This window comes from Myotis yumanensis, unplaced genomic scaffold, assembly GCF_028538775.1.
Source record: "Myotis yumanensis isolate MYYU_CA2020_CCGP unplaced genomic scaffold, mMyoYum1.0.hap1 SCAF_11, whole genome shotgun sequence".
NCBI classification, from domain to species: domain Eukaryota; kingdom Metazoa; phylum Chordata; class Mammalia; order Chiroptera; family Vespertilionidae; genus Myotis; species Myotis yumanensis.
Window position 1 is genome coordinate 53,133,106 of NW_027223762.1, and position 109,982 is coordinate 53,243,087.

A 109,982-nucleotide genomic window follows, 5' to 3' on the forward strand; every position below is an offset into this window, starting at 1 on the left:
TTCCTCAACTGCATTTTTTTTAAAAAAATCAAGGGAGGGCTCCCATTTTAAAGGACCATTCGGCATTCATCATTCTTACCTTACTCACTTGAAACAGTTGGCTAAGGAAGGCTGTGTCCTGATTCTGGTCCCTTCCCCACACCCAGCCTTCCTAAATACCAAGTACTCCAGGGCCTCTGGAAGAAGCATTGAGAAGTCAGATTGCCATTTCCCGAGGGAAGGGTATTGAAGTAACTTGGGCGAGTCACCTATGGTGAGAGAGAGAACTTAAGTCCTGGGAAGGCACTCCATGGGGGGGAAGTAACAAGCCTTGGGCTATTCCCATTCTATCCCATTTCTAGTCAGGAGTCTAGCCAGTCTGCCAGGCAGGCCCTCAGCCAGACAATGAAAGAGCAACCATGTGTGGACGTGCAGGTATTACCCCAATCAAGGCATGAACCCACACCTTGTCTTCTCTCCAGGTTCCATCACCCAGAGTGTGGCTAGGAGAAATGAATAACACCAGCCTGTGACTTCACACTTTCTTTCCTCACTATAGCATGGGTAGAGGTCACAGTGCAAAGGTCTCAGAAACTTGAATTCCCTGTAATTTAGAAACTAACAGTGGCATAGATGTGGATGGTCTCTGAGCCATCTCTGAGGTGCAAAGTATTTTCACATGTACCTTCCCATTGAGGTTGATGGACCAATCTTATTATTCACAAATTAGAGACAAAGAGATTATATTACTTGCCTAAAGCTATGCGAGTCACACCCAAACCAGCCTTCTAGTGGACTGTTGCTCAGTCATGGTGTTTGCCTTCAAGTCAATCATCTACTACTTTTACATAACTAGTTCTCAACCTTTGGTGTATCACCACTTAGAGAATCTAAAGAACACATCTATTCACCAACATACACACACGTAGAAATAATGTATGTGAGACCAAAAGGGTATAATAATGAATGCAATGTATGAACCATATTTTCTAGTTTAGAATCCAGCTACTGGACACATTTTAGACACTGCCAAAGAAATCTGATTTGGGAATCCTATATAATAAAAGGCCAATATGCAAATTATCCTCTTGTGAGTTTGACCAACCCGGAGTTCGATCGCTTGCTATGATGTGCGCTGACCACCAGGGCCCTGATTTCTGGCCAGGCCTAGGGACCCTACCCATGCAAGAATTTCATGCACTGGGCCTCTAGTATATATATAAAATTTTATGAAATTTTTTAGATGATATTAATTTTCTTAGATGTAATAATGGTGTGTTTTTTAATAGAGAAGAATATCTTGATTTTTAGGAGATGCTTAAGTATTTAGAGGTGAATATAATGAAGTTTGCAATATATTTTCAAATGGTCCATAAAAATATAAAAAGATATAAAATTGAACCATATGATTTTTGCCAATATTATATTAATTTTAACCTCTGAAAATAGATACTATATGTTATTTAACCTAATTTAAAAGTAAATATAGCAAACTAGTAATAGTTTAATCAATGTCATGGTATATGGATATTCATTGATAAGTTCTTTCAATTTTTCTATACATGGGAAATTTTCATGATAAAATGGGGTAAAAAAACATTTCTGTTTGTGATATCTCTCAAATCTACTCTTTTATTAGTTATCTGTGGCTATGTAACAAATTACCCCCAAATTTAGTGGCTTAAAACAACAAACATTTCTGGGTGTGTACCCAAAAGAATTGCAAGCAGAGGCTCATTAAAGAGATACTTGTACACCTATGATCATAGCAGCATTATCCATAATAGCCAAAAAGTGGAAGCACCCTCGTGTCCATCAATGGATGAATGGGTAAACAAGATGTACATACAATGGAATATACATACAATGTATATACATACAATGGAATGTCATTCAGCCTTACAAAGGAAGGCAATTCTGGCCTGACTGGTGTGGCTCAGTTGGTTGGGCATTGTCCCATGCACCAAAAGTTTGCTGGTTCAATTCCCGGTCAGGGCGTAGGGATGTGCAGGAGGCAGCCAATTGATGTTCTGCTCTCACATCGATGTTTCTCTTTCTCTCTCCCTCTCTCTTCCTCTCTAAAAACCAATTCAAAAAATTTTTAATTTTTTAAAATATATTTTATTGATTTTTTACAGAGAGGAAGGGAGAGAGATAGAGAGTTAGAAACTTCGATGAGAGAGAAACATCGATCAGCTGCCCCCTGCACATCTCCCACTGGGGATGTGCCCGCAACCCAGGTACATGCCCTTGACCGGAATCAAACCTGGGACCTTTCAGTCCGCAGGCCGACGCTCTATCCACTGAGCCAAACCAGTTTCGGCCAAAAATATTTTTAAATAAGGAAATTCTGACACAACTTGGGTGAATCTTGAAGACATTTTGCAAAATGAAGTAAGCTAATCACAAAAGGGAAAATATCACGTGATTCCACATATATGAGATACTTAGAGTAGTTATTTTCATAGGAACAGAAAGTAGAATAGTGGTTGCCGGGGACTGGTAACCTCACAAGGTCCTCAAAAGCTGCATCCCATTCCAGCATTAGCTCAATATTGAGAAATTCGTTATTTAAATCAGGACCAGGTGTGGATCAGGCCCCTAGTATAGTTCCTTGAAAGTACTTCCTCTCACTAGTGGTTGCCTGGGGGGCGGGGGGGGGGGGTGGGGGAGAATAGAGCCGTAGAGTTTAATGTGTACAGTTTCAGTTTGAGCAAATGCAAAAAGTTCTGGAGAGGGATGGTACTAATGATTGCATAATGTGGACGTACTTAATGCCAATGAACTGTATGCCTAATAAACAGTTAAAATGGTAAATTTTATGCTATGTATATTGTACCACAATAAAAAAACAAACATTTATAGTCTCACAGTGACATTTCAATATACTATTCAGTACAATTGAGTCACTCGGTCCACTCTAAAAGAAGGGATTACACAAAGCCTGAGGACATGAAGGCGGGGATCTTTGGGAGCCACCTTGGACGCTGCCTACCACAGTTTCCCCCTGGATCCAACGACTCACATCCCTGCTCACATGCAAAGTACATTCGTTCCCTCCCTGGGTCCTCAGAAGCCGCATCCCATTATAGCACTAGTTCAATATCCAGAATTATTATTTAAATCAGAATCAGGTGTTGGTCAGGCCCCCGTATAATTCTTTGAAAGGTCTTCCTCTCAATCTGTGGACCTGTGAAACTAGACCTGTTCCACAAGAATATGAGTGAAACAGGCATCGGATAAAGGCTGTAGCCATTCCTCTTCAAAAATGGGGAAGTGGGGGCCTTAAGGAAGTCTCACAGAGGTTCAAAGCAATTCCAGAACCCAGCCGGGCAGATGTTGGAAGCCACCTAATTAGGTTTCAAGGACTAGGAGTCATTCTCCATGGTTCTAGGTTTTGCCATCTGGGCCTTTCTTCTTTTTGAAAGGTAGCACATGTGTTTGTAGTTGAGTAATTTTCTCAGCTTTTTTTCCTGCCAGTAGAATTTTGGAGGTCCCATGGCCTTTTCTTAGTGTGTACTGTCCCTTTCGATCCAAGTTGGCACTGTCTTTGCTGATGTCATTCTCACAGAAACTTAGAGGGTCCCATGTGATTCTCATTGGGGTTCACCCCATTAGCCAAAAGCTATACCCGAAAATCTCTGTGGGATAAGCCCTTCTCCTCGGCTTCCCACTGAGACAGGCAAAGGGATAGTGCCCGTAAGTTTCTTGAGAGAATCTGTGAAGCGAGCAGCCTTCCAAAGGGTCCTTTGTGTGTCTGAATGCTACTACGAGGTTCTACCATTGATATTTCTGAGGTCTTAACAAAAGACAGTCACACCATTTGCTCTATCTCTAGGTCACTGTTGGAACTGCACCTTGGGTTTAAACCAGGGGTGGGCAAACTTTTTGACTCGAGGGCCACAATGGGTTCTTAAACTGGACCGGAGGGCCGGAACAAAAGCATGGATGGAGTGTTTGTGTGAACTAATAGAAATTCAAAGTAAACACAATTACATAAAAGGGTACGGTCTTTTTTTTTTTTAGTTTTATTCATTTCAAACGGGCCGGATCCGGCCCGAGGGCCGTAGTTTGCCCACGGCTGGTTTAAACCCTTCTCAGAAGTCATTCCTTAATTTTAGCATCTTCTCCTCTGGAGAGGCTGAGCATTTATAAAACCATCACATCCTAGCTCCTTTTTGATTAATAGTCCTTCCCTCAATGTATCTCTCTCCTCCTGTGTTTTACTATAAGTAGCAAAAAGAAAACAGGTGGCGCCTTAATCACTTTGCTTGGAAATCTCCATAGCTGCCCACCACTGTGCCTTCCTCTTCATCCCCACTGTTACTACTCTCTCTAGATGGGCAGTTCCAAAGTTTGGGAGGTCAGGGCCCCTTTATACTCTAATTTTTATATTCTAAAAATTGTTGAGAACCCTAAAGAGTTTTGTTTACGTGAGTTATATCTGTCAATGTTTCCCACGTTAAAAATTAAGTGTGGGAAATTTTAGAAGTGTTTATTAATTCATTAGAAAAACCATTGCAGGCCCTCCTCTAGTCAGGCATCTTCATGAGAGTGACATTTTTAAACCCTGTGAGGCCATCCCTGATGCACCACCATGATGCCCAGGGAAGACGGGGCGACCTCGAAGTCCAACTACTTCCTTAAGATCATCCACCTTCAGGATGATTATCCAAAAGGCTTCCTTATGGGAGCAGCCAATGTGGGTTCCAAGCAGAGGCAGCAGATCCGCATGTCCCTCTGCCGGAGGCTGTGGTGCTGATGGGCAAGAACACCATGAGGCACGAGGACATCCGAGGACACCTGGAAAGCAACCCAGCTCCGGAGAACCTGTGGCCTGATATCCAGGGGAATGTGGGCTTTGTGTTCACCAAGGAGGACCTCACTGAGATCAGCGACATGCTGCTGGCCAATCAGGTGTCAGCTGCTGCCTGTGCTGAACAGCAATGGAAGCCAAGACTCCAAAAAGACAAGTGGCAGACCCAGAGGCCCACAGGGACTTGGGAGGAGGCCATTGCACTGTAGTCCAGGATTCTTCCTACTAATATCTCATGATGCCTCCCACAAGCATGTGTGAGTTCATGTACACACACACACACACCTTTCTCCACCACTATTACCACCACCATACACATACAAGAGATTCAATATCCCGGGAGGAAAGGTTCATGCCTTTTTAACAAGGCTCCCACTTGTTATTGATTGATTTGAGAGACAGAGGAGGGGGGAGAGATGGAACCTGCAACCTTGACGTATCAGGATGACACTCTAACCAACTGAGCTGCCTGGCCAGGGCCTGGGTTCATGCCTTTTCAATCTTAGTATTCCTGCAACAGATCAAGTGTCTGGCAGCTAGAAAATGACAAGTGATTGTGAAATTGAGTTGACTGTAACTCTGAACTGGACCGTCTTGCGGGAGGGAGAGGGGTACATAGAGGATCACCACCAGAGCCGAGTTCAAGTCCAACTTGACCGAACTCTGATAGTGGCCTGGCCCTGGATTCTAGCTCTACCCAGACCCTTCTCAGGCCACCCACAGAGAAGAGGAGCCTCGCCACCAGGAGAGGTTGAGATGCCCAGGGAAGTGGATCTGCCCACCCGGCTCTGCCCCAAGGTCTGTAGAGTGGGAGCCCTTGACGGCAGAAACTCACTCTAAAACCACAGTGCTAGTCAACCAGCTGCCTCACTGCCCACCCAGGGCCTGGCATTTGCACCAGCCAGAGAAGAGGCCTCATTCATATGAGCATGCAGCACCGGCGGAACAAGCCTGATTTAATAACATGGGTCGCCATTGGGGCATCGCTGTTTGCCAGGCTCTTCTACATAAATATATCTGGGTCTACTCTTCACTCAGCCAAGGCAGGAATGCTGCTGAACTCTGACCCTGCCCTTTGCACTGGCTTCAGCGATGAACTTGCTCCTCTGATATTTTGCAGGATCTACATACTCAACTGATTTGGCTTGGCTTTGCATCGGTGCTGTCTCCTTGTCCTGAGATGGGAGGCCACTATGTCCTGTCAGCCTGAAAGACCTCTGGAGCAGGGGGTCGCCTGGCACAGGTGGCACAGGCAGCTGCCCACACCACGGCTATGTGTTTTGGAGGGCCCTGTTGACTGCCACATTCTCTCTCCTGCCCACAGAAGTCCCAGTGCCCTTGAGAGTCACCAGGAAAAGGCAGGGTTATGGATTAGACTACAGGCAGGGAAGAACCAAAGCCAAAGGCTTCACAGCAGACTGAGACCCCTCAGCCAGCCTCTATGCCTCAGGCCCCGCTTCCTCTTATTCTTCTCTCACTCCGTTTCTGTTAATCCTGTGGGCCACAGTGAGGCTCAGGCCCTCTCCTGTCACAGGACCCCTGCACCACTCGGCTCCCAGAAGCCCCATGCTCCCTCCCACTTCCTAGTCAGCACTATGTTCTAATTCACGTTTTCACTGAGGCCTTCCTGATCACCTCTCTAGAACTGCACGCCCCCCTCACTCCCCCCTGCTTTTTCCTCGGCACCTCTCACCATCCACCTTATCTCGCTGACTGTTGGTCTCCCCGCCTCAGCAGTTTTTGTCTGTTTGTTCTCTGCTGTATCTCCAGCCCTGAAACAGGGCCTGACCATAGCACACACTCAGTAATATTTGTGAAATGCTTGCATGAATGAGGCTGGGCTCTGAGCTGATACCAGGAAACCGCGTGTTCTGAATCAGCTTCACTCCCTCAGGCCTGACTCAGTTCATCTGTCTAATGACAAGGGCACATGTGCTGTTGTGTAAGCTGCCTTCCAGCAGCAATAATTAATGATTCCAGGCGATATCCTCTTACCACCCCGGAGAGGCTCACGCACAGGCAACGAGGGAGGGGAGGCGAGAGGCAGCTGCCAGATGACTAACTGGGATCTGGGATCTGAAGTCATCCACCCCAAGTGTTAATCCTGATGGGCCACAGTGAGGCTCAGGATTATTAGCTCCTGAGACTCACATGGCCTCCTGGCTTGACCTGGCTCTAAAAGACCATCAGGTGCACTTGAAAAAATAACTCCATCATAGGGAGGTGACACGTGAGGCCTGGAGAAGAAATAAAGAATTGCTGAACCCTAACCGGTTTGGCTCAGTGGATAGGGCGTCGGCCTGCGAACTGAAGGGTACTAGGTTCGATTCCTGTCAAGGGCATGTACCTTGGTTGCGGGCACATCCCCAGTGGGGAGTGTTCAGGAGGCAGCTGATCAATGTTTCTCTCTCACTGATGTTTCTAACTCTCTATCCCTCTCCCTTCCTCTCTGTAAAAAAATCAATAAAATATATTTTTTTAAAAAAAGAATTGCTGAACTTTGCACAGAAATTGTGCAAAATTAGACTTGACCTAGCTCTCATTCAATAGGCACTGATAAGGATTCCTTCTGCACCTGGTGCTGTTCTAGGCAGGAAGAGAGCAGTGAACCAGAGGGACAAGGTCTGGATTTGACCTGTGTGTTTATTCCTTCCCAAGGCCTGGGGCCTACTTCCCTCTGACCTCCTGCTCTTCAGCATCTCCCCTGACCTACTGGTGACATTTAGATGGATAGATACTCTATTGTTTTAAAAATATATTTTTATTGATTCCAGAGAGGAAGAAAGAGATAGAAACATCAATGATGAGAGAGAAACACTAATTGGCTGCCTCCTGCACGCCCCACACCGGGGTTCGAGCCCACAACCCAGGCACGTGCCCTGACCGGGAATTGAACTGTGACCTCCTGGTTCATAGGTCAATGCTCAACCACTGAACCATGTCGACTGGGCTGGATAGATCCTGTTCGTCTCAAACACAAAATCACACCTGCCAGACCAATGCAAGTCTGCACCAAGGTCGCTACAGACTCTCCTGCATCCCAGTCACGTCAGCTTTCCTTCTGTCCAGCTTCCAGGAAACTCCAAATCTCTTCCTCATTCTCACCACCTTCCTACAGTTGGCCCCACCATTCCCCAACTAACTCACCTTTTGTATCTGTGGGGCCAGTTGCCTCAGGGGCCCGGAAGCTAACTGTACGTCTTCTGTATTTTACACCTTCATCCAGTTTTCCCTATCTGAACCATCTCTCCCCTCCCTTCCCTCTGCCTCTGTAAAGCTGCTTATCACAACTAAATCAATCCTCATCTGGGGGGGGGGGGGGGGGGGGGGCGGGCAGCCTTTCTCAGTTCCACAACTCTTGTAAGTTCTCCACTACCTAGAACACCTGCTTACCATGGGTGTGCTGTTATTGTACCACACATCTTTCCCTGTAACTACTGGCTGTCTGAGGCTGTTTCATGGAACTATGTCTTTCCATGAGACCGTAAACTCCTTGAGAGCAGGAGCAATGTTCATTTTTCTGCATCTTATGCAGCCTAGTACCCACTCACTGGGCAATCGATCAGTGACAGATTTTACCTGGATTTACCAAATTGTGATATTTAAGAATACACTTGGGGAGTGTGTATTTTTTTTTTTTTTTTTTTTTTTTTGTAGATGTAAAGAGAAAAATGTAGAATGCATTTTTATAGTCCTGGGGCCTGACTACCCACCATGACCTACCCAGCTGGGAATTTATTATCAAATCACTCTATGAGGTTACTTTCAGTCAGATTTATTACAGAGTGTCCTTTTTTTTGGTCCACAATTGTTTATGCATTTGAAAAGATTTTAGGAAATACATGGAGGGCTTTAAGTGTCATGGAAACATTCCTCTCTTATATAAACGCATTAAGGCTTCCCTGGGAAGTATGAAGGAAGGGGAGTGGGGTGACAGGATTGACAGTCCTTTAGAGATTTTATTCAAATAATACTTATACACAAATAGCTGAGCAAAGGGAGGTAAAAAAAAACAAAGTTCACATTTTGCTTGCAAATGTTATATCACAGGGGATGGGACAGAAAAAGAAACAGTTTAAAATAACCAAGTGAAATCACATGAGCATAGGGATTTTTCTCTCTCATCAAGAATGAGAAGTGGACGCGTTCTCCTTGAGTTTCTTGGTGCTTCGTACTGTGAAGCTGCAGCAGTGGGAGTGGGGCTAGGAGAGGGAGAGGTTGGGTACAGCCATCCACTGGGCAAAACCTGCTCTAGACACAAACTTTTTTTTTTTTTAGTCCTTAACCTTTTTTACATGTTTATTTTGTCCATATCAGATGTGGGTTCTCAAAGATGAGGACTGTACTCTTCCTGCAAAAGAGATGGCCCCGAAATATACCTAACATCTAAGAAGAACCTCCCATCAGACACAGGAGGACCACACTCAGAGGATGAGGCATGTGCCAAGGCCATGCAGCCAGAGATTCTTGGGGGGCGGGGGGGGGGCTGGTTTTAGAGAGCTCTGGGGTGTTCACGCTTAGCCCTTACTGTCACTACTTAGCCTGAACATTTAGAACATCCTTCTGGTGTGTGTTGAGCATATATCCCCTAGGCCAGAAAGATGGCAAAAGGCCAACAAGAAACAAACCATACTCCCTAACATTAAGAAGCTTAGATTCAGAGGGAGCGGTGGGGCAAGTTCTTGGATGAACGCAGAGCAGAAAGGAGGAAGGACTGCAAGAGGCATGTCAAGGTGGGTCAAGAAAGGCTCTGTCAGCATTAAGCTGGGTCTTGAAGAGGTTCAAGACAGTGCGAATGAGGTCAGAGGCACCAAACCAGCTGCACTGATTTAACAAATCCTTACTGTTCATCAACGACCATGTGCCAAGTGAGGTTCTAGGGAAGCAAATACGTATCTGCCCTCATGAAGCTTCCATTCGAGTACAAGTGGGAACAGACACTTCACAAAATATATAACGAAAAGCAGGTTAGGCAGCCTGGAGAGGATATGAAATTGTGCAGCCACCACAGAAAACAGAATGGCAGTTTCTCAAAATATTACACATGGAATTATCGCTTGATCCAGTAATTCCACTTCTGGGTAAACACTCGCCCCTAACGGAAATCTGCGGTAAGAATGGTCCAAACAAGCGAGGAGGAAACAGCGGGGAGGTCACTGTGCCAGAGCCATCGCCATGAGAATCCACTGGTTCAGCTCTGTGCCTCTTCGACCAATTCCAATAGTAAGTACTAGGGAAACGACTTAAGGGTGCAGCTGGGAAATCCTTCCTCAGCCTTGGGGGGAAGGCACAGTGCATATGGCTTTACTGGGTGAGGGACAAGGAGAGTGACTTGGTTTCATTAAACTTGTATCGAAGTCATTGTAGACACTAGCCACTAGGCCGCTTTTAGGGACTTAGACCTGCATAAGAGCTGCCTATGACCCGAACTTCATTTCTCTGGAAACAATTCTGCTAGGACAGAGAATTCTTCCTCCATGACCTCCGGGTGAGTTGGTGTTCTCTGAGAACATTGGGTTTTGCATTTCTCATTAACTGTTCTCATAGCTCCTGGGTTTAACTGTCGATTAAACTCTTTTATGGCTTTCGCCCCCATGGAACCAAGAATAAAGGTGAGTAAAGAACTCATCCAACGGAGAACACTCCAACAGCCTGAGATTATTCCTTTTCATAAAACCTGAAGTTTCATGCCAGGGGCATTACAGAAAAATAAAGCCAGAGTCAAGTGCAAATTATAGCGCTACAGACAATGATGCGAGACGAAGTCTTTCAAGATACTCTAAGTGCTAGATTCAAAAGATAGTAGATATTTTGCTTCTTGAAACTGTGCCAGCCTTGTGGCTTATGCCCAGTGTAGTTGCATTAAAGACTCCAGAACATCTCTGCCAGCCTGTGCTGGCCAAGAGCCAGTAGTGATTTCAGAGTGAGTTTTCTCACCCTGCCACCCCGCCATCTTGGCTGGGCCTAAAGCCCAGCTGCCTGGGTCAGTCTGATTTGCAGCTCCATGGATTGTTAGTCTGTCCTCATATAGGGGCTGAGACTCACAGTGAAGTTTTCAGGAAACTAGCGTAAAGTTTAATGCTGTGGGCCCAATGGTGGTCCCTGGAGAGATCGTCTGTCTAAGGCACAGTGTTCTGGAAAGAGCATGGGAAGGAGTAGAAGACAGGAAGTCGGAGGTTTAACCAGGGGTCACATCTGTGCTAGATATCTTTAGTTTGTGTAACTCACCCCCGGGCTACTCCTTACTCTTGTCTAACCTGGTCTGTGCCCCAGGAGAGTGACCTACATTGATCTCAACAGGCTCCCTGGCTTCACTGAGGCCAATGAGGATCTCCCAGCAGGACACACAGGTTAAGTGTTAGTTCCCCTGATTTCCTAGGTCTCTGCGAGCTGCCATGGCCTCAGACTGAAGGTCTCTCTTCTTAAGTTCTGGCAACTGTGCCTTCCTCTCTCCCTCACAGGCCCAGGTAGCTCTGTAGAGCACCACACTGTTCCTTGTGGTTTCCCCACACCCTGCCCCCACTTTATTGAAACCCGATGAAATTACCCCGTTAGAGGGTGCCCTCTATGTTCTGCCAGGACCCTGACTGATACAGCCACTAATGAGCTGGTTGACCCTGGTCTCACCAACATAGTCAACCATGGCCATGGTTTCCTCATCTTTAAAATGGAGATTACAATGCCAGTTCTTACACACTTGTTTCTCTAAGTTTTCACGAAGATTTACAGTGGACATAAAGCACTATACAAACATGTTTTTTTAAAACATATCCCAAATGAAAGAACAGGACATAACTCCAGAAAACACACAACAAAAAACAAACTGGAGGCAAGCAATCTACCAGATAAAGCAAGCATGTCACACTCAAAGGCTAACACGGGCCGAATAAACAGGGTTTAAGTTTATGTGGGCTGCAAAAAAAAACAAAGGCTTCAATTTTCATAGAAACGTAGGTTTATTTCTATAGCGACATGCTGAATACAAAGGGCTGCTATATAAATGAATAATCATTAACATAAAAGAATAGAACATTTTAATAAAAATTAATATTTTCTTGAACATTAACTTACCAGACACCGAATAACTGCACAAATTAATAAGCGTAATGCAAATAAACTTGTTTTTCCTGGTCTCCAAAAGCGAAATATTTCCTGTTGCGCACACCAAACAAGTCAGTCCAATCGGCTGCTAAAATATTCGCTGCTAGTATTAGTGGAGAGAAATGGTGCACCTGCGTGTAAGGCGAGTAAGGGAAATGAATGCAACACGATTATAGTAATCAGTCATTAGCGAATGTTGTAGTTGTTATTAATAATTACGTATAACAGGATATTGTAAAAATTAAGTTATGAAATTGTAATTAAAACATTTCTTACATACCGTTATATTGTCTGGGCTGCAAAAATATTCATTGTGGGCCGAGAGTTTGACATGCTTGATGTATGGTGTCAAAGAGGTACTAGATTTATGAGGGGATCACTTCCTAAGTTATATAAATGTCAAGACACTACTCTGTACACCTGAAACTAATATTGAATGTCAACTGTATTTGAAAAAATAAAATACACATGGGTTTTTATTAAATATCCAAAAAACTAACTGGGATTTCACTGCGATAAACATAAAGACATTAGGTGACCAATAACACTTAAATCCTAAAATCTATCCCAAAATCAGGAAGGTAGATAAGACAAAAACATTTTCAGTATTTCATACCCATCAGGATAGTAATGATGATCATTTTACTAGAAAAAATCTAAACATAGATATGAACATATTTTTTATTACAAATAAAAATAGCTTTGTTCTCAAGAAACTAGAAACACCAATCAGAAAGGATATATGCACCCTTATGTTCATAGCAGCATAATTCACCATAGCTAAGATTTGGAAACAGCCTAAGTGCCCATCAGCAGATGAGTGGATTAGAAAACTGTGGTACATCTACACAATGGAATACTATGCTGTGGTAAAAAAAGAAGGAACTCTTGCCTTTTGCAACAGCATGGATGGAACTGGAGAGCATTATGCTAAGTGAAATAAGCCAGTCAGAGAAAGATAAATACCACATGATCTCACTCATTTGTGGATTATAGAGAACAACATAGACTGATGAACAGGGACAGATCCAAAGACAGAGAAACAGCGATCAGACTATCAATCCCCAGAGGGAAAGTAGGGGAGGGAGGGGGTAAAGGGAAGAGATCAACCAAAGGACTTGTATGCATGCATATAAGCCAAACCAATGAACATGGACAACAGGGGGATGAGAGCATGAGTGTGTGTGTGTGTGGAGGGGGAGGATGGGGGTTAATGGGGGGGGATAAGGACACATTTGTAATACCTTAACTAATAAAGAATTTAAAAGAAATAAAAATAGCTTTGTTATCACCACTGGCTACTGCTAACTTAAAAAAAAAAAACATTGACCTGTAAAGAATTTTTGTGAGTTTATTTGAGCCAAACTGTCGACATGTGCAGGGAATAAGAACCTTAACGAATTGAGATAATGCTCCAGAGAATGACGGGTTACATTTGTATTTATACATTGCAATGTATAGGGACATAGGTGGGTTACATGAAATTCATTGGTGATAGATTAAGGAGGTGGGATAAAGCAAAGCACAGGATCAATTAACATAATAATGAGGGAATCTGTGGTATCTGTCCTGGTGCCCAGCACATTTGGTTGTGCCCCAAGGGCTCCAGAAAAAGGGAAGTTACAAGTTACCCAGACATTTCAAGGGTATGTTACCATAGATGCAAAAAGACAGATAGGCTCAGTTAAGGTAAAGGTTGACCTTGTCAGGGAAGATACTGGCCTAGGACATAACTGCACACCATGATGCTTTTCATGTATAATTTCAGACCATCCTTTGTGGTTACTTTAGGACCTAGTCTCTGAGTTTGCAAGACTGCCCTGCAGGCCTCTTCTGAGCTTGTCAGGTCAGCATGTGGCCCCTTTCGTCCACACTACCAAGAAGCAACTTGTGCAGGAAAAAGGATATTGTTGGGCTTAAAAGACTGGTATTCTGCCCTAGCTGGTTTGGCTCAGTGGACAGAGCGTCGGCGTGCAGACTGAAGGGTCTGAGGTGCTGTAACAGGACAATCAATGGGTCCAGGCTGCCTGTCACTACTTGAGCCAACTAAGCAGAGACAGGGTTGAATAATATATGAGCGTTTATTCCAATACTGTCGGCACTATGGGAGAGCAGCAGGTCACCCACAAAAATCTGCTCTCCAGTTTCCCATAAGCCAGCTGCTTACATAGGGTAGGACAAGGATTACATGGGGAAGTAGGGATTATAGGCATGGGGAATTAGGAGGCTGAGGTGGGACTCCATTGTTTGGGCAACAAGTTTGCTAATCTTTCCATGGTAATAGGCAGTTCTTTTTTTTTAAGATCTCACACATTTATTACTGAACCAACCTACTATTTCAGGGGGAAAAAATCAACAGAGCAAAATCACAAGTTCATTAATCTTCCAATTAAAATGCCCCAACTGTCCAGACAGTAGCATCTTTTCAATCATTTAAGGGTGTAGGCAACCTGGATATAGCATAAATATGTAAGTCATCTCTCATGTGTGATTTCTCATAGGCCCAGTTTGGTTCTTCTCCAATGTCTCCTCTTTGAGTTGTACCTGATTTTATTACCAGTTTTCATCTGAATCCATTGGGGAATGGGCCGATTCTGCTTTTGTTTCTTGGCCAGGAACCTCTTGATCCTGAAAGTCTTGTGGGAAGACATGGTGAAGGAGAAGCGAACGCGTGCTCCTCAATGGCGGAGAAAGAGCAATAGGCAGTTCTTGAGTGAGAATGGTTCCAAGGCTGACTCCCAGGACCAAGGTTGACTCCCAGGTCCTGGGGGCATACAACTCTTAGCCAGGTCAGAATGTCCTTTCTTTAACCAACACAAGGCAATCATGGTTAGCAGAGCATGATTAATATTTCCCATAACCATAGCTAGTCCCAATATTCTATCTTTGCCCCTAACAGTTCGATTCTAGTCAAGGACACATGCCCGGGTTGCCGGCTCAGTCCCCAGTAGGGGGCATGCAGAAGGCAGCCAATCAATGTTTCTCTCATCATTGATGTTTTTATCTCTCTCTCCCTCTCCCTTCCTCTCTGAAATCAATAAAAAAATTAAAAAATAAAAATTAAAAAATAAAAGACTGGTATTGCCCTGGCTGGCATAGTTCAGTGGTCATGGGTTTGATTCTGGTCAAGGGCATGTACCTGGGTCTCAGGTTTGTTTCCTGGGCCCAGGTCGGGCATGTACGGGAGGCAACCAATCAATGTGTCCCTCTCACATGAATGTTTCTCTCTCTCTCTCTCTCTCTCTCTCTCTCTCTCTCCCTCCCTCCCTCCCACTCTCTCTAAAAATCAATGGAGAAAATATTCTTGAGTAAGGATTAAAAAAAAAAAAAAAGATAGGTATTGACTTTAAGTGCCAGTCCTGACACATTCTATATGTGCAACCTTAAGCAAAGCACTCAATCCCTGTAATGTCTTTATCAGATCTGTAAAAAGGGATGATAGTTGCCTCCCTTATTTACATATGCCTCCTGGTAAATGAAATCAAGCTATTTTGTAATTGCTCCCTCAAGGCTGGTTTTAAGTCCTCAACTCTGATTATTCTCATCTGATTAATGTAAGTGAGGCACTGATGACTAGTCTGATTTGAGAGAGGGATGGCGTAGGTCTTGGGGGAAGACTCTGAGGGGACAAGGCAGAAGGAGGGCCCGATGTCCTGATTAGCCTACCATTGAAGAGGTTTTAGCCACTGAAGTGTGGTCAGCAGTGAATAAGTCCTTGCCCTTGAGGACTTTACTCTTTAGCTTTTAGCCAGGGTTTTGCAAAGGTGGGCAGGATGGAATCATGAAAAGACTACCAAAATAATAATAATAATAGTCCTATCTAATAATAGACAAACATGGTAATTGACCGTACCTTTGCTACGCCTCCCATGGGCTAATCCGTGCGATATGCAAATTAACTGCCAACAAAGATCTCTTCGTGCAACAGGCCTCTAGTAATAATAATAATAAACCAAAAATGTTTTTCTGCTTTTAAAGTGTGACAAAAGGGGCCACTAAGCCATGCTGGCCGGCTGTTTTCCCTTTAAATGAAGTTTATCTACCCTTCCACACAAGAAGTTCACACGACTGTGAGGTGACTGCCATGGCCCTGCAGGTCCCACATCAGATAAGGTCCCTGCTCCAGGCCTTTACAACCACTTGTCACACTCTACTCACCCTGACGTGTGTGTTGGGGGAGGGGCATTTTTAAAAAACATTTGAGCTCATGCAATGGATGTCAGAGGTGACCACTAAGATTCAACTTTGCACTTTTTTCTTTTGTAATCAGCTTTCCTTTATTATCAACTCATCCTGCCTACTTGGGTCGGCAGCTGACGCCTTTCTGGCTGTCCAGCCAGGGTTTGGCTTGGCTCAGACTCAAAAGCACCTGGATTGCTTCCCTTTTGTCTCAGGTCCAAGTTGTTTATTTATCTTCCCTAGGCTATTTGAGTCATTAAAAGAAATACGTTAGTTCACTTTTTCAACTTCTCCATTCCTGAGAATGTGGCTTCCTTATTTTACACAGGTTAAGATAGAGTCCTGCTGGGTGTTTTACAGCAGAATTTGGGAGTGCAGGCAGGGGAGGAGGGCCTGATCTGAAATAGAGAAAGAGGGCATTACCCTTTCTTTCTTTTTTTTTTTATCCCAACACCTATTGGTACAGAAGATAAGGAAGATACTGACCTACCTAAACATCATGATTCCTGCCCTCTGAGGGTTTACAATCCACTTGGATGGTCTATCTATAATAATAAAAGCGTAATATGCTAATTAGACCTGATGACCTCCTGGACGAAGCAGGGGCTGCAAGGGAAGCCCGGGTACGGGGTGCCACAGGGAAGCCAGTGCTGGCAGCCAGGGGAAGGAAGGCCTACTCTTGCACGAATTTCGTGCATCGGGCCTCTACTATAGAATAAACTATGTTTTCTGGGTCAGGACAGAAGTCTAGAGGAGGGGACGATGGTCACAGGCTAAGGGAGTCAGGGAAGATTTGGAGGAGGTGGGGCCCTGAAGGGTGGATGGGACCTGAGAGACAGAAACAGAGTAGAGGGTTCTGGGCAGGGAAAAGCCCGGAGCAAAGCTGTGTGTGGCGAATGTGGCCTGTAGAGTGTGCTGGACAAGCGGTGGCAGGGGTGGGGGGAGGGGCAGTGAATGATAACACTGAGAAGGCGGGGCCACGAGTGGGGGCTCGAAAACCCTGGTCTGTGGCTCCAGGGGCCCCGAGTCCTGAAACTGTGCTGGAAATGGGGTGTGCTCGCGCAGGCTTCCGCAGAGATGGCCAGAGAGGTCAAAGGAGTTTGGGGAGAGCTTTGCACGCCTTGGCTGAAGGCTCTGCATTTTGTTGTGTGGAAGCCAATGAGCTTGGGGGCCAGAAAGAGGATGTCACGAGGAAACCAGTTATTGTGTAAGGGGTTTGCTCTTGCTGCTGCTTGGTTTTTAGTTTTTGATGATCCGTCCAGCAATGGTGGGTTAGAAGGAGGGGAAACTCAGGCAGGGAGACGATTTCAGTCCCTTGTGGTTCAGGCGTGAAGGTGAAAAAGGCCCAGACACAATGATGGAATGGGCAGGAGAAACATACAAGAAGAATTGGTAAGAGTTTGCGGCTGCATGTGATGAGAGAAAAAGACCGTATTCGCCCAGAAGTGACTGTGGTCTCAGCCCGGGCTAGGTGTAATTCTGGCTTATTTCTGTAACTTGATGCTTTTTTGACTGATTTTTTTTTTTTAATATGGAATGCTTCACGAATTTGTGTGTCATCCTTGTGCAGGGGCCATGCTAATCTTCACTGTATCGTTCCAATTTTAGAATATGTGCTGCCGAAGCGAGCACTTGACTGATTTTAGAGAGGCTGGGAGAGGGGGGGAGGGGGAGAGTGAGAGAGAGATTTGTTGTTCCACTTATTTATTCATTAGTTGCTTTCTGTATGTGCCCTGACCAGGGATCAAACCTGCAACCTTGGCGCACTGGGGCGATGCTCTAACCAACTGAGCTACCCAGCCAAGCTATAACTTACTGCTTTTAACAACAGATTTTGCTTACAAACTGCCCCGATTTCAGTTTCCAGAGGCGCATTTTCTTGAAGGATCAGCATGCCTTCCCAAAAAGATATGAATGACCTACAGTCTCTGAGCTCCCTTCTAGACAGAGGAGCTGGGCCAGGACAGCCTGCTGAGCTGACAGTGACCAAACATGTAAGAGTTTCACGGAGAAAGTCACAGCAGGTCTTAGGGATTCGTCAGCGTTCACTGTTACAGCTTTCTGTTAAGTTATTACTGTAATGGCAACATAAAACCATTGAAGAGAGTGGAGAAAACAGGAAAGAGAATGCACATTCTTGGCTTTGGCAGACAGATTTGTAAATTATCCTACTGACCGGGGCGGCAAACGCCCCAAAATAAAGTCAATATTTCTAGAAAGCCTACCACAATCAAGACACTTTGGGATTTTAAAACAATGAGTTCAAAGGCAAGCTTCTATCACAAGAAAATTAATGCTTTTAATAGCACTTCACTTGGTTGAAGAAATATTAAAACTTGTATTATTTTGAGAAGACAAATGAGTTAGTCAGAATGCTGTTCCCAGACCTCTGTCTGGTTTTGACTGGGCTTTGGGTCAACAGAGTTTGCTCCTGTCTGTGGGGCCCTGAGTGATGAGCCGGAGGGAACCCACCCAAGTCACACGGGGATATTTTCTAAGTCGCCCAGGAGTGGGGGCCATCTCGGTGCAAGCTCAGAGCCCATTCTGACAGGTCTGAGAGAACCAGAAGATGAACATAGCAGGGACAGAGGATTCCATTTAGTGTTTGGTGGGGATTTGTTGTTGGGGTTAATCCTCACCGGAGGATGTATTTTTCCATTGATTTTTAGAGAGAGTGGAAGCGAGGGGTAGAGACAGAGAGAAACATTGATGTGAGAGAGACACATTGATTGGTTGCCTCCCCCACATGCCCCGACCCAGGCTGGGGACTGAGCCTGCAACTGGGGTACATGTCCTTGACCAGAATCAAACCCAAAACCCTTCAGTCCGTGGGCCAACACTCTGACCACTGAGCAACCTGGCTAGGGCTCAATTTAGTGTTATCTAGATAAGTTGAAAATGTATAAACTTTAGAATCCAGGAGAAAACTCAGAGGAAATCTTGACCCTGGGCCTCAGTAGTCACATGTAAGAATGTTCATAGCAGCACTGCCAGCAATAGCAAAAAGCTGCAAACAACCACACAGCCACTGAGAGCATGGAGAAGACAACAGCAGAGCATTCACATAGCAGCGTATGACACAGCTGCATCTCACAGCAGAGACTAATGCCACAAGCATCATGAGTGGTGGGAAAAGCAAATCAAATACTTACTGTGTGATTTAACTATTTACTTAAAAAGTATTTTTTAAAAGTAATTTCAGAGAGGAAGAGAGAGGGAGAGACAGAAACAGGAACGTCAATGATGAGAGGGAATCACTGATTGGCTGCCTCCTGCACACTCCCCACTGGGGAGCGAGCCCATAACCCCCGGGCATGTGCCCTGACTAGGAATCGAACCATGACTTCTTGGTTCATAGATCAATGCTCAATCACTGAGCCACGCCAGTCGGGCGTATAACTTATTTTACATAAAATTCAAAAGCATGCAAAGCCAGCATATGTTCAGGGATATGTGTTTTAAAGGGTGAAAATAGGAAGAACAGCAAAGGAATATCAACAAAAATTAAAAGGGGGCTGAGATGGGAACAGCTGACAAGGGGGAATTCCGTAGTGTGGCTTTTAACCTGCATCTCAAACTGGGTTGTAAGTAGTTGGGTGTTCGTTTTTAAATATTTTGCTCCTATGAGCTATTTTTTGTATGCATTTAGTATTTAATTAGATTTTGAAAAACTAGATAGGGCGGAAATCTCCTGCAAGAGATGTAATTACAAGGGCTTATCTCACAACCCCAGAACTTGAAACTCATTAACTCTCTCTTTGTTTAGCAGTTAGACAAACAAAATGAAAAGGCCAAGTATATGAAGGAAATACAGAGGAAGAAAAATGACCCAAGAGCTTCAGGCTTCTCTGTCTTCTGGATCGCATTTGCCTTTTAGGGTTTCTTTTTTTGTTGTTGTTTTTAGCTAAGGAACACATCATGAATGTGTGTGTCATCCTTGCGCAGGGGCCACGCTAGTCTCTGCATTGTCCCAGTTTTCAGTGTATGTGCTGCCGAAGCAAGCACCAGCCTTTCTTCTTTGTAATATTTCATTTATTACTGTAGTCAAAATCCTCTCTTGCCCTGGCCAGTGTTTCCAAGTGGTTAGAGCATCACCCAATGCACGGAGGTGTCACCAGTTTGATTCCCCGTCAAGGGCAAGTTAATGGAAAAAAATATCGTCCAATGAAGATTAACAAAACAAAACAACCCACAAAACATTTCTCAGGTGTCTCATAAGCTGAGCACAGTTTAGATCATAAGGATTGGACAGCGGAAAGCATGCCAGACGTGACTCCTGTCCTCATAAAGGCAGAAAATTAAGCAGTAAAGATAAAGGAGGTCAGATGCTACACAGAAATACGGAAGGCGAGGAGAGCACAGGGCAGCAGCAGGCAGGTGAGCCTTGGGAGTTGTACTGTAGAGAGTGATAAGAGCATATGCTCATTGCATGCCAGGCCATGTTTTAAGCACTGCACACATTCTATACACCATATGTTCATTCATTGAGTCCTCACAACCTGCATGAGTTAAGAGCTATCACTCTACCAACTTTACAGATGAGGAAACTAAGGCATGGACGGGTAAGTGACTAGCCCAACGTCACACCGCTAGGAAGTGCTGAGCCAGGATTCGAACCCCGGCACATTGGTGTTCTTCAGCACCGCACTCTGCTGCCCCTCATGCTTGCTGAGCAAATGACACTGGGGATGAAGAGCCGCCAGGCAGGAATAGAGGAGGGGAACGAGGATTCTGACCATGTATGTATGCATCTCTTGAAAGTGGTACAGGAGCTCAAGGAAATATTTTGCCACAAGAAGTGTGAAAGGCCCTTCCAGCCGAAAACAGTTCTCCTTCGTGCTTTTCTTTCCTTTTTCCGGACCTTGGCCTAGAAGAGGCAGTGCAGGGTTGAGGTGAGGTCTGGGCGGTGGGGGAGGTGGTCTGAGCTCTGTCAGTTTCTCTGGGCGACACCAGACCTTGGTGCCAGGTCCCCAGGGTTTCCAAGGGCCCATGGCAACAACTGCCAGGGCTCCTGGGAAAGTCCCCTGGCATCCAGGCTCCTGTGGCCTTGGCAGCCCCTCTGTCCCTCTTGGCCTCATTTCCCAAAAGGACCCAGCAACAGTAAGGGGCGAGAACCAGAGGCACGGCCTAGCAAACAGCTGGCAAACTAATTTAAAAATCTATTTTAAAGCTGTATACGTACAAGTGCCACTGTATTTCTCTGGAGGGTTCTATCTTTCAAGCAGAAATTTTTTAAGTCAAATAAGGTAATCTCTATTTTGATTCCCAGCAAGCCTGAGTGCAGGGCCCTGCAGCCTCGGGTACGTGCTAATCCTCTTTAAGCAATAAGCAAGTGGCAGCAGCGTGGGAGTCTGGGTGGCTCCGGGGCCCAGAGAGAAAGGTCAGGTCCGCTGGCATTTCTTCTGTTAACACTGTGAGTGTGTTTGGCTTTGTCTGGCAGAAGAGCAGAAATAGAAGACGTGACTTATGGCTGCTGGAGTGGGGAGAGCGAAGCTTCTGGGATCTGCCTCATGTTGTCCAGCTTCCTAAATCTTGGACTCCCTCTAGCCTCCTTCAAAATATAAAATAAATAAAGGACTCAGAAGAAACGAGAGTGAGGAGAGAGCAGGGCTCTGGGGCAGGGAATGGAGCGGTGAAAGCAAGGGGGTGTGGGCAGAAAGGGGACACAGCCACCACACCTGCTTGTCTGACTCAGAGGCAGGCTTTTTGGCGATGCTGCAGCTGCCAGATCTTGGCCTGAGGCGCCAATGGTGAGATAAAGCATCTTGTCGGCGGCGGGCGGGCGGGCGAGGCCAGCAGCACAGCCTATCCCATGAGGAGGGCAGAGTTTTCTTCCAACAAACACCTTTTGCCTTCAGCAACCGATTTATTTGTCAGGCTTTTCTTCTTTCTGGGGTTTTTGTTTGTTTGTTGTTGTTGTTTGTGTGTGTGTGTGTGTGTGTGTGTGTGTGTGTATTTTCCAGGCACTACTACATTTCTTTGCTCCTGCCTCACACTCTTCCTCTCAAATGAACAAACAAACTTGAGGACAAGGTCACCCCAGCCCTCCTAACCTGAGTCATCCCCCTGCAGGTGACAGTTTTGAGTCACTGGGAGAAGAGAGCCATGCTGCCCAGACATCCCGGGGGGAAGGGCAGAGGGTCCTGGCCAGGCAGGTGGGCCGAGTAGAAGGAAGCTCCTGACACTTGGTGATTTGCTGGCTGTGGTGGGACCAGGGAGGCACTTCAGGAGGTCACGCCCAGAAAGAAGGCAGTTTTGTTAGGAGGTGAGCAGGTAGGGAGCCAAGTCAGAGGCTTTTCCATGACCCTATAAGGGGACTTCCCAGGGCGTATGCAGCCATGACCTGATCACAGTTTAACTCAGAAGCTCCTGCTCAAGTCTCATCGTTAAAAAGTAATTTTCCTATTGGCCGATGGATACCCAGCCCTAAGCACATGCCAAGGCCTGGTGTCTGGTAAGTGATCTCTAACTATGAGCCAGTATTAGAATTATTATTGAGCAGAGAGCTGCCTCCCCCAGATATTTAGCCATTGGCCTAGTGCATCTTCAGAAGCAACCTGTCCAGGTCCAATCTCCTCAGCTTCTGTTTCCATAATAAACAATTGTGTCATCTTACATAGCCAATCCTGCATGGCTTCCAGACACACCACCATGCTCCCCTTCCACAGACAACTCAAGTTCTCAATGGTCCCTTTTAACGGTTTTAAACATGGTACCCAGGATTGAACCTAATATTTCAGGTGTTATCTGACCATCCAAGAATACAGTGGGAGAGAACTCCTTGTTTTCTCCCACCTGTTTGTACACAAACCATTATGCCAGTCGTGTGTGAAACACTGGAGATACGAGGATAAGTAAAACATAGTGCCTACTATTTGCAGTAGCCCCAAATGGGGCCACTATCACCGTACTTGGATGGATCAATAAATTGTGCTCTATTCACACGTGGAATATTATATGGCAATGGAAATGGACTGTCTATGACTACATGCAACAATGTGAGTGATTCTTACAAACATGATGGTGAATGAACGCCAGACACAAAGGAGTACATACTATTTTCAAAAAATGTTTTTAAAAAAATCCAGCTGAAATTAATCTATGCTGTTGAAAGACTAGATAGAGGTTCCCCTGGGGAGGGAGACAGAGAGAGTAAGTCCGGGGTGCTGTCAGGCTTGGTTTCTCTTGTTAATCCTCAACCCGAGGATAATTTTTTCCATTGATTGTTAGAGATAGTGGAAGGGAGGGGAAGAGACAGAGAGAGAAACATCAATGTGAGAGAGACACATCATTTGGCTGCCTCCCGCACACACCCCGACCGGGGCTAGGGATCAAGCCTGCAACCAAGAGGTACGTGACCTTTACCGAAATGGAACCTGAGGCCATTCAGTCCTCAGGCCAAGGTTCTAATCACGGAGCAAAACCAGCCAGGACAGTTTGTTTACCTGGGTGCTGATTGCATGTATACGTTCAGTTTGTGGAAATTCTGTGAGCTATCCATGCATAATATGTGCATTCCATTTTGCTTGGATGTTATGTATCAATAAGAAGTTAAGCCGAACCAGTTTGGCTCAGTGGATGGAGCGTCGGCCTGTGGACTCAAGGGTCCCAGGTTCGATTCCGGTCAAGGGCATGTACCTTGGTTGCAGGCACATCCCCAGTAGGGGGTGTGCAGGAGGCAGCTGATCCATGTTTCTCTCTCATCGATGTTTCTGACTCTCTATCCCTCTCCCTTCTTCTCTGTAAAAAATCAATAAAATATTTAAAAAAAAAAAAAAAGAAGTTAAGGTGGGGGGAGCGGGTAATACCATTCATAGGATCAAGCTAATTGGAGAAGACAGTGAGATAACTTTAGTTCATTGAGGTAACACCATGATAGAGAAATATGTAATGTGTGATACAGTGATATAGACAGAAGGAGGAGCCAGTAACCGAGGCTCAGGGATGGAACAGGGTCAGAAAGTCTCCTGGAGGGACTCTAGAGCTAAACAGGAGGCTGGACACTGGGGAACAAAGGTGGACACTGTTTTAGATGCGTTTAGAGAGAGAGGACTGAGATGTTAAAGACACGCACACCCCACCCCGAGGGCCTCAGTGGCTCCCTGAAGAAAGTGGAAGCGAGAGGTGAGAAGTGAACATGGTGATAATTGAGAATAACTGGGGAACGAGAGCCAGAGGCAACCAGAGAGAAATAAAAGTAAATTGTCGGGTGGTACAGAAAGAGCCCTGAGGAGGTAGAAACCATACACTTAAAGTGGGGCCATTCTCATTAGTTGGGTGGCCTTTTTCAGGAGCATAAGCAGAAAACCCAGGTTTGGGGTTTTACTGGGAAGCGGTGGCAAAAGCAGAGTGAGAGAGCACTAGTAAGAGAGCAGCTTCAAATGTCAGCCCCAGTGTGGCCCCAGGAGCAGAAACAATGCTCTGTCACCCCACCCCACCCACTGCTTTCCCCTCAGGGCTCCGGTCACTACTCAGCTCACACCAGAGCCTTCTTTCTCTACCCAACAGTCCAGGGTGAGGTGCTCTCTGGAGTCCCGTTCTGCACCAGGCCTGTTTTCTTGGTCTACACCAGTGGTCGGCAAACCGCGGCTCGCGAGCCACATGCGGCTCTTTGGCCCCTTGAGTGTGGCTCTTCCACAAAATACCACATGTGGGCGCGCATGTACAGTGCGATTGAAACTTCGTGGCCCATGCACAGAAGTCGGTTTTCAGAGAGGAGATGACGAAACAAGTATACAAGACCAGTGTGGATGGGAGAGTTGGAAGGGGTCGACCTCAGCGAACGTACCTCAATCAGATTGAGGACGTTTTTAGCAAAGACCAGCTTAGGAGTACCCTAGTTAAGTTAATAACAATGTACCTACCTATATTGTTTAAGTTTAAAAAATTTGGCTCTCAAAAGAAATTTCAATCATTGTACTGTTGATATTTGGCTCTGTTGACTAATGAGTTTGCCGACCACTGGTCTACACCATTTCCTTAGGATCAGTTTTGACTACTTAACCTGGGCTGATGTGTTCCGTTTCCAAGCCAGAATTCTCTGAGCTCCATACCTATATGTCTATTCAATATGATCAAATTGAATATTTTCCTCAACTCAACATATTCGGAAATTAAATTCATGATTTCTTCCCTACCCTCTTCTGCTCTTTGACCCTCTGCTTCCTTCTGAGTGTTTCCTTGGGCAGCATCGCCATTCACTCAGCTGCCTGAGGCGAATGCCTGGGCCTCCTCATCTTCCTCATCCAATCAGGCATCAAGACTCTCAGTTTCCCTTTTCAATATCTCTCCTCTCTGGGGCAGTCTCTCCAACTCACCTTTATGTCCTAAATGTGAGCCCCACCGGGTTGCAAATCCTTATGACCAGTTGCCCTGATTCTAGTCTCACATCTCCCTTCCGTCCTCCAGGCTGCTGCCCTGGTGGTCTTCCTAAAACTCAAGGGATCCGGTCACAATGCTTTCATTAATGCAGCTAAAGCAAGATTATCCGTGTCAGACAAACCATAATCTCCGGTCTAAGGGATCTCTCTTTTCTCTTTTCTTTATCCCTCCATGTTCCTTGTCTGCTTTTAAAATATTTATTTTAGGAAAAGCCCTACATGGCATTAAAAACATCAGATATTATAGAAAAGTGTCAAATAAAAAGCAAAAGTTATCCTTTCCTCCCTCCAAACAGTGTTACTCCCCAAAAGTCATTACCACTATGTATGTATCCTTCCTGAAAAAAAGGTCAGTGTATACCTTTATATCTATTTTTTAATTTAACACAAATGAGATCATATTGTGGTGCACATTTTTTGGGGGGGGTTGTTGTTGTTTTTTAATAAAACGCATTTAGAAAAGAAAACACAAAAAATAAATAAAACACATTTAGAAGATCTTTCCATGTCCACATGAATAGTCCTACCTCGTGTTTTAGTGACTGCATACTTTCCCATTACATAGATGTATTTAACTTGCTGATGGATATATGTGTGCTTTCCAGATTTTTGTTATTGCAATGTTGCAGTAAACATTCTGGCACATGATTTGGCATAATTTTGTCAGTATATCCTGTGGGTAAACTCCTAGTGGGAGAATTGCTGAGTTAATGAGAACAAACATTCAAAATGTTGACAGACATTGCCAAATTGCCCTCCAGAAGAGTTGAATCTGTTTACACTCCCAGGAACAGTGGACGAGAGTCCCTATTTCCCCATAACCTTGTGAACACTGGGCACTACCAAACTTTGACGTGTTTGCCAGTCTGACACATGACAAGTGGAATTTCATTGTTTTGTGATGCATGTCCTTAACTATGAGTGAGGTGAAGACCTTTCCCATGTCGATGAGCTATTTCTTTTTCTTGTAGACTGCTCATATCCTCTGCCTGTTTGGTGATCAGTTTATGAGTCTGGGTGTTTGAAACCTTGTCTAGTCTCCCATGAAGCAATATATTGATATAACTCCATGAATTACATCTTTGCCCAAGTATGAGCCTTAACTAATCAAAGAGAACTGAGTGGCCCCTGAAGGTTCAAATAAGGACCTACTCTTGGAGCTTCTGTCCACTGGAGCTTGACCCAACCAGCTGGCCACTCTCTACTTCTTATGCAACCATCGTCCCCAAAAAGAAACCCCATACTATTAGCGGTCACTCTCTATTCCCTTTTCCTCTCAGCCCCTGGCCACCACTCATCTTTCTATGTCTATAGATTTGTTTATTTTGGTCATTTCATATAAATGGAATAATATAATAGTTGATCTTTTGTAACAAGTTAACTTCTTCTTTCACTTAGCATGAAGTTTTCAAGGTTTGTTTATGTCATAGTATGATTTAGTACTTCATTTATTTTTATGACCAAATAAAATTCCATCGTATGGATATACTACATTTGTTTATCCATTCATCCATCAATAGATATTTGGTTTTTCTCCCAGTATGATTTGTTGAAAAGACTATTCTTGCCCCCATCAATAGATATTTCCACCTTTGGGCTGTTATGAAAAAACTGCTATGAACATTTGTGCACAAATTTTGCATGAACATATATTTAACTCTCTTGAGTATATACCTAGGAGTGGAATTGCTGGGTCACGTGGCAATTATATTTTTCAACTTTCTGAGAAACTATCAAACTGTTTTCCATAGCAGCTACACCATATTACAGTCCCAGCAGCAGTATCTGAGTGTCCCAATTTCTCCACATCTTTGTCAGCACTTGTTATTGTCCATCTTTTTAATTATAGCCATGCTAGTAGATGTGAAGTGGTAAGAAACCATTGTCTAGTCTGAGATCACAAAGATTTGCTCCTGTTTTTTTCTAAAAGTTGTGCAGTTTTAGCTCTTATGTTTAGATCTTTGATCCATTTAAAAATATATATGCTTATTGATTTCAGAGAGGAAGGGAGAGGGAAAGAGAGACATAGAAACATCAATGATGAAAGAGAATCATTGATCGGCTTCCTCCTGCTTACCCACAACCGGGATTGAGTTAGCAACCCAGGCCTGTGCCCTGACTGGGAATCAAACCATGGCTTCCTGGTTAATAGGCTGAAAAGACTATTCTTGCCCCCATTGAGTGTTCTTGGCACCTTTATCAAAAATCAATTGATAATAGATGTACAGATTTCTTTCCAAATCTCAATCCTATTCCTCCAAACTTTCTTTGATGTGCTTTATTACATTATATATAGAAAATAAACTTATCATATATATGTGTGTGTATCTATATACATATATATTTAAAGAAATAACTGTAAAGAGGGAAGAATATATGTATTTATTGTTCAGTTTCCAAGAGGAAAACCTACAGATACCTACTTATAATTAAAAATTGCCTTTGGTGATTTGGGTTGCTTAGAATAAATAAGAGCAAAACAGAATGTGAGTCTTCAACACCCACTCTTCCCACTCATGTGCCCTCAAGTGTGTCTGAGAAAACTTCAGGATGGACACATGGCAGAAGGCCAAAGGGAAAGGTCAGAGTCTGGCACTGGCACTGGTAGCAGCAGTGGGCCCGGCATGGGCAGGAGTCCAAGGAGAAGGCAAAGTCTGTACACACCAGGCCATACCTGCAAGGGCTCCCCGTATGATAGTTTATGAGAGATGTTTCTCCAGGCCCAGCAAGAGTCCAGACACATGAATGTAGTCCAACCTCCAAGTGGAATTCTCAATCCAAAGGAATGTCTATGGCAGTATCTCTGGAGTAGAGTCTTTGGAATAGGATATCTCAGCACTTTGTAATTTAGACTGGACTGTGGGCAGTATCCAGGGTGTGTGTGTGTGTAGGAGAGAGAGACACAGAGAGAGAGAGAGGTCTATTTTTGGCAGCTTATTTTGTAAAGTTTGTGTTAGATCTGATCAAATAATTGAATCAATACCCCTTCCCCTGGGAACTGACCTTTAGGCCACGTCACAACCGACATTCCCTTTTGCTTAGACCACATTCCACTTCCTAAGACCAATATCCTTCCCCTACAGACCTTCCCAGGACCCGGGCCCCCCAGAGAATTCTCTGCCCAGAAAAAGTCCACTTCAAGTCCTTTAAAATCTCTGACTCCCTGTCCCTGAATGCTGGCACCATTTGGGGGCTCAGCCCATCTGGTATCCAGATGACCTGATAAATTTATAATCCCTTACCACTTTGGCCTCGTGCCACCCTAGCAGTTTATGTATATTTTAAAAAATTAAAATTCAGTGGTCACAATGGGGACAAATGATTTCAGAAGAATCAGCACAATGGAATGTGAGGGGCTTTCCTTTTCACAAAGGGCTCTGCAGTGGTGCTGGCACCTCAGAAGCAGGGCTGGATTTGGGAGCTTCCCAGGGGATATGCACCATAGGAATGCCTAATCTACCTGGGGGCGTTGACCAAACTGAAACTCTTCATCCGTCACACTCCACATTCTAGAGATAACTCCCTTCTGTTGTTGCTGTTCATCTTTTTTTTTTTTTTTTTAATATATTTTATTGATTTTTTACAGAGAGGAAGGGAGAGAGATAGAGTCAGAAACATCGATGAGAGAGAAACATCGATCAGCTGCCTCCTGCACATCTCCTACTGGGGATATGCCCGCAACCAAGGTACATGCCCTTGACCGGAATAGAACCTGGGACCTTTCAGTCCGCAGGCCGACGCTCTATCCACTGAGCCAAACCGGTTTCAACATTATCTTTTTTGTTTTTAACTTACAGAAATGATTCCTGCAAATTTTTAGAATTTCAAATAACACAGGGTTAGATACAGAAAAAGTGTAAATTTCAGCCCACTGTAAAGTTTGTAATTAGACTCCTAGAAGTTATTCTATGAATACAAATATATCACATATATTTGGACTTACACATATGCCAGGGGCCAGCCCCAGTGGTCCAGGGGTTCCCAAAGGTGTGGACGGAGTTGGCAAAGAATGAAGGACACGGAGACAGCGTTCGGATGATCAGCATAGCCAGGTTCTCTTTATTGTCCTGTTACAGCTGTATTTTATACTACTCGATTCTATAAGCATGCCTCTATATCAGCGATGACGAACCTTTTGAGCTCAGCGTGTCAGCATTTTGAAAAACCCTAATTTAACTCTGGTGCCGTGTCACATATAGAAATGTTTTGATATTTGCAACCATAGTAAAACAAAGACTTATATTTTAATATTTAAGGAGATCCGCAGGTGATTCATATGCACATTAAACTTTGAGAATCCACTGCTTACAGCAAATGTGTCCATGGCACCCATCATCATATCCTATATAATAAAAGGCTAATATGCAAATAGACCAAATGGCGGATGACCAATCGCTATGACGTGCACTGACCACCAGGGGACAGGTGCTTAATGCAGGATCTGCCCCCTGATGGTCAGTGTGCTCCCACAGCGGGAGCACCGCTCAGCCAGAAGTTGGGCTCACAGCTGGCGAGCGCAGCGGCGATGATGGGAACCTCTCGCGCCTCCACAGCAGAGCTAAGGATGTCCATGGTGAGCAGGCTTAAGGCATCAGTCAGACATCCCCTAAGGGCTCCCAGACTGTGAGAGAGTGCAGGCTGGGCTGAGGGACCTCCCCTCCCCTGAGTGCACAAATTTCGTGCACCAGGCTTCTAGTATATAATATGGGTCTTGCAGGCCTCTTGAAGGGGTAAGGTTTTACCATTGATTCAACCAATAACTGGATAGCCTCGTAGATTTCAACCCTGGTTGTTTATTAGATCAGCTGGTTCCTTTAAAATTTTCAATTACAGTTGACATACAATATTATATTAATTTCAGCTGTACAACATAGTACTTAGACATTTATATAACTTATGAGTGATCACCCCAATAAATCTTGTAGACTTGGGTTGCTTTTAAAACATACCTACGCCCTGTCCCAAACCCAGAGATTCTGACTTAAGTCTAGGGTGGGGTCCAGATATCAGTTGATTTCCAGTGCTGCAGTTGGTCCTAATGTGTAGCCAGGGCTGAAACCACAACCGTTCCTCTGAATTACCTACTTGAGAAAGGTTGCTCATTACTCTGAATGCTAGCTGTTGTAGCTGTCGGGGGACCCCAGAAACAGCTCCTCCAGCTCTAACTTGCACATAACCTAAATCACAAGAACTGGGTTGAAACCTCCAACCCAGCTAGAAGCCTGGAAGGAAGAAACCCATGTAGGAGCCTGTACAGACAGGTTTGTTCCAGCAGGACATACAGGGCACTCACTCTGCCAGACTACCCTCTTTGTGATAGATGCCGCAAACCTTCTGGGATTGCATATAAAGTGTAACATTACTCCAGATCAAGTTTGGGGGCAAAGATGAGAGTTCTGCTCCCCAGCAGGTGAGATCTCAACCTCAATGAATCCTGACCATGCCTGGTTTATATTGTCTTCCTCTTCCAGGCCTTTAATCACAGAGTGTAGTGACACTCAAATCTCCTTACATTTCTCCCTTGTGGACTGCCTTTGTCGGTTAAATGGGATTGTAAGAACACCAACAACCAGGCTTCCTGGAGAACTGTGGAGCGTGGAGGAATGAAAAGTTATCAAAATATGGCAAAAACCTTGGCAAGCATGTAAGGTCTCTGTGAATTGTGAAAGCAACACAATGGAGGACAGAGAGCCCCACCAATTCAGCATTCTCTCTCGTGGGGCAACTGTGTCCTCCCACAGTGCAGAACTGGGTACAAAGGGTACTGAAGTTCCTTCCTACTTCTAGCACAACATCCTCAGTGTATCAGGGGCATGGGACAGGATCTTCCTTTGGCTGCCTGTGAGGTAGTTTACAATGGAAGGATTCCAAGGCCAAATCAGATATCAATTGGGAGGTTAGTCCAAATCCACTGAGCCAAAAAAAAAGATGGGGGTGGGGGGAGAGCAGGAAGAAAGAGTCAGAGGTGAAAAGGTAGGTCAGGGAGCCAGCCCCCGGGACCAAGCCAGATCGCTGGGGCTGGAGATGGAAGCAAAAGCCAGGAGGCATACTAGAAGGCAACTATGCAGGGGCAGATTCAGCCCTGAGTTCAGGGCAAGTCTAAACTAAGGCCAGTCTTATTATTCTTGAAGTGTTGGGCTGGTGTCTAAAGAGGTAAGTCTCCAAATGATACGTCACCTGTGGAGAGTAGCACCAGCCTTCAGATGAAAGCTGAGGCTTGCAGGGGGTAAGTGTACCTGACAGTAAAAACAATGGCAACCTGTCCCAACAAAGATACAGTCGTAACTTGGAGTTATTGTGGGTTTAGATCCAGGATAAAGCAAGTGAGTCATAATCTTTTTGGTGGTGGAGGGTCTTGCCTTCAATTTGTAGAAACTGCAACATCTGTGAAGCACAATAAAGTGAGGATGCCTGTACTGATGATTCAGACTAGAGCCATGTAGAGATAATAGCCAAGTGGTTGGTCTCCGCACCAACAGAAATGGTGAGAGTAAATCCTTATGGAAGTTCCTGATTGCCAGCCATAGCCCTCGACCGTAGGTAGATTTGGTTCAATCCTAAGAACTCCATCCACATTTGGGTGGGAGAAAAATTTGAATCCTAGCGCTTGCACCCTTTACATGAATGCACTATTAGAATTTCTGGAAAGCATCATCAGAATCATGAAGCCAAACTAATGGAGGAGTTAGAGACCAGCATCCTATTACTTAGAGACCTTCTATCTTCCATGTACCTTGTTTTTCCTAAACTCACCATACACATGAACTAATCCATTTCCCTAAGTGAGGTTGAGCATATTTCCATGTGTTTGTTGACAATTTGCATGTCCTTCTTGGTGAATTACTCACTAGTATACACTTTTCCTAGTTTTCATTGGGCTGTTTGTCATTTTCTTACCAATTAGTGTTAACCATTTGTCATATGTGTTGCAAATGTTTTATCCTATCGTTTCTTTTACATAGAGTAATCTTTTATTTTTATTTATTAATTTTTTTTAGAGAGAGGGGAAGGGAGAAAGAGAGAGAGATCCATCAGTTGCCTCCCATACGTGCCACGACTGGAGATCAAAACCCACAACTTAGGTATGTGCCCTGCCCTGGAATCACCCGCAACCTTTTTGGTGTACAGGATGATGCTCCAACCAACTGACCCACACTGGCCAGGGCCAGTAATCTTTTTATTTGTGTATTTTGGATATTCCATCCTGCTTGCAAAAGTCTCCCAAGGGTATATAAATATTCTCACCTAGCTGGTGTGGCTCAGTGGTTGAGCATTGCCTTATGAACCAGGAAATCACGGTTCAATTCCCAGTCAGAGCACATTCCGGGGTTGTGGCCCCCTCACCCCCAGCAGGGAGCATACAGGAGGCAGCTGATCAACGACTCTCTCTCATCACTGATGTTTCTTTCCCTCTCCCTTCCTCTCTGAAATCAATAAAAAATATATATTTAAAAAATATTCTCTTACCATTTTTCATTTGTCATACTAACAAAAATTAAAGAATGGTAGCACTAAGCATTAGTGAGAGAGTTGGGAAATGATATTCTCATAGCCTATGGGTAGGAATGTGAGTTTTTACAGCCATTTGAAAAGAAACCTTGCTGTAACTGCTAACATGCAAAGTGCACATATCCTTTGTCTCAGCAATCCCACTCTGGGACATCTTTTTTAAAAAAATCCAAAAAAAATCCCATTGGTTCACAAAAGTATACCGAGAATAGAATGAAGAAATAAAATGGAGTCACTTTAGCAAACTGACAAGTTACTGAAATCAAGTAGGTTGAGGTATGAGAAAATGATTCTATTCTTGCCTGGGAACTTAAAATTTTGATTTGCCAGTCCTACATCGATGCCTGGGTAGACACTAAATCTCCAGATAACCTGAAGAACTAAGGAAAGAATGTTCCTGTATCTAGACCACCTGTCATCTCAGACCAATCCAGAGGCTAATTATACAGAGCTGATTCTTTATCTTTGTCGCATCTATTAAAAAATGTTGGCATCACTCTAAAGCAGTGGTTCTCAACCTTCTGGCCCTTTAAAACAGTTCCTCATGTTTTTACCCCCACCCATAAAATTATTTTCGTTGCTACTTCATAACTGTAATTTTGCTACTGTTATGAATCGTAATGTAAATATCTGATATGCAGGATGGTCTTAGGCGACCCCTGTGAAAGGGTCATTCGACCGCCAAAGGGGTCACGACCCACAGGTTGAGAACCACTGCTCTAAAGGGACACACAGTTATTGTGAAGGTCCTCAGGGGCATCCTGTGGAGGAACTTCAATCACATCAATGCAGAACTCAGTCTCATGGAAAGAAAAAGAGACTCCAAATTGACAAATGGGGGGGAAACAGAAAGGAACTGAGGACTATTTGCACGATCTGTAGTCAGGTAGGTACAGAACATGATCAAGGGTGTTACACTGGGCTTCCATTACAATATGAGGTCTATGTATGCTCATTTCCCCAACAGCGTTGTTATTCAGAAGAATGGTTTTCCTGTTGAAATCTGAAATTTCTTGGGTGAAAAATACATCCATGGGGCTTGGATAAGGTCGGGTGTTGCTTGTTCAGTACCTCAAGCCCTGAAAGATGAGTTAATTATTGAAGAAAACATTGAACTTGTATCAAATTCAGCTTCTTTGATTCAGCAAGCCACCACAATTAAAACAAGGATATCAGAAAAATGTTAGATGGTAAAGGGAACAGTTCAGCAGGTTGATGAATAAGAACTAGGTTGTCTAGCTGCAGAAACAGCAAGATGCCACATGATTCCTCAGACTTATTTTTTGTATTTTTAAAGATGCAATAAAGCCCTGATCGGTTTGGCTCAGTGGATAGAGCGTCGGCCTGAGGACTGAAGGGTCCTGGGTTCGATTCCAGTCAAGGGCATGTGCCTCGGTTGCGGGCACATCCCCAGTGGGGGGCGTGCGGGAGGCGGCTGATCGATGTTTCTCGTCAATGTTTCTGGCTCTCTGTCCCTCTCCCTTCCTCTCTGTAAAAAAGTCAATAAAATATATTTTTTAAAAAAGATGCAATAAAAACCCTGAATTGATTGGGTGTGGGGTAGGAGGGGGGATAATGTACTCTGTTTTTGTTTGTTATAAGGCAAGTTGTTTATCATTTTTTAAATGTTCGAATATTTTACAAACTACCAAATGTAAGAGAAGCTAAATACATTTTTAAAATGTCATCTATATTGTAGTAACACTAGTTGATCCAACCTGCAGAAACCTGAAAAAATTAGAACCAATTCTGTTGATCTGGAGGTTAAGTTCTGAAAGTGCTTTAGTTCTGAAATTTATTGTAGAGGAAGAACTGTAGGTAGTTCCATAAGAGATACATGCATGTACTTTGAAGCTGTATACTTCTTCCTAATTGCTTGCTGAGGTCAATAGGGTATATCAAGGCTTGCTTTATGTAGCTCACTCAGACAAGGCACAATTTCACTTAATGAACAACCTATAAATGCTGCAAGAGTGTTTGGCCAGAAGCATCTGTTCATAGTACAGTTTACCAGGCAATAAGTTGCTGCAGTTATCAAGTAGGAATATATTTCAAGAATGGGCCCTAGCCGGTTTGGCTCAGTGGATAGAGCATTGGCCTACAGACTGAAGGGTCCCAGGTTCTATTCTGGTCAAGGGCACATGCCTGGGTTTCAGGCTTGAGCCCCAGTAGGGAGCGTGCAGGAGGCAGCTGATCAATGATTCTTTCTCATCACTGATGTTTCTATCTCTCTCTCCCTCTCCCTCTCCCTCTCCCTCTCCCTTCCTCTCTGAAATCAATAAAAATATATTGAAGAAGAAGGAGGAGGAGGAGGAGGAGGAGGAGGAGGAGGAGGAGGAGGAGGAAGAAGCATGGTTCAGCTTCAAGTAGACTCAGTTCTGCTCCATACTTGGCCAGGTTCTCAGTTTTGACACACACTCTTTGCCTCCTTAAGGAGAAACTGATTGATAGTTGGCACTGTTAGATCAAAAGCTAGGACTTTAGCCCAGGCCAGTGTGGGTCCGTTGGTTGGAATGTTGTCCCGTAAACGTAAAGGCCTAGGGTTCGATTCCTCGTCAGGGCACATACCCTGGCTATGGGTTTGATCCCAATCAGAGTGCCTACTGGAGGCAGCAGATAGATGTTTCTCTCTCCCTCTCCTTTCTCTCTCTCTAAAATCCACTTTAAAAATAGTGTTTGCACCAAACACTATTGGCTGAGTAGTTGAGCATTGACCTTTGAACCAGGAGGTCAGGTTCAATTCCGTCAGGGCATCTGCCCTCTTGTGGGCTCTGTCCCCAGTGTGAGGTGTGCAGGAGGCAGCCAATCAATGATTCTTTCTCAACATTGATGTTTTACCTCTCTCCCTCTCCCTTTCTGAAATCAATAAAAATACATTTAAAACAACAAAAAAAACAGCCCCCGTGAGGTAGGGACGACCCCGGTCTGTAGGGACAACCCCGGTCAGGTCAAAACGGCCCCAGTGTGGTAGGGACAACCCCGGTCAGGTTGAAACGGCCCCGGTGTGGTAGGGACGACCCCGGTGAGGTTGAAACGGCCCCCGTGAGGTAGGGACGGCCCCGGTGAGGTTGAAACGGCCCTGGTGAGGCTCAGACGGCCCTGGTTAGGTTGAGACTACTTCAGTGAGGTTGGGACAAATAAAGGGGACCAGTATGGACTGATGTACAGGGGTAGATACAGAAGCAGAGCAACATTGAACAGAATGTTAAACTACAGTGGGAAGCCTGGGGAGGGTTGGGGGGGGGGATTAAGAGACCAACTGAAGGACTTATATGCATGCATATAAGATTAACCAATGGACACAAGCCACGGGACGGGGGGGGGGGGCGGGGGGTAGGGTCGGGGGGAATGTCAAGGGGGGGAAAAAAGGAGACATATGTAATACTCTTTGTAATACTTTAAGAAATAAAAATTATTAAAATAAAAAAAAAATAAAAAAAAAACAACAACAACAAAAAAGCCCGGACTTTCAGGAGCAGTAAGGTGTTCCACAAAATAGTTCTCGTTTTGTGTATCATCAGTCACACAAACTTGTCTACTTCAGCTAGATATTTCTTCATATTCCGAAGCCAGAATAGCTGCTGTTCCTACAAGCTGCAATTTCCCTCTCAGAACAAACATGCACAAAAGAAACCTGTCCAGGAAGTTGACAGCCAGGTAGAGAGCCTCAGCTCAAAGCTTATATTCTTCTCTGGCCTCCAATCAGCCTGTCCACCAGAATCATTCGCAGGCCTTCTGGCTTTTTCCTCACGAAATACACTTTGGGCCTGTATCTTATTTCAGCTTCTCTAAGGCACTGATGAGTTTCTTCAGCATTTCCAGTTGCACTTATCACATCTGTACCAAAATCTGCTGCATCTTCAGACTGGGAATGGAGAACTGAATCTACCAGCGTAGGGGAAACTGTGCTAAAATCCAGCAGGAAGTGAAGGTCTGACTTAAGTGTTTACTGTTGTCTACTTCATACACATCCTCAAATGCCATCCCATCTCTCCCTGTGCAGCTGTTTCTGTCCTCTTGCTCAGGTTCATCCGTGTAGATATCAAATCCTTGCTTGGCTGGCACATGGACCCCGCAGTCAGAGTGCCTTCTTTCCGGCTTGAGGGAAGACATTTTCTGATCAGTAACACCTAAGTGTTATGATCCCTGCCACAAGTCCTCCTGTGCTGCCCATTCTCAGTTAGCACCCCTGGCACTGTTCTTTGCGGGGGGTGGAGGGGGACACGGGGAGGGGAATGCTGGCCGAGCTAGGCTCTGTTCATCATCTGATAGGCATCAGGACCTCGGGACACTGGAGCCAGGACTACTCTGCTCTTGGAGCTGCTGAAATGCATTACTTTAGTCTCCACAGGCTGCTGCAATCACAGAAGGAGAAACAAACTGGATTAGGCAACCTCTTCCACCCAGGGGCTCCAAGGATGCGTGAACCTCCAGGAGGGAGAATACTAAGACATATGATCTTCCCTGTATTTAGGATTGAAAGGAAAGAATGTACTCCTTACTATAACAACTCTTAGCTTTTCTTTCTCCCTTGGAACATTCTGGGTATTGCCTAGTTGTGTTTCTGGTTTGCAAACCCCAGTCCCTTGTCATTTATTTCTAGCAAAAGCCGGCAGATTCTTCTTAAGTTAATTTGACAGTACAAATGTTAGGACAAGGGTCTCAAGGTCTAGGCGGTTCTTACTAAATACTATCTTGCTAAATGTTAAAACGTAGCACAGTATTTCGCAGATGCAGCTTTAAACAGGACGAGCTTGACAGGAACTCAACAGGATGCGTGTAGCCAACGGCAAAGACATCAATGTGTAGTTGACCAAATAGTGTATATAAGCAATGGCTAAGCCTCCCTTCAGGAAGGCAGAGCTTTGGATGTGAATCCTGTCTTTTTTTTACTTGCTAAGTAAATAAAACTACCTTCCAAAAACCACCTCTCTTCCTTGAGCAGAACATCCCAAGCAGTGAAGCCCTTGAGTTCAGTAACAAATCTGGCAACTCAGTGGAACTCCCTTAAAGGGACTCCCTCTCAGACTGGTAATGGTAAGGATGCTTGGTGAAGCAGTTGGCGGCAGCAGCTCGTCCAGGGCTTCCTTGCTTGTGCCTCCACTGGATGAGGGGTCTGTTCTCTAGGAGACTCCCGCTTGGTACCGACCCCTGGAATGGCTGCTTGGTCTGAAGCAGAGTGGCCACCTGAACCCGCTTTGTTCAAGTGCTTCCAAAGGGAGGTGGGTAGGTCAGCCCCTGTGGTGCTTTAATTAGTGTTTCTATTCCTCGTCTGGATATCAGATTATCAGAAGCAGACTTTAATTTCTGGTGCTCTCTTGGTTTCAGGCTGGTTGTGTGACAATGATTTAGGCCCCCACCTAAGTCTCACTTGAGGGTTGAGGAATGCCTCCGGAATGCCAAAATATCCTCAGGTGACAATCTCTGGTCTGGTTGTCTGGCTGTCAGGGAATGCTAGGATAAAGGTTATGAGATCACTAGGGCCCTGGTGCACGAAATTCGTGCACTTGGGGGGGTTCCCTCAGCCCAGCCTGCCCCCTCTCACATACTGGGAACCCTCAGGGGATGTCCTAGTGACGGCTTAGGCCTGCTCCCTGCTCCCCTTGGGGATAAGGCCTAAGCCGCAGTCTGGCCTCCCTTTGTGGGAGGTGACCGGGCTGATCAGGGGAAGGCACCAGCCCCATCACCCCGCTGCTGCAGCCACTGCCAGTCACCACAGACAGCAAGGATTTTTCATCAACACGGACTCCAGTCCCTTCACCATGAAAAAATACAACTTTCTTTAGGCATTTTCAAGATGTGTCTTTCATAGGCTATGACATTTCTTTATTATTTTTTTTATCCTCACCTGAGGATATGTTTCCATTGATTTTTAGAGAATGTGGAAGAGAAAGGGAAAAACAGAGAGAAATATCAAAGTGAGAGGAACACTTTGATTAGTTGCCTCCTGCATGAGCTCTGACCTGGGCCCCGGCCAGGGAGGAGCCTGCAACCTAGGTACATGCCCTTGGTCAGAATTGAACTCAGACCCTGCTTTCGGCAGGCCAAGGCATTATCCACTGAGCCAAACCAGCTAGGGCAGGATATGACATTTCTTAGCCCTCCAGCAGCGGACCTTCGTTTTTTTCGCCAGGAGTGTGGTGAAAAACCCTAGATCACCTTTTTGGATTCTTATTACCCGTTACTAAGAATATTACCAGTGGCATAGAGGGAGCTTAACCAATGAGTGGTCAGAAAAGGTGTTTCCTCTGTAGTTCACACCAATCGCCAGCTTAGGCACCTCCCCCCCCAGGCCTGACACCTCTAGCCCAGGCTTTAGGCCTGGGCAGGGGACCCCCATTTCCCCCCGATCACCGGCTCCACCCTCGCCCAGGCCTGATGTCTCGGCCAGAGGCGTCAACCCCCATCACCCTCCCATCGCAGGATCAGCCCCTTGCCCAGGCCTGACGCCTCCGCCAGAGGTGTCAGGCCTGGGCAGGGGACCCCCATATCCCCCCCCGATCACCGGCTCTGCCCCCCACCCAGGCCTGATGCCTCTGAACCAGGCGTCAAGCCTGGGCAGGGGACCCCCAGACCCCTCCAATTGCTGGCTCCACCCCCACCCAGGCCTGACGCCTCGGCCAGAGGCGTTGACCTTCATCACCCTCCGATCGCCGGATCGGCCCCTTGCCAAGGCCTGACGCCTCCACCAGAGGTGTCAGGCCTGGGCAGGGAACCCCCATCTCCTCCCGGTCACCGGCTTCTGGGCGGCTTCTGGGCGGCTTCTGGGCGGCCCGGGATGATGACTGGCACTGGCGGCTGCACTGTCCCACCCTGCCTGCAGTATGCAATTTAGCCGCCATCTTTGTTGGCAGTTTATTTGCATATCGCGCTGATTAGCCAATGGGAGGTGTAGCAAAGGTACGGTCAATTACCATGTTTGTCTATTATTAGATAGGATAGGATAGTGTCTACCACCCTTAATTTTTATCTTGCAGGAGGTGGATTTTGTTCTTTGTGTGTACATTTGCATTTGCCTTGTCTTATATGTAAAAATGCAGCTATGGGAAACTCAAATTCAATCCCCTAAGGCAGTGATGGCGAACCTTTTGAGCTCGGCGTGTCAGCATTTTGAAAAACCCTAACTTAACTTTGGTGCCATGTCACATATAGAAATTTTTTGATATTTGCAACCATAGTAAAACAAAGACTTATATTTTTGATATTTACTTTATATATTTAAATGCCATTTAACAAAGAAAAATCAACCCAAAAAAATGAATTCGCGTATCACCTCTGACACACATGTTATAGGTTCACCATCACTGCCCTAGGGAGCCCCTTAGGGTGCATCCTCTAGAACTAGATACAAAGAGCTCTATTTATTTACTTAAAGAGATGAAGAGCTTATACAAATTAATATAACAAATGGATCAATTGTAGGAAACTGCCTGTCCTGTCCAAGGCAGCCTTGCTTTAGGCTGGGAGTCTATGGTGGGTTTAGGGGGGCACTGTTTTTTAAGTGCAGATTCTTTGCTTCTCAGGGTTCAGCGTTCCCATGATAGGATCATTTACTTTACACACAAAAGCTTCTCCCCTGCAGCCCCCACCCTGCTTCTATCCAAGGAGTGCACTTTCTGGAGCACCCAGAGCCAAGGTAGAACTCATGATGGGAAATACGAATGGCACCCAAACCTTGCAGTGCCCTGAAGAACAGTGAGGTTCCCATCAGACTGACCTTGCTGAGGACAAGTAAGTGAGCTCATGTTGCCAGTGGAGGTGATCTGGGATAGAAGCGAGGATCTCTTATCTAGGAGATAAGCAAGACTGAGAGATAAAGGTTTGGCTGTAGGACTTGGGAGCCATCTATGACTAATGGTGTAAAAGATATATGCTTGGGGGTATATGGGAAGAATGACTAGCTTTATCTGAGCCAAAAAAAAAAAAAAAATGAAGCACATTTTGTATGCTGTTTTAATAAGACTCCTACTGCTTTCCTTTGTCTAAATGATAAGGGGGGGAAATTATATGCAACATCCTTCAAAGAGTCTCATTGACATAAAGAGATGTTCTATGAGCAGGTCTGATTTTGAAAATTTTACCAAATGTGTGGTAACATAGACCAAATACCCTAGGAGTATTGAAAACTAAGATGACCTGATTGGATTGGTGCCAAAAAAAAAGGAGAAAAGTCTGCTATGATTTAAAAATGTAAGTAGAATCAACCACCTGTATGTATTTTGAGTAACAGAAGCCAAAAGGTTGGGCTTCCTAGCCACATGGTGTGGGAGGAAAGTGGAAATGACGGGGAAATGAACTGCTTGCAGTGTGATGAAAAACTTAAGTAATTTACTGGTTCTGCATCCATTCATCTGCAAGGATGATTCTGAGATCACTGACTCAGGTGCACAGTCCTGCATTCCCTGGTGTCAGAGCCCAATCAAGTCAAGAAGGCTCCCGAGACCTCAGCTTCTTTTCTGAGCAGCAGTCTATTAGCTCCCCCTCTCTCCTCCGAAGCTGTGGGGTGGCGGGGTGGCGGGGTGGGAGGGCAGGTCGAGGTGAGAGAACTTGCACTCCGCATCCACAGGCAAGACTAGGTGCTTCTAAGCTGTGTTCCCTTCTTGGGGAGTGGCCCCCACTCAGCCCGAGCACAGGCCCCTGTGGCTTTGGGAGTCTGCTGACTGGCAGTGGAATGGGCTGACCCAGGCACTTGCCCTGCTGTGGAAGCAGCAAGGTGGAGCAGCCCAGTGGTTTGTCACATCTAGGGGCAGTTCTGGAAGTTTAGGAACAGAATACTGCACTGCTAAGGTGTGAGCTGGGAGACAGGTGCAGGAAGGCCACACCACATAGAACCTCCTTTTAGTAGATTGGGTCTAAATTGCAGCATTTTAGCCCAGGTACAAAACCAGGTATCCTGGGAGATGGGGGCAGCTGTGAGGAGGCCTTTTCAGCCCATCTTCTCTAGGAGTCCAGAGCCAGAGGGTTGAGAGGAACAGTGACTGTAACTGCAGTAGGAGGTGACTCTGCCAGGGTGAGTGCCTGCGGCTGGGGAGAAGAGGTGGGGTGGGCGGTGCTTGTGTACATGGCCCCCCATGGCATCGCTGATTCTCCTTCATTTCCCCTCCTGTTTCATTCTTATTTGAACAGCCTGTGCCTGCAGCTGTTTCCTGTACCTTCTTGAGCTCAGAATCAGAGCTTCACTCCTAATGTTTCCAAACTGGGGACAGAGGATAAAGGAGCCACAGTCTGTGAAAGATGGAAACTGTGCATTATATAGATCTCACGTGATCTGCTCATCTCAAGCTTGTCCCATGGTGAACTGAAAGGAGCAATGAAGTAAAGGCACTGCTTGAAAACATAATACCTAGGTTTGGACTCACCAGGACCTTTCAAAATGGCAATGGGTCAGCTTTCACAGTGGCCATAATAGAGAGAGTAGTGCAAGCTCTCTAGATTAGGTGGGCCTTACATCTTCACGGAGACCACAGTCCTCACAAAAAATGCTCAAAAGGATGCTGGCCAAACTGCCAGGAAACCATGACACCTGGCTTAAAATACTACTAATTGCCCTAACCTGGATCGAGGCAGCACCTAAGGAATGCTTAAATTAAGTCCTGTTGAACTTATGTTATGATAGATCTTTTTTGGGTTCCTCTCAAATTTTAGAATGCCCAGACCCACTAATAGAACAGGCTGTTAAATATATTCTCCAATTAGGAAAAGTAACAGAAAACTTAAATCTAATCTGATTTTACTAATACTAACAGATACACCCATTTTCAGGAAACTGGGTATATTTAAAAACTTGGAGCCCTGCAAGGATGGAACTGGAGAGCATTATGCTAAGTGAAATAAGCCAGTCAATGAAGGAAAAATACCACATGATCTCTCTCATTCATGGATAATAAAGACCATTATAAACTTAAAAAAAAAAACAAACAAACAAACTTGGAGCCCTGGCCAGTATGGCTCAGTAGCTTGGAGTGTCACTTCGTGCACCAAAAGGTTGTGGGTTTAATTCCTGGTCAGAGCGCATACCCAGGTTACTAGTTGGATCCCCAGTAGGGGCTCATGCAGAAGGCAACTGGTTGATATTTTTCTCCACCCCCCTCCCTTCCTCTCTCTCAAAAAAAAGCATATCCTCAGACGAGGATTTAAAATAAATATTGAAAACCCTGGAAATCAGGATCTTCACAAAATCAACTGAATCCAATATAGACAGGTACTCATTTGGTATCCTATCTAATAGAGAGGGGATATGCTAATTGACCCTCATGCTGTCGCAAAGATGGCGGTGACCACAGCCAATAAAGAAGGAATATGCTAATTGACTGTCCCGCCCTCAAAGATGGCAGCGCCCACAGCCACAAGATGGCGGCGCCCAGTTCCCTCAGCTCCCCAGCTGCCCAGGGCCTCCAGAGGCTCAGATAACCAGGGCCGGCCGAGGCTTGCGCTGCCGGCAGTGGCAGCAACAAAGGTGTGATGGGGCGTCGCCTTCCCCTGATCGCTGGGTCACCTCCCTCTCCTGAGGGCTCCCAGACTGTGAGAGGGGGCACAGGGACCACCCCCCTCCAGTGCATGAATTTTCATGCACTGGGCCTCTAGTTATTAATCCTATCTAATAAAAGACAAAAAGGGTAATTAACCGTACCTCCGCTACGCTTCCCATTGGCTAATCAGCGAGATATGCAAATTAACTGCCAACAAAGATGGCGGCCGGCAGCCACGCAGCTGAAGCGAGCAGGAGGCTTGCTTGCTCCAGTGATGGAGGAAGCCAAGGTTCCCCGCCTGCCGTGGCCTGCTCTAAGCTCTGAAAGCAACAGCTCCAAAAGCAACAAAGTTTCAATTATAGAAGCCAAACAAATCCCAGATACCTACTTTCAGCCAGACGCGGCCTCAGAGCTGGAGCGAGCAGGATGGCAACAAAGTTTCAATTATAGAAGGTAAATAAATCCCAGAATAAAAAGAAAAAAAGGAGAGGCTGGGAGCTTCAGTCGCAGGCCAGCCTGAAAACAGCCCTCAGCCCCTCACCCAGATTGGCCAGGCACCCCAGTAGGGACCCCAACACTGAAGGGGGTGTGACCAGCTGCAAACATCCATCAGCCCCTCACCCAGGCTGGTCAGGCACCCAAGCTGGACCCCCACCCTGATCCGGGACACCCTTCAGGGCAAACCAGCCAGTCCTCGCCCATGCACCAGGCCTCTATCCTATATAGTAAAAGGGTAATATGCAAACTGACCCTAACAGCAGAAAGACTGGGAATGACTGGTCACTATGACACACACTGACCACCAGGGGCAGACGCTCAATGCAGGAGCTGCCCTCTGGTGGTCAGTGTGCTCCCACATGGGGGAGCTCTACTCAGCCACAAGCCAGGTTGATGGCTGCCAGAACAGCAGTGGAGCCTAAACTGGTTTGGCTCAGTAGATAGAGCGTCGGCCTGCGGACTGAAGGGTCCCGGGTTCGATCCAGTCAAGGGCATGTACCTGGGTTGCGGGCACATCCCCAGTAGGAGATGTGCAGGAGGCAGCTGATCGATGTTTCTCTCTCATCGATATTTTTTAACTCTCTATCTCTCTCCCTTCCTCTCTGTAAAAAAATCAATAAAATATATTTTTTAAAAAAAAGAAAAAGAAAGAACAGCGGTGGTGGTGGGAGCCTCTCCTGCCTCCTCAGCAGCGCTAAGGATGTCCGACTGCAGCTTAGGTCTGCTCCCTGCTGGCAAGTGGACATCCCCCGAGGGCTGCCAGGCTGCCAGAGGGATGTCTGATTGCCAGCTTAGGCCCAATCCCCCGGGAAGCAGGCCTAAGCCAGCAGGTGGTCATCCCCCGAGGGGTCCCAGACTGCGAGAGGGCACAGGCCAGGCTGAGGGAAATCCCCCCACCCCCCCGTGCACAAATTTTTGTGCACCGGGCCTCTAGTAATGTATATAAGCAATGGCTAAGCCTCCTTTCCTGGAGGCAGAGCTTTGGATGTGAATCCTATGTCCTTAACAACTACATCAGGTTCTTGAATAGAACATTGCAAGGAATGAACCCCTTGAGTTTGATAACACAAAGATATTAGGTTCATCAGCATTGTGTGTAGGGCAACAATGAAAAACAGCCTGAATTTCAAACAAATAGGTAATAGCTGAATAAGTTGTATGATGGAGTTATACTGTAGTATATATTAGTGTTATTAAAAATATTTTGCAACACAATAGTATACTTAATGGAACTTAAAAATGGTTTAAATGATAAATTTTGTGTTTGTGTTTACTTTACCACAATAAAAAGAATGATTACTATCCTACATAGTATCCTGAAGAAGTGGTCATGACAATTTTTAAGAGAAAAATCTAGCCGAAGCCGGTTTGGCTCAGTGGATAGAGCGTCGGCCTGCGGACTGAAAGGTCCCAGGTTCGATTCCGGTCAAGGGCATGTACCTGGGTTGTGGGCACATCCCCAGTGGGAGATGTGCAGGAGGCAGCTGGTCGATGTTTCTCTCTCATCGATGTTTCTAACTCTCTCTCTCTCTCTCCCTTCCTCTCTGTAAAAAATCAATAAAATATATTTAAAAAAAAAAAAAAAAAAAAAAGAGAGAAAAATCTACATTTTGGGTAAAATGTGTGTTTGGGTGTGTGTGTACAAGTTCATAGAAAAGGGTATGCAAGAATACAAACTAAACTTTATTACCTCAGGGAGTGTGATGCACTATATTTATTATTTGACTTGTTAACAAGGAACATGCATTTAGAGCTCAGACCAAGGCTCAAGTCCCAGTTCCACTACTGATCTGACATGTGAATTACATGTTAGTTTCTTCATTTGTAAAACAGTAAAAGAATAGTACCTGCCTAATTAGAATTGTTATGAGGTGTAAATATTAGAAGAGTGCCTATAACAATAAGTTATATTGTCATCCTATTATTGTCTCCTTCAGTCTTCCTTGTATCCTATGCATTCTTCCATCCCTCACTACTTTGTTGAGATCAACTAGAGATTTGATTAAGTACCAAGAGAGGAAAACAGAGAAAAACAAATTACAAGAAGCCTAAAGTTGAGAGGATTCACATAGTACTTGTTTCAGACCCACTAGAACTAGCTTGCTTTTGAGGCTGAGATGCTTCTGAGGCCCTTACGGATTGGTACAATTTTAGAGCTATCTGGCCCAGATTTCTTTCTGCTTGGCCTGTATTCACATAGAAGGTACTCTTACAACTCACAGCTTAGGAGCTTTCTTCTGAGCATCTCCACACCTTCACTATTGCTCGTTGATATATCCAGTATCTTCCTCTTCTGTTCTTCCTAATCAACAGCTTCTTGCAATGCAAACGCTTTCTCTTACTAACTAGAACTTTCTCCTTGATGGCAGACAGCTAAGACCTGGAGCTGTTATATTTGAGTTGAAAACATGTTTATCCAATCCCAACCTGGCCTCTTTCAAAGGACTACTGCCACATTAATGTTACTTGGGTTGAGAAATCTGGAGTCTTTCAGGCAGTGATTAGATTTTTCCTATGTGTTTTACAACATTTCACATTCAACAAATATCATAAATATTAAATAGGAAATAAACCAGTAACTTCTCCTGGTTTATTTTACTCTAAGGACACCAATATATGGAATAAAAAATCATATTCCTGCTCTGCTGGTGTGGCTCAGTGGTTTAGCATCAACCTATGAACTAGAAGGTCACAGTTCGATTCCCAGTCAGGGCACATGCCTGAGTTTCGGGCTCAATCCCCAGTAGGGGGTGTGCAGAAGGCAGCTGATCAATGATTCTCTCTCATCACTGATGTTTGTCTCCGCCCCCCCCCCCCCCCCCCCGCCTGCTCCCTTCCTCTCTCTGAAATCAGTAAAAATATATTAAAACAAACAAAAAAGAAATTGGATTCCTTTCAGAATAGGATGGTGATGAGCTTCCCTGTTAGTAAAAAGCTCTCAATTAATGTTTGTGACTAAAACAAAGCAGTAGCTCTTTTCACTGATTTCACATGATCTCCAGTGTTTCTAATCTCGCGTCCTTCTTCCATCCCTTATATATATTTACTAGAGGCCCGGTGCACAACATTCGTGCACTGGGGAGAAGGTGGGGTCCCTCAGCCCTACCTGCGCCCTTTCCCAGTCCCGGAGTCCTCAGGGGATGTCTGACTGATGGCTTAGGCCCTCTCCCCACAGGATCCTTAGCGCTGCCTTGGAGGCAGGCTGCTGTGCTCGCCAGCCTTCAGCCTGGCTTGTGGCTGAGCAGCACTCCCCTTGTGGGAGTGCACTGACCACCAGGGGGCAGCTCCTGCGTTGAGTATCTGCCCCCTGGTGGTCAGTGCACATCATAGCAACTGGTTGTTCCTCCATTTGGTTGATTTGCATATTACCGTTTTATTATATAGGATTCTTTCTTCTCATCTCCTTTCCTTTCTCTCTACTCTCTCCCTCTCATTCTTAAGCACCTTCTGTGTGTCAGGCACTCAGCAACAAAGATTGAGCAAAACAGACCACCTTCTCATTGTCATGGGGTTTACACACGTAATGGGAATTGAGACATTCATTAAATAATCACCAAATCTGTAATTTCAAACAGCACTTAGTGCCACATAGGAAAGCAGAATCCTGTGAGAAACCTGTGTTTGTATAGACTTCATCCAGGAAATGGCAGCTGAATTGGGGTAGTGTGGACGAAAGGGGCCACATGCTAACCTGACCAGCTCAGGGAAGGCCTGCATGGTGGTTTTCCAAACTCAGAGACCTAAAGTAACCACAAAGGATGGTCTAAAATTAAACTTTAACTAAGAGCAGTTATGGTGGGTAGTGACGTCCTAGGCCAGTATCCTCACTGACAAGTTCAACCTTTACCTTAACTGAGCCTATCTGTCTTTTGGTATCTATGATAACATATCCTTGAAATGTCTGGGTAACTTGTAACTTTCCTTTTTCCAGACCTCTTGGGGCACAACCCAATGTGCCTAGGTGCCAGGACAGATACCACAAATTCCTTCATTGTTATTGTTATCATACTAATGGTTGGCTGTTAACTATCCTGCACCCACTTAAGTATGTGTCTATTTTACTTTTTAATCCAATCCCAGGGTCCCCCCCACCCCCCCGTCTTGTCTCCCCCCCTCACCTCTTTGCTTCCCCCGCCTCTAATCTATCACCAATGGATTTCATGTAACCCACCTACATCCCCTCCTTTGATTGCAATGCATAAAAATAGATGAAAAACAGCTATTCTCTGGAGCATTAGCCCAATCTGTTGAGATACTGCTTCCCAGCAATTGTCGACAGATTGGTTCAAGTAAACTCACAAAAATTCTTTATAGGTTTGAACGTTTTTACGTTAATAGTAGGAAGGATGAGGAGGAGTTAGCTAGGCATGTTCCCCCTTTTAGAGCTCCAAGTGGGCAGAGACCAGGACTGTCATAGCACTCTTAGGGGCAAAAATAGAATATTGGGACTAGCTATGGTTATGGGAAATATTAATCATGCTCTGTTAACCATGATTGCCTTGCGTTGGTTAAAGAAAGGACATTCTGACCTGGCTGAGAGTTGTATGTCCCTGGGACCTGGAAGTCAACCTAGGACCTGGGAGTCAACCTTGTAATGTGGTCCATTCTCAAGGAAAGATTAACAACCTTCTGCCCAAACAATGGAATCCCACCCTAACTTCCTACTTCCCCATGCCTGTAGTCCATATTTCCCCCATGTAATCCTTGTCTTACCCTATATAAGCAGCTGGCTTATGGGAGGGGCTGTAGAGCAGATTTTTGTGGGTGACCTGCTGCTCTCCCATAGTGCCAACAGTATTGGAATAAATGCTCGTATATGATTCAACCCTGTCTCTGCTTAATTGGCTCAAGTAGTGACAGGCAGTCCAGACCCACTGATTACCCAGTTACCGCACCAGTTCCTGGGTCTGCCTGACAGGAGATACTCATAAATATTTGTGAAAAGGAACAATGTGAAAAATATAAAATGTGTTTTGATACTAATCAATTAATACATTTGACTGGTACTAATGAAAAGAAATCCAAAGTAGAAGACAGGACAAAATGGCACAAGATGAGGATGAAGAAGTAGCAGCTTAAGCATATTCAGGCCTTTCAGGGTATTGCAGAGATTTTAGTCTTTATCCTAACAGCAATTGGAAGCAACTGAAGGGTTATTTAGCACAGCTAACACTTAAAAAATACCTATTATGTGTTAGATACTATACTAAAGATTATACTTGCATGATGTTATCTATTCCTTGAAGCAATCATGTTATTATTATCCCAACTTTACAGACTGAGGACACTGAGGTATAGAAGTAAGTGGCAGGGGCTGAACTCCAAAACCCCGACTCTTAACCAGGATATATTACACATGTTATGAGCAAGAAAGAGTAGGTAGGCAAGTATGAACAGCTGATTCTAATCTCCTTTGCAGGAACAGCCCGACTGTGGAGTTGTAGCATAGAGGTATCAGGGTTTAATGAGCTAATCATTGAATGTAACTAATCCCCTTTTGTTCTGACTCCATATTAATCAAATAATCTTGTAATTATATTCTGGCTTCCCATATAGATTTTTCTTCTGGGAGATAATGCACTGACCAGCCTACACATGCGATGTGCTCCAGTTGGCAATTTTATTACTCGTTGTAAGTTAATAAATGGACATTCTGCTTTTTTAAAAAAGGTGAAATACACTAAACAAAAAAAATGAAAGTCTTAAAAATTATTTTTCCGTGAAGCTAGTTTGAAAAACAAAAACCAACAAATGGAATAACATATACAGTCTCTCTTTTCTACGGCCTGCTTGGCGTGAACACGGATGCGGCCGTGAAGTCCAGAGATGGGCCCTCGCTTGGCCTTCTTTGTCGAAGCTCCTCGGCGCAGCCCAGATGTTCCCATTGTTTCCCAACCGGCAAACTCTTCTCCCCCCCGCACGCGGCCGGGAGGGCTGCTCTGCATAATCGACCGGATTCTCCGAGGAGCAGCAGCTGGGGGCTGCTCACGCGGGTCTCATCCGCGTCCCCGGGGTAACGCCCACCCCGTCCTCGGGGCCGGCGGGCGCCCGGTGACACCAGGAAACCCGAGGTGAATGCACTCGCCGCGGGGCCACCACGACGGCAGCCCCGGCCGCGGCCCGAGGCGACCGGGCGCCCGCCCTCCTTCCCCCTTTGCTGGCTCCTTCCTAACGGGGACTCGGCTCCCGACTCCCGACGCCTCGTTGGCTCAAGTTCTGCTCTTTTTCTTCTCTCCCTAGAATTCCTTTAATGAGCAAAACTGGGACAATCGCAGGCGGGCGTTTTTTAATTTTTTTAAAAATATATATTTTATTGATTTTTTACAGAGAGGAAGGGAGAGAGAGAGAGAGAGAGTCAGAAACATCGATCAGCCGCCTCCTGCACACCTCCCACCGGGGATGTGCCCGCAACCAAGGCACATGCCCCTGACCGGAACCGAACCCGGGACCCCTCAGTCCGCAGACCGACGCTCCATCCACTGAGCCAAACCGGTTTCGGCAAGGCGGGCGTTTTTTAAAGTGAAAGCTTCCCGAAACGGACCCCTTTCACCTCGTCAAGGGGGCTGCTTAGTCACACACAAAGGCTTTTCCCCCCAAGAAAAATGCCAGCAGTCCCTGGAACAGAATACTGACCGGGCCCTCTCAGCATCGACCCCACCTCCCCTCCAGGAAAAAAAAAAGACGTAGGAAAAGGCAGCCGGTGCAAGGTCAGCCGCGCGAGGGGCCTCGTTTCTCGGAGGGAGAAGCCGGAACTGAAGGGTCCACAAAGGGAAGGAAGGGCCTCTCTCAGGAACCGGGGCGCGGGGCGCGGGAGGAGGGCTGCCGTCGTTAACACGTTACGAGGACAGAACTTTCACTATTATGCTTTTCCGCCATTTTCACCACGAAGGATTTCACCGAGAAAGCACAGACAGGAATACATCGTTCTCGCAAGGAAACAAACAAAAAAAACTAGCAAACCGGGCGTCCCCCTCAGGCTGGCAGGCCGGCCGCGGCACACGAGGCGGGTGAGGAAGGCGGTGCGGAGCCGCCGCGGGCCGCCAAGATGGCCACCGTCGCGGGGCCGGGGGCCGCACGCGCGGCCTGCCACCCGGGCATCCGGATGCGGGGCGGCCGGGGACCCACGGGCCAGGCCCAGGGGACAAAACCTTCACGATTCCCACCGCCACCGCTGGGGGACGCGATTCCGCGGACAGAGAGCCCGGCCAACGGTCGGCAGGGAGGTGCCATGTCGGCGCGCAGGGGAGCGGCCGCACACATTCCGGGTCCCCTTTCCTCCCACATCTCACAGGAAGGGCACAACGACCCCGCACACTCGGGCTCCCGCTTACGCCTCGTCATGAGTGCTTCCTGCGGCTAGTGCTCGCCGCGGGGGGAACCTCACAGGATGGTTCAGCCCGAGCGGCCCGCGCGCGCCGCCCCGCCGCCCCCCCGCCCGCTCCCCGCGCGAGTGGTGCAAAGGCGCGCGACGCCGAGGGGCGGGGCCGAGCCGGGCGCGCGCGCGGGGCTCGGGTATATAAGCCTTGGGCCGCGCCGCCCGCCACCCAGTTCGCTCCGCACCGCCGGTCCGCGCCCAGTGGAACTCTGCCTTCTGCTTGCGCACTTCGCGGTCGTCGCCGCACTGCTCCTCTCTCGCCTTCCTCAGCGTCGCGGTCACTCACCACCACCACCACCACCACCATGAACGGGCAGCTCAACGGCTTCCACGATGCGTTCATCGAGGAGGGCACCTTCCTCTTCACCTCAGAGTCCGTGGGCGAAGGACACTCTGGTGAGGCGACCGGGCCTGGCGCGGAGGGAGGGCGGGTCGTGGGGCCAGCCCGGGCTGGACCCGGCTGGACCCGCAGACGGCGGCTCCCACACTGGTTGCCCTCGCTCGCCGGGCGGCGAAAAGAGCGGCGGCTGCGCGCCTTCCTCGTGGCGCCGCCGGTGCCCAGCGCGTGTACGCCGATCCCCTCCCCTTCCCCCCACCCGGGCGCGCGCTCCGTCTTGGAGAAGACTCCAGAAAACGGGAAGGGCGGGGGGGCCGTGGCAGCTCGTGCTCTACCCGGCGAGGGCACTGTTTCCTCCTATTCGCCATCCCGATAGCGTACAGTGGGCGTCCCGCCCGGAGCGCGCGCGCCCGGCCCGCGGGAGCGCGCGCCCCGCATTGCAGCCGCGACCACGTGTCCGCCGCGTGTGGCATCTGGGACGGGGGAGCGGCGGGGCGGCCTGAGCGCCTGCCCCCAGGGACGCTTTCTCTTCGGTGAACTCCTGGGCTGGGGTCGCTGCTCACGGAGAAGGCGAACTTGCCCTTCGGCAGCGTGTGGTCTCCCCTTCGAGGCAACCGCCTCCAAGTAAAGACGGCGCGTGCTGAAGGTTCGCCTTATTTGGCCCCGTCTGAGAAGGATGGGAAGCGTAAATGAAGCGCAAGCTGCCATTGCGTTTTCAAGTACCTTCGGTGCCGACCGTTAGAAGGGCTTTACTTAAGGCTTCCTTCCCTGGGCTTTGTCCGCTGGTCCGCCATTACGGGGATCAGTTTACAGGTGAGCCAGGGAGGCTGTTTCAAGGTTCTTGCCATCAGTACCCAGAAACATCATCATTTTGCTGGACGACTTCTGCCCTTAGGTCGACCACAATGCACAGTTCTCTAGTGTGATGGTTTCAGGGTCCGTTTCTCTACGTCTGTCGTGCCTTTAAGTTCCACAAGCACCACCTGGTAGAGAGGACAGAACCCAAGGTCCTGAAGAGTGAAGGTCAGGTGGCTTAATCATTTCAGTCACAGGCATGTCTAAGTTTGCAGATTAAGCCGTGAGCTTTTGGCTGGACTGGCGTGTACATTTTGCATTGTTATAGAAAATTCAGGAAAGTGGTATGGGGGTGTTCTGTACCTCCCTCTCCCGATTTTTAGTATAGAGGAGAAAATCACCAAGGATTCAGAATATATTTGGGCATTTCCCAGTCTGTTCAGCTCTTGTTCCTGGACCACTCATAATAATATGAAATACTTTGCCATTTTATTCCCTTTGTTCCTTGCTTTCATTGTTTAACTCTTTAATGGACATTATTTCTCATTGCCCTAACTGGTGTTCCTCAGGATCAGAGAAAAATTGGTTAAAAAAAAAAAAACAGTTCATCTTTTCTGGTTGGTTGGATTTACAATGCAAACTTTACATTTTGGGAATAAAATGTTAAGTATTGTTTGAAAAATGAAAATCAGTACTCCAAAGCTCTTTCCTACATTTGCCTGTGGATTTGAAGATAATGACTTTATTAAAGCTTTCACTTGATTAATCTCAATAATGTGGCTATTCTATTTAACAAAGGAATTTATTTTGCTTGGGAACTTAATTTCTCAAAATGTCTGAGTATACTGGAGAGACAGGCCTGACGTTGGGTATAAAGTACATATGCAGTAACGGGTTTAAATGTATTAAAACATGCTGGATATTCTCCTGGCTTATCTGAATTGGTGAGCTTGTGGTACAGCTATATAAAGACCATGGTGTCAAGTTTTCAAGTAACATGTAACATTACATCCAGCATTTATTCTTCAGGCCAATGGCTTCTGGTAAAACAGTGCTTTAATTATACAGCGGTTAAGATCTCCATATTTGGAATGCTACTGAATTGGGTACTTGAAAATGTTTAAATTGGTAAGGCTTATGTAGGTTCCTACCACAATTATAAGGAAGCTCTAGCAGAGGTCTTTACAGCTGTGGGTGGGTTATAAGGAAGGGGGCATGACATACTTATATTAACAGTAAAAGAAATTGAGCTAGGATTTTTTTTTTTTTCCAGATAAGATTTGTGACCAGATCAGTGATGCTGTCCTTGATGCTCATCTTCTGCAGGATCCTGATGCCAAAGTGGCTTGTGGTAAGTTCACCCTATTGCTTCTTATCAACTGATGAGAGTTAGCATTATGAAAATTACTTTATAAAAGTGATGTTTGAGTGTAAACCTCTCTTTTATTAGAAACTGTTGCTAAAACTGGAATGATCCTTCTTGCTGGGGAAATTACATCCAGAGCTGCTATTGACTACCAGAAAGTGGTTCGTGAAACCATTAAACACATTGGATATGATGATTCTTCCAAAGGTATGTTTTAATGAGTTGGCTTTTCTAAGCTCATTTTTCCAAATATCTTCAACCTTCTCTAGCTCTATTTTCTAGGGTGTTTCTGTTAATCTTTAACTCCAGTTATATAGTTTTACTATCCTTTGGTTCCAGCTCTATTCCATTCTCCGAAAGTACTAACTTTTAAGTATATTTGATTCTTTAGCAGTGCAGGTGACTCTTTAACAACATAGGGGTTTAGGGCACTGACCTGACCACTGACACCAACCCCCCCAACCCCAAACAACTGTCTAGCACCTACATACAGCCAAGTGGCAGATGTATATTATTCAAGGGTCAACTGTGTTGCTATGGGCCTTTTTTTTTTTTAATAAGGTTTGCTTTTGTTACAGGGTTTGACTACAAGACTTGTAATGTGCTAGTGGCCTTGGAGCAGCAGTCACCAGATATTGCTCAAGGTGTTCACCTTGACCGGAATGAGGAAGACATTGGTGCAGGAGATCAGGTATTGAGATAGACACTATTTGCATCTCTTCTAGCATTAAATTCTGAGGCTTGGATTGATGACATTGGTGACTTTACTTTTTTAGGGTTTGATGTTTGGCTATGCCACTGATGAAACTGAGGAATGCATGCCTTTAACCATAGTCTTAGCACACAAGCTCAATGCCAAACTGGCTGAACTTCGCCGTAATGGCACTTTGCCTTGGTTACGCCCAGATTCTAAGACTCAAGTAAGTGATGACACATGCCTATTACACTGGCCCAGAATATTAGTGATGTTTGATTAAAGCTGACTAATTTTAAAAAGAATAGCATTTGTCTTTTATAACTTAGGGTAGAGAACCAAAAACAAAACTATTGTTTAGTAGACTGATAATCTGATGACCTGTGTTGCCTTCAAGGTGACTGTGCAGTATATGCAGGATCGAGGTGCTGTGATTCCCATCAGAGTCCATACAATCGTTATATCTGTTCAACATGATGAAGAGGTTTGTCTTGATGAGATGAGGGATGCCCTGAAGGAGAAAGTCATCAAAGCCGTTGTACCTGCTAAATACCTTGATGAGGATACAATCTATCATCTACAGCCAAGTGGCAGATTTGTTATTGGTGGGCCTCAGGTAAGGCATTAATGTCAATTCAGTTTATTTTTCTGTGATGGTTACTTGTAAAAATTTGGCTACTACCACCTTATTTCTAGGTTTTTGAGTCCTACATGTGAATCTTAGGATATTTGTTGAGCGATACAGAATATGCATTTAACAAAGTTGATCTAGGACCACTTACTGGAAAGGGGAAGGCATAAAGTGACTTAAGTCCTTTGTAATTTCAGGGTGATGCTGGTTTGACTGGCCGGAAAATCATTGTGGATACTTATGGCGGTTGGGGAGCTCATGGAGGAGGTGCCTTTTCAGGAAAGGATTATACCAAGGTGGACCGTTCTGCAGCTTATGCTGCTCGTTGGGTGGCAAAATCCCTTGTTAAAGAAGGTCTATGCAGAAGGGTTCTTGTGCAGGTATATACTCTTTTTATACAATGAGTGATTAAAAGGCATGTTAGCAGGAGGGCGCCCTCAGTAGTTCTCTACTTTTTTTTTTATACAAGTGTATTATAGAAGTGTGTGAGTCTTCTGATGACTGATTGTTATATTTGAATCCTTTTAGGTCTCTTATGCTATTGGAGTTTCTCACCCATTGTCTATCTCCATTTTCCATTATGGCACTTCTCAGAAGAGTGAGAGAGAGCTATTAGAGATTGTGAAGAAGAATTTTGACCTCCGCCCTGGGGTCATTGTCAGGTAAAGATGGTAAAGCCTATTGCTAGTGAAAAATATTAAGGGTGTGGGTATGTGTATATTAGAGATATATTTTAATCTGAGATGGTGAAGGAAGACTCCTCAGGTGGGGGAATATTTTTTAATTCCTAGAATATGTTGGTGTTATCTTTTAAGTTGCCTTCAGGAAAGGCTTATATTAAAAAATCCAAAAGTATAGTGTCATGGTTTAACCACCCTAGAGAATCCTCCATACTTGGTACTGGGCTTTGTGCTCATCTTACCTAAGAATGTTTACTTCAAAGAAATTAGTACAGATGAATGGGATACTCAAGGTTATTGATAAAATAACCATGGTAGGGGGTGGGCATGGGACTTTGGTAAGTATTCCATGATTTCAGGTGAGCTTTTTTGATACTTGGAATTTCTCAGAATAACGACAAGTTTTCATATTTGTTGAGCCAGGGACCGAAAAAAATGAACTATAGTTACTAATAAGGACTGTGCAAGGAGTTTGGACACCAGGGAAGTAACAAACACTTTTGCCACAAACTTTTTTCCTAGCATACACCAGAGAACTGAACTCATTTGCCAGGAGTCTTGAAAATGAGTCTTGCTGATTATTTTGCTTAATTTTAATTAATTGCTACATATTAAGTTACGGACTTGTATATTCCAGGGATCTGGATCTGAAGAAGCCAATTTATCAGAGGACTGCAGCCTATGGCCACTTTGGTAGGGACAGCTTCCCATGGGAAGTGCCCAGAAAGCTTAAATATTAAAAGTGTTAGCCTTTTTTCCCCAGACTTGTTGGCGTAGGCTACAGAGAAGCCTTCAAGTTCTGAGGGAAAGGGCCCTTCTTCCTAAAACTTCCTGTCCTCTTTCAGCTCCTGATCAGTTGCAGTCACTCTAGTCAATGACATGAATTTTAGCTTGTGTGGGGGACTGTAAGTTCGCTTGCTATTCTGTCCCTAGGTTTTTTTTGTTCACCATTATAATGAATTTAGTGAGCATAGGTGATCCATGTAACTGCCTAGAAACAAACCAACAACACTGTAGTAAATAATGCTTTGAAATTGAACCTTTGTGCCCTATCATCCAACCCCCTAAAATTCTAATTGCATTGACTTTCTCACCAAATGCTGAAAATGTCCTTGTAATGTGCACGTAAAATACTAGTAGTTCCATTATAGCTTCTGTCTGGCAATGCCACAGCCCTGTCAGCATGAATTTGTAATGTCTCCAGCTCTATTATGGATGTGAAGCTTTTCCTTATCCTCCCTATAACATGATCCATTTCTAATTATGTAGCTTTTTGTCAGGGAGTGTTCCCTATTCAATCATTCTTGCATGTAACGCAAGTTCCAGATGGAGCTCTAGCCTGACGGGAAAAAAAAAAAGGCAGTTACCATTAAACCATCTCCCTGGTGCTTATGCTCTTTCTTAATTGCCATCTCTTAAACAGCACCAAATCAAATCTCTCCACTTACTCAGCTGTCTTGGAGGACGTACGTAATAAGGTTTTATTTAGTAAACCAATCTTATGCATGGTTTCAGCACTAGCCAAACCACCAACTCCTAGCTCTAGAAAAACAGGCACTTGGCACCCTTGTGATATCATACAGAGAAGTCATAGGGCAGTACCTGAGGGTCTGTAGGTTGCACACTTTGGTACCAGATAACTTTTTTTTTTCTTTATAAGAAAGACTAAGTACTCCACACTGCACAATAATTCCTCCCAAGGTTTTAACTTTGTTTTGTTTTCAAAACCAGGTCCATTGAGCTTTCTGAACAGCTGGTGTAGCTACAGAGAAACCAGCTTCCTTCAGAGAGCAGTGCTTTTGGCGGGGAGGAGGAAAATCCCTTCATACTTGAACATTTTCTAATTGCTTATTTATTGTATTCTGGGGTATGGCGTAAGTACAGAGAAGCCATCACCTCAGATGGCAGCTTTTAAAAGATTTTTTTTTTCCCTCAACACCATGATTCCTTTAATATGTTTCCAGCATTCCCAGGTAGGCCAAGGTGTCCTACAGAAAAACCTTGGGTTAGACCTACAGGGGTTCTGGCTGGTGTTAACAAGGGAGGGCAGAGCTGGTGCGGCTGGCCATGGAGAAAGCTGACTTGGCTGGTGTGGTACAGAGAAGCCAGCTTGTTTACATGCTTATTCCATGACTGCTTGCCCTAAGCAGAAAGTGCCTTTCAGGATCTATTTTTGGAGGTTTATTACGTATGTCTGGTTCTCAATTCCAACAGTTTAATGAAGATCTAAATAAAATGCTAGGTTCTACCTTAACTGTGTCCATCATTTTTTAAGTGTTTGGTATGAATGTGATCTGAGAACATACTCTGACCTTGATGAACTAATTCTACCCATTGTTCAGGGCAATCATCTCAACCCTGACTGCAGGCATTTAATATGTTTATAAGTCCTACCTATCCCTAGCACTAAGGAAATTCAAGGTTATGTTTTTAAAACACTGCCTTTTTTAGCCAATGACTTGTGTCTCCTTATTACAGCAGCCATCGCTACACTGCCAATGTTTTGCATTATCTAAGATTGAGGGCATAAAACTCACTAATATAAAACAGGCTCCATAATTTTTTTTTCATAAACACAAAAAGTCTCATCAGATTCCTATCAGCACAAACAGGTATACTAACAGGTATTTAAAAGTGGCCTACTGCAGGCTTGGAAAGTGAGGGGATACCGGTATTAAGAAGGTAATGTTCAGTCTTGAAAATCAACCCATTTTCCAATAGGTGTTGGGGGCTGCAAGCTGAAAAGTTTCTAAACAGGAAACTGAAAGGCTCCAGATTTCGGAACACTTAGATCAGTGGTCGGCAAACCATGGCTTGTGAGCCACATGCAGCTCTTTGGCCCCTTGAGTGTGGCTCTTCCACAAAATACCACGTGTGGGCGTGCACGTACAGTGTGATTGAAACTTCGTGGCCCATGTGCACAAGTCGGTTTTCGGAAAGGATATAGACGAAACTACACAAGATGAGTGTGGATGGGAGAGTTGGAAGGGGTTGACCTCAGCAAATTTACCTCAATCAGACTGAGGACGTTTTCAGCAAAGGCCAGCTTAGGAGTACCCTAATTAAGTTAATAGCAATATACCTACCTATATAGTTTAAGTTTAAAAAATTTGGCTCTCAAAAGGAATTTCAATCCGTTGTACTGTTGATATTTGGCTCTGTTGACTAATGAGTTTGCCGACCACTGGCTTAGATAATGTACTGCTGCCTGAAGACCAGTAATTGTGGGCCAAATAAGGGTCTGAGGATGAGTGGACCCCTGCAGGCTGGAGGGACAGCACCAGAGAATTAACTGCCTTAGATTATTTGCTAGGAAGATGCCAAAGGAAAGGTGCTTCTGCTTTTGGGGAAAAGAATTTTAAAGATAGGGAGGCAGAGGAGCATGAGCCCAGGGAGAAGAGTAGGAGCAAAGGCATGCAACAGGGTGGTTGAGAAAGTATGAAATATAGAAAAGAATGTCAAAACAGTTTATTTGCCTTTCTATAAAGTTTCAAAAGGGGCAACGGATTGGATAGGAGATCCAAATGTTGGTCATAGAATACTAAAACGCCTCTGGCTAAGAGGACATTGACAACCCATTCCCAAAACAGCCACAGTTGCATAGGACCTGATTCCTCCTAAAATCTGAATAACCCAGATTTATTCCATTGCACAATGTTTACCAGTGTTAAGATGACCACCCTTGCCCTGAATGGTTTGCTCAGTGGATAGAGCGTCAGCCTGCTGGCTGAAGGGTCCCAGGCTCAATTCCGGTCAAGGGCATGTGCCTTGGTTGTGGGCACATCCCCAGTAGGGGGTGTGCAGGAGGCAGCTGATCGATGTTTCTCTCTCATGGATGTTTATAACTCTTCCTCTCCTTTCCTGTCTGTAAAAAATTAATAAGATATATTTAGGGGAAAAAAAAGATGACCACCCTTTCCCTCTGTCCCATCCTCCCTGCACTTTCACTGGGAAAACAGTCACAGAGGTGGTATACTAAGTTTGGGAATAGCAGCACCCTTGTGAGTGTCCCCTCGCAAAGTGAAGGAGAAAGAGCTGCTATTCTTACCAAAGGGTAGAGGGTGAACAGAAGACAGAACCTACTGGCAAAGGACACCGTGCTGAGGTACATTGTGTCACTTGTGCAGTTCCCCCACATCATTCTTGCTCCATACCTGTGGTGCCCTGGCTGGTTTTGCTCAATGGCTGGTGTGTTGGCCCACACACACCAAAGGGTCAAGACTTTGGTTCCCAGGAACGTACCTGGCTGGGTTGCAGGTTCGATAGGGAGGCAACCAATCATTTCTCTGTTTCTCCCCTCCCTCCACTCTTTAGACCCGTGGTCGCCAACTGGTGGTCCATGAGGTCCAAAAAGTTGGTGACCACTGCTCTAGACATCAATTCTAGGGAGGCAACCAATCATTTTTCTTGTTTCCCTTCCCTCCCACTCTAAATTCGGGTGAGGATTTAAAAAAAAAAAAAAAGACCCTGTGGCACAGCCATTGCATACAATGCCTTGTATGAATCAAAGGGACTTACTGCCAGGCCCCACTTGGCCCAACCTGTACGTCTTCATGGTAGCCCTGCTCTGATCTCCCTATAGCAGAGGAGATGAAATTAATAGGTTTAAGAAATAAGAGGTAGAACTGATAGCACTTGAAATTATAAGAAATGTGAGGAGAAGACAAGACTGATGACTCAAAGGTGAAAAAAAATATAGTTGCCATTCACTAATAAAGGAGAAGCAGGTCTTGAGTTGGAAATGAAGCTAAGTTCTGTTCAGGACAGGGTTTGAAAGCTCTGGGATATCCAGGTGGAGACAGGTATATATAGGTCTAGGGCACAGGAAAGAAATCTAAGCATAGCATCAACCGGAAACCATAGAATAGTGAAAAAAATGCCTGGGAAAGAACCCTGAGCCCACTGTCCAAGGGGGTTAGGAGGAGTGGGGCATGGGAAGAGAAGCATAAAAACAGATGCAATCTTTTATGGGACTGCCAGTCTGTTACCAGACCATGAGCTCTTTTCTTTTTTTAAAACTGCATTCTCACTTCCCAGCCCAGTGCCAGTCCTTTGAATATTCATGGACCTGAGGAGTTTCCTTGATCCCCTTGTATACCCAAACCTACAGTCCCTTATCTCTCACCAAGTTTGGTTAATACTTACTTTACATTACCTTCTCACTAAGTGCTAGAATACTGCTAAATATTAAGCTTGTTTTTAGAAAAATACTAATGGAACCATCTAAATTTCCTTATTAGTTTAACTTTCTGCTATCCTAACTACTCTCATAACTGCTAGTGAAAAACTTACAGGCTACATAGATACAAGAAACTAAGAAGGAACCAGAATTGTAGTGAAGAGAAAATTTGTGCATTCAGAACCTGATCACCATCCTAATCATACTTATAATTAAGAAGACAAGTTTTAAGTTACATTACTTCAGAATTATTGTGATTCTCAAAATTACAAGAGATAGGGTAAAGGACCTTAAGTCAGACATGAGGTTCAAACCATCAATCCATCCCTTACGAGGTTTACATCTTTGAGCAAATTATAGTACCTCTCAGTGTCATTTTCTCCAACTATAAAATAAGACTAGTGACCATTAAGGACTAAGTGTAATGCAGGCACTGTGTGAAGCATTGTGCATGTAGCAAGCACTTGAGAATACTTAGCTACTATTTTCACCATGGTACATAAAATCTTTCCCCGAGGAGCCAGTCACTTTAAACCTGACTTTCCCCTTTATTGTAGAAGGACCTTTTCACATTGCTTTTAACCCCCTCCTGGCCTCTAAACCTTGGATTGATAAATCTTATCCTTGCTTTACTTTCTTGGCTCCTTCCTCTAAGATATCATCTCTGAATTTAAAGGAGCTATAGACAAGGAAGAAAAATGTAAATGTCTGTAAACGTTTTTTTCAAATCTCCACTGCACAGGTAATGGTCCTGTGCCTGGCTGCTCCCACGTCTGTACCCAATATCTGGCCCCCTTCAGAACTCTGAGTGGATATGCTCAGAATTTGGTTCAGGAGGATTCGAATTTGAAGAATCTGTGTTTGAAGGATTCAACTCTCCAAGTGGCTCAAAGGGTCGCAAGTTTGCATAAGTCACCTCTTGGGCCAGTTGCTCCAGGGAAGGGCGACCTAATGCCAGATTTCGAAGTGAGATACAAGTCATCAGGAAGCTGAAAAAGAGGAAAAAGGCCACCCAGTCCAAACTCCTGTTTCAACATAGGAATTCCTACCAAAGCCCTTATGGGACACCAGGTCCTACCTTCTCTCACACAGGCACAAATGAGAGTTGCCTTGCAGGGGCCCCCATATCCCAGCTGGAGGCACCCCACTCTTTATACAGTCTGGTAGAATTCTAGGGTGGGACAGGAATAACCCATGGGGAGGCTGGAGGTAAACTGGGGCAGAGCAAGACAGTAAGCTGTCAGACACACATTTACTCTTCCATTAAATCAGGGAGATGAGAAGGGAGGTAAAAAGCTATTTAGCCCTAGATGTCCTTTCTCTCACCAGAGAAAAGTTACCCAACTTGCAAATATCTGATGGCAACGACAAGTATTGTGGGTAAAACTTACCTGCGGCGAAAAACATAGAGCTTTCGCAGCAAGAAGCGGAAGAATCGTTCATGGAAAGGGGAGTTTCGCCGGCGTTCAATCTCCTGGAGCCTTTGCTGGCGTTTAAGAAAGGTCTGAACCAGAGGTGTTGGCTCAGGACCTCCTTTTACTTCCCCTTCTAGCAGAGGCTGCAGCTCGGGGGGTAGAGGCCCTGTTTCTGCTCAAAGTCAGCAAAAAGAGGAATCACTGAGAGAGAGCATTCTCTCTCTCCTACAACACCCCTTTCACCAGCTAGAGGCTTCAAGTTCAATTTTTAATGGCTAGATCCTCATTCACAACCCTAACTTCTGGTATTCAGGGGTTACCTCAGCCCAAACCTTTATTTACTCACCACTTCCATTCTCCACCTTCTCTTTCAATTCCTGCAGATATGCCAGGTCTTGCTCCAGTGCAACTTCCGTAGTGTTGACATAGATGTACATGTAGCAGGAAGGACCGGGTGACACTGTGTACACCTTATGGTACTCGCCAGCAGGCAACTGAGCAGGGGATAGAAATTAATATATTTCACTCTTTGAACTTTTCCTAGTCGGCCTACAGGCTCCTAACACCACCTGCTCCCCACCCAACGGGCATCTTTCTTCTTACTGTGTTTTGGAGTCCAAAGGAACTGACCTCTAGAATCCTGGATGAGGCTACTCACAGCCCCAGGAATCTGTACTTTTTGAGCCCCCACAACAGTACTGCTATGGTAAAACATTTTGAGTCTATAAGGAATTATAGACTCCATTCATCTAAACTTTCCTGCTATTGTTAATTCCAGCAAAATACCTGCATTTTTTCTCCCTCCTGAAGAGTCTGGTTCTTCTGTTCTGCCACCAGCTCCACAATCACTTCCCCCTGCAGCAGCTGGATGCTAGTGTTGCCCAGGTCTTCATTCACAAAATTCTCTAGGTGCAGCCCTGACAGGGACAACCAAGTTCTCCAATGCCTACCATGAGTGAACTCACTTCCAGCAAGAACAGACATCACACTTCACCACTACCACCTCTCAGATTTCAAAAACATTCCTCCCACCAGGAGTACCCCTCCCCTCTCCACCACATGCAAGGTCCCTGACCAAAGAAGCAAGGAGGAAAGACCGCAAAGCCTCTCCTAGCTTTCTTCCATACCAGGGAAATCTGCAATGAAGACCACCATAGTGTAGTTGTCCAAGCTGCTCTTGATTTCCTGTAGCTTGGCCCTCCAGGGAGAGAGGTCCATCAACAGTGGCTGCAGCCAAGGTGTTGGCTGGAAGGGGGACCAGGCAGCCTGCACGATGTCCACATGAGGGTCAAAAAGCCTTAGGAAAGAAAACCATGTTTTAAGAAGGCCACAGCCACCTACCCATCAGAATTTCCAGTTCTATTTCTCTCATCACCATTCCCAGAGAGAGGGAACAGGGTTTCCAGATAGAAAACTTAGCCTATGTCAGCATGTTATGACCAGTCTGAGGCAGAGAGAGAGGGGAAAGAGATTCTGGAGCACTGGGAAGAATGAGGGTTAGTGGCCATCTGAGAATAGTGTTAACTTTCTAGCAGAACAAGTCATATTACTTTTTCTTCTGGGTGATGGGGCCCCCTGCTGGAAGCAATCAGCTATGCCCACAACCAGGTCTACAGGGACATGCACCAGAGGACAGACAGCCTTTCAAGCAAGACAACACTGGGAAGCATGGGCTATTCATCTTGGCAAAAGGAGCTGGACTTCATTTTTTCCCCCTTCCCTGCTCCCCTTGCCCACCTCTGCTGGAAGCGGTCATTGATGGACACCCAAATATCAAAGTAGATCTGGGGCTCAGTAACATTGTACTTGGGAAGCAGGCGGCTCAGGCAAGTGGCATATTGCTTCAGCATGTCTGCATGATCCTTCCATCGCCGGCTCTGTGTGAATACCTGTCCCAAACCCCCATATTAGTCCCGCCTCTTCGTACTACCTCCTGGATGAGTCATGCACTGCCAATGGTATAAAGAGATCCGGTTGTTTTGACCAGGAAAAAAAACCTGACCTTGTTTTTGGGGAAAAGTTTTTCATTGCTGAGCTAGTGGTTTTACTTACCTTTCTTACATCTAATCTCAGTGTAAGGAGGTGAATGACACTGCCCTATTTCAACCCACATAAAAGAAGGTTGAACCTGGCTCCTGAGAAAGGGGAGTGACCTAAATTTGTTTTATTTTACAATTGTGTTTAGGACCAAACCAGACCCCAAAGCTCAAGGACGCTCTGAAGAACAGTACATTGTCACCATCAGAAATCTCACCCCAGGGTTAAGGTAGCCCAGCTCGCCAGTGCGGCCATCACGGTAGGTGATCTTCACGTGCTGGTGGGAGCGGGAGTGCACCATCATGTCCCAGGAGTAGCCATAGAGCCCATTTGTCCAATTGTTATAGCCCTGAGAAGGCAGGGCAGAGGCAATCAGCTTAACAGTTCTTAGGCTAATCCCATCCTCTATCAAGAAAGGGCTACAGAACCAGCCCATTCTTTCCCTATGGCTGTCACTCTGCCACTTTCCACACTAACGCCAGCCTACACATACCTGGGTGAGGAAATGGGAATAGGGCAGGAAGAGCTGCTCCAGGAGGTAGATCAGGGTGAAGGCAGCGCCTAGCTGATGGCGCAGCCCTGGCTTCTGGCTGCCTTTGGCCCGGTTCCTCTTATACATGCAGGAAGCACTGGGCTGAGGGGCAGCCTTGAGGGGCAGCAGTTCTTGCAGCCTTTTGGGGCAGTGAGATACCAGCTTCCGAGGCCACTCAGGGGAGCAGAAGAGAGGGCTGCTGGCCAGCATGACATAGGGGAACATACCTAGAAAAGCAAGGAGAAAATAAGCATTTCAGGAGTTTGGTTTGGGGAAATGTGGGTAATCCCCTTGACCCCTTTCCCTTAAGAAACCTCTCCCAAGTATCCTACTTATGATGAAAGAAGTTCTTAACTAAAGGACACATACTTCCCAGAGATTCCTTACTATACAGCATATTAGTTGAGCCGAGAAGTCCCAATTCTCTCTTCCCAATTTATTTCCATGCCACAGTGACTGCATCAGGCTCAATGTGGCTGCTATTCCCATCATCACCTCTCAGTCCCAAACAACACCTCTGGCAAGTCCCTCCCTGTGATTTCCTATTTCCTATCAGACGACGGGTACTAACCAATGCTGAAAAGCTGGGAATTCATGCAGTGGAAGTAGGACACGAAGAAGAGGCCCACGGATCTTGAGGCGTCGAAGAAGAGCAGGAAGCCAGCTGAGAGGTCAAGCAGCAGTCCGCCCCAGTGCACCACCAGCAGACTAGTCATCTCTTCGGACAACACGAGTCTGCGGACACCAGGGACAGGGTCAGGCACCCGCCCACTGGGGAGCCTGGCTGGCACAGCACACTCACAGCAAATGCACCTCTGCTACCCTGTCCTTGCCAAAGGAGCCACCCCAGCAGGTGGGTAGAACTCTGTACAAAGACACCCCAGAAGTTTTCCAACCCCTGTACATTTCCACACACATTAGGTGTCCAGCTGTTTTCCACATACCCTCTGTCAGAAGCAAGGGAAAATCTGTTTGAGAAGTGTGGCTGCTGTTGCAGGGAGACTCCTCGCAGAGGTTACAAATTAGAAGAAAATTTAAAAGGTGAATGCTAGTCCTAGCCAGTTGCTCAGTGGTTAGAGCGTTGGCCTGCGAACTGAAAGGTCCCATGTTCGATCCCAGTCAAGGGCACATGCCTGGGTTGTGGGCTTGATCCCCAGTGGGGGACTTGCAGGAGGCAGCCGATCCATGATTCTCTCTCATCATGGATGTTTCTATCTCTCTCCCTCTTCCTTCCCCTCTGAAATCAATAAAAATATATATATTTTTTAAAAAGGTGAATACTTGACCTATATGAATCTGAAGTCAAACTACAGCAGTGGTTCTCAACCTTCCTAATGCCGCGACCCTTTAATACAGTTCCTCATGTTGTGGTGACCCCCAAACATAAAATTATTTTCGTTGCTACTTCATAACTGTTAATTTTGCTACTGTTATGAATCGTCATGTAGATATCTGATATGCAGGATGTATTTTCATTGTTACAAATTGAACATAATTAAAGCATAATGATTAATCACAAAAACAATATGTAATTATATATGTGTTTTCCAATGGTCTTAGGTGACCCCTGTGAAAGGGTCGCGACCCACAGGTTGAGAACCACTGAACTACAGGAACTGAGAAATACCAGGGAAGAGGAAAAAGGACAAAGTAAAAAAAGAGAGAAGAAATGGGAGGGAGAGAGAAGTCAGAGAGGCGAACTTCTGCTTTGAGAAGAGTTGGTAGCACTGGTTCTGTCAGGGCAGGGACACTGTCCATCTTCTCAGTACACTGGCTGAGGAGTCCTGGAGAGGCTGGGGTGGCAACCAACTCATTCACCAAGTCACCTAGTTCTAGCTCTTTCCTCTCCTTCCTTCCTTCCTTTTTTTTTTTTTTTTTAATGTTTGTATTATCTCAGAAAGAGAGGAAGGGAGAGGAAAAGAGAGATAGAAACATCGATGGGATTGAATCATCAATAGGCTGCCTCCTGCACAATCCTTACTGGGGATCAAGCCTGAAACCTGGGCATGTGCTCTGACCAGGAATTGAACAGGAGACCTCTTGGTGTATAGGTTGATGCTCAACCACTGAGCCACACCGGCCGGGCTTTCCCCTTTTTTTTGAATTTATTTCCCTCCATTGCCACCCACAGCATAAGTTTCACAGGGGGAGCCTTCTGCTGAATAGGGAGATGAGTGGACAGAGGAAAGTATGTTGCAAACTCAGGCAAAGTAGGAACAGCAGCCATGACTGCAGACAGGACAGCGGTGAGTCACCCACTCTGTGCCTGTGCCTCAGTGAGGCCTCTGCCCCGACTGCCACTCACTTGAAGGGACTGAAGAGCCAGTGCCGGGACAGGTTCTCCATGGAATAGCCTTCCACCCAGTCTGCATCCAGCTTTTTCACACCCGCAATAAAGTACACGATGAAAACCTGCAAACACAAAATGCAAAACAAATGTTAAAAGAAAAAAAAAAAGAGTACTGGAGACCATTATGCTAAGTGAAATAAGCCAGTTAGAGAAAGATAAATATCACATGATCTCACTCATTTGTGGAATATAATGAACAACATAAACTGATGAACAAAAATAGAACCAGAGACATAGAAGCATCAAACGGACTGTCCAACCTAGGAGGGAAGGCCGGGAGGGTAAAGGGGTAAGAGATCAACCAAAGAACTTGCATGCATGCATATGAGCATAGCCAATGGACACAGATAGTAGCGGGGTGAGGGCATGTGCTGGGGGGTGGGAGTGGCCAGGGAGAGGTCAATGGGGGGAAAAGGAGACTCGTGTAATACTTTAAACAACAAAGAATTTAAATTTAAAAAAAGAAAGAAAAGAAAGAGTAAGTTTTCATCTCAGTTCAGGGACCAAGGAAGATTAGTCCCATTCTTCTATTCACTCATTTCAGATATTCACTCATCCAACAAGTATCTATTGACATCCTACCAATGTCAGGCACAGTCTTAGGCACCACGGAGAGTCATAAAGCATAGATATTATTCTCTCTCAGGAGGATTCTAACCTGGCAGGGACAAAGCCCTATTCTTTCATGACAAGGTGAGACAGCCGGGGATTAGGGTTTGGGAAACAGCAGAAAAGCCAGCCTAGCCTTCCAGTAAAAGGGAAGAAAGAGAAGATCTAGGGAGGCAGAGTAGAGTGCAGTCTGCCGTGGGATGGCCATGCTGACAATGACTGCCAAAGAACACCTTTCCTAAGATCTTGTACCTGGCCACGCAGCACGGCATAGTTCCAAAGAGGCACGTGGGCATTCCGCTTCCGGGAATTCAGCAGGCCATCCACAGACCTACACCAAGGAAGGTAAGGATTGAGGAGAGCGTCTTAGTCCAGCCACATTTCCACCTTCCTTTTTAAATGTAATAATCTGTCTCAGGACAGCTCCCCTACCCTCTCTGGTCCTCTGGACTATTTGGAGGCCCTTTAGAATTATACGAGGAAACTGGAACAGTGATTATTTTAACTCATAACGGAAATTTTACTAGTGAGTTATAACAATAAAAAGTTCAGTGTTTACCATTCGTTACTTAGCAAGTTAGTTAGTCCTAATGGAAAAAGCCAGGAAAAAGACTACAGTGCTAGAATATGACTGAATTTAGTAAAGAATGAGTTTAAGGGAGTGTTTAAAAAGCTTGAGGTTTATATAAATATGCATTAAAAATTTTTTTCAGTATCCAAAACAAACTGACACTTGTAGACCTGGATGCCACGATCTAGTGCCAGAGGGTCCCTACTAACAGCCTACCTTGGGAGAGAAGTGATAAACGCAGGCTCTAAGACTAATGTACGCTGGGGAGGCAGAAGCAAAGCAGATTTTCAAGAAGACAATGAATGAGCCGAGAAGTTGGGGAAGGGCAGCTTGCACTGTGGTCAAGAGCACTGGAGTCTACAGCTAAGGAGACCTCCATTCTCACTTGTGCTTCCTGCTGCTATGGGACCTCAGGCAAATCTTTTACTTCCCTAAGCCTTAGTGTCTTCATCTATAAAATGGGGAAAGCACTATGGACCTCGTGGGGTTATACTGAGGACAAATTAAAGTGTTTAGCCTGGTATCTGGAAATCCATCAGTAAGTGGTACGTATTTAAAAAAAAAATTTCAGGAGTATTCTGCCAAAACTGTCTCCAAATTCTATATGATCAGAGCTGGCCATCCTGAATGACTCTAATGGTTTACAAAAGGAGTATTTGTGTGTGTGTATTAACAAATGAAACTTAATGACTGATAAATCACTAATTAATTCAGTGCTTGAGATTTTTTTACTTACACCCATCTTACTGAGATCTCATATTTGCTTTTCACTTAAGAATGGGAAAAATCCTTAAAGGTCGTCTGCCCTGCCATCTGGTTTCCAGATCCCTTCTCCACCTCCCCTGAAAGATGGTCACCTAAGCCAGAGGTGGGGGAGGTTACCTCCTCCCAGGACAGCGCTGCTGAGCAGCCCTGGTGGGCCCTCTCCTTCTGACATGACTCTGCCTCCCAGCAACTTCTACTCTGTGCTCTAACTCTGCACCTCTGGGCTCACACAGAGAAAGTCTGCTCCCTCTTCCACATGACCACCCTCGAAGTATCTGAAAACAGCTATGTCTGGCTTTAGTCTTCTCTTCTTCTCTCTAAGAAGATTACAGGAAGTGCACAGATCAAGGCACCTGGGGAGATACGGAAACAGTGAATGGGTGGGAATGGAGCCATTTTGCTTTTTGTCATCCCAAGTGCCACAACCTCGCTGACTCTTCCCCCTCCCAAATCCGTCCAAATTAAAGTGTGACCTTTGCAAAGCGTTGCTGAAATTATTCTTGCTGGGGCAAATTCTAGGACCTCAAGGGGCCCCTATGTCTGGTAAACATCCTGACCCAGCCGACCCCTCCCCTCTTTTTCCCTCGATTCATACCAGTAGTGGTTTGCATCCACGAATGTCAGCTGAAAAGCTAACAAACCATACAGATAGGAGTGGTTGTTCCACGACGTCTTGTCCAGGAGAAACACATACCAGTACGGCAGCAGGAATAACACACAGCTTATCCGGTAGCACAGGCCCAGCATCATGCCCAGTGCCCCTGGGATTTGTGGGAGAGAGGATTAAGAGGTCAAAGGTCACCACAGGCCCAGCTCCCCTGGGACAGGCTGTGGGTGGGATTAAGAAAAGTCATCAGACATTTTATAATCGGGTACAACTAAATCAAAATTAAATGTTATTTTAATATTTTCAAAAAGAGCTATGGGGTCACAGCTCAGATGACACACAGGTCAGGAAGATGAAATTATGAGTCATGACAGAAGTGAAATAAGGAACCCAAGACCTTTCTCATGCTTTGTATGTCTCTGTTTTAGATAGGCCAATCAATATTCCCAGCTTCCCTCACCCAGAAACATGACGGTATAGACAAGATACATCCAGTCAAGTGGCAGTGGCTGCAGGACATCCAGCAAGGGGAAGCGGCACACCTCCAGCCCATCCAGGTATCTTCGGTCCAGGGAGCTGAGCCCCCGCTCCTGGGGAATGTCCAGCACCATCAACAGCCCTGAGAAGGCAGTGGGAGAGGGGGCCATTAGGCCTCAGCAAAGGAAGCAGCAGAATACATTTGAATACAGTTGGCTGAATCTAGCTCCAAGGTGAGACTTCTCTCCTAACCAGGCTTTACCATTCATTCATTCACCCAACAAACATTACTGAGTGCCTCCTATGTGGTAGGCACTATGCCAGTTGTGTGATCAGCTACTGTACCTCACTAAGCCAATTCCCCATTTGTAAAAAGGGGCTCATAACATTTTACAGGGTTACAGAGAGGATTACATGAGAGAAACATACAAAATGCTATAAAAAGCTGTTCAGGTGTTGATAGTTAATATTTACACAGGTCTGTCACATTAGGCCTGTGGTCAGCAAACTGCGGCTCGAAAAATACCACGTGTGGGCGTGCACGTACAGTGCCATTGAAACTTCGTGGCCCATGCGCAGAAGTCGGTATTTTGTGGACGAGCCAGTATTTTGTGGAAGAGCCACATTCAAGGGGCCAAAGACCTGTATGTGGCTCGAGAGCCTCGGTTTGCCAAGCCGCAGTTTGCTGACCACTGCATTAGGCTACAGAAAGTGCTCAAGGATGGTGCTTGCTCCTCAACCTTTTCCACTTCCTGGTATACCCAGAAAACAGCAGTATTTGGCTAACACACTGGGGTAAACAGAAGGGGCTACTCAGATCAGGAAGCAGCTCCAGTGAAGGCAGTGTTTCGCAACCTCAGGACCATTGACATTTGGGGCTGGTTAATTATTTGCTGGGAGGGACTATCCTGTGCATCATAGGTCCAATTAGCAGCATCTCTGGCTCCTATGTAGATGTCAGGAGCCACCTATCCCCCCCACCCCCACACACACACACACATGACAAATAAAAATGTCCCCGGACATTGCCAAGTGTTGCCTCCCCCCCAACAAAAATGTCCCCAATTGAGAACCACTGGGCTACCGGGATTAATATCTCAGCATATCATAACCCATTCCAAGCGGAAGCTCTGGATTAGGGAGTTACAGCCAACATGTCAGCTATTTCTCTAAAGCAGCGGTTCTCAACCTGTGGGTCTCGACCCGTTTGGGGGTCAAACGACCCTTTCACAGGGTCGCCTAAGACCATCCTGCATATCAGATATTTACATTACGATTCATAACAGTAGCAACATTACAGTTATGAAGTAGCAACGAAAATAATTTTATGGTTGGGGGTCACCACAACATGAGGAACTGTATTAAAGGTTCACGGCATTAGGAAGGTTGAGAACCACTGCTCTAAAGTCTAGTCCAGCCATGGGCAAATTACGGCCCGCGGGCCGGATCTGGCCCATTTGAAATGAATAAAACTAAAAAAAAAAAAAAAAAAAAAAGAACGTACCCTTTTATGTAATGATGTTTACTTTGAATTTATATTAGTTCACACAAACACTCCATCCATGCTTTTGTTCTGGCCCTCCAGTCCAGTTTAAGAACCCACTGTGGCCCTCGAGTCAAAAAGTTTGCCCACCCCTAGTCCTTAGTGTAATTACTGAACAACTTCATGACATAAGGAAAATTAATCCCTGTTCCTCTGCCTCCATATTTCCTATAGCCTCAGATCAAAGCATTTCTGGCCTCCAAACGCTAATCAGAGGAGACAAAGCTGGGTTTGATCCTAAACTCCACAAATAACCTCTTCCAGGACACTGATGTCTTCCGCTGTGAGAAAAGGGGAGGAAAGTCCACTAATTGAGTAACGAAGAAATAGACAAGGTTGTGAGGCAGTGATACTTCGGAAGTTTATAAACCTCTGATGCAAGCAATCAGGTATCCACGAGGCATCTCTATGGAGCAAGAGAAAAGCAAAGCCAACGATCGGAGCAGACTATAACCCCAGTTTCCGAGTTCAGAAAGCAGGCGCTTGACGTTTTCTAGATGTCCATCTCGCATCACCTTCACATTGTCACTCTCCCGCCCCAACCACACGGGCCCCTCCCAGCAACTGGACTTACCAAAGAGAAAACGGAAGACAGCCAGGCTTGCAGGATCCATTGGCCGATTCAGCAGGGTCACCAGCCTCCCCCAGCTGGACACATCTGCCCACTCAAAACCCAAAAGTTTCCCCATGCGGCTGGCCTGGCCGGGGCCCGAGGTCTGCGCAGCCTTGTCTTTCTGTACTTTATCTGTAACCAATAAATGGAGAAAGGTGTGTGCACGTGCGGGGTGCAGGTGCTTTAAAATCGGCTCCTTCCCAAATCACAGCCCCCACAACCCGAGGGCTTCTGCCTCCCTGGGTTCTCCCGCTGAGCTCTACCTGGAACACCCTGCAGGGCAGCCCCTCCTCCAGGACGCGCCAGTGCCCCAGACCTCTCAGGCTCCAGCCCCCTAATGGCTAATCGCATGTCACCGTCACCCCAACCTGCAGGCTGCAACCTCTCTCTATAAGCCCCTTCCCCAGGACCCACAGGGCAGTCCTCCGGTCCCCGCCACTGCGAGACCAGCGCCCCTCTCTCCGTCCGCCGCAGGGTGGGGCTCTGAGCCTACCTGCGCCGGGTGGGGCCCGCCGGGACAGGGCAGACAGCGCCATAGTTCTGCGGAGGTCAGTCACTCACAGCCAGCCACGAGCGAGGGGCCGCTCCCCTAGGCCCCGCCTCCCCGACACGTCAGCAGGGAGCAGCCGGCCGTAAAGCGCCGGGACTGTCGTGAAGGGCCGTAGCGGCGGGTCCTGGCTCCCTGCTTGGCTGCAGAAGGCAAAGCGAAAGGACCTTTGGGGCGGAGCGAGGCGGGGCGGGCCCGAAAGGGTGTGGGCGGGCCTCGTCTCCCCTGGTGACGGAGGATGCGCGGGGACACCCCTGAGACCTCCCGGGGCCCTTCTGTACGTTCAATCCTAGGAAGACTCCGGGTTCCCTCTCCCGGGGTCCTCCCCCGCTCTCCTTGGGCCTCTGCAGGCCGTAGTGTCCCCGCAGTGCTCCCTGAGGTGAACATGTCGGACTCTTCCCTAGAAAGGTTGGCGCCGCGTTGAGGACGCACCTGGAAGGGGCTGCCCAGCCCAGAAAGAGTATACGAGTTCCTTTATTCTACCGGTACCTGCCAAGAACCAGAGAGGCTTGAATGCAGCAGGGGAAACCGGAACAACATAGCTGACGAGGGGATGCAGAATAGGGGTAGTGAGTAGACCGTGGTCCATCAGGGAAGATTTTTTTTTCCTTTTTTAATCCTCATCCAAGGATGGTTTTTTTTCCCCATTGATTTTTAGAGAGAGGGAAAGACAGAGAAATATCGATGTGAGAGACATCCATTGGCTGCCTCCTGCAGGTGCCCCGACCAGGGCCCAAGCCAGGGAGGAGACCTTGACGGGAATCAAATGACGGGAATCAAATCCGGAACCCTTCGGTCTGTAGGCCGATGCTCTATGCACTGAGCCAAACCGGCGAGGGCGGCAGGGAAGGTTTTTAGAGAGACCAGTCAACACTGTAGTATCTTAACTCTGCCCTGGAATTGGGCAGCAGGAGAAGGAGAAGGCGTCCAAGGGCAGCAGTTCTCACATTTTTTGGTCTCAGGACCCACCCCTGTGCACTGCTACCTATCATTGAGAATCTTAAAGAACTGTTATTTTTTTAAAATATATTTTATTGATTTTTTACAGAGAGGAAGGGAGAGGGATAGAGTTAGAAACATCGAGAGAGAAACATCGACCAGCTGCCTCCTGCACACCCCTTACTGGGGATGTGCCCACAACCAAGGTACATGCCCCTGACCGGAATCGAACCTGGGACCCTTCAGTCCACAGGCTGACGCTCTATCCGCTGAGCCAAACCAGTTAGGGCAAGAACTGTTATATATGTGGGTTATATTTTGCCCTATTGAGGAATGTTTGTATTGATTCATTAAAAATAGAATAAACTCACTAAGTATTCTATAGCTAGCATTTTTGTTAATAAAGGTACATTATCACAAAAATTGCATGAAGAGTACTTCAGAATTCAGACTAGTGCAGCCATTATGGAAAACAGTATGGAATTTCCTCCAAAAATTAAAAATGAAACTCCCATTTGACCCAATGATCCCACTTCTAGGAATATATCCTAAGAAACCTGAAACACCAATCAGAAAGAATATATACACTCCTATGTTCATCGCAGCACAACTTACAATAGCTAAGATTTGGAAACAGCCTAAGTGCCCATCAGCAGATGAGTGGATTAGAAAACTGGGGTACATCTACACAATGGAATACTACACTGCTGTAAAAAAGAAAACTCGCCCAGCTGGTTTGGCTCAGTGGAGAGAGTGTCAGCCTGCAGACAGAAGGGTCCCAGGTTCAAATCCGGTGAATGGCATATGTCTGGGTTTCAGGTTTGATCCCCAGTAGGGGGTGTGCAGAAGGCAGCTGATCAATTATTCTCTCTCATCATTGACGTTTCTATCTCTTGCTCCCTCTCCCTTCCTCTCTGAAATTAATTTTTAAAAAAAATTTTTTTAAAGAACTCTTTAAAAGAGTTATTTTTTGCAACAGCATGTATGGACCCAGAGAGTATTATGCTAAGCAAAATAAGCCAGTTAGAGAAAGATATGTATCACATGATCTCACTGGTGTGTGGAACAAGATAAATCAATAAACAAAAATAGATCCAGAGACATAGAAGCATGGAACAGGCTATCGAACCTCAGAGGGAAGGCAGGGGAGGGTGGGTGGGAAGAGGTCAACCAAAGAACTTGTATGCATAACCAGCAGACACAGACAATAGGGTGGTGAAGGCCTGGGGTGGGGGGCAGGAGTGGGCTAGGAGAGTTCAATGGAGGAAAAGGGGGGACTTATGTTATACTTTCAACGATAAATTTATTTTATTTTATTTTTTAATATATTTTATTGATTTTTCACAGAGAGGAAGGGAGAGGGATAGAGAGGTAGAAACATCGATGAGAGAGAAACATCAACCAGCTGCCTCCTGCACACCCTCCTACTGGGAATGTGCCCACAACCAAGGTACATGCCCTTGACCGGAATCGAACCTGGGACCCTTCAGTCCACAGGCCGACTCTCTATCCACTGAGCCAAACCAGTCAGGGCGATAAATTTTTTTTAAAAGAGTACTTCATATTGTCTTACTGTGAGGGCTTAATTGAAGACAGCTGGATTCTCATATCTGCTTCTGCAGTACATCTGTTGTGAAATGGTATTGGTTGATATAAGTATAGAAGGGAAATCTGGCTTCACAGATAGTTGGACTAGGGAGGAGCATATTTTTAATATTTTTTTTTATGGATTTCAGAGAGGAAAGGTGAGGGAGATAGAAACATCAATGATGAGAGTGAATCATTGATCGGCTACCTCCATGCCTGCAAACATGAGCATGTACCCTGACCAGGAATTGAGCCGTGACCTCCTGGTTCATGGGTCGATTTTCAACCACTGAGCCACACTGGCCAGGCAAAGAGAAAAGCATTTTAATGGCCTTTTAGATAAATGTGGATATCCTTCTTTGACACAACTTGCATGTGGTAGTTTTTAAAGATTACTTAGATGTGAAAATTGAAACCATATCAATGAACATTATGCTCTATAACAGTGGTCGGCAAACCGTGGCTCACGAGCCACATGCAGCTCTTTGGCCCCTTGAGTGTGGCTCTTCTGCAAAATACCACGTGCGGGCGCGCATGTACAGTGCAATTGAAACTTCATGGCCCATGCGCAGAAGTTGTTTTTCGGCCTGGGCGAGTTTATTTTGAAGAAGTGGCGTTAGAAGAAGTGGGGGGTGTCAGTCGGTTGGCGACGGGGTACGCAGTGTGGGGGCGGGGGGCGGCGGCGCGCGCCCGATTCATGCACCAATTGAGTGTGGATGCGAGAGTTGGAAGGGGTCGACCTCAGCGAACGTACCTCAATCAGATTTAGGACGTTTTTTAGCAAAGGCCAGCTTAGGAGTACCCTAATTAACTTAATAACAATGTACCTACCTATATAGTTTAAGTTTAAAAAATTTGGCTCCCAAAAGAAATTTCAATCGTTGTACTGTTGATATTTGGCTCTGTTGACTAATGATTTTGCCGACCACTGATCTGTAACATTAAAATCATTGGTATATCTTGCACTTTAAATATATATATTGAGTAAGGGAGAGAGAGAAATAGAAGCATTAATGATGAGAGAGAATCATTGATCAGCTGCCTCCTGCACACCCCACACTGGGGATCGAGCCTGCAACCTGGGCATATGCCCCAACCGGAAATTGAACCATGACCTCCTGGTTCATATGTCGATGCTGAACCACTAAGCCACGTCAGTCGCCTAACTAACTTGCACTTTAAATGGACATTTAACTCAAAGATGATATTGTAAAATCATGCCTGAGTAAAACATTGGAAAACAAAGTCATTTGGCAAGCACTGTTTCCTTGAGTTATGCAGCTTTTCCAAGAGCAGAGTCTCTTAAATGTTGGGAAGCTGCCCAGCTCACAGTGGCAGATACAAGTTCTAATTTTCAAGATAAGAATTTTAATTTTCACTTGAAAGTTTTCATTTTATCAAAGGCAACAAATACTGTCTAGTGTTTTCCTTGAAAGAACAGGCTCACTCCTTTCGTTTTGGGGAAAATATCAGCCAAATGTGCCAGTTTGAATAACCATAGCTTGTTTGATGTCCTTTCAAATAAAATGGGATTCAACATATTGTTAACAACAATGGGGTAGGTGCTAGGATGGTTGACATCCAAAACACTGACAACAAGAAACGCTGCACGAGGATGTGAAGCAACAGGAACTCTCCTGCGCTTCTGGTGGGAATACGAAATGATACAGCCACTTTGGAAGACAGTTTGGCTGTTTCTGACAAAGCTAAGCACACTCTTCACATATGATCCAGCAATTGTGCTTCTGGATATTTACCCAAATGAGTGGAAAATGTATGCTACACAAAACTTGCACACACATGTATAGCAGCATTATTCGTAATTGCCTAAACTTAGAAGCAACCAAGACATCCTTCAATAGATGAGCAGATAAACTGTGACACGTTCCTACAATGGAATATTGAGCGATAAAATGAAATGAATTTGTTAGGAACATAAGTGACCCCGTCTTAAAACTAATCCGCCATCTTGACATCTGGGTGAACCCGAACCCATGACTCTCTCCCCTTCCCCTGGGTGAGTTCTGAAATACAGAACTCTGGACTGATCTCAGTACTCCCATTAATTCTCTCTCAGGGTGAGGTGTCCCGGATGTTTCTGTTACCTCACCCTGGCACCCAAGCCTCCTAGCTCCTGATCCCTTTGATCATCACACATTCTCACAGCTTTTAAAATCTGAAGGTGGAAGGTTTGGGGATCCATTCCTCTTATTGATGCCCATGACTGTTTTCTGTATGTAAGTTCCCTAATAAACTCTCTAAACCAACAAGCTGGACTTGTCTGCCTCATTTTTTTTTTATTTTTTTTTTTGCTTATCGGCCCCTTCGGCTTTTGGGGGCTGCTTTGCATACACAGCCCTTTCACAAAACAGAGCTATCAAGCTACTAAAAGACATGGAGGAAACTTAAATGCATATTGCTAAGTGAAGGAAATCAATATGAAAAGACTATATACTGTATGTTCCAAAGTCTGTGCAATCCTGGAAAAGGAATAACTGGAAATAGTGAAAAGATCAGCCCTAGCTGGCTTGGCTCGGTGGATAGAGTGTTGGTCTGTGGACTGAAGGGTCCCAGGTTCGATTCCCGGTAAAGGGCACATGCCTGGGTTGCAGGCTTGATCCCTAGTGTGCGGCGTGCAGGAGGCAGCCGATCAATGATCCTCTCTCATCATTGATGTTTCTATCTCTCTCTCCCTCTCTCTTCCTCTTTGAAATCAATAAAAATGTATTTTTAAAAAAAAATAGTGAAAAGATCAGTGGTTGCCAAGGATTGAGGGGAGGGAGGGAGGGCTGAGTAGGTAGAGCACAGGGGATTTTTAGAAAAGTGAAACTATTCTGTATGATAATGTAATGTGTCATGGTACTTACATGTCATTATACATTTGTCAAAACTCATAGAATGTACAACACAAAGAGTGAACCTGAATATAAACTATGGACTTTGTTATTATATCAGTGTTAGCTCATCAATTGTAAAAAATGTAAGATGTTATAGAAACTAGGAGACTGTGGCCCTACCTGGTTTGGCTCAGTGGGTACAGTGTCGGCCTGCAGACTGAAGTATCCTGGGTTTGATTCTGGTCAAGGGCACATGCCTGGATTGTGGGCTCGATCCCCAGTGGAGGGCATGCAGGAGGCAGCCGATCAATGATTCTCTCTCATCATTAATGTTTCTATCTCTCTCTTCCTCTCTCTCCCTCTCCCTTCCTCTCTGAAACCAATAAAAAAAAATATTTAAAAAAAGAGAGAGAGAATAAATCCTTGAGCTATTACAGGGCCCATTGGAATGACTCTGTAATTTAAAAATTTTTATTAGCCAAATTAAAAGGGAATGGAAACAGGTGAAATAAATTTTATCAATGTTTTTTATTTAACTCAATATATCCAAAACATTAATCGACATGTCATCAATATACAAAATTACTAATGGGATACTTATGTTCTTTTTTCATAATAAGTCTTTGAAAACCAGCATGCATTTTACTTTTACATCACATCTACATTCATACTAGCCACACTTCAAGTGCTCCACAGCCACATGCGGCCAGTGGCTACTGTATTAGACAGTGCAAGTGAAGATCAAGATTTCTGACCCACCTCCACTTGGCCACCTTGTAGCCTTTCTATGAATGGGGCAAGGAGTCGGGCAGCCAAATTCTCTGTGAAAGCAGGCTGGCATTGCTCATCAAAATTCAGGTCTGCAAAATATAATAATCTTATCTAACTGGGGATAAGGTTTCAGTATAAATTAGAATAAAGAGTTTCAAGATGCTACAGAGGCCCAAAATTTATTCAACCGTTTAAAAAGTATTTGTTTGGGCAGCTGACATTTCCCCCTTGGAACTGTTACTTCTTCTGGGATGCGACAGGAATGCTTCTCTCCTGCATGTCCCTGTTATTCTTCTCCCGTCTTGATAAACACCACCCAGGAAGAGTGGATTTTCTTGGGCCTGGAGCCAGGTTGATGGAGAAATTCTTTGCCCCGGCCCCCCTCTATGGCCCATAGGGCAGTTCTCTCCCCTTCTCTGACGGGGCTCACCAACCCCGTGGTGGTGCCCCTGAAGGGAAAGGCAAGATTATGGAACTCTGAAAGGAAAGGAGGGTTGGTGTGCCATCATTTCCTGATTCATACGGACAGTTTTTGCTCCAGGCACTGTGCTGGGCACGTTGAGGGTGCTCTCGTACTCCTCACCAGGTCGGCTTCAGCACCTGCAAAACCCATAGAGGTGAAGCGGTTCACTCAGGGTCACCGAGTGACCCAGAGCTTCCTGATACCTGAGCCAGGATCTCGGCATTCCAGACTTTGGGGGATTAGTGCTCTCTGCCCATCTACAGACAGGAGCGCAAGGGTTGTCCAGCAAGAAATGTTCATATCTAAAGATAAAAAAATAAATAAAAAACATTTTGAAAAGCGAAAGAAAAAATGTTCATATCTGCTTTCTGCTTTCATGTGAACCAGGCCTGGCAGGGGGCTTACTGTCCCATCCCAGTTTTATTTCAATCTCTACAAACTGGAGTCAGATATTTAGACATAAATAGAAGCCGGCTGCCCTCTCTGTATCAGCAGTACAGCTTTAGGAAACCTGGGAGGGCTGCTTCCTCTTTCTTTTCTGATTCCTGACAAGTTAGAAGACTCTCTGGGTGCCGTGGAGTCTTGTTGCTTTAAGCCTGAGCCTGGGTTTGGGAGGAGACTGGGAGGGCAGAGGAGGGGGCCCGCCTACCTGGAGGAACCTGCGTGAGGTGTGGCTGGAGCTGCTCCGGCTGTCAGGTGGGGAGGGGGGGAGGCGGGCTGAAAGTTGGAGCAGGAAGTGAACTCAGGGCCGCCCTCGGAGGAGACAGACTAGGCGAGTTCTGCTGCTGACTGGCCTGAGCTGCTGAGACATGGTGAGTGAGCTGGGAACTAGGAAGGGGGTGATTTAAAGACAAGCCAGAGGGGCCTGGGCATCAGGAAAGCTGAGAAGGTGGCAAGTTAGAGGGCTGGGCCAGCGCTGACAACTAACTGCAAATAGCTCTGAGCTGCCGAAGTCGGTGTTCCTGCCCCTTTACTCCCCTCCTCCCCCCGACCTCAGTGCCGGCTGGGCCTAGAGCAGGGCCCCGGTGGGAGTGAGGAATGCGAATTCCAGGCAAGGAGTTGCCTGAAGGGCCCTTCATCTCCTCCCCCAGTTCCCGCCACCCTCCCACCCCGCCCCAGCAGGTGATGTGACATTCCTGGGCAGCGCTGCTGTTTCCCAGTGTACATTCCAGCTCAGCTCCCCCCTCTGCCTTTCACTTTGTCCTATAGAGAAACCCAAAGAATTTGTCTCCCTGAGTCCAAGGAGTTGGCCCCCTCTTTATAAACATAAGGAAGACCTAAGAGTTTGTAAAAGAACCAGAAGTTGGTTCTCTGTGATAATCTACTGTGGATCCACACCCTGCCCTGTTTTTCGAGATCCAGTGGGTCTGGGGAGGGAGGAGCTTAATAACGTTTTCTCTTCCTTGTTCAAAAACCTTATCGTGAAGCCTGGGGATGAGGCATTAAGCAGGGAGGACTTGCCCTCCATTTCCCCCAGTGCCCAGGCTGCTGTTTTTACTTAATATCAACTTAACTGGTGATTGTTTGGTTCCTGTACAAGCATGTCAAACCCAAAGGCTAACAGGGGCCAAATAAACGAGGCATGTGGCCCGCCGGCCGCAAGTTTGACATGCTTGCACATGGCGCTAAATGGGGGATCGGGGAGAAGCAGAAGTTGTGGCCCAACGGCTTGCTGTCATGGGCCTTGTGAGGAACTTGGAGCCTGGTTGCTGGCGTTCGGGGTCACAGCAGTTGGGCTGCCCAGGAGGCGGGTGCCAGAACAGCCCTCTAGCTGCCCCTGTGGAGAGAGGGAGGGTTGTGCCAGGTGAGGGTGTTCTACTGGCCAGCGCAGACATTTTTTATTGTTGTTGTTAATCCTCACCAGACGATATTTTTTTTCCATTGATTTTTAGAGAGAATGGAAGGGAGGGGCAGAGACACAGAGAGAAACATCGATGTGAGAGATACGTCGATTGGTTGCCTCCCACACGCTCCCTGATGGGGCCAGGGGATTGAGCCTGCAACTAAGGTGCATGCCCTTTACTAGAATTGAACCTGGGACCCTCAGTCCTTGGGCCGATGCTCTAACCACTGAACACTAGTTAGGGCCAGCACAGGCGTTTTTAATGAGGACAGTGTAGGATCTGGGAATTGGTAAATGGTGGGGTTTTGCATTTTGCAATGCCAGCTCAGCTGTCTTCTCTGACCTTCTTTGAGGAGCAAGGGAGTAGTAGAGAGGGATCCAGTGGTGTGCTTCTTTTCATTGGCAGAGGCCCTGAGAACCTGAAAACATTCTGTTTGTAAACAATTCAAGCATGGCAAAAAGCTAAAGTCCACCTTAGACCTTCCCCTCCTCTGGCCTCCATGCTGCGTCTCAGTTCCTCTGCCACTTGACTTAATTAACCCCTGCATTGCTGCCCAGGAGGAGGCCAGTGGAGGTGAAGGAAATGACCGAGTGCGGAACCTGCAGAGTGAGGTGGAGGGAGTCAAGAATATTATGACCCAGAATGTGGAGCGGATCCTGGCCCGAGGAGAAAACTTGGACCATCTTCGCAACAAGACAGAGGATCTGGAAGCCACAGTGAGATGGGGAGCCCAATGGGGACAATAGGAAGAGAGGGAGGGAGGGTCTTTGGGAATTTGAGGGTTGGTGGTGTTGGGAGCAAAATGAACAGGAGGGAAGTCTGCCTCTTCACCTGTTTGGGGAATTGATGTTAGCCGAGTCCTCGCTTCTGATCCCGTTCTACTCCACCGATTGGTACGGGCCCAGGGAATAGGTCCAATGACCGGGGTTGGTGGGTGGGGGCTGACCCATGGAGGCGTTTTCTAAGAATCTAGGCACTCTTCGACTTCTCTTCTGCGAAGTTGATTTTCCTTTTGAAAGCTGCCCTTGGCAGTCATTTGAACCTGATCTCCCCAGGGCAAAATATTGGCTTTGGAAAACCCTCTTAAGGCCCTTTGGCCTTCTCCGGGAGTTATTAGGCAGGGGGTGAAAACTGCTAGGGTCTTGCTGAGTCAGCTTTAAAAAGAAGCTGGGCAGAGCGGTGACATTCTTTGATGGGGTCCTGTGTGAGCTGAAGGCTAGAATAACATCTCCCACACATCTGCTTGACCTCATTCTTCTCTGTCTCCAGCCAGGTGCTCAGGAAGGGAGTTCCTCTAAAGTTCAGCAAAGGCTGGAGCCCAAGTTCCTTGTCCAAGGGGACACACTGGCTGGGGCTTTCTGAGTCCTATGTGTAATCTTGGGCACAGCTCTGTTGTCTCCTTGGGACTTAGTGCTTCTTTCCACAGCCTAACCTGGGGAGCATGGAACTTACTGCAACCCCAGTTTGGAGAGAAAGCACGTTCCCTCACTTCCAACCACCATATCGCCCTGGCCCCTCTCCTCCAACTTCAGCGGTCCCCAGGAGGCAAGGAAGCATGGAACCTGACTCTGTTCTCCTTGGCCTCAGTGTCTACCCTCCTAAGGGGTGGATTGCCCTGCCAGTGTCACACCCCTGGGTGTGAGCATGTGTGAAAGTCCCCACAATGTGCATGACAGGGCAGGGGTAAGAAGAGAAGGGGGTAGGCAGGTGGCCAGGGGGAGTCCAGGATTTCTAAATTTAAACTTGGCCCACCAGAGGGTTATGAAGGTATGTTTGTCAAGGTAGGAGGACAGGACATTTTCTATTTAGCAGTCTGTTACTTCAGCTTATCACTTAAATATGTAGGTGTATGGCATGGGGGCCTGTATTTGTACTATTGTTCCAGTGGGACGAGGAACTGAATCACTCTACCTTATCCCCTACAGTCTGAGCACTTCAAGACAACATCGCAGAAGGTGGCTCGGAAGTTCTGGTGGAAGAATGTGAAGATGATTGTCCTCATCTGTGTGATTGTTTTTATCATCATCCTCTTCATTGTGCTCTTTGCCTCTGGTGTCATTCCCTCTTAGGATGACACCACCCTGCCCTCCTCTTCGAGACATCCCTCCATGGTGGGCGTCAAGAAGGGCCCCCTCTCCCGCCCTTCTCCACAGGGAATGCTGCTCAGCCCTCTGCCCCTCACTCTGAGGCCCTCTGCTACATTGTCTGCCCCAGGAAGTACCTTGATCCCCTGGAAGGAGAGAGCTGGACTGTGGCCACATTCCCCAGGTCCTCGGGGTTGGTAGGAGAGTCCTGGAGAGCCCAGCATGAGGCTGGGACACTGATGGTGGCTGGTAGGCAATAAAGACCCTTCAGGATCCCTACGTTTGTGAGGTACTTTCTCCTCTTGCATTCGGCCTTTGGCCCTTTTCTCCCTGAGCACACCCTGGATTCTCCCCTTTGTGGCCTGAGTTGTGGGAGGGGTGGAGAGTGCATGTTTGGAGAAGAAAGTCGAAGCCTCCCTGTTTTTCTTTATTCCCCCTTCTTCCGTTCATTGTCACAGGTCTCAAGAACAAAACTTTTCTGGGAGCCTTGGCACATGGAAATTTCAAAACCTTCACAGCGGTTTAGAGTGGTGGGCCAGACTGCTAAATGTCTCTCTTGGGCCTTGCCATGTCGCTGGATTACTGTTCTGCTGGAAGCATTAACCGCGACATGAGGCCTACCTAGGCCGAGCACCCAGGAACCTGGTGAAGGGCCATCTGCCTCTCCCATCATTGCCATGTCTGTTCTGTGGCCCTGTTGTAGTCTAGAGCAGGGTTGAGAGGAACTGGACTGCTTTTCCTTCTCTTGTGGTTTTGCAAATTCTATTTGTCTTTTGTCTGCTCCTGTCCTTCTGGGACTGAGCAGGGACTCCGGGTCTCAGCTGACTAAGGGGGGTGAGCACAGTCAGTATCACAGGACAGGGCCTATGGCCCTCCTTCCCCTCCATGTACAATGGGACTCTGTCTTTGAGCCTCCCTCCTCCCCACCAGGTTCCATCGTCATTGTCACTCTTTCCTCTTTCCAGTGCCCAGTCTGCCTTGGTTTGGGGGAAGAGTTCTTGCTGTCTGTCCCTATTACCCTCATAGGCTTTCCAAAATGGAAACTAACCTGTCTGGGGAGGGAGGAGGAAAGCACAGAAGAGACTCACTGGTAATCTTTGCCACAACGATGTCCATCCTCTGTCTCCTCAGGCCCCTCCTAGTCTCCAGGGACAAGGAACTTGGCTGAAACCTCTTCCTTGGGACCCAGACTGTCCAGGATGAGGGTTGGGTCTGTGCTCACAGGGGCTCAACCCCAGGGAGGGAGCCCTCAACCCCTTCCTCAAGAGGGGCCACATTTAATATGTTGAGGATGGCATGGGCTGGGGTGAAAAGGTGGCTGTTGACTTCTTTGCAGCCATGAGGAGAGCGCACAGATGGGGAGATTCACCTTCAGGAGGGCGCTGGAGGGGCAGTAAGCCACCAGCCTCGCACAGCCTCTGAGGAGCAGGATCACATCAGGGCAGGGCTGCACTTGCCCTCCTGGGGAAATACAGAAAAGCTAGAGCTGCACCTTCTCCAGGATGGTCTGTTTTCTTTTTCAATTGAGGTGAAATTCTCATAACATACAATTGACAATTTTAAAATGTACAGTTCAGTGGCAGGTAGTGCATGCACAATGCTTCCTGTGAATAAACTTCCTTTAGTTTTGAAACTTTTGGCACTGGCCGGGTAGCTCAGTTGTCCTCATATGCCAGGGTTGTGGGGGTTCGATCCCAGTCAGAGCAAATGAATGCAGAACCAACTAATGAATGCATAAACAAGTAGAACAACAAATCGATGTCTCTCTCTGTCTTTCAAATCAACTAATCAGTAAACATATCTTAAAAACTACAAAACTTTTGGGGGGGACTATTTATGGTTATGGGTGAGATGCACGCACCACGCTGGTGAAGACCCTGGAGACGCCTAGCACAGTGCCTGACAATGGTGCTCCTACAGTCCCCCCTAGAATGAATGCATCATGCCACCCCAGGTAAGCCCCGTCTACCTGATCTTGGAGGCAGTCCCAGAGATGCCTCCCAGAGCCGGCTCCAGGGCCGAGGTGTGGCCAGCGTGCAGACCTGGTGCCCGGCTGCTCAAACTTAGCCCCAGTGCAGGAGGCTGGGGAGTCATCCGAAGCTGGGTCCGCTGGTCCAGGAGGAGGCGCCCTATGACCCCGGTCGCCGCAGCCATCTGCTTTCGGTTTAATTTGAACTTGGTCTCGGTTGTGGGGGAAGGCGCCCCCCCCTCCGCCCCGCCCTGCCCCGCCCCTCTGCTTCCTCCCCGGCTCTGGCACGGGGGCCACTCTGTGGGCAGAGGAGCAGGAGCGAGCCCAGCAGCGGCAGCAGCGATGGTGAGGGGCCACGCGGGTAGGGTGGGCCGGGCGAGGGGCAGAGGACGAGCAAAGCGGGTGTGACAGTCGTCGGGGGGGGGGGGGGGGCGTCCTCCGTGACCGCAGTCCCCCGGGCGAGGCTCCCGCTGCTGGGGCCGGGCTGGGTCAGCCCCTCCGCTGCCCTTGAGCCAGAGAGTTTCGGAAAGTGTGGTCTGAGCCCCCTCCCGGCTGCCCCGCGCGCGCGGAGTGAGCAGGATTTGGCTCCACTTTCTGAGCCAAGTGATTGCCAGCGTCGGCGTCGGGGTCAGGCTGAGATCCTGGTGGTGGCCACTTACCGGCTCTGTGACCCGGGGCGAATCACTTCACCGCCCTGAGCCTCCTTTTCCTCCCCCGAGAAGCGGGTCAGCGATACCTGCCCTGCTGGGTCGGTCCATGGGTCGGTCCGTGGGAGGTTAAAGGAGATAGAATGGCAGAGACCTACCTGCCTGGCAGGTAATGTGATGACCGCCTCAGCGCCCCCCCCCCCCCCCGCCCCCGCCCTGGGGCTGTGAGGTGGCAAGCCCCGCAGGGGAAGTAGGCACCTGAGCAGATGGGGTGGTTGGAGGTTGAGCCAGCCCGTGACAGGTTTTGGGGGGTGAAAGAGGAAGGAAGTTGTTTAAAAGTTCCACTGAAGTTATCAGAGTGTGGCAGAGGCCTAACTCCCTTCTCACCCCTATCTGGGGACACATTCCTGAGTTGAGTCATCGCCACTCCGCCACTCTGGCTGCAGATTCTGGCCTCTGCCCTCACTTGCCATCTCCAAGGCAAAGGTGTTAGGAACAGGTGGTGGCAGTGCTGGCCTCCCCTCCCCGTGGGAAGACGGGCCCAGTGGGAAGCAGGCTTGGTGCTTTCAGGTGCTGCTGTAGAGAAGCTGGCAGAGGTGGGATGGAAGGGCCGCTAGCGGTTGCCATGCCTGCATGGTCTCATCTCCGGGGAACTGGAGGCAGGAAGAGGAAGCTGGGCAGGAAGGTAGTGCTGAGCTGTAAGGCCGTGCCAGGAAACTGAGGGAGGCTCTGAGAATGGGACCGAGTCCAGAGCCCACTTCCCAGTGTGCAGGGCAAGGGATCACGCGGGGAGAGGGGTGAGCATTTGGGGAGAAGAAAGAACTCCCGAAATGAAAACTGAGGGCAGGATAATTTATTGGGGGAAACTGGGAAACTCTGGGACTCTCACAGGTTCACTTGAGGCAAATGGTAGATCAGAGCTTGGGAAGAATAAATTGATCTCCCCCTTCCCCCCTTTCTCCTATCCCCATTCCTCTGTTCTTTCACTCTTGCTCCTTTCTCTGCCCACAGCTCGTTCCCTTCCTTTTTCCCATCCCCCTTCCCTACCCGGTCCTTCTTCCTTTCCCTTCCCTTCTCTAATCCATTCAATCAAATATTTCTTTGTGTTTCCGTTGTGCTGGGCATGAAGATGGATATCAGGGGTGGAGCAGGAACAGTGATAGGAAAGATGGAAATTGAATGGATGATGACTTGAATTCATTCATCTTTTAGATGGTCCTCTCTCATGTACTGTCCAAAGAATGTGGGTTTTGACCTCCTTCATATGCATACAAGTTGAGTTGGCAGCACCCAAAGGCCTGGTGAGGCGTTAGCCAGTCAGCTAAAGCCTTTGGCCTCCCTTTGCCTGCATTCGGGTTAGCACAGGCATTCAGAATGTGGTCCTTGGAGTCTATGTTGGTTCAACTCTCAGGTCTTTTCCTCACTGGCTCTGTGACCTTGCACAGGTGCTTTAACCCCTCCGAGCCTCAGTTTCTTATAAAACTGGGATAATAGTACTGTCCTCAATGGATTATTGTGAGGATTAAATGAGATAAAGTGAACTGACAGCTAGCGCAGTGCTTGGCTTAGAGTAGTGTCCATTGAATGGTGGCTGTTATTACTGTCAAGAGGTAAAACCTCAATAGCCTGTAGTGCCTGATGGGAATAAACTAGATGCAGGTTCTCAAAGGCCCATGTAAAGTTCTGTATTTAGGTTAGAAACAATTAAGGCCACACGTTTACCATAAAGAAGAGCTGGCTTGGATGTATATTTTGTAAAAATATCTAAAAGATTTTATTGAGCCCCAGTATTGTGTAGTGCTTGGGATCTATTAAAAAAAAAAAAAAAAAAAAAAAAAAAAAAAAAGCTAGGGAACCCTAACCGGTTTGGCTCAGTGGATAGAGCGTCGGCCTGTGGACTGAGAGGTCCCAGGTTCGATTCCGGTCAAGGGCATGTACCAGGAGGGGGTGTGCAGGAGGCAGCTGATTGATGTTTCTCTCTCAGCGATATTTCAAACTCTGTATCCCTCTCCCTTCCTCTCTGTAAAAAAAATCAATAACATATATTAAAAAATAAAAAGCTAGGGAAAGTTGGGCTAAATCAGTAAGAACAACTATTATTTACCGAGCATTTAGGGTGTGTCAGGTATTGTGCTAAGGACGCTATTTATAATATGTCACATGTCTTAGCTAACATCATGGTAGATATTATTATTGTCATCACTTTATAGATGAGGAAGTGGAAGGTCAGAAAGGTCATGTCCTTGGTCATGAGGAGAGATACGAGGGTTAGGGAGATTTTGAGAGCTTTGTTTTCAGAGGAACCAAAGGCAGTTGGCCTGGAAAAATCTGATGGGACATTTGAGTGTCAAAAGAGGGATATTCTGTACAGAGGATAACTGTCTGTCAATCACATTTCCTGGATGACTCCCACCCTCTGTCTGCCAACTATACTGCTGCTCCCTGCCCCCCCGCCCTCAAGCCCTTCAGGCCCCTGAAAGGACTTGGAAGTGCCTTCCCCCCTTCCCCCCCCACCCCCATCCTCTACATTCTCTGCCTCCCTCCCAACCCCGCCGCCCCCAGTGGACATCTCACATACTTACTGATGGCACTTCTCTTCTCACCCTGTCTGGCTGGCCTCTCTGTTTTAAGTTCTCTCACTTCCAAACATGCCAGCCTTCCACCAACAGATAAGTTATCCTGAAGCACCTCTGCAGTGTCGCCCTTGGCTCAGAGACCTATACCATCTCTCCCTCCAAGTGAGCTTCCTCTTCTTTTCTAAAATTTATTTTATTATTATTTTTTATTGACTTGAGAGAGAGAGAGAGAGATTGATTTGTTGTTCCACTTACTTATGCATTCATTTGGTTGATTCCTGTATGTGCCCAAACCTGCAACTTGGGCATATCGGGACAACACTCTAACCAACCGAGCTGCCCAGCCAGGGCCTGCGCTTCCTCTTCTTGACTTTTCTCTGGCCCACCCTGCCCCTCTACCCTTACCCTTTGCCTAGCCCTCAAGAATGCCCCAGCTCCACCCCATTCTTCCAGGGTTCACCCCACCCACTCTATGAAGGTTCTCAGGAATCACTGCTCTGTGGGCAGCTCTAATACTCCCTATTGCCATCTCCCAGTGTAACTCTACTCTTTTCTAATTGTACCGTATATGGCTCTTTCCTCAGCCTTTAGGGATCTTCTTAAGAACAGGCACAATTCATTCAGAAAATATTTCCCAAATGGCTTTTGTGTGCCAGGCTCTAGGCTGCATTCAATGTGGCAGCAGGCAGCTTGGCCTTGATCTCTGGCCGCTGCCTCCTTCCACATCCTGTAGTTCTTTAGTTGAGTGGGGCCAAGGAGGGCCAGAGACTTGAGTCTGAGGCCTCTGTGTTCCTTGAAGCGAATGTGTTCCTTTAGGCCTGGAACCATCTGGGGTCCAGACAGGCCTGGTGCTCAGTGGGGGAAGGAGGCTGCGGACTGCAGTGGGAGGTACAGCCAGCTCTCCTAGAGAATGTGACCCAATGTCACCCCATGGAGGAGAAAAACAACAGCTGTAGTCTTCAGAGTAGAAAAAATAAATATCCAACGTCCCACCAACCTCTAGCAGTGATTCTCATTTTCAAATCTTTGTCCATTCCCAAGTTTTGGCCTCAGACAATTTGAATGTGCGGATGCCTTGTACTGTTTGAATGCGAAAGACTCCACATAATGGAACCTTGTTGAATAATCTAGTCATCATAATAGTGGTCATGATGTGGTAGAGATGAGTATGGTTTCCCTGTTCTCTTTGTTATTCTTCCTTGTTCCTCAGTACTGCTCCCCTGGCCGGTGAGTATACCCGTCTACCATGGTTTGCCTCTTGAAGCAAATATTTCTTTTCTAGCTCATGAGCAAATATTGACCTACTTTGGTTTTAGATGCTACCCCTCGAAACTCCTGCTGGGCTAGATAAACACACGGGGGTAACAGCTCTTGAAAATAAGAGTTGCTTTTGGACAGGCTATAATGCAAATGACTCACTCACCGAGTCCTCGCAATGGTCAGCACTGTGCTGGCCTCCCGGGGCCTTGATTCCAGGCAGACAAAAGAAGGGCACTGGGCCCTGCCCTCCCTCTGGGAGCTTGTGGCCCAGTTGGGGAGGTAGACTCATGAGCTGGGGCTGCCTGGAGGTTGTGTGCAAGGATCCTGAATGAAGATTCTTGCCTGAGTAGGAGGTGGCCCTCTGTAACCACCAGATACCTTCCCTTTCTGTGGCTTTAAGTGGAATTCAGTCAAGTGCCAAAGTGTCTACTGTAGACAATGGACAATATGGTATGGCAGGAAAGGGAGCTTGGCCCATGTTCTGTGGAGAGGAGATGAGAAGAGGGATGGGCTGTGGGGAACTAAAATGGGAGGAGGCAATTGCTGTGGTTTGTTAATCCTCTCATATTCCTCTCCCTGATCTGTGTCTCAACCTGCTCCTGGACCTCCAGCTCTCCAACCAGGACCTCCTGCCCTGGCTCTCTCTCAGTTGCATGTGTCCAAAGCCTAGCTCTTTTCTTGTATGTGACCCATGCTTTTTTCCTCTCCCCTGTCCTCCCAACCTCCCCCGAATCGGACCCTGCACCTCCCTTCCCAGTCCTCTAAAATGAGCTGGGTAAGTTCCAAGCCTGGTCAGAACTGGCCTGACCACTCAGAGGCCCAAGGAGGGAGATCGGATCTCAGTTTGTGTCTTTGTGTGTTCCTGTGGGTTAGGCAGAGGCTATGACGTGTGATGGTCCAGAATTACTTTTTTAGCTCTGTGGGGTGGATCTTTCTAGCTGGGCTCTAGCCAAGTAGCTTGGTTTCCTCTTCTTTGCTGGGGGAAGCCAGAGGGCCAGTGTGCCGTCCTAGAACCATCGGTTAGAGGCCACCCCAGAGCAGGTGAGAAAAGTATCTGCTTTGTGGAAGAGTGGGGTTCTGGGAAGGTCCCATCCTGGGGCACCTTAGAAGAAGCTGGCTATCCTAGGACCTGCTTTGATGGGCAAGAGGAGGGGCCTGTGAGACCGAGGTGAGCCACACACACCCAGGAGGTTGGCCCTTTACTCCACACATATATCCTTACATGAAAGATGCTGTTTCCCCTGCCATACACCACACACACACACACACACACACACCACACACTGAGCAAGGAGACCTCTAGATTTCAGTACCAGGTGAGGGCCGGGTGGGGGCTTCATTCAGCCCTGACCTTGGACTTTGTGCCCAGGCAGGGAAAGATTTGGAGCAGTGCCAGCGGCAGGCGGACGAGGTGACGGAAATCATGCTCAACAACTTTGACAAGGTCCTGGAGCGCGATGGGAAACTCTCGGAGCTGGAGCAGCGTTCCGACCAACTCCTGAACATGGTGTGAGGCCTGGGGAAGCACGGAGGGGGGAGGGAGAGGCTGGCAGGAGCCCTGATAGGGAGCTCATAGGGTGTGCTCAGTGCCTCCAGGCCCTTGGTGGGACCTGAGGGCCAGTGTTGGGCCTGTGGGTTTCTTGACGCCCCCTTGCCTAGATATGCAATGGGTAGTAGGCCTTGGTTTGAAGCTGTAGAGCTTCCTAAAGGTTGAAAATTGGCATGGTTAACTGGAGGTTAGCCCAAAGGGCTGCAAGTTAAGGCTACACCAGTGTCTGAGACTAGGAGTCAGGCTGGGAGGGTTCCAGGGCAGGCTGTGAGGGGAGAGGGAACATACAGATGGGAAGGATGCAGGAGGAGACTACACCTTGCTGGGGTGGGATTGGGAGGAGCTGGCTTCAGGTCTCTAGGGAACCACTAACTCCTATCCTGTGTCTGGGGACATCTACAGAGCTCAGCTTTCAGCAAGACAACCAAGACCCTGGCCCAGAAGAAGCGCTGGGAGAACATCCGTTGGCGTATCTACTTGGGGCTGGTGGTGGGCGGTGGCCTGCTCATCATCCTGATTGTGTTGCTGGTCATCTTTCTCCCACAGAGAAGTGAGGGCAGCAGTGGCCCACAGGCCCAGGACTCAGGTGCTGCCTCGGGGCCTGGGGACTGACCCAGTCGGACCTGGAGGAGAGGCCGAATGGCCACACTGGCTGATTCTGGTCTCCAAAGAACTTTGGCATTTGCTCCTATCTGAGCCACCCCAGTGAGCGCCTAAGGGCAGCCCCAAAGTGTGCACCTCTGCATCTCCTATCACGCCACTGACTGGCCCTTGAGGGCAGCCTGCTGCACTGGCCATGCCAGGCCAGCCCCATTTGGAGCTCAGTAAACGCTGCTGCTTGGTTAAAAAGTGCTGTTTGGTTAACAGCTGGAGTGTGTGTGTGTGTGTGTGTGTGTGTGTGTGTGTGAAGGTCTCCAGGTTGTTCATTCTGCTCTGCTTCCACCCCTTGGGCTGCTTAGAAAGGCTACCACCCGAAGGACTCCATCCTTGGGAAGTGGCCCCTTCCTCTCACTTCCCTACTTGGTCCAACCCTACACAGACAGATCCTTCTGGAGTGCAGATGTAAAGGCACAACAGCCCCCAAAACAGACCCTTCAACGGGTGTCCTCTGAGCCTGTTTCCCTGAGAACGAAATCTGTTATGATTCTGATGTCTTGGGGATGCTCAGAGGACCAATGGGACTCCAGATGGGATGCCAAAGAGGGAAACACTTCAGAGATTTTTATATCACAAAGTGAGAGGCTAGACTTGTTGCCCTCGGAACACTTCCCCCTTCCCAATTTCTCTGCCCATGGTTTTCCTCAAGCTTTGCATCAGGTCACAGATGAGGCAGGTGGCAGTGAAAACGGGAAGGGTGTCTGTGGTGTGGTGATGCAGTCACAAAGGATGACTTGGAGTTTGCCCTGTAGGAGAGAATTTGGGCTTTTTAAAGCTCCAGGGCTACACGGGGCCAAGTAGGCAGTGCCTTCAGGGAAACAGGAAAGATCATTGGGTAAAGGCCATGGAAGAAGGAAGGAAGGCCCTGCCAAGACCAGAGTAACCCAAGCTGGGGCGGCCTTAACTGCATTTCAAACTCAAGTGTGGAAAGGAAGGGGAATTCAGGGTCAAGTGTGTAACAGAAGCAGTTTCTAGTTAAGTAGAGAGAGGGCTACTGGAAGAGAAATAAGAACAAGCCTGGGAGTTGTGTGGACCCCTCACCAGAGCTCATTACTTCTGAGGTAGGATAGTAAGCTGGGAAAATTCCTTGGCAAGTGGAGTGGGGAAATTGAGACAGAGTTGAACAAATTGGCCAAGCATTTCCCGGCAAGTTACAGAAGGTCACTAGAGCAGAAAGTCCCGGGTGCCTAGCAATGAGCAAAATTGGTGCCAGACCTCAAAACCAGGGTGGCTTTTCCTCCCCTGGCATATCAATGGCCGATATCTGTGCAGTTTAGACCTCCCTGACCTTTCCTCCTAGAACAGTGGTTCTCAACCTTGGCTGCACATTAGAATCACCTGGGAATCTTTTTAAAATCCTGATTTCTGGGCCTCATCCTCTGGAAATTCTGTTTCTTTGTTACTAATGTTGTGGCCCTAGCACATAATAAAGAAACAGAATTTCCGGAGGATGAGGCCCAGCAATCAGGATTTTAAAAAGATTCCCAGGTGATTCTAATGTGAAACCAAGGTTGAGAACCACTGTCCTACAGGTAACACCTAGGCCTCAGCTGTATTTCAGCTCCAGGCTTAGGAAAAACAGCAAAACCAGATGGGTGACACCAGGACCAGCTTCAATTACTAATGATCCTCTGCCCTGGCGCCGATCCATCAGTGGAGACCACAACCCTGAAAGGATACACCTGGAAAAGCTGAGGAATATTCTATTGAGATCCTTCCCTAAGACTTCCCTCACACTCCCAGCCTAAAACCCTCAAAACTTAGGACCCCAGTGCACACTCTCCCTTCCAGGAATATGTCTGGGCCTTTCCTTCCCCCTCTTCTTTCCCCTGAGGCATGCATCTCCTAAACCAGTGGTTCCCAAACTTATTTGGCCTACCGCCCCCTTTCCAGAAAAAATATTACTCAGTGCCCCCTGGAAATTAATTTTTTAAAAATTTTAATAGCAATTAAACAGAAAGATATATGTATTAATGTTTCTACCTTTTTTGTAAAATATAGTAAAGAAAGGTGTAAATTAGAAACATTGAAGTTTGAAATTATGAAACTATTTATTGAACTCAGAATAGAAAGGTAATATAAAAAAAGTTAAAACAAATGCACCTGTGGCCATCACTGCCCCCCTGGATCGCTGCAGCGCCCATCAGGGGGCGGTAGAGCCCACTTTGGGAATTACTGTCCTAAACTCTAAGGAACCCCATGAGAATTGTAACCAGGGGAGCATCGGGCAGGGGCAGCTCGTCCAAGGCTAACGCCCTGCCCTGAACCTCTCCCCAAAGCCCCCTTTTCTCTGACTCTCCAGTGAGCTGACAGCAGCCTCACATTGGCTCACTTCTTTCTAGAGAGCAGAAGCAGCTGGCTGAGGCTTTCTCCTATGGCTTCTTCCATCCTAAGCCCTTCCTTGTTTCACTTCCCCCAGCTTTAATAAACATATCCTCAAAAGCACCTGGACTTGTGTTGTGAAATCTTTCCTACAAGAAGTCAAGAACCCACACACTACAGCCCGTCCAGCAGACCAGCTCCAGCCAGGTACCTGTCTGGTAACCCTCCCCGTGAGCTCATTACCATCCTGCTTGCCCTGGGAAAGATGGAGGAGAGCACCTGGCCTTCACTTAGAGCCCACGTGAACTTGGGCAAGTCACTTCCTTGGCTTGGGTTTTATGTGTGTAAAAAGGGATAATGATATTTATCTCCCATATCCATCAATGTAAGGGTTCTAGGTGGCAAATAAATGGTAACTGTCAAGCAAATCATTTAGTGCTGTGATCCTCAACCCTGCCTCATGTTAGAATCACTTGTGGAATTTATAAAAATACCACACCCAGGCCTAGATCAGTTAAATCAGAATCTTTGAGGGTTGAGTCTAAAAAAAAATTTTTTCCCCCCCTGAAGCTGAAACCCCTCTCCAGGAGACTAATGGGTATTCAGGGATACAATCTATTAAACCTGATCAAATAATCAAATCCATATCACCTCCCTTGGAAAACTGACCTTTAGATCATTTCCCAACCGACATTCCCTTTTGCTTAGATCACATCTCATTTGCTGAGATCAGCAACTTTCTCCTCTGGACTTGCCCAGGATTCGAAATTCCCTGCTGAAAAAGCCCACCTAGAGTCTGACTTCCCCTCTCTGGGTGCTGGCACCATTTGGGCGCTCAGCCCATCTGGTTTTCTGAGGACCTAATCCTATCTAATCTAATAACTGCCAACCAAGATGGCGGCCGGCAGCCAGCCAGCTGAAGAGAACAGGAGGCTTGCTTACTCCAGTGAAGGAGGAAGCTAAGGTTCCCCGCCTGCCACTGCCGGCCTCTGAGCTGCTCTCTAAGCAACTATGTTACAATTATAGAATCTAAACAATCCCCAGAAACCTGCTTTCAGCAGGCCGGGATCTCAGAGCTGGAGTTGCAACAAAGTTTCAAATACAGAAGGTAAACAAAGCAAAGAAACCTGCTTTCAGCAGCCGAGGTCTCAGAGCTGGAGCCGAGCCTTAGAGCTAAAGCTGGCTCTCAGCTCCAGTGACAGCCATAGAAGGTAAATAAATCCCAGAATTAAAAAAAAAGAAAAAAAGGAGAGGTTGGGAGTTTCAGTCACCTGCCAGCCTGAAAACGGCACTCAGCCCCTCACCCAGACTGGCCAGGCACCCCAGTGGGGACCCCCACCCTGAAAGGGGTGTGACCAGCTGCAAACAGCCATCATCCCCTCACCCAGGCTGGCCAGGCACCCAAGCGGGACCCCCACCCTGATCCGGGACACCCTTCAGGGCAAACCAGCCAGCCCCCACCCATGCACCAGAACTCTAACCTATATAGTAAAAGGGTAATATGCCTCCCAGCACCGGGATCAGCAGAGTCGTGAGGCCTCCCGAACCCAGGATCAGTGGAGCCCCAAGGCCTCCCAGCACTGGGATCAGCGGAGCCTCGAGGCCTCCCGGCCTGGGATCAGCAGAGCTGCAAGGCCTCCCGAACCCAGGATCAGTGGAGCCGAGAAGCCTCCTGGGCCCTGGAGCAGTGTGACAGGGGGCAGCGCCCAAACCCCCTCATTACCCTGCAGCTCTGTGTGTGACAGGGGGCGGGGCCACAACCTCCCTATCTGCCCTGCTCTGTGCCTGATAGGGGGGAGCTCCCCAACCCCCTGATTGGCCCTGCTCTGTGTGTGACAGGGTGCGGGGTCCCAACCCCCCCATGGGCCCTGCTCTGTGTGTGACGGGGTGGAGTCGCAACCTCCCCATCAGCCCTGCCCTGAGTGTGACGGGGGGAGTGCCCCAACCCCCTGATGGGCCCTGCTCTGTGAGTGACAGGGGGTGGCACCCCAAGCCCCTGATCCGCCCTGCTCTGTGTGTGACAGGGGGCGGTGCCCCAACCCCCCTATCGACCCTACTCTGTGTGTGACAGGGGGGAACTCCCCAACTCCCTGATTGGTCCTGCTCTGTGTGTGACAGGGTACAGAGCCCCAACCCCCCTGATGGGCCCTGCTCTGTGCGTGACAGGGGGCAGCTCCCCAACCCCCTGATCGGCCGGCTCTGTATGTGACAGGGGTGGTGCCCCCAACCCCCCAATCGGCCCTGCTCTGAGCCCAACCAGGGGCTGCGGGGAAGGCACCTAGGGATTGGGCCTGCCCTCTGCCACCCAGGAGTGGGCCTAAGCCAGCAGGTTGTTATCTCCCGAGGGGTCCCAGACTGTGAGAGGGCACAAGTGGGGCTGAGGGATACCCCCCCACACACACCAGTGCACAAATTTTTGTGCATAGGGCCTCTAGTACATTTATAATTCTTCACCACTTTCAGCCTCCTGAGTACCTCCTTCGGGGACCTTAACACAAACTACTTATTTTATTCAAGCCACTAATTCTACAGGAGCAAGGGGAGAAGTTGAGCAATGGGCCGAAGGTCACACTGATAACCAGGAGCAGGTAAGAACACAGGTTCCTTATCAAGGACACTCCCTTTCTTGGTTGGAAATGAGCACAAAGGTGTTTTGTTGTTGTTGTTGTTGTTTGTTTGTTTTGTTTGAGCGGGGTATATAGGGGAGGATTCAGGAGCCAACTCCTGGACCTAAGGCTGGAAAAACCAAGATGGAGGCATAGGTAAACACCAGAGATTGCTGCAGCAAACAACCACTTCAAAAATACAACTAAAAGACGGAACGGACATCACCCAGAACCACAGGAAGGCTGGCTGAGGAGAGATTCTTCAACTAGAAGGAAAGAGAACAGCATACCGAGGCTCAGAGGAGGCGCAGTGTGGAAAATACAAAGGTATGGAGGTGCGCATGGAGCTGGCTGGTGGCTGAGGGCGCAGTCGTCGTTTTCAATCAGGAGGGAGTCTCAGACTCTGAGCTCCAGGTCCGGGCGAGTCTCTAGGGACTCAGACTCAAACGGGAGAAGCGGGAGTGTCTGGCATCAGTCTGAACGTGAGGGCAGCTTTCTCTCCGAGGTTTGCAGCGGTTGCTGGGGTTCTGAGAAGCAGAGCCCCTGGGAACGGGACTGAGAGCAGCCATAACTGCTCCCTCCACCCGCCCTGTTGATCCCCTGCGACCCGCCCCGCCCAAGCCCTGCACAGAGCCATTTGCCGGATAGCCTCAGGCAAAGGCTAGATTAGCACCTCTCCAGAGGACAGAAGTTTTCCCACTGCAGATACAGCTGATTCTCACAGCCAGTCGGCCTGGTGGTCAAATCCCTCTAGTATTAACTACAACAATCAAGGCTTAACTACAACAAGACTGCGCACAAAGACCACAAGGGGGTGCACCAAGAAAGCATAAAAAATTCGGAGACAAAAAAACATGACAGAAATAGAGGATATAGAGCTAAAAAACGCACTTTTGAGGGCTTTCAATAATTTGCTAGAAGCTGCCAATAAACTTGATGAGAGCCTCATGAAATCTAATGAGACCCTCGATGTTGTGATAAAGAACCAACTAGAAATTAAGCATACACTGACTGAAATAAAGAATATTATACAGGCAGAGACCAAGATGGCGGCGTAGGTAAACACCGGAGACCGCTGCCGCAAACAACCATTTCAAAAATACAACTAAAAGACTGAACGGACATCACCCAGAACCACAGGAAGGCTGGCTGAAGAGAGACTCTACAACTAGAAGGAAAGAGAACAGCAAATCGAGGCTCAGAGGCGGCGCAGTGTGGAAAATACAAAGGTACCGAGGTGCGCGCGCAAAGCGGGCTGGTGGCTGAGGGCGCGGTTGTCGTTTTCTGTCGGGAGTGAGTCTCAGACTCTGGGCTCCAGATCCGGGCGAGTCTCTAGGGACCCAGACTCAAACGGGAGAAGCGGGATTATCCGGCATCAGTTGGAACCTGAGGGCAGCTTTCTCTCTGAGGTTTGCAGCGGCTGCCGGGGTTCTGAGAAGCAGAGCCTCTGGGAACGGGACTGAGCGTGGCCATAACTGCTCCCTCCGCCCGCCCTGTTGATCCCGCCCCGCCCAAAGCCTGCGCACAGCCATTTGCCGATCGCCTCAGGCAAAGGCTGGATTAGCGCCTCCCCAGAAGGCAGACGTTTTCCTTACAGCTGATTCCTATAGCCAGTCGGCCTGGGGGTCAAATCCCTCTAGTGTTAACTACAACAATTAAGGCTTGGCTAGAACAAGACTGCGCACAGAGACCACAAGGGGGTGCACCAAGAAAGCATAAAAGATGCGGAGACAAAAAAACATGACAGAAATGGAGGATATGGAGCTAAGAATCGCAATTTTGAGGGCTTGCCATAAATTTGTGCAGAGCCTCACGAAAACTAATGAGACCCTCGATGCTACGATAAAGAAATTAGAAAGTAAGCATACACGGACTGAAATAAAGAATATTATACCCAATAGCAGACCAGAGGAGTACAATAATCAAACAAAAGATTCGACAAAAAACACCCAATTGGAAAAGCAAAATGAAAAAAGAATCCGAAAGTGTGAAGATAGTGTAAGGAGCCTCTGGGACAGCTTTAAGCGGTCTAATATCAGAGTCATTGGAGTGCCAGAAGATGAGAGACAGCAAGATATTGAAAACCTATTTCAAGAAATAATGGCAGAAAACTTCCCCCACCTGGTGAAAGAAATGGACTTACAGGTCCAAGAAGCGCAGAGAACCCCAAACAAAAGGAATCCAAAGAGGACCACACCAAGACACATCATCATTAAAATGCCAAGAGCAAAAGACAAAGAGAAAATCTTAAAAGCAGCAAGAGAAAGAGGCTCAATTACCTACAAGGGAATACCCATACGACTGTCAGCTGATTTCTCAACAGAAACTTTGCAGGCCAGAAGGGAATGGCAAGAAATATTCAAAGTGCTGAATACCAAGAACCTACAACCAAGATTACTTTATCCAGCAAAGCTATCATTCAGAATTGAAGGTCAGATAAAGAGCTTCACAGATAAGGAAAAGCTAAAGGAGTTCATCACCGCCAAACCAGTATTATATGAAATGCTGAAAGGTATCCTTTAAGAAGAGGAAGAAGAAGAAAAAGGTAAAGATACAAATTATGAACAACAAACATGCATCTATCAACAAATGAATCTAAGAATCAAGTGAATAAATAACCTGATGTACAGAATGAACTGGTGATTATAATAGAATCAGGGACATAGAAAGGGAATAGACTGACTATTCTTGGGGGAAAAAGGGGTGTGGGAGATGCGGGAAGTGACTGGACAAAAATCATGCACCTATGGATGAACACAGTGGGTGGGGAGTGAGGGTGGAGGGTGGGGTGGGAGCTGGAAGGAGGGGAGTTATGGGGGGAAAAAAGAGGAACAAATGTAATAATCTGAACAATAAAGATTTAATTTAAAAAAAAAAAAAAAAAAGAATATTATACAGACACCCAACAGCAGACCAGAGGAGAGCAAGAATCAAGTCAAAGATTTGAAATGCGAAGAAGCAAAAAACACCCAACTGGAAAAGCAAAATGAAAAAAGAATCCGAAAATTCGAAGATAGTGTAAGGAGCCTCTGGGACAGTTTCAAATGCACCAACATCAGAATTATAGGGGTACCAGAAGATGAGAGAGAGCAAGATATTGAAAACCTATTTGAAGAAATAATGACAGAAAACTTCCCCCACCTGGTGAAAGAAATGGACTTACAGGTCCAAGAAGCACAGAGAACCCCAAACAAAAGGAATCCAAAGAGGACCACACCAAAACACATCATAATTAAAATGCCAAGAGCAAAAGACAAAGAAAGAATCTTAAAAGCAGCAAGAGAGACTCAATTACCTACAAGGGAATACCCATACGACTGTCAGCTGACTTCTCAACAGAAACTTTGCAGGCCAGAAGGGAATGGCAAGAAATATTCAAAGTGCTGAATACCAAGAACCTACAACCAAGATTACTTTATCCAGCAAAGCTATCATTCAGAATTGAAGGTCAGATAAAGAGCTTCACAGATAAGGAAAAGCTAAAGGAGTTCATCACCACTAAACCAGTATTATACGAAATGCTGAAAGGTATCCTTTAAGAAGAGGAAGAAGAAGAAAAAGGTAAAGATACAAATTATGAACAACAAACATGCATCTATCAACAAGTGAATCTAAGAATCAAGTGAATAAATAATCTGATGTACAGAATGAACTGGTGATTATAATGAATCAGGGACATAGAAAGGGAATGGACTGACTATTCTTGGGGGGGAAAGGGGAGTGGGAGATGCGGGAAGAGACTGGACAAAAATTGTGCACCTATGGATGAGGACAGTGGGTGGGGAGTGAGGGCAGAGGGTGGGGCGGGAACTGAGAGGAGGGGAGTTATGGGGGGAAAAAAAAGAGGAACAAATGTAATCTGAACAATAAGGATTTAATTTAAAAAAAAAGATTAAAAAAAAAAAGCCAACTCCTGAACCAACTAGAGCTCAGGGGGTGCATTATGCCCGGTGGGCCCGGGGCAGGGCAGCGGGAAGCGCTGACTCCTTCTCCCTCTGGGCTGTGAAGACTGCGCGCCGGACCTTCAGCATCTGCATCGCCGAGACCCTCTGAGCCGCGGAGCCGACCAGGACACCCTGCATCCCAGGCACCGGGCTTCTCATGGCGCCGGTACGTCACTCCTCTTACCTGTCTACCCTGAGCTCTGATCCCAAAATAAACGTTTTCTGATCCGCCCCACCCCCTGCCATTGGCTTTAGCCTTTGGTCACCTGACTCACTCGAACTAATGAGAGGTGAATAGCTAATACTTCCGCTTTCCGTGCGAGTGAGGACCCGCTGTGTCCGCCTTTCGCGTGCTGTGATTGGCCACCTTCTCTCGCCTCGCTAGCTTATTGGCCGGAGCCGCGAAGCCGCAGTCTGTGGGGTCGGAGGGCTGCTGTGTCAGAGATGGCGTCCTACTTCGACGAACACGACTGCGAGCCGTCGGCCCCCGAGCGGGAGGCCCGAACCAACATCCTGCTGGAGATCGCGAGGTGGGTGCGCGGGGCCGGGCGGCGGGGCCGGGCGCGGGTGTCCGGGCCGGGGCTGGCTGGAGAAGGCGGGCGACCTGGGGCGGCAGAGCCGGGGGAGGACGAAGGAGTGAGTCCGGAGGCTCGACTCGAGGGGAAGTCGGTGCTTGGGATGGGCCCTGGGCCTCCCGGGAGGGGGTTTCGGGAAGACGAGCTGGTGGACTCGGGAAGTCGGGCGGGAGCGGGGCGGGGAGGTGGAGAGGGCGCCGTGGGGGCGTGGCAGGGTGAGGGCCTGACTTGGCAGCGACCAGGTCGCCGCGCTGCCGCTGGAATCTGGCTTCCCAGGTCATTCCTGCAGGGCCCGAGCGGCCTCTCGGAGCCTATTGCCTCCTACGTGCCGTGGGAGTAGCAGCCTGCGTGGTTGGGGCCGTGACAGCAGCTGTCAAGCACTTCTCGCTCTGCCCTTAACCTGATGGGCACTGCTGACGGGGGTAGCTGTTTCCGGCTGGAGAGGGTCTTGCTTGACCGGTGGACGCCGGGCGAGGTGTGGAGGCGAAGAGAAAGGGTGGTTTTCTGACCTCGCGTCCTTCGGCTCAGGTCGCTTTTCATCAGTGTGGACTTTGAAGACTTGGGGTTGGGAGTAGATTGGGATCACCACCTGCCTCCACCTGCTGCCAAGACTGCGGTTGAGAGCCTCCCCAGGACAGTCATGAGGGGCTGTCGGTCTGGTGAGAACACTGATTCTTTCTGCTCTTTGAGGCAGGTCTGCCAGACCTCACCCCTCATTCCCCCCGCACCCCACACCCCCCAAGCCAGACTGTGGGCTGGCCCCTCGATTTTCTAGGTCAGGTTGGGCCAGGTGACCTGTAGGAGTGGGAGCTGGGAGGTGGGGCTGGGGCAGCTCTCCTGATCAGCACTCCCTCCTAAAGAGCTCAAGTGCCCCGTGTGCCTTTTGGAATTCGAGGAGGAGGAGACTGCCATTGAGATGCCTTGCCATCACTTCTTCCATTCCAACTGCATTCTGCCCTGGCTAAGCAAGGTACTGCTCACCCTGCCCAGTTCTCCAGCCCCTTTATTTTTATGAACTGTTGGGGGAATCAGAGAAGGAAGAGGGATCAGGGTGAGAATTGGGCGCAGGGGATGGATATTAGCTTATAAAGACCAGACCTGGGCTAGAACACTGCCGTTTTCCCCCCAGACAAATTCCTGCCCCCTCTGCCGCCATGAACTGCCCACTGATGATGATACTTATGAAGAGCACAAACGGGATAAGGTAGGAGCCGGTGGTAAGTGGAGGGGGTGGCTCCCTCTGGCTGTCCTCCATGCTCTCATCTCCCAACTCAGCAAAGCTGGGTAGGCCTCGGGTCTCCTGGCTCTGACTGCGTTCCCAGTAACGTTGGTGAGGAGCCCCCAGATGCCAGGGGCCTGAACACAGTGTGAGCCAGTTCCATGATAGCTGGCCCATCCGTTCACCCACAGGCCTTCAGATATGGCCCCTGCCTCTTTCCTTCAGGCTCGCAAGCAGCAGGAGAAGCACCGACTGGAGAGCCTGCATGGAGCCATGTACACATGAGGCAGCTGGGGCCAAGCACTGGCCCTCCACAACGTCTTCCTCTTGCACCTCAAATCCTCATTAAAGATTTCTTTACCCACCGTGCGGCTGCATTGCTTAGGGCCCGACTGCTGCTGGGGAAGGTGGCCTGGGCTGCAGAAGGAACTAGGCTGCATACCCTTCCCTTGCTAAGCCTGCTGGCCTGAGGGCAGTGGAGCCCAGACCAAGAACCTGGCCACTGGGTCTATGTGTTCGTGGCTGGAAAGTAGAATATGTCACCACCTGCCACCCAGTAGATATTTAAAGATGCGCTCCTTTCCCCCTGTAATTTTTAGTGAACCTTGAAATTCCAGGCGCTTTCTTTTGGTTCCTAACATTTTAAAGCCGTTCTTTACATGCTTCCCACCCCCATCCCCTAAGGAATCAAATTTCAAACCAGACTGAGTGGGGGAAGGAAGTATGAAATGATCAGATCAGTCAGTTCTTTAGCCCAAAAAGGGCTTCAAGCCCTCGAGGGATGTTGGGCTAGTACCTGTCATCCTTTGTTGGAGTCAGCCCTGCCCTCAGAGCACCAGGCACTCAGGACTCTCTGTAGGGGCATTCTTTGCTGAGGGAAAGCTGTCCTGAACCAGGCCCTCTGACTCTCCAGAACAGACCACAAACATGCAAATTAGAATTCTTTTAATAGATATATAAAAAAAAGTACTAAAATACCCACATGGTTCTCCTGTGTACTTGCCCTAAAGAATATAAGGGGCAGAGTGAAGAATCCCAGTGCAGTCCAGTGGGCCCAAAAGTGGGCCTTCCCACAGACTAAGGTGTGCTCACCCTCCCCTACCCTCCCACCCCCCATCACTATCCCTCTTGCTGTTCCCAGCCCCCAGTTCCTGCAGCAGGAAACCCCAGTGGTCTGGCCACGGCACTGGGTATAAAGGCACCTGAAGGGGTGGCTGGGTGACTGAGGATGTGTGACCTTTAAACATAAAGACAATACTAGAGTGGGGAGCGGGTCATGCGCAGCTCAGGCAGCTGCCAGGGCCCGCTCCTGTATGGCACAGGTGGATGTGGGATGGCCACTCCTCCAGGAGTGAGGAAGCCTATATCCCAACAGAATACTTTCTCAAAATTGTTTTTGGTATAAAATGGATGCAGAGAAGACATGGGGTGGGGAGTAGTGGAGGCTGGGCCAGCCACCCTCCCCCAGCCCTCAGATCATGGCGATGCTCTCAGGGGCACAGTTGAGGTGAGCGGAGGTGCTACTGCTCCCGGAGGACTTGCAGGCCCGGCCAGCAGGCTGCAGCGCAGCCACCAGTGTCTCTGAGGAGACTGCCCCAAACTCATAGCAGAAGGTGCCGTAGAAAATGAGGATGTCGATGACAAACACCCACTCGCACAGGGCTGCTCCGTGCTGCAGCTGAGAGCTCTCGTGGATGAAGAAGACGCCACCTGGAATGGGGCTAAGGAAATGTTCAGTAGGACCTGTGGGGACTGGAGACACACCTGCCTTCCTGGATATATAACTAGGTAGGGGCAAAGGGTGGGGCCTGAACTCCCGGGAGAGGGAGCAGAGACCACCCTGGATGGTGGTATCTGGAAGGTGTGCCCGTCTCCCTCACCTTGGGTGAGAGAAGGGCTGGGCTAGAGGATTTCCTGGCTGCCCTGTCCCGGAAGGATACTGAGGACCAGGACGACAAAGGCGATGGCGGCCAGCACAATCCGCAGGTAGGCCATAGCCAGGTCCTGGGGGGCGGTGGCTCCATGGTAGGAGAGGACACAGTGCAGGCAGACAAACAGCAACCCGGCGGGGAAGGCCACACCAGCTCCGATGTAATGTAGAGACTTAGCATGATCCACCTGGCCCAGAGTGAGGTGCTGATCAGTGAAGCAGCCCTGCTCCTCCACCCCCTTCACCTCTTCTCTGTCCCTCTTCTTCCCTTCTCTTTCCCTCCCAGGCCCTCCTCCCCCACCCCCAACCTTGAGGGGCGGGTCAACCCTCAGAAGACGGGGTCCCTGCAGAGAGCCATGCCCTTTTAGGGGACGTTCAAGAGGTGTGTGTGGGGGGTATACCTGAAAGTTTCCAACCACCACGAGGCCTGCAGCGTTGGTGCAGCCTGTGATGAGTGTTGTGGTGTTAATCCAGGAATGCCGACTCTGCTCCAGGAGCTGCCCGTAGAGCAGGAGGCAGAGCAGGGCCACTGGGGAAGAGCGTGGGTGGAGCCAGCATTAGCACCTTCCTCTGGCCCAGCCCGTCCAGGAGCCCGCTAGCTCTCACCCCTCCAGACACTTTGAGGGCCAGAAGGGAATAGATGGGTGGGTGGTGAACTGGGTTTCCTCAGGCTCCAGCCAGCAGGGTGGCTGTGTGGGAGTCAGCCTGTAGTCTTTAAGGAGCAGGGAGAGAAGTGGTCCCTTTTGCTTTAGCCCTTGGTTGGGTGGGCTGCGTTGAGAGCAAGGGATTTCTGGGCCCTTCTGGGGGGAAGGGTGTGTGGGGTGGGCTGGACTGGGCTGGCTGGGGGCTAAGGGCACAACTCACCCATGAAAGCACCCACGTTGCCAATGAGGCTGAAGAGGCAACTCTCTGGGGGATATGTGCCGCACTTGCTGAGGGGAGGGGGCAAGGACAAAGTGAGAGGGGCAGGAGCACCAGAAGGCCCCCATTCTGGCCCACTTGCCTTCTCTTGCTTCATCTGCGCCCAATTTAAGCCACCGAGAAGGACCAGTGTCTTTCACAAACAAATGGTCCTTATTGGTACCCCCCTCCCCTACAAAAAAAAGCAGAGCTCATGTGTGTGACAAGTTAGGGAGTACCCAGAATTGCTTAGCAAACCCCAAGACTCCTTGGACTCCCTGAGACTGTCAAGGCCTGTGGCTGGTTTGGCTTTCTTTGAGCCAGAACGTGGGCCAGGCAATCAGAGGGCTTGAGCTTAAACCCAGGTATCTCGCCTGGCTGGTGTGGCTCAGTGGTTGAGTGTCGACCTATGAGCCAGGAGGTCGAGGTTCAATTCCAGTTGGAGCATATGCCCAGTTGTGGGCTCAATCCCCATTGTGGGGTGTGCAGGAGGCAGCCAATGATTCTCATCATTGGTGTTTCTATCCTTTCCTCTCTGAATTCAATAAAAATATATAAAAAATTTTTTAAAATCCAGGCAGCTCCACTAACTAGCTGTGTGACCTGAATGGACGACATGCCCAGTTTCAGTTTCATTTCCCATAAAATAGAACAATAGCTGCCCCAATGCTGGAAGGATTAGACGTCATGCATGTAACGTGTTCCGTACAGTGCCTGACACACAGTCATTGGAAAGCAGTACTGTTACTAAGTGCTCTTAATATAATTATTATTCCTGTGAAATCCTTTGGGACCGGCCTTTGCTTGAGGGGCTTGGCGGGGAGTCTATCAGGGCCTTAGTCTCACTGATCTGCCCAGTTTCCAGGCCTTACCTGATGAGGGGGACATCGTCCAGGGTGCAGCAGCTTTTGGGACCCCCTTGCTCAGTAGGGTCAGGAGAGCAGGACTCGTTGTAGGACCTGGAGGCGGGACAGAGTAGATTGGGGGAACCCTTTGGCCTGTACTTCAGGCCGCTCAGAGACCACCCTCCCGGACCGCCCTTATCAGGGGCAGGAGAGCCCACTTCCCAGGGCCTGCCTGAGACAGAAGCCAAGGGGCAAAGGGATGGTGGAAAGCAGTGGGCACGAAGCCATGCCTGGGGGGCAGGCGCGCCAATGTCAGAGAAGAGCAGTGACCCAGGGTCTCCGTCTGGCTCGCAGCAGCCCCGGCCCAAGAGGGAACAGAGATGAAGGGTGCTTTAGAGTGAAGCTGTCTGCAGAGTACGCCATACCAGTTCTCCACAGGGCACACGTGGCGGTTCATCACGGCCATGGCATACCTGTGGGAACAGAACCGTCACCCCATGACCCCAGCCCAGCCCAGCCTTCCCCCACCGACTATTCTCCTCCCTGGATTCTGGCCCCGTTCATAGTCATTGTCCCTGCTAGGGACTCAAGTTGGGGTGGCCCTGATGCCACACAGAACCCACAGCAACGGCCACAAACTAGAGGACCTCTGGAAGTTGCCCTGGCTAAAAGTATGTCTGTCAGGGCCACCTTGCTGGACAGCAGTGGTGCCAGCCTGTCCCAAGACACTTGTCCAGGCATCAGGCCAGGGTTTGGAGACAGCCACAGTGGCCGTGGGTATCACCCTGGGGCCTGCAACAGGACAAGGGGCTTTGTGTGTGCTATCAAGCTCCTGTTGGGTCCTGGCTGGGCCCTGTCCCTCTTCAGCCTGGGCCCATTTTGCCATTTTGTCTCCTAGTTGTCCGCACCCCCCCCCCCCCCCCCCCCCCCCTCTACTCACACAGTCCATAGGCCAGTGATGGAGAATGCTGATAAGCTGACGGGAAGGAGGATCCAGGCGGTCATGAGGGAGGGGAGCCAGGGTGGTAGTGGTGTGGGAGGGATGACAAGAGGTAGGTGGGGAAGAGGGGGCAGGCCCAGCTACCTTAAGATACTTCGCCAAAACCATCAACTGCCCCGGCCTGGTGGAGAGAGATGGGTCAAAGTCCAGGGTCCAGTGAGTGGTGAAAGCCGCGGGGGTGTGTGGGGGGGTGTGGGTGGGAAAAGGAAGGTAGTCATCACCTGATTCGGAGCTCCCGCCGAGACTCGGAGTGCCCACCCTGAGCTCAACCCACGCCAGAACGTGGCCACCCTCTGACACCCACCGGGGGCCCCCGCGTCCCACCCCAAAGTCACCGGTACTCAGGGGCTGAGGTGGCGCCGTAACATCTGGACAGGGAGTCACCCACCCTCGCCTGAAGGAGCGGGGCTGGCAGCCAAGCAGCAGTGAGGACGGTCAAGAGGCCAAGCCACAGGCAAGCCCGGTGTGGGTCCAGGCCCGGTAGAAGGGCGGCCACACGCCGGCAACCCCGCGACCACTGCGCCCCGCAGAAGCGCGCGCTCGTGCGGGAAGCCCAGCCCGGCCCCCGCCCGCGTGGGCGCCCGGAGCCCGCGGCAGGCGAGTCCCCGGACCCGGGGCACGAGCCTTCTCTGGTGATCCCGGGAGGGTCCTGGGAAGTAGGGGCCAGTACGCACCTCCCCGGAGCGCCCTGCGGCCGCCGCGCACCGTCCAGCCCCGCGTGGCGCCGTCCCCGGCTGCGGCCCTCGGAGCGGCCCTGTAGGTTTAAAGGGCCGGCGGCCACGCCCTCGCCCTCGGCCGCGCCCTCGCCCTAGGCCACGCCGCGGCGCCCGCCGGGACCTGGAGTCCGCGTCGCTAGTGTCCTGGGGCCCGCGCTCCGCCCAGGACTACAACTCCCGAGGCCCCGCGCCCAGTCCCGGTGGGAAGGGGGTGGCGCCGCGGCTTCGGGGAACCTGGGCGTGAGGATCGTGGCGTGGGACTCAGCAGCCCCTCTGTCTCCGAGATGCGGGAAGGCTAGTCCCGTTGCCCGGGTTCCTGCGGTGGAAGATTCGGGAGGCGGGAAGCTGGGGGCTGCACCACCTTCCAGCTGCACTTGTGATTGTCCCGGTGCACGTGGCTGAGGAAGCCTGCTCCGCCGCAGGGCACATTCCGCTGCTGGTGAGAGTTTGGGTTATCTCTGCAGCTGGCGCCGGGCGCCTGCTCTGTCCAGGCGACGCGGTCTGCAGAGAAGCCTTGCTCTGCCTTACAGTCAAGCGCCCTGGATTTGGCTTCTGCTTTCCTCGACCCCGCAAACTCCGGAGGATGCTATTCGCACCCGATGCGTTTTCAAGGGAACAAGCACACTAGAATACTACTGTCCAGCAGTCAGTGTCTAAAACATGTTACCTAACTGCTCAACACTTAACCAGTGGATTACCCAGTCTAAGTAGACGCACATGGCCAGGTGTTGGCAGGTAACAGGAAGGTGGGCGACCCAGAGCAATTTGGGAAAAGGAAGCAGAATTCTGTGGGAATAAATTACCCTTCAGCTTCATCAAAACGTCCAGGCCAAGAGTGCCCTCTTGGCTCCTTTCCTAATTAAACAGGCAGAATACTTCCTTGCACATACCAGAAGGGTGCCTGGCGCTCTAAAAGGAAGCCCAGCATCTGCTGAGAGCCCTTGTGAGACAACACCGGGGCCAACAGATCATTTACCGCAAGGGAGCAATGGCCCAGGCTGCCAGGAGGCCGTTTTAGGGAAAGGTTAAATGGCTGGTACTGTTAGGGAAATGGAGCAGATAAGCCAGACATGGCACTGACAAAGGAGAAACCCCTTTGGACTCAGTGACAGTTAAAAATGGAAAGAGGGAGGGGAAAAAATTAGTGGACAAAGGAAACCTGCTGGAGAGCCCTTTGCTGAGTCCCATCAAGACAAGCAGTTAAAGTATGGCGGTACAGAGCCATTACTGTACAAGAACCCCAGGCTGAATGGACCAGTGGGGTGTAAGATTCAGGGCACCTTCTGCTGGCCATGCTCTGTGCCCCAGGAAAAAGGGGGGCCTCTTTCTAATTCACAGACACCATCTTCTGACTCAGGTGTGTTCCCATTGGCGCAGGCCCCTTTTTCTCATCTGCCCAATGGTGTCATGAGCCCAGGGCATTTTCTACCTCTTTAGTAGCTTTGCCAATCATAACGAACACTGTATCTTATTGATCTGGGTTTGTGTTCCTGTCCAACCTTTATCCCGGAAGACCTGAGAGAGCTGGCTATTCAAGTTCTGAACTGGCTGTTTTAACATAAATCGGGTAGACAAGTGCTCCAGAGCTGTGAGGAGGAAGATTTGGGCTTAACATGACAGTATGAGTAAGGAGTTACCCCGATAGAGCTCCCTGTGACAGAATGGGTAGTTGGTAGGGGAGAGTTAGA

At 47.7% G+C, this 109,982-nt stretch overlaps 7 protein-coding genes, 2 non-coding genes and 1 pseudogene across 11 annotated transcripts; 4 read left to right on the plus strand and 6 right to left on the minus strand.

Annotated features, from left to right (window-relative positions):
• Positions 1-14,121: 14,121 nt before the first annotated feature.
• LOC139019486 (large ribosomal subunit protein eL39-like) lies at positions 14,122-14,562 on the minus strand. Its single transcript, XM_070428498.1, has one exon. It carries the CDS (start codon positions 14,545-14,547, stop codon positions 14,392-14,394), a length of 156 nt encoding a protein of 51 aa, XP_070284599.1. The 5' UTR covers positions 14,548-14,562; the 3' UTR covers positions 14,122-14,391.
• Positions 14,563-17,600: 3,038 nt separating this feature from the next.
• Positions 17,601-17,707, minus strand: LOC139020295 (U6 spliceosomal RNA). The gene has a single exon (XR_011473287.1). It is a non-coding gene; the product is annotated as a U6 spliceosomal RNA (small nuclear RNA).
• Positions 17,708-19,975: 2,268 nt separating this feature from the next.
• On the minus strand, positions 19,976-20,080 carry LOC139020212 (U6 spliceosomal RNA). Its single transcript, XR_011473226.1, has one exon. It is a non-coding gene; the product is annotated as a U6 spliceosomal RNA (small nuclear RNA).
• Positions 20,081-34,759: 14,679 nt separating this feature from the next.
• LOC139019487 (cyclin-A1-like) lies at positions 34,760-37,800 on the minus strand (annotated as a pseudogene).
• Positions 37,801-51,489: 13,689 nt separating this feature from the next.
• MAT2A (methionine adenosyltransferase 2A) lies at positions 51,490-57,544 on the plus strand. The gene is made up of 9 exons (XM_070429607.1): positions 51,490-51,702; positions 53,712-53,789; positions 53,889-54,011; positions 54,383-54,495; positions 54,581-54,724; positions 54,896-55,114; positions 55,327-55,509; positions 55,658-55,791; positions 56,447-57,544. Exons 1-9 carry the CDS (start codon positions 51,612-51,614, stop codon positions 56,547-56,549), a joined length of 1,188 nt encoding a protein of 395 aa, XP_070285708.1. The 5' UTR covers positions 51,490-51,611; the 3' UTR covers positions 56,550-57,544.
• A 184-nt stretch (positions 57,545-57,728) lies between these two features.
• Positions 57,729-73,084, minus strand: GGCX (gamma-glutamyl carboxylase). The gene is made up of 15 exons (XM_070429606.1): positions 73,001-73,084; positions 72,469-72,639; positions 70,335-70,493; positions 69,863-70,028; positions 68,184-68,262; positions 67,278-67,384; positions 65,544-65,707; positions 64,934-65,199; positions 64,658-64,789; positions 64,141-64,292; positions 63,531-63,700; positions 63,190-63,320; positions 62,750-62,897; positions 62,380-62,575; positions 57,729-61,977 (listed from the first exon to the last, which is right to left on the minus strand). The coding sequence occupies exons 1-15, from the start codon at positions 73,041-73,043 to the stop codon at positions 61,785-61,787; spliced, it is 2,277 nt and encodes a 758-aa protein (XP_070285707.1). The 5' UTR covers positions 73,044-73,084; the 3' UTR covers positions 57,729-61,784.
• A 7,262-nt stretch (positions 73,085-80,346) lies between these two features.
• VAMP8 (vesicle associated membrane protein 8) lies at positions 80,347-83,858 on the plus strand. The gene is made up of 3 exons (XM_070429610.1): positions 80,347-80,463; positions 82,053-82,211; positions 83,421-83,858. Exons 1-3 carry the CDS (start codon positions 80,461-80,463, stop codon positions 83,562-83,564), a joined length of 306 nt encoding a protein of 101 aa, XP_070285711.1. The 5' UTR covers positions 80,347-80,460; the 3' UTR covers positions 83,565-83,858.
• Positions 83,859-85,821: 1,963 nt separating this feature from the next.
• VAMP5 (vesicle associated membrane protein 5) lies at positions 85,822-94,682 on the plus strand. Its single transcript, XM_070429609.1, has 3 exons — positions 85,822-85,893; positions 91,401-91,538; positions 91,983-94,682. The coding sequence occupies exons 1-3, from the start codon at positions 85,891-85,893 to the stop codon at positions 92,190-92,192; spliced, it is 351 nt and encodes a 116-aa protein (XP_070285710.1). The 5' UTR covers positions 85,822-85,890; the 3' UTR covers positions 92,193-94,682.
• Positions 94,683-101,507: 6,825 nt separating this feature from the next.
• RNF181 (ring finger protein 181) lies at positions 101,508-103,268 on the plus strand. The gene is made up of 5 exons (XM_070429614.1): positions 101,508-101,639; positions 102,213-102,343; positions 102,545-102,654; positions 102,814-102,888; positions 103,129-103,268. The coding sequence occupies exons 1-5, from the start codon at positions 101,554-101,556 to the stop codon at positions 103,186-103,188; spliced, it is 462 nt and encodes a 153-aa protein (XP_070285715.1). The 5' UTR covers positions 101,508-101,553; the 3' UTR covers positions 103,189-103,268.
• A 563-nt stretch (positions 103,269-103,831) lies between these two features.
• On the minus strand, positions 103,832-108,339 carry TMEM150A (transmembrane protein 150A). 3 transcript variants are annotated; one of them, XM_070429612.1, is made up of 8 exons: positions 108,253-108,339; positions 107,519-107,699; positions 107,004-107,051; positions 106,606-106,692; positions 105,698-105,765; positions 105,235-105,362; positions 104,844-105,021; positions 103,832-104,613 (listed from the first exon to the last, which is right to left on the minus strand). In XM_070429612.1, exons 2-8 carry the CDS (start codon positions 107,581-107,583, stop codon positions 104,375-104,377), a joined length of 813 nt encoding a protein of 270 aa, XP_070285713.1. In that variant the 5' UTR covers positions 107,584-107,699; positions 108,253-108,339; the 3' UTR covers positions 103,832-104,374. The 3 variants fall into 3 exon arrangements, with proteins under 3 accessions (XP_070285713.1, XP_070285712.1, XP_070285714.1); XM_070429611.1 differs by having other exon boundaries at positions 106,869-107,051; XM_070429613.1 differs by having other exon boundaries at positions 104,588-104,624; positions 104,784-105,021; positions 106,869-107,051.
• Positions 108,340-109,982: the final 1,643 nt, after the last annotated feature.

What these genes read in the sequence shown, in the direction of transcription:
- VAMP5 (XM_070429609.1), top strand. An exon ending in CCGACCAACTCCTGAACATG is followed by an intron (nt 91,539 to 91,982) that starts GTGTGAGGCCTG and finishes GGACATCTACAG; the next exon opens with AGCTCAGCTTTCAGCAAGAC.
- VAMP8 (XM_070429610.1), top strand. An exon ending in CAGAGGATCTGGAAGCCACA is followed by an intron (nt 82,212 to 83,420) that starts GTGAGATGGGGA and finishes TATCCCCTACAG; the next exon opens with TCTGAGCACTTCAAGACAAC.
- LOC139019486 (XM_070428498.1), bottom strand. Translation starts at nt 14,547, where the DNA reads ATGTCTTCCCACAAGACTTTCAGGATCAAGAGGTTCCTGGCCAAGAAA.
- RNF181 (XM_070429614.1), top strand. Translation starts at nt 101,554, where the DNA reads ATGGCGTCCTACTTCGACGAACACGACTGCGAGCCGTCGGCCCCCGAG. An exon ending in CATGAGGGGCTGTCGGTCTG is followed by an intron (nt 102,344 to 102,544) that starts GTGAGAACACTG and finishes TCCCTCCTAAAG; the next exon opens with AGCTCAAGTGCCCCGTGTGC. An exon ending in TTCTGCCCTGGCTAAGCAAG is followed by an intron (nt 102,655 to 102,813) that starts GTACTGCTCACC and finishes TTTTCCCCCCAG; the next exon opens with ACAAATTCCTGCCCCCTCTG.
- GGCX (XM_070429606.1), bottom strand. Translation starts at nt 73,043, where the DNA reads ATGGCGCTGTCTGCCCTGTCCCGGCGGGCCCCACCCGGCGCAG. An exon ending in TGTCTTCCGTTTTCTCTTTG is followed by an intron (nt 70,494 to 72,468) that starts GTAAGTCCAGTT and finishes CTGCCTTCTCAG; the next exon opens with GGCTGTTGATGGTGCTGGAC. An exon ending in TGGGCTACCTTAACCCTGGG is followed by an intron (nt 64,293 to 64,657) that starts GTGAGATTTCTG and finishes GGTTTGGGACAG; the next exon opens with GTATTCACACAGAGCCGGCG.
- MAT2A (XM_070429607.1), top strand. Translation starts at nt 51,612, where the DNA reads ATGAACGGGCAGCTCAACGGCTTCCACGATGCGTTCATCGAGGAGGGC. An exon ending in TGATGCCAAAGTGGCTTGTG is followed by an intron (nt 53,790 to 53,888) that starts GTAAGTTCACCC and finishes CTCTTTTATTAG; the next exon opens with AAACTGTTGCTAAAACTGGA. An exon ending in ATATGATGATTCTTCCAAAG is followed by an intron (nt 54,012 to 54,382) that starts GTATGTTTTAAT and finishes CTTTTGTTACAG; the next exon opens with GGTTTGACTACAAGACTTGT.
- TMEM150A (XM_070429611.1), bottom strand. Translation starts at nt 107,583, where the DNA reads ATGACCGCCTGGATCCTCCTTCCCGTCAGCTTATCAGCATTCTCCATC. An exon ending in CAACGTGGGTGCTTTCATGG is followed by an intron (nt 105,363 to 105,697) that starts GTGAGTTGTGCC and finishes GCTCTTCCCCAG; the next exon opens with TGGCCCTGCTCTGCCTCCTG. An exon ending in TGGTGGTTGGAAACTTTCAG is followed by an intron (nt 105,022 to 105,234) that starts GTATACCCCCCA and finishes ACTCTGGGCCAG; the next exon opens with GTGGATCATGCTAAGTCTCT.